Source organism: Chlamydotis macqueenii, chromosome 16 (genome assembly GCF_036417535.1).
Source record: "Chlamydotis macqueenii isolate bChlMac1 chromosome 16, bChlMac1.mat, whole genome shotgun sequence".
Lineage (NCBI taxonomy): Eukaryota > Metazoa > Chordata > Aves > Otidiformes > Otididae > Chlamydotis > Chlamydotis macqueenii.
The window spans coordinates 15,802,852-15,938,559 of record NC_141571.1 but is presented as its reverse complement, the minus strand read 5'-3'; the positions used below and the strand labels follow the sequence as shown (position 1 = coordinate 15,938,559).

At 57.7% G+C, this 135,708-nt stretch overlaps 7 protein-coding genes across 25 annotated transcripts in view; 3 read left to right on the top strand and 4 right to left on the bottom strand.

Annotated features, from left to right (window-relative positions):
- COMMD7 (COMM domain containing 7) overlaps nucleotides 1-586 on the top strand; it is a 5,502-nt gene extending 4,916 nt beyond the window's left edge. Inside the window, exon 9 of the mRNA XM_086761047.1 lies at nucleotides 206-586. Within this exon, the coding sequence (XP_086617173.1) occupies nucleotides 206-282 (77 nt within the window). The 3' untranslated portion in view covers nucleotides 283-586. The remainder of the gene's footprint in view (nucleotides 1-205) is intronic.
- Nucleotides 587-19,849: 19,263 nt separating this feature from the next.
- Nucleotides 19,850-80,014, top strand: NOL4L (nucleolar protein 4 like). 6 transcript variants are annotated; one of them, XM_086760816.1, is made up of 11 exons: nucleotides 19,850-20,152; nucleotides 36,817-36,972; nucleotides 40,653-40,764; nucleotides 45,225-45,334; nucleotides 61,183-61,324; nucleotides 72,743-73,014; nucleotides 73,670-73,855; nucleotides 73,935-74,126; nucleotides 74,214-74,336; nucleotides 74,643-74,844; nucleotides 78,195-80,014. In XM_086760816.1, exons 1-11 carry the CDS (start codon nucleotides 19,850-19,852, stop codon nucleotides 78,392-78,394), a joined length of 1,998 nt encoding a protein of 665 aa, XP_086616942.1. In that variant the 3' UTR covers nucleotides 78,395-80,014. The 6 variants fall into 6 exon arrangements, with proteins under 6 accessions (XP_086616942.1, XP_086616943.1, XP_086616945.1 ...); XM_086760817.1 differs by lacking the exon at nucleotides 19,850-20,152 and adding an exon at nucleotides 32,690-32,731; XM_086760819.1 differs by lacking the exons at nucleotides 19,850-20,152; nucleotides 36,817-36,972; nucleotides 40,653-40,764; nucleotides 45,225-45,334 and adding an exon at nucleotides 55,327-55,458.
- Nucleotides 80,015-80,132: 118 nt separating this feature from the next.
- LOC147598758 (uncharacterized) lies at nucleotides 80,133-86,530 on the bottom strand. 2 transcript variants are annotated; one of them, XM_086760492.1, is made up of 5 exons: nucleotides 86,426-86,530; nucleotides 84,908-84,985; nucleotides 83,924-84,060; nucleotides 82,045-82,320; nucleotides 80,133-81,454 (listed from the first exon to the last, which is right to left on the bottom strand). In XM_086760492.1, exons 2-5 carry the CDS (start codon nucleotides 84,927-84,929, stop codon nucleotides 81,452-81,454), a joined length of 438 nt encoding a protein of 145 aa, XP_086616618.1. In that variant the 5' UTR covers nucleotides 84,930-84,985; nucleotides 86,426-86,530; the 3' UTR covers nucleotides 80,133-81,451. The 2 variants fall into 2 exon arrangements, with proteins under 2 accessions (XP_086616618.1, XP_086616617.1); XM_086760491.1 differs by having other exon boundaries at nucleotides 80,133-82,320.
- ASXL1 (ASXL transcriptional regulator 1) lies at nucleotides 86,262-103,639 on the bottom strand. Of its 2 annotated transcripts, none has more exons than XM_086760489.1 (12): nucleotides 103,514-103,639; nucleotides 98,725-98,807; nucleotides 95,774-95,882; nucleotides 94,541-94,661; nucleotides 94,369-94,466; nucleotides 93,935-94,028; nucleotides 93,484-93,636; nucleotides 92,903-93,066; nucleotides 92,714-92,810; nucleotides 92,109-92,214; nucleotides 91,025-91,640; nucleotides 86,262-90,304 (listed from the first exon to the last, which is right to left on the bottom strand). In XM_086760489.1, the coding sequence occupies exons 1-12, from the start codon at nucleotides 103,571-103,573 to the stop codon at nucleotides 87,404-87,406; spliced, it is 4,602 nt and encodes a 1,533-aa protein (XP_086616615.1). In that variant the 5' UTR covers nucleotides 103,574-103,639; the 3' UTR covers nucleotides 86,262-87,403. The 2 variants fall into 2 exon arrangements, with proteins under 2 accessions (XP_086616615.1, XP_086616616.1); XM_086760490.1 differs by lacking the exon at nucleotides 103,514-103,639 and adding an exon at nucleotides 102,897-103,017 and having other exon boundaries at nucleotides 87,377-90,304.
- Nucleotides 103,640-104,959: 1,320 nt separating this feature from the next.
- KIF3B (kinesin family member 3B) lies at nucleotides 104,960-117,552 on the bottom strand. Of its 10 annotated transcripts, none has more exons than XR_015260309.1 (10): nucleotides 114,671-116,874; nucleotides 111,371-112,808; nucleotides 110,688-110,789; nucleotides 109,891-110,013; nucleotides 109,661-109,779; nucleotides 109,316-109,429; nucleotides 108,537-108,642; nucleotides 108,162-108,340; nucleotides 107,348-107,902; nucleotides 104,960-107,174 (listed from the first exon to the last, which is right to left on the bottom strand). XR_015260309.1 is itself a non-coding variant. In XM_086760484.1 (10 exons), the coding sequence occupies exons 3-10, from the start codon at nucleotides 112,751-112,753 to the stop codon at nucleotides 107,809-107,811; spliced, it is 2,220 nt and encodes a 739-aa protein (XP_086616610.1). In that variant the 5' UTR covers nucleotides 112,754-112,808; nucleotides 113,572-113,713; nucleotides 114,671-116,874; the 3' UTR covers nucleotides 104,960-107,808. The 10 variants fall into 10 exon arrangements, 8 of the variants coding, with proteins under 8 accessions (XP_086616610.1, XP_086616606.1, XP_086616605.1 ...); XR_015260310.1 differs by having other exon boundaries at nucleotides 104,960-105,180; XM_086760484.1 differs by adding an exon at nucleotides 113,572-113,713 and having other exon boundaries at nucleotides 104,960-107,902.
- A 1,679-nt stretch (nucleotides 117,553-119,231) lies between these two features.
- Nucleotides 119,232-123,463, bottom strand: POFUT1 (protein O-fucosyltransferase 1). The gene is made up of 7 exons (XM_086760404.1): nucleotides 123,278-123,463; nucleotides 123,057-123,178; nucleotides 122,179-122,361; nucleotides 121,464-121,576; nucleotides 120,582-120,774; nucleotides 120,076-120,318; nucleotides 119,232-119,664 (listed from the first exon to the last, which is right to left on the bottom strand). Exons 1-7 carry the CDS (start codon nucleotides 123,459-123,461, stop codon nucleotides 119,476-119,478), a joined length of 1,227 nt encoding a protein of 408 aa, XP_086616530.1. The 5' UTR covers nucleotides 123,462-123,463; the 3' UTR covers nucleotides 119,232-119,475.
- Nucleotides 123,464-123,465: 2 nt separating this feature from the next.
- On the top strand, nucleotides 123,466-131,740 carry PLAGL2 (PLAG1 like zinc finger 2). Of its 3 annotated transcripts, XM_086760401.1 has the most exons (4): nucleotides 123,466-123,564; nucleotides 125,000-125,110; nucleotides 126,652-127,052; nucleotides 127,923-131,740. In XM_086760401.1, the coding sequence occupies exons 3-4, from the start codon at nucleotides 126,790-126,792 to the stop codon at nucleotides 129,142-129,144; spliced, it is 1,485 nt and encodes a 494-aa protein (XP_086616527.1). In that variant the 5' UTR covers nucleotides 123,466-123,564; nucleotides 125,000-125,110; nucleotides 126,652-126,789; the 3' UTR covers nucleotides 129,145-131,740. The 3 variants fall into 3 exon arrangements, with proteins under 3 accessions (XP_086616527.1, XP_086616528.1, XP_086616529.1); XM_086760402.1 differs by having other exon boundaries at nucleotides 125,000-127,052; XM_086760403.1 differs by lacking the exons at nucleotides 123,466-123,564; nucleotides 125,000-125,110 and having other exon boundaries at nucleotides 126,969-127,052; nucleotides 127,412-131,740.
- Nucleotides 131,741-135,708: the final 3,968 nt, after the last annotated feature.

The window sequence follows — 135,708 nt, the reverse complement described above, 5'->3', positions numbered from 1 at the left end:
AGCAAGGGGTGGTTGCTGTTCGGAGAATCCCAGCTCGGACGCCCGCGCAGCCCAGCTAGCGCAGAGAAATGGCTGCCGAGAGCCCAAGTGTCTAATGCGGCCCAGCTTAGGTGGGCGCAGGTTGCTCTGGTGGCACCAGAATGGCTTTTCCAGTGTGGGAAGCGTAACCTGAAATCTGAGATTCGATGCCTCTTTTTTTCCGCAGAGTTAACTTTGCCCCAGTTCTACAGTTTTCTGCATGAAATGGAACGGGTCAAAACCAGTCTGGAAAGCTTCAGCTGAAGCTGCCTGGGCCTGAACCAACATCTGCCTGGGATGTTTCATTCCTCCTTGTGGGCTGAAGCTCTGCTCCTTCCCAGCCGCCTCTGACACCCTGATAAGAGACAACAAGGCTGCGCAGCGAGCAGTGGTGTGCGGCCCAGGAGGACCTATCCATCTTCCAGAGCCTGAAACTTGGGCAAGCGTTTCGAAGCAGTTACAAGTGCACTCATCTCTGGTTTTTATACCATTGTGAGAAGTTATGGTCAGAAATACGTGGATACTCATATTAAAACAGCAAAGAAATAAACCCATTCCTATCCTGCTCCATTTGTATCACCATTTGTTTTTTTTTTGAGAGAAAGAGAAACAGAAGCAAAGAATCATTCTCAAACGTGAAAGAATTAAGCAGAGAGGACATGGGAAGCAAGAAGAGCATCTAACCTGGTGAATCCCTTAATGCTCACTCCCAAGCCTCTCACTTCTCTCGTACCGAGAAGTTGATTGATTCCATCCTTCCCCATCATGCCTCGTTATGGAAAAGTACCTCAGCGGTAGATGATTTTAAATCTTAAACAACACAACATCTGCCTCCATGCACAGGGGGAAAAACATCTCTGGGGGTGGCTAGATAAGTCTGGTCTAGCAAGCCGCTCTCTCCTCTGCCGTGTGTGACATGGCCCAGTTAGCTCCAGCCCCTTTCCTGGTGGACATGTCCAAGCCTCAGGAAGCACCATCAGCTCGACTCCCCAGCTGTCTAACGGGGAGGATGTGCTCCTCATTGGGAAGCAGAGGGGTGCCCTGACCCAACACGGCGGCAGTGGAAGATGTTGTGTTCCCCGAGGTTCCTCCCGTGTCCGGACCATTCTATTGTCCCGCACCCCTTGGCAGCCCGAGCTCGCTGTAGCGTCCTCCCACGGCACGGAGCTGAACAAAGCTCTCCTACCACGTGCTCCGTCCACCGCCGGGGTCTCCCCAGGCACCTCCGTGTCCCTGGAACCCAGCGGGCACGGCGGAGGGAACGAACGGCAGCACTGGGGAGCACAGCAGTGAGATCCTGCCTGCAGCCTGCACCTGCAGCGGTTCCCTGCCGCGGCGCCCTGCAAGCCTGCTGCGGGACAGGCAGTGCTGCGGCTCCCTGGGGGTGCGCCAGCTCCCAGTTAAAGCATGCACAAAAAGCCAGCATCTGTGAGAAGGGAGTCGCAAAGCTCCCTGTATCTCCCAGCTTCACCCGCAGGTTTCCAGCTTGCAGAAAACCCAGCGTTTTTCTGCATTTCACGCAGTCCCGCGTGAGCGACTGGAACTCATAACGAGCCCAGGCTGAGCTGCGTTTGGGAAACAGCTCAGGGAATCCTGCTTGCAAACCCAGGGACAGTATTTGCATATTTATTTTCCCACGTATCAGCCATTCACAAGCATTTCAAACTTTGTCACGTGGTTACAGGAAAAATAATAAATAAATAAATTTGAAATAATGCCCTGCAAAATATCCCATCTCCTTTTGGGTGGCAGGAAAATCCGTTTCAGGGAGGAAGAAAGGTCTGCAGGGCTGCTTTCTCAAGACAAAAGGAATCATTTTGCTTTACATTGCCTGCTGCCTGTTCCTGTTATTTCTCCTCACCCTCCCGGTGCCAGGGCGGCAGCACTCAGCCCCATCCGGTTACGGCGGGAGGTGGACCGCTGCAATGGCGCAGAAGATGCCAGGCTCAGTTGTGGGTCAGGAATCCGCCGCGCCCCGCGCTCCTCCCCCTGCCCGGCTGGGATTAAGCAGCTTGGGGCTGACGCAGGCTGCAGCTCGCTGACCCCAAGCGCAGGGGTCACCTCCGTGCTGCTCCGCAGTCCCCACGGGCGGCTCCGGCCAGCAGCATTGCAGCGCGCCGCAGGCGGGACCTTCGCGCTGCCGCCAGCTCCCCGGTACCCCAAGAGCACCCTGTCATCCCACACACCCGGCTGGGCGTGAGCCGAGCTGGCAGCCCTGGCAGGATGAGCCGATTCCGGCAGCGCCGGCATGGGGCGACGCCAACCGCGGGGGAACCGAGCCGCCCTCCCGATTGTGCCGAACAGGGGCAAGCACGGTGCTGGGAAACGTAGTGTGACAGCCATGCTTTTCCTGCACAGCACGGCCCCAGCTCTGCCGCCAGCACACGGGGCGATGGCGAGTGCCCGGACCCCTGCGAGCGCGGCCACGGGGAGGGGTGAGCGGAGACCAGCTGCGAGGGAAGGGGCTGCTGCGGTGCCTGTTTTGCCCAGGTTTCCGGGCGGCCCCGCGGTGCTCGGCACGCGCTGCCTCTTCCGGCTGCCCGTCAAGCCCAGCCAGCCGAGAGCTAATCTCAGCGGGACAGCGGGCGTGGGGGAAACGGGGGCCCCTGACAGCTTGGGGTGAAGCTAACTGTGCTCCTGCGGCGGTTTGCCTCCCCGCGGGCTGCCTCAGCCCGTTTCCTCTGGGGGCGGCCATGCCGCAGCCCCCCTGTTCCTGCCCAGGCCCCGGCTGCGAGGGCAGCAGTTGCGGGGGGAGGGTGGCGTGGGGCTGCAGAGGGGCAGGGGTGGCTCTGCTGCGGCACAGCCCCCCCCCGCCCAGCCCGCTCCAATGCTTGTGCAGCCCCATTCGCTGCAGTGGGGACTCTGCCATGCCAGGGACCACGTTATTGCACCCCGGGCTGCGGAGCAGCCTGTCCCGAACGTGGGGGACACGGCAGAGCGGCCCCCAGAAGCCAGGCCACAATGGCTCCCGCGCTGCCAGGCATCCTGCACGCTCATCCCTGCCAGGCTCCTGCGAAACCGCAGCAGAGCGGCCGGGGGCTGCGCTCGCAGGGTCTGCCGCTTCCCGGCACCAATTCCACGCAGTTGTGATTCCCAGCTGCGGCAGATGCTAACGGCCGAGGGCACAGGGATGTTTTTGGATGCGGCATCGCCTCCCCACTGGAAAGGCCGACGCCATTCCCTTCCCATGTGAAGGAGCCCTCCAAGCCCGGAGAACAAAAGCCGCAGTGGCGCCCGCCACCCTCCCCCTGCTCGGAGGTGACGGAGCAGACACAGGCTCTGCTTCCGCTCCCGCCTTGAGCCTGCGGCCGGCGGGGAAGGAAGGAACCGGGGCTCGCTGCCTGCTCTGCCTGACCTTGAGCAGGTCGCACGGGAACTGGCGGAGCTCCCACGAGAACCCCTCGCTCCCGCAGACCTCGCCGGGAGCCGCCCCGCGCCGAGGGCTTTGATGGCTCGGGCTCTATCCCTGTCCCAGCTTTCCTGTGTGCAAAATAGGGCAACAAATCTCGGCACTGGAAAACGGCCGGGAACGAGCCGCGGCAGGTGAGGCGGGCTGGGGGAACCGGCAGGCAGCGACCCCGACGGCAGCCCCAGCCCAGCGCCGGGCACAGCCTGCAGTGCGGTGCCTGGCCCGGTCCAACACCGGCCCTGGGGCGAAGGAAAAGGCGTCGCCTCCACGATGGCTTTAATCCCGCGGCTGAGGAAGCCCGTCCTGCTCCTCCTCTCCCCATGCCGTCCCCCTCCCCACCTCCTCCAGGTTTTGGGGGAATGCAGCACCTAGGCTGCCACCCAGCAAAAGCACCAGCTGCAAGCTGCAGCTCCCAAAATTGCTTTGTCTGCCTGGAAACAGCGGTCCCGAGCACAGAGGAGGCCCCAGGGCAGTGCCGTCCCCCTGCAGTGCCACATCAGTCCCTGGGGACAGGGACCCTCAGGGGGTGCAGGAGGCTACCGGGGCTCCCATGGCCCAAGCTGTGGGGAGAGGCATCCCACCTCCCTGAGAGACCCCACGGCTGCCTCCTGTTCTTGCAGGACTGGGGGCGAGGGGTAAAAACCAAGCAAAACCAAACAGTGGTGTCCGAGGCAGTGGAAATATTCCTAGCATATTCTCTCCTCCCAAGCCCTGCCGTCTCTCTAGGCGCTTCTTTGTCCAGGCGCACTGGGAACAATTGGGGCTGCTCAGCCAGACCGCAGGCTGTCGATCAGCAGAGCGAATGAATGCGCAGCCATAAGGAACCCATCTTCTCCCGCTGCACGGGGAGGCGGCCACCAGAAACAGGGCCCGTGGCACAACGGCACAGGCAGCAAACAATTCCCGGGCACCGGCGCCAGTAGCAGCCCCGCGAAGGACGGCGGGAGCTCCCCAGCCCCTCTGCGGATGTCAGACCGGGAGGGGATCGCCGGGCTCCCCCAGACCCCACCGCGGGGCACGGGGCTGCACGGCTGGCACAGCGCTGACACCAGTGCCGAGGTCCCTGGGTGCACCCGTGTCGGCAGCCCTGACCCCAGCCCTAAGCGCCTGTTCTGTGGGCGGCCGAGGAGGAGCTGCATCTCGGGGGCCATTTTGGAGCCCAGCTTAGAGAGGAGCTCCCGGAGCCGTGGGGTTGGGGCTGGGCTGGTCCCCCACAGCACCCTCAGGCACCCCGGGACTGATGGCAATTGCTTCCCTCGCATGCACAGCTTTGCTACTTGCTACCAGCACGCGGACACACTGTGACAAACCTGCCCCATTCCCAGCAGTCCCGTCCAGCTGCTCGCCTCTCGGACACCCCAATTGGCCGCAGCCTCGTGTGTGGCAGGGGAAGCATCCCGCCAGCCACAGTGGCTCAGGTACCATTTCCCAGCGCTCTGCCACAGCGCCCAGCTCCATTTTATAGGGCTGCTGTGTCCCAGGGGCATTGCTGCGCAGCGCGGCCGCTGACGAGGTTATCCCTGACCAGAGCCACCCCGCTTACCACGGAAAGAGAGAGAAAGCGGGGGTCACCCCTGTGCTGCTGACACATCCCGCAGCACGGGGGAACGGCTCGCTTCGAAAGCGCGCTCTTAACAAGTCCCAGCGGTGTCCGGCTGCTGCGAAACACCAGCGCGGGGCTCCCGTGCCGGCCCCCGCACCAGAGCATCCCCACACCCGTTGCGCTGGGCCCCGGGGCACGGTGCCCTCAGACCGCGTTTTGGGGCAGCAGCCCAAGGAAGGACAGTGCGTGCCCCTGCCACCAGCCGAGCCCGAATCCGTCCCCCAGCTCTGCCCCACACCAGCAGGCGCGACGGAGAATGGGGTGCGGGATGCTGCCAGCCTGCAGACAGGATGCACCGCTCACGGGCACCGCTCGCGCTGCTGCGGGGAAATTCAGGGGCTGCAACCGAGGTTGAGGGCCGTTCCCTTGCTGTGCCCCTGCTCCACCCCGTCCTCGGGGCTGGGGGCTGTCCTGGCCCAGCAGCCCCGCGCGGCAGGGTTTGGGGTCCCCAGGCAGGACCCCCCCTGCGCCTCGCGCCGCTGCTGAGCCCGTGCAAACTCACGGCACCGCGGTCCGCCCGGCGCTGCGCTGCCCACCCCCCCCGCCCGCGGTGCGCAGCGCGGAGCAGCAGAGGGCGCCAGAGCACCGCGCAGCGCCCCGCGCCCCCCCCCCCCCCCCCCATCGCTCCCCGCCCCCATCCCGCTCCCCACCCCCCGGGCATCGCTCCCTGCATCCACCGCTCCCGCCCGCATCCCCCGGGACCCCTCCCTGCATCCCCCGAGATCTCCTCCCCGCATCCCCCGGGACCCCTCCCCCCTCAACTGGCCGCCCCCCTTCCCTCCGAGCACCCCTCTCTCCCTCTTCCCCTCCCCGCAGGCAGGACCCCCCTTCCTCCCGCCCCAGCCCCCCCTCATCTCCCCCGCGCTTTCCCAGCTGGGAGCCCCGGAGCCACTCCCCCCAAAACCAAGTGTCCCCCCAGCCATCGCCCGCCTGGGCCATGCTGCCCCGGCCCCCCCCCAGCCCAGCACCGAGCGCAGCCCCCGCCCCACTTTCCAGATTCATTCAAATCGCGATAAAACTGAAAACCGGCTGCCCCCCCGCCCCGCATCACCCAGGGACAGCGCCCGAGCGATGTCCCGTGTCGAGCGGCGCACGGGTCGGGTTGGCTTTGCTACCAGTAAATTAAAAATACTTTAAAAATACTAACAGTGAGGAGCTCTGCCTCGCGGGGCACCACCCCGGGCTGCCCCCCAGCCAGGCCCGCCGGGGTTTCTGGCTTCCCCTACCAAGGAATCGGCTGGATGTATAGATTATTTCTATATTTATGTGTATTTGTTCACGTGCAGACAGAAGTTCCCAGCCCACCATCCCTGCGGGGGTGCGGGACGCCGGCTGTGCCCACGCTGCAAGGGGCCAGGCCCGGGGATGGCAGCGGGAGCGCGGGATGAGCTGGTGGCCCGTGCCGGCGGGACGCTGGCCCCTTCGCAGCCGCCCTTGGTGCGGAGCGGGGAACCCGGGGTCGGGCAGAGCCCCACGGGCCGGCCCGGCCGAGCCCCCGCTGCGCGGGGACGGACGCAGGGCTCACAGAGCGCGGCGGGAGCCGGGAGCTCAGGCAGGGCTGCGGCTGAGCGCTGCCGGAGCTGGCTCAGGAGAGGGGAGCACGTGCCTTTCCACCGGCTCCTCTACTCCAGCCGTCGCACGTAGAAGTGGATTCCAAGCACACAGTGCAGTTACTGAATAAAATTGTGCTTTTTTTAGTGCTTGTCTGCATGTCCTTTTTAAGGGTCTGTCCAGAAACCACCCTTACAGCCAGGAGGGAAAAGCCAGGCCAACTCCGGACCCCACACCAGACTCGGAGGGTTGCGAGATGCACAGATACACGCACGGCACCACAGAGGAGAGCAGCTCACAGCGGCGTGTCCATCCCTCGCAAGTGACAATCCCATCACTCCTTCCACACCAGGGAAGGAGGAAAAACGCACCCTTCCCTGGGCAGACGCCGCAGCCAGCCCAGGGGCTGCCTCTCCCCACCGTCATCACCCACAGCGTCAGCAGCATCCCCTCCCGCAGAGCCCTGCCTTCCCCTCCGCCATCTCACCCACCCAGGGCAGTGAGGTCGAGGCACCGCCAGCTGCATCTGCGCGACGCAGCGAGCACCAGGCCAAGGGGCAGGACCCAGCAGTGGCGTGTTCACGGAGCACAGCGCGCTCCTGCCCCACCGAGGGTGCTCGAAACGGGCAGCTGTAATAATTGCCGCTCACTCACCGTAATCCCGCTGCACGCTCCTGCTCTGCCTCCAGCTCCAGCTTCACCCCCTCCTGAGAACGCTCCCAGCTTCCAGCCGGCTTTACAACCTCCTGCCCCGACCCAGGTGCCCACAATCCCCAATCCCTCCCACCACAGCTCCCCCATTAACGCTTCTCCCTCCTGCAGCTGGTTTGGCTTTTCTCTCCCTCTCCTCCCAGCAGGACTCCCATGAGCAGGGGGCACAAAAAAAAAAACCCACCTCCCCCCCCCCCCCCCCCCAAAACAGAGGATCTGCTGCCCCGTGCTAGACAACGTTGCCCTCTGTTGTGGTAGCTGCCATTCTGCAAACCCTCCCCAGAGCCCCTCAGTAGGGACCGGGGCACAGCTCCCCGCTCCCGGCTGTGCCAGACCGGCAGCAGGTTCTCCCTCCGTCACCAAAACCGGCTGCGGCGGTGCCATCTGTTTGGCAGGCACAGCACCGTGGCACGCTGTGTGGCAGGAGCCATGCCAAAGTGCCCGGACCCTGCTGTGGCACCCACGCAGGAGTCAGTGTTTGAGTGTGGGATGCAATTTTTGGGCCCCGGTGAAGAGGCGAGGGCACGGGCTCCGCTGGCATCCGTGCCCTCGCCTCTTCACCGGGGCCAAAAATCTCATCGGTCACCGCGCTCAGATCCCGGTTCTGTAGGTGCCAGGGGGTGCCAGGACTCTGGTGGGGTGCCCTGTGGGGTCCCAGCCGCAACCGAAACACCGCTCCGTCCCAGGGAGGACACAGCGGTCACAGGGCTGGTGCCGGGCTCCGTCCCGCTCCGCTTGCTCAGGAGTGAAAGGATTTGTCAACGGGGAGCTGATGAGTCCCATGGGGCGCCAGCTCGACGGCACACGGCCGGCACAGGCACCGAAAGCAGGTTGGCCCCGCGCAGCACGGTGCGCTGGGGGGTCTGCACCCGCTGTCCCACCAAACACCCCGGTGCGGGGTCCCCGACCGGAGGTGTTGACCCCATAAGGTGTTTCTGGAGGATGCTCGGTGTGCGCGGAACAGCCACACACGGCTGAGAGGAATATTCCTTCCCTGGGAGGAGAAGAGGCCTCTGACGGCTGCCTCGCCCCTTGTAGGCACCGCTGAGGCCACGGCACCCGCTCCTGCGCTACAGGACTGCCACGGCCCGCTGCGAGCAAGGGTCCCGCTGCGAGCGAGGGTCCCGCTGCCACCCCGACCTCACAGAGCGCATCGGCTCAGCCGAGCCCTGGGGCATGCGGGACCCCCTGCCCTCCACCCCCCCCAGCAGGGCCCTGGCCCACGCACCCCTGGATGCTGCGGCAGAGGAGGGGCCCGGTGGGCAGCGGGCCCCCGCGGCAGGGAACGCACGCCGTCAGTGTGCGGCACGAGTGGGCCCCACCCGCGGGACAGGGCCCGGTGCGCCGCCGCCCGCCCTCCCTGCCGCCCGGGGCTTCTCCTCGGAGCCCACCCGCTGCGGGACCGGTGCCCCCGGCCGCAGCCCGCGGTGCAGTCACGCCCAGCAGGGCAGAGCGCCCCCTCCGATCCCCCTGCCCCCCGCGGCCCCCCCCGCTGCTCCCCGCCCCCGCGCTCTGCCAGCCCCGCACGGCGCGGGGGCACCGGGCACCACCTCCCCCTGCGTCCTCCGCGCGGGGCCGGGCCGGTTTGCGCGGGGCCGGCAGGGACACGCGGGACCGCGGCCGGGGCTCCCACGCCGCTGCAGCTGCCGAGGGGAGCGGAAGGAGCTTGCGCGGCCGGGAATCCGGCTGGGCGCCCCCGCTCCCCCCGGCCCCTCCGGGCACCCCCCGCCCGCCGCCCCGCCCGGCGCTGCCCCGCTCCGCTCCGCCTCCTCCTCCCCCCGCAACCCCCACGGGGGCGCGGGCAGCGGCGCGCACGGCCCCGTCCGGTCTCACGGGTGTAAAATCCACGCTGCGGTTTTCGGGGCGGATGCTCCCTGGGACTGCCCCCGGCCGAGCTCCCCCTCCCCGCAGCCGCCCCCGGCACCCGCAGCGGCTGGAGCAGCCGGAGCCAACCCCGCTCCCCGGTAACGCTCTGACACCGGCTCCCGCGCCGGGGCTGCCTTTGCAAGTTTTCCCCGTCCTCTCCCGGCCCGGCTGCTTCCCCTGCGGCCGCCCGACACGGGGACACGGGGAGGGGACACGGGGAGGGGACACGGGCTGGAAGCTCCCGTGGAGAGATGAACCCCGCGGGTCCGTGCGGGTGGCTGCGGCCCGGCCGCCCCCGGGGCTCCGGTCGGCGAACGGGGCAGCGGCCGGGCCGGGCCGGGAGCGTTACGGCCCGTGAATTGTGAAACCGCCGGGAAAGGAGCGTTCCCTGCAGAGCAGGGGTGTGCGGACCACGCCGTGCCCACCGTGGGTGCCGGGACCCTGGCCCCTCCGCCAGCGGCAGCTGCTGCCCCGCACTGTGGGGATGGAAGGGGATGCACCCGCTTCCCCAGAGAAACGGCCGGGTTTGGGGGCTGGTAAAAAATACACAAATCCGGCAGGGCTGGGCCCCGCGGCGGCCTTCCCGCCAGCCTCGACGTGCAGCCCCCGCAGCAGAGCGGGGGGACGGCAGGGCCCGAGGAAGTGCGGGGGCGGCAGGGGAGCCGTGGGCTGAGATTCAGGGTGCGGGACAGGGAGACGTGTGCGGGACAGCGGCTCCTCCGGACAGTGGGCTGTGGAGAAGGCTCCCGTGCCCCATGAGGCGGGGTGGGTGGCGCGTGCTGTCTCTTTTGGTGCTGGGCAAGCCCAGCATCGCTGTCACAGAACCGCTGCCTGTGCTCTGGTGGGTCAGCAGCAGTGCTGCTGCGTTCTCCTCCTACCAGGCCGCGTCCCGTTGCGCGTCGGTCGTGCTCCGCACCAGGACCCTCCCGCGCACGCGGGGCTGCTTCAGCTCCGGAGCCCCGTGGGTGGGGGGGTCCCCTGGGGAAGCCCCTCTGGAGCAGAGGGGTGAGGGCGCCGACCTGCGACTCGGGCGAGCTGCGGAGCGCCTGGCGGCGGCAGCAATCCCGAGGGACACGGGCATGTTCCTGTGCCTGCGTCCCACCTCCCCTGCCAGACAATGAGCACGGCCCTCCTTCCCGAGCCGCGGCAGAACAAATAAAGCAGGCACCATATGGTGCCAAGGCACGCTGGAAACGGGGCCAAGCCCGGGAGGTAGGGGAGATGGCAGGCCTCCATCCCCACGCCAGTCCCCACCTCGAGCTCCGGGCCAGGACTGGCCTCGGGGGAGCACCGCACACCCCCCTCCTCCCCCCGCAGCCGCTGCCCCGCTCCCTGTCTGCCAGGCACAGCTCCGCGCTCCAGCCGTGGCTTCGCGGTGGCTGGCTTGCCCTCCTCCCCGCCTGCGGCCGTGGGGAGCGTGGAAACCAAAGCTGGCCCCAAGAGCTGCTGCTGGACCGGCACTGGGGCACCGTCCAGAGACAACGCCCTGCCACAGGACAGCACACGTCCTCCCACACTTCCCCCAGAATGACAAACAGGAGCAGGAGCTGCAGGCAGCTTGTCCCCCGGAGTCCCCGCAGGCCCGGGGCCAGGGGAGACTCTTCCCTGCAGCTCCAGGCCACCACGGACACAGGACCCTCCTGCGAGCAGAGAGGGTCATTGTCTTTCCGCCTGCCGCCGCCGTCCTCCCGCCCGAACACGCGCCCGCAGGCCTGCAGCTCAGGGGCGGCCCGTGTGCTTCGGGCAGGTCGTCTCCAAGCCCAGGCACGCAGAGCGGAATGCCTCGGCCATCCCCAGGCTGGGCTTCCAGAGGTGGCAGCAGACCCCAGAGCTTCCTCGGGGGCTGGATGTGGTGAGCTTCTGGGGAAGGGGGGCTCCAGGAGCACCCCCCGGCTCCCAGACCTTCCGCAGGTTCAGCGGGCAGATGCTCCGGAGCCCCCTTGGCACCGCACGCCCACCCTGCCGCCCAGTTTTGCCCCATTCCCTCTTCAAGGGCCTGAAAGAGGGGAGCGCTCGGCTCTGCCCTCTGGCCGACTGCATCCAAATCCGGATCCTGTGAAGATTCTGTAGCCGTGGGGCTCAGCTCTCTCGCAGGCTCGTGTGAGCGGATCATTTGCACCTGAGTCACGCTGAGGAGAATGAGGAACGTTGTGCAAGCAGAGGAGTTTATTGAATCATACACAAAAATGCGGGGACGATAAGGATCAAACGGGGCTCAGAGCAGCCCACGGTTCTCTCCCCACCATCCTCCTTCCTCCTTTACCGACACAGCTCTGCCTGACCAAGCATCCCACTGACCGGCCCGTCCCTACCGGCCACCGCCTCCAGCACGGCACCGGTCCTCTGGAGATGCTCTGTGCCCACCAGCGCTTGCGGGGTGCTCCGCAGGCGCGAAGCGCGGTACGAAAACCTGCACTGTTATTTATCACCAGCGTTACAGATAAGGGGAAAAGCAGGGCGCAGCCCTGTCCCGCTCAGCCCACCCAGACTCCTGCGGAGGGGACGCGGCCCCGGCCGAGGGTCCCGGCTGCGATGCCATTCTGTCGGCTGGCGGCCCCGGAGGGCTGCGCTCATCGTGGTCCCAGCTCCGCTCGGACTTCCTACCGCACCACGTGTTGGTAAACAGAAAAAATGTACAATGGGTGCATTGAGGTTCATAGTTAAGCCGGGTGCAGCAGTGTCTGGTCAGGAGGGGAACTTCTCCATCATTTTTTGCCCTGTTAATTCAGAGGTGGGAATCGGCTGGGACAAGGAGAACCCGCAGGGCGCGGGGCCGGGTCTGGATCTCTGAACACCGCAGGGTTAGACGCAGGGCAGGGTTAACGCCAGTAGGCGAAAGAACAGCAGTGACGCCGGGAACAAAGGGGACGTGGGTGCCGCGAGCAGGCGCTGGGCGCGGGCTGGCTCCTGGGAGCTGCCGGACGTCCGGGGTGCGGGCACTCGCATCAACTGGGAAAGCACGCGTGGCTGCAAGGTGAGGCCGGGAATCCCGGGCGGTCCCCAGCCAGCGCTGCTCCCGCACCAGGGACCGTGAGGAGTGTCACCCCACAGGGCAAGCCCCCCTTTCCCCAGGGGTGCCCGTACTGGGGGGATGTACCGGCCGGTGACGGCGCTGGCACCGCGGCGGCAGGCGCAGGACGGTGCCCAGGCGCTGCGCAGCCGGATCCAGCAAGTCACGGCGGCACCGTGGCTGGCAGCCGCCTGTGAATCCCTGGGTCCACGCCACGGCCCGGGGCCTCGCTGTGTCCGAAGCCCATGACCCGTGCAGACAGCGATGGGGGGTGCGTACGGCCCAGCGCCGCGCCAGCCTGATGCCGCTCGTCAGCGCCTGGCAGGAGGTATGGCAGGATCGGGCCCAGAGCAATCTGTTCGGATGGAAGTGGGTGGGAAATTAACGGCGATGGGAGAAGAGCTCCCCTGGAGCTCCGACGCAGGCGTTATCGGCGAGCGGAGCTCTCCCAGCCCCCGGGAAGGCTGGAGCCCTCCGTGCCATTTCCTCGCTGCTGCTCTGCGTCGGATTTCCCAGGAGCGCTGCGGCCCGGCCTCATTAATTACGCAAATGCCAAGGTGCTGCCAGGGCACCGTCCCTCCCTGGGGTCCCGGTGATGGAGCTGGGCCCCGGCGGGCGCTGCCCCTGCGCTGGGTCCGGGAGGGTCCGGCGCATCAGGCAGGATGGATGTTTGCAATAATTATCCAGTCATCCCCTTCAAGTGTACCGCAGCCATAGCAACAGACAGATGTTCTGTCCCAGCCAGAGTCCGCAGCGAGCTGGGGAGAGAAGCACAAAAATTAACCCGTTCAGCCCCAGGACCACATGGAATCGGCTTTATTCTGGGACCAGAACAGACCTCCGCATCCTCCAGAAAATTCTAGGAAATCAGGCAAAACACCAGCCATGCACCTCCCGAATCAAATCAAATCAAATCAACAGCCACGGCCCCAGCGCTCCCCCAGCCGCCGGCTGACACAAAAAGTTGGATGGAAGAAGCAGCATCCTGCGGGCTGGTGGCCTGGCTCTGCCGAGCGCCCGGCGCCTCTCGTCCCGTTACGGGTAACGAGCCCTGCTCGTGCTCAGCGTCCCCCGGGGGCGAGGCTCTCCAGGTCTGCTGGTGAGGAGCCTTTGGAGATGCACGGCCCTGGGGAACCTGTCCAGGGCCGGCCGCCAGCAGCGGCCAGCACCCATGCAGCGGCCGCAGCAGAGACCGCGCCGGGCAGGAGGTCTCTGCCGCCTCCTCCCCTCCCCACCGGCCAGAGCTGGCGTTTAAAAGCTGTGAGCTGAAGGCCAGCCCCCCCCCCCCGCAGTTCCCTTCTGGAGGGGTCAGAGCTGCCCACCCCGCCAGGACTCGCCTCTCCCCTCCCGTGCCAGCCGCGCTCAGAGGTCCCGCGCAGGCAGCGGGGCTTCCTCCGAGCAATCCCCTGACCTCAGAGCGGCGCCTGGGAGAGCCCCGTCCAGATGTTTGCAGCTGCAGCTGCTGCTGGAGTGCACCCCTGGCGAGGATTTCAAAGGGCGAGGGGTCCGGGGGCGGACAGCCCACGCAGAGGTGCCTGGGGGACGGTCACACCTGGGGAGAGCAGAGGAGAGCCCGCTCCCCTGGGCTGGCGCAGCCCGGCAGCCCTCTGCCCTGCACATAAGCGCAAGCGTGAGAGGTCACAGGAACGGAGTTTCACTTCCCAAACGGTCAGACTATTTTTGGTTCCCTTCTCGTCCTCTGCCGCACAGACAATGAGAGCTCCGGCTGGCCGAGGGCGTCCCGTCTCCTCGAGGCCTGCCTGCTGACAGCTCGTACCGCACTAGCACAGCCCATCCTGGAAAGCCGGGGCCCCCCGCTTGGCCTTTTTCTTTTTTCTCCTGAAGGGAAAAAAGCAGAGAAGGGTAAATGTGCTGATCTTGAAACGCAGGGAGACGTGGCATCATGTGGCGTCGCAGAGGGTGTGGGCAGGTGCCATCAGCCTTCCCCACGCAGCTCCGAGACGCAGCTCAGTCCTGCTCTGCGGCTCCCCGGCTGTTCCCGTCCCGGGCTCCCACACAGCCTGGCAGCCGGCGGGTATTTCGGGCCTCGCCACGCCGCTCGGGCTACCGCGCTCCTTCTGTGTTCTCCCCCCAGCTCAGCAACTGAGCGGCCACGTGGTTCGATTCCCAGCCCTCTGAAGCCACCCTGGAGACAGAAGGTGGGAAAATGCCTGTTCTTTCCACAGATCCCCACTCAGTTCATAGCTCCAGCTCCTCCGCTCGCGCCAGTCCCGGGCCGCTCCCCAGCGAAAGCCACACCGGATAATGTTTTGGTGCTGTGACACGGACAGAAACCCAATAGCCTCCAGCAGGACTTCACGCTCCTCGCTGACTGCCCTTAGCTGCTTCGACTTATTATCTGACCTGGATCTAAATTAGGATTTGATTAAAGTCAAGCATAACTCCACTTGGAGAAATCTCATTGTTCAGGTTCAGAGTTAGCAAAAACTGCAGGAGAATGAAAACCGATTCCCGGCTTTGGGGTCAGAAACCCCAAAGGGACCCTGGACGGTGCCCAGTCCCAGCTGCAAGAGGCAGCCGCGCTGCGCTGCGTTGTTCCTAACCTGGCCAAGCTCCCTGTGCCATGCCATTCCTAACCTGGCCAAGCTCCCTTTCCGCAGCGGCCGGCTCCTCTCCCCACTTCTCCTCTGCGATCACTCCTGTAGAGACTGACAGCTCGGATGCTGGGTCAGCATCCCCTCGTGTCAAGCGCGGGTTTCTGCACAGCCCGTTTGTTCCTGCGCGTTCTTGTGCCGAGGCGGTGCTGGGGTTCAGCCCTGTCCCTCCCCGGTGTCTGTCTTGGCTGCCCACAAATGCCTCTTCTCTCAGCATCCGTGTGCCGAGTCACCTCTGTAGGACACTCTCCTTTCTCCTGAATAATCCAGCAAACTCTCTCTGCGCCGCTTTCAGGCTAAATCCTCCCGATGTGGCTCACCAGAACCAGACAGCAGCCGGAGCGTCACCAGAGCCTGTGCACTTCTCTGTACCTCTCCCAAAATGACTCTGCCGAGGTACCGTTTGGGATCACTCCCCCTTTTCTTGACCACATCCTCTTGGTGGATCACAGCTGGATCCCCGCTGTCCGTTGGGGGATCCCCGCTCTCCCATCCAGCCTCGGGCGGGTGAACGTCTGACGCAGTCTGAGGGCTCCCTTTGTGTCTGATGGAAAGAACAAGGCAGCTCCAGCCAGCGCTTCGTCCCACCCCATGAAAAGCATCTAGAGCCCCAGGATGAAGGGTTCCTGAGGCTCCTCATCATCGCGCGTGGGCTGCAGCGGCAGTCGAGACACCCAGGTAACCCTGGCCGACCGGCTTCGAACGGCTGAAGTTAGGAGAGCCCAACACCCATCCATAGTGATCCCGCAAGAGCCTCGGCGTTCCCTGGTCCTCTCCCATGGAAGCGCTCCCAGCAGCTGGCAGAAGCGATGGTTGCTCACCCTCTGGCTCGCTTTGCGCCGCTCGGTACCAGGCTGCGTCTGCTGACGGGTTCGGTTCCCCCGCACCCGCCCCTCGCCTGCCTCTCTCATCCCACGCTCAGGCGTGTTTGGAAAATGGCTCCTGTTTGGGTCCCATTCAAGGGTGAATCCAGACACTGACCAACAAAACGGCGTAGCTGGGGACGCTGCTGGGCACGGGCCAGCACGGTGCCTTCTCCGGCTGGGATCCGTGGGGCGCTTGCTGCTGGCCGGTCACACGCAGCGCTCTGGCCGGTGGTGGTTGCCCTCAATTCCAGCCCGTACATCGCATCTCAAACAGCTTCCAGAAGGGAACTTTCCAGTTATCACTCTTCCATGTGAGCTGTAAACATAACCGCGAGGTGTCTGGGGCGAGGGCTGGAAAACGTTCCCCCCTGCCACCCCCATCAGCACCGGCTGAGCCGAACGCGTCCCTCCGGAGCGGAGCGGAGCACTGCCCCTGCCCTGATAAGCATCGCACATTTCAAAGGAAGGCCCCAGTGCTAGGGTGGGAAGCTGGGGAAGGAAATATTCTCAAAGGAAGCACCTTTCCCACTCCTGACCCTCAGTTTCAGGCTCCCCCGTAAAGCAGGAGTGCTCACCTCGCCCTTCCCATTCCGAAACCCGCACCTCCCAGGTGTTTCTCCTCCCAACAGCACCCGTGTCTCCCGCGTACACAGACTCTCTGGTGATAACCCCTCCAGCCGGCTATCAGGCGGGTAAAACCGCTCCGGTTTTAGCAGTCCGGGTGACTCGTACTCTGTTACCCTTTTGCTTGTACCTTGAGGAGGAACCTCTGTGCCTTCTCCGGACACTCGCCCCGCCGCTGAGGCACTGCAGCCTTCCCCCCTCAGCTCCACCTCAGCCAGCCCAGATAATTCCAGTTGAGTGTTTTCTGGGTATCACCATCGCTAATTCCCAGTTTCCTTGGTTTTACGGATGTGAGGGAACAGCCACAAGCCAACACAGCAGCCCAGGCTCTGGGGTCCCCCTACCTGAGAAAACGTTACACAGAGAACTCACATCCAGTTTGTGGTTGTTGGAAGTTACTAAGAACGGCTTTTATTTATACGGTATAAATAGCGACGGACCCGGGCCCACCACGTTTGTCTGTGAAGAAGCCTGGAGCAGACACCCCGTGCTGAACACCACCCAGTATCGCTGCCATCCAGAACTGTTTAAGGTCCAGTGCCACCAGACATTTCCATTTTTTTCCCTTTTCCTATCTTTAAGGATAAGAGTGGCCTCAGCATCACGCACCAGAACCCGGCATGCCGTAAGGTTGCTCATGCAGTGCAAGGTAAACCTTCCATGCTGGATTGGCACCTAAAATACTGATCTGATCTCAAATCGGTGCTGTTCGTGTGGAAACACCCAGGTTCGGTGGGCGTGCGTCTCCCGCCTCAGCTTCAGACGCGTGGACTGAGGTAGGAGAAGACTTCTGCCTGTGCCGGCGGTGGTGCGAGAGGACGTTCCCTTTCCCTTGGCTCCCCAGCGGCTGAACGCTGCCCACCGAGTCCCCACAGTGCAGAGTATCCCTGTATCCTTCTCCTTCCCGCCGCTTCCATCCCCCGCCGCTCCTTGCAGCAGTCCTCGAGGAAGCTGAGCTTCCACGGCTGACCCAGGCTGGAGCGGACGTCCATCTTCTTTCAGTGGGCAGCAAAAACGCTGCAGTGCACTGGCAAGCTCCTGCAGCCATCCTGTGCGAGTGCCTTTGGGCAGAACACCCCAAAGGGGGCAGACCCCCCACGCCCCACAAGTCCCTCTCCAACAGTGTCACGTGGGACAACACCCCGACACCTCAGATTCCTCTTCCAGGTCCCCACGGCTCCCGCTCCTGCCCCTGTGTCCTCACGCCAGCCCTACCGCTGCTGACAGCGCAGGCAGCCCTCGGTACGCGCCACTGCCGTGCCCTCAGCCGGCCGGCACGCAGTGGGCACACTGGGAGCACGCCTGGCGTTGATGGACAGACTGGGACCACATCCGCGTTGACGGACAGATCAGGAGCACACATGTGGCACTCCTGGGTAGGCACGGAGCACATATGTGGCACATGGGATGACATGAGTGGCATTGATGGACAGGTAGGGAGTACGTGTGGCACCCGTGGACAGACTGGGAGCAGGGCGTGGCACTGAAGGACAGGGAGCACATGCATGGCACCCATGGACAGACTGAGACCACATGGATGGACAGGCTAGCAGCACACGTATGGCACCACTGAGTGGGCATGGAGCACAGGCGTGGCACTGAGGGACAGACTGGGAGCACACGCCTGGCACTGATGGACAGACCAGGAGCACATGTGTGGCACTCCTGTGTGGGCACAAAGCACATACATGGCACTGAAGGACAGGGAGCACACGCATGGCACCCATGGACAGACTGGGACCACACTGACGGACAGATCAGGAGCACACGTGTGGCACTGCTGGGTGGGCATGGAGCATATGCATGGCACTGATGGACAGACTGGGAGCACACGCCTGGCATTGATGGACAGGCAAGGAGCACACACATGGCACCCATGGTCAGACTGGGAGCACACATGTGGTGTTGATGGACAGGCAGGGAGCACATGTGGCACGCATGGACAGACCAGGAGCACATGCATGGCACTACTCTGTGGGCACGGAGCACATACATGGCACTGACGGACAGGGAGCACACGCGCGGCACCAATGGACAGACTGGGACCACACTGATGGACAGAGCAGGAGCACACGTGTAGCACTGCTAGGTGGGCATGGAGTACACATGTGGCGCCCATGTCAGACCAGGAGTACATGTATGGCATTGATGGACAGGCAGGGAGCACATACATGGCACCCATGGACAAACTGGGAGCACATACATGGCATTAAGGGACAGGAAGCACACGTGTGGAACTGAAGGACAGACTGGGACCACACGCGTGGTATTGATGGACAGACTGGGAGCACACGCGTGGCATTGATGGACAGACTGGGACCACACGCGTGGCGTTGATGGACAGACTGGGAGCACACGTGGCATGAATGGAGACCAGGAGCACATGTGTAGCACTGCTGGGTGGGCATGGAGCACATACATGGCACTGACGAACAGGAAGCACACACGTGACACCAGTGGGCAGACTGGGACCACCCGCGTGACACCGGTGGTCGGACTAGGAGCTCACGCGTGTCACTGCCGGGTGGGCACGGAGCACACGCACGGCGCTGACGGAGAGCGAGCACAAGCGTGCCACCCCTGCACAGCCCGGGAAGCCCACGCGTGTCACCACCAGACCCACGGCACATGCGTGTGACCGCCGGGCTGTGACCGCCCACCGCCGCAGACCCCTCGGAGCGGGACGGTGGCCCAGCCCCCCCCCCTTCCCCGCCCCGTCCCGCAGCCGCGGGGGCTCAGCTGCCCGGCTCCGAGGGGGCGGGCGGGGGGGTCTGGCCTTTGTCTGCCGTTTCCAGCCGGGACCCTCGCCCCCCCCCGCCCTCTCCGTTTCTGCGGTGGCTCGGCAGGTGCCCCCCCCGCCCCCGTCCCGTCCCGTCCCGCCGCACACGTGCGGGTCTTTGTCTGGGACCGGGACCCGCGCCCCCTCTCTCCGGTTCGGCCGCCCCCCCACCCCCCTCCTCCCGTACGGGCCGGGGAGCGGGGAGGGGAGGGGGGGCGGCCGAAGCCGGGGGGAGCGCATCCCACCGGCTACTGGAGCGGGGGGAGCGGCATCCCCGGGGTGGGGGGGGCCGACGGCCGCTCTAACAGGTGGGATCCCGCTGAGAGGAGGAGGCGGCCGGGGTGGGGGGGGGGTTGGAGGGGGGGGCGGAGGAGGCAGGGACGGGCGGGCGGGCGGAGGGAGGGGAGGGGAAGGGAGGGAGGGGGACGAGCCGGAGCCGCCTGTGATCCTGTGACAGGAGCGGCTGCTGCTGCTGCCGGAGCTGCCGGTGCCTCCCCTCCCTCCGCGGCCGCTGTCCGAGCCCCGCCGAGCCCCCCTCCTCCCCTCCTCTCCCCTCCTCAACCCCTTTTTCCCTTTCCTCCACCCCAGCCCCCGCACCTCGGACGCCCCCCCCCCTCCTTCCCCCCCTGCTCCATCTCCCCGCAACCCCCCTCCCCGTTCTCCCCCGCAGCCCGTCCCGGGCCGCGCTGCCCCGCTGCGGGACAGGGCGCGGGGCCGGGCGCTGCCGCCGTTGCCGCTTCCATCACCGCCGCCGCCGCCTCTACCGGTATCAGGGGTGCGGGGCGCGGGGGGGGGCGATGCCGAAGCCGCCGCTGCTGCTGCGGGGGAGCCGCCCCGGGGACAGCGAATTGGGGAGGCAGTTCCGGGACTGGTGCCTACGCACCTACGGGGATTCGGCCAAAACCAAGACGGTGACCCGGAGCAAGTACCAGCGCATCGCCGAGGTGCTGCAGGGGGGAGCCGGCTCCGGCGGCGGCGGGGGGGAGAAAGGCAAGTTCCAGTTCTGGGTCCGGTCCAAGGGCTTCCGCCTGGGAAACGGCACCAGGGAGGCGACGAAGATGGGTCAAGTGGTGGTGTATGTGCCGGTGAAAACGGGAACGGTTAGTGCGCTGCGTGCCCCCCCCCGGGGGGGCTCCGGTGTCTGTCTGTCTGCCTGTTCGTGTCTGTCTGTCCTGGGGCGGGGGGGGTGGGGTGGGTGCCCCGCGGGGGGTGGGGAGGGGGGGAAGCGCGCCCCCAGGGCCCCCTGTCCCCGCCGCCGCCGGCGGCCCTGTCCCGTCAGCACCGGGCGGCCCAGCCCCGCCGCGCCGCCGGGAGCGCGCATGCCCCATGCGGGGCCCGGCCGCTCCCGCAGCCCCCTCCGCTCCCGGGGCAGCCGCCGCGCCCCCGCCGCCCCGACCCGCCCGGGATGCGGATGGCGAGGGGCGCCCGCCCGCAGCCGCGCACCTTCCGCCGCCCCCCCTCCCCGTCCCCCGTCCCCCGTCCCCCGTCCCCGTCCCATCCGGTGCGGCCGCCGATCTCGGGCGCTGCCGGCGGAGGGCGGAGGGGGAGGGGGGGCGGCGGTGCCCCGCGCCCGCCGCCGTGCACCTGCCCCCGCGGGAGGGGAGGGGGCCCGCGCCGCCGCCCGGTGCGGGCCCCGCCGCCCCCTTCCCCTCCTCCTCCGCCCCGTCCGATCACGTTCGCCCGGCATTTCCCATCCGCCCCCCGGCCGGGACCGGGCTGCAGTCAAGGGCAGGGGGCGGAGGGGAGGGGGCGCGGAGCCCCCCGCCACCGCCCCCCCCGCCGCCGCGCCCTGCCCGCCCGGCCGCCGCACCGAGCGGAGCGGAGCTAGCCCGGCCCCGGCGTCCCGCCGCGCTGCCCGCCCCACCGCCGCCGCAGCCGGTGCCCCGGGGCGGGGGGGGTGCGCGCAGCGGCAGAGCCCGGATTAGGGCAGGCCCCCCCCCCCCCCCCCGGCTCCCCCGCCGCCGTCCCGGGAAACTCCCCCACCGGAGCCTCATTGTTCGGGACCCGGCGGCGCGGGGCGCACCGGCCGCCCCCCCCCCCCGACCCCCACACCCTGGCTGCCCCCCCGCCCCATTGTTCCCGTCCCGAGCGCGCTCCGCTCCCCGGCGCGCAGGGAATCGCGCAAGTTTCGCGCAGGGGCTGCGCCCGGTGCGGCGGCGCTGCCCGGCCCCGCTGCCCCCGCCGGGACCGCTCCGGGCCGGCGGCACAGAAGGGCTCCGGGAGGGATTTTTTTTTTTTTTTTTTTTTTTCCCCCTGTCCCTCCCCTGCTCTCCCCGCGCTGCCGCTGCCGCCGCTGCTCTGAAGGGTGCAGTGTTTTCTGTGCACACAGACTCCAGCATTGATGTGGCTGGAGGATGCTTCCATTGAGGGCAGCCCATCTGTGGCAAATGCTTCTAAACGCACTATTTACCTCCCATCTGGTCTGCCTTATTATTGGGGGGAGGGGGAAGGGTCATTATTTCTCCCTTTCCCTTCGTGGTGCTCTGAGGCGCCTTTCTTTCTCCCCTTGCAGCCCCCCTCCCCCATGCCATGCCCCCAAAAAAATTCTTTGCCCTTTTTTTTTTTTTTTTCCTGAGACCTCTTTGCGGCCCTCCTCTCCCACTGCCCCCACCCCAAAGAGCCCCCGCCGACGGCGGGCTGGGAGCGGTACTCCCTTCCGCAGACACCGCGCTTTCCCCCCGGGTCCTCTCCATCCAGCCGGCGACTCGCTCCCAGATCCTCCAAATGCTGCAGAGTCATGGTACCCCCGAGAGGCCCCGGCAGGCTCCCCCGGCCCCGCTGCCAGCTCGACGCCCCCTCCCCTTTGTCCGGGAGGGAGTCCCTGGGGTCAGCAGCTCAAGGAGGCCGGCGCAAGCCGCCTGCTCCCCAAGGGCTCCGGCACGGATGAAGTTTCAGCGAGGCGCGTGTCTAGGCCCCCGCATCCTCCGCCGCCGCACGGTCCCTGCAGGCTGCAGCTGGGAGATACACCCAGGCTCCCGCAAACCCGCAAACACAAAGCGAGGCATGCCCTCGGGGGACAACTGGATTTTCCCAGGGGCGACACCGCTTATTTCCCAGCGCCTGCCCGAGCTCAGGGCCGAGAGCGCTTCCCAGGGTGCCGGTGGTAGGGAAAACCCATCGCCGCGCCCCCCAAATCCCGCTGGCGCCCCATCTGCAGAAGTTGTTGCCTCCTGGCTGCTCTGTCCCGGCCCTGCCGTGCCCCGCTCTGCCGGGAATCCCCTGGACCGTGTCAGTTGGACGCAGTTGCTGGCTTTTGGTTTTGGCTGCAGTGGCTCTCAAATTCAGAGATAACTTGACAGGGATTTTCTTCAGCTCCTGATAATTCAGCGCTCTCCTCGTCCCCGGTGGTTCGGGCTGCGTTTGTGGGTGTATTTCATTTCTGCCATGCATGCAGTCAAATAATTGGTGAAGCTGATAGGAGCCTCTTGCTCGACAGCGAAGCGCGTATTCTGGTTCTGCGCCCGTTCAGCTGCTTTTCCCAAACACTTCTGGAGCAGCGTTTCGGTCGCTGTCTCCTGGCTGTGCTCCTCAGCAACCTGACACGGCTCGTCCCGTCCGCTCGCCCTTCTCGGAGCACATCTGCCAGAGACGGACCGAGCTCGGGACCGTCCCGTGGCCCAAGGGACCGGCACAACGCAAAAAGCTGGGTGCAGTGGCGGGGGGTGTGCGCCGCTGGGCTGTATCTGCAGGTCGCTGCGGGAAATCCGAGGCATTGGGAGTCAAAGCCAGAAGAGAGGTGGGAAAGGGCACATAGAGAGCAGCGGTGGGGGTAAGATCTTTCCTTCCCCTGACAGGGCTGGGGCCGCTCCTCCTCTGGAAAAAGAAAAATAATAATCCCCGACGCAAAAAAATAACAACCCCCCAGCACCATCCCGGTAGAGTTGTTCCTCTTGGCTTATGCATCCTGAGCTGGTCTGTGTATTTTCTGCGCATCTGTGGCGAAAACATAATTAACATGTGGTTTATTATTTTCTCTCCTGAGTAACTTTCCCTTGCCCTCCTCCAGGCCTCTCATCAGAACAGGCCTAATCAGATTTGGGTGGCTTGAGAGCGGGACTGTGCGCTGAGACGGGGGCATCTGCCTTAGGTGGTGGCCAGAGCAGATGGTGGTCTTCTCAAAGAATGCACTGGGAATAGGAACAGCAGTGCGGACGGATGTCTGGCACAGAGACCGTTCAGATTTCTTTTTCCCAGATGAACGTCCCAAAGATGCTGGACATTTAACACATACAATTAAAAAAACCCTGCGCAGATACGCGCAGGAGGTTCAGCAGTGCAGGACATTGTTGTCTGGCAGCCCCGTTCACGTTTGGGCTGGATGCTGCACCCTTTGGGTCAGGGAGTTGGGAAAAAAACGCGTTTAGCCTGCACGGAGGAGGAGGAGGAGGAGGGCATCTTTGTGTGCTGGTGCAGCGCAGACAATGGACAGAGCCCAAAGTGCCCAGCGCTGCCCTGCCCTCGCCTGGCTGCTGCGTGCCGGGGTGTAAAACACCTCGTTATCCGCCGACGGGACCGAACCCCGCTACCGGGTGTGCCGCGCTCTCCCTGCTCCCCAAATTTGCTAAGAACCGTGGGAGAATTTGTTCGTGACAAGGTGCTGAGGTGCAGTTCATTACAACGGCGTGTCCCTCTTGTCCTGAGCGTTTAGCATCATTTAGACAGCCTCTGTCGTAGGAACGGAGAGCGAGATGGAGAGGCGGCGCAGGAAACGGACAGCGCCTGGGTGGCAGCCGGCGACGCAGGCGGGTTTGGCGGTGGCAGCGGGGTGTGCAGGGGAGGCTTCGCCTCAGACTCGGGTTCGGGCGTTAGCCGTGGGAGCGGTTACGCGCACTCGCTAAATTGACGCCGTACCTCGCCGTGCGCGGTGGGAGCTCGTCCCAGCTCTGGAGCGGCGGCCGGCCTCGCAGGACGGATTCAGCCTGTGATGCAGGCCGGAGGGCTGCGGGCTGAGGCGGGGAAGCCTGGCGTCAGGCCGGCCCTTCGGGGACCGCACGGCGGCTCGGGGACTGGGCAGGCTCTGCAGCGCTGCCCGCGTTCGATTTTGCTTTCCTGCTCGCTCCCTGTCCCCGGCCGAGCCGACGCGAGGTTCTGGGGTTCTCGGAGGCATGGCTGAAGGGCTGAGGGCGTTTGTGCGGGTGCGCTGCTGCTGTCGTTGTTCTGCAGGCGCAGTTCACCTGTGCTGGCTGCCCTGGAGCCAGTCGTTCAAAATTATTTCACGGCTGCGCCTGGCGAGACTCCCCCGAGGAAAGGTGCTACGGCGGGGGGGTGCTCTAGAGAGAGCTGGCGAGACCAAGGAGACCCCCAGTGACGGAGGCCTGTCACCGGCAGCGGGAACAGCATCCCACGGGACGCTGGCTACATCCCACAACACGGCCTGTTCCTAAATACGTTTTTGCTCCGGAGATGGAGAGCGCGGTGATGTGCCAGCCGTGGTGCCAGGCCTCGGGACAGCACAGCGCAGCGGCAGCGCGCACGCCGAGGAGCCGGGCGTGTTGGAAAGACGCGCTCCAGCCGCTAATAGAGGCCACATTTTTCCTGGTACAAGTACCCTTCAATGCCCACATTCAGGGCCCCCCAAAGCTGCACATCTCTACCCTCGGAGAACATTAGTCAACAGAAGGTTCTCACCATGTGAATAACCACTTAGACTTTCTGTGGACTTCAAGTGATTAAAAAAAATAAATCAAGACCATTCAGAAGAGGCTTAGTCAGGGCAAATGGGCCTGAGGGTATTATCTGAGACATCGTCTATTACTTCTACAGCACAAGCCTGACTTAGAGCATCCAGAGCCCTCACCTGCTGTCGAAAAGCCCAGCCCTGAGCGCGGGGCGGCGCTGGCTTCTCCCAGGAGCTGAACCCACGGCCGGTTTACATTTAAATGCGCGCTTAGGAGACTGGCGCCGTGCTGGTCCGGTGCATGGTCCCATCCAACCCAGTCTAGAGAAAATCTACACCAGCATCCCTTCCAGATTCAGCTCCAGATTTGCAGAACACCGGGAGCTGCTTTTGCCGCTGAAGTCGCCCGTGGAGTCAGACAGTGGCAGCCGGTGCTCTGGGCCTGAGAGCAGGCTTAACCTCACCAGGCAGCGGCAAAAGCTTCCAGCACCTTTGCGAGGTGATTTAGAGAGCGCTGACGAGCTGCGGTTGTGCACCCTGGCAGAATGGAGCTCCTCGCCGGGCTGGGAGCAGGAGAGCTGGGGCAGCAGAGCCCACTCCCAGCTCCTGCCCGCTCCCAGTGCTCTGGGACAGCCCGCTGAAACCATTCCTATGGAGAAACAGGGAAACCAGCATCTCATCCAGCACCTGTTTTTTTTTCTTTCTGCCACGACTACGACCCCAGTGGTAAGGCAGCCCCAGCGCCGTCGCTGGTACTGCGATGAGCGCGTGTGGCGCAGCGCCGGCAGAAGGTACCGCCATCCCCAGACGGCCTCAGCCTCGGGGACTGGTTTTGGTCCCAGGTGCCCGGGAGACCTGGAGACACATCGGCAAAGATCCCGCGTCCCACCACTCCTCCCGGTCCCAGTCCCCTGATACAAGTCTGACTGAACAGTTTCTAAAAGAATAATCTGTCTGCCATCTACGCTGTACCTCCCACGTGATTCCGGAAACATCGACGGCGTTGCTGATCCGAGAGGAACAGCGTTTCTCGGCCAACCTTTATCCCAAAGTCACCTCCCTCACCCCACAACTGCTTTCAGATTCATGGCGCTTGGTGGGCATTGCTCTGGGGAAGGTAAAAAAGCAAACAAACGGAGCACAGCTCTGCAGGACCGTGTTACGTGAAGCTAGAAGGGAAGGGAAAGAAATCCGGGGCTGCCGTTGTCCCGACTCTTCGGGTTCCGTCCCGCCTTTGCGAAGGAAGAGGGGCCCGAGCACTCGGCGCTGACGAGACGAGGAGCTGAGGAGCGTCTGTGAGGCTGTCCCCTCTCCTCATGGGCCGTGACTCAGAGGGGCTCGCTCTGACGGCGGGCGGGCAGGGGAATTCGGGGGCTGACTAAGGACGGCGGCCGAGCCCCGCAGAGGCGGCTGCCAGTGAGAACTTTCTCAAGAATCTGTGTCGAGCTGTTCTCAGCAGTAATCTCTGGCTAGTATAATTTCTTCAGTTTTGTTTTTGCTGTCACGTTAGGCCTGGGATGAGCAGTCTGTGAACTTACGCTGCGGACAAACAAAGGGCAGGGAAACGCAGAGGCGCGGAGGAGCATGGACGGGGTGCACACTCACTCGGCCCGTGCAGATGCTCCCAAAACCTTCCCTGCATCGCTGTGACCAAGGAATGTGTATTTGTATCCCGTTCTTTAGTGCAAATCAGCAATTACCTTCCCCTCCTCTTAGGCTAGCTGTGCCTGCCTCTGAAGAATCGCATCAGGATGGGCCAAAGCCACCGCTGAGTTTCGGCGTCTGGGTTAATTAGCTGATTGTAGCGAGGGCAGGTACCTGTTGGCCCAAACAGTCGTCTTTGTTGGAATGCTGCTGGCCTCCGCTTTTACGGCCGGTGCCAAAGAGTAGCAATTTATTTGAGGAGAAATAGCTGCAGACCGTGTGAGCGTGTACACGGGAGCCGGCAGAGCAGAGGTTTGGCGTAGCGGCGTCTTTTCTGCGTGTCTGAGATGAAGGCAGCGGTCGCTGAAAGTTGAGCAGAGGCTGGTTGGGTCTTACCGGCGCGGTGCAGGGCCCTTCACAGAACGGCAGTCAGGAAAGTGAGGTGCGGGGTGGGTGCTTCCCCTCTGTCCTCGCTCTGCTTCGGCTCGGCAGCCCAGGCCGTGCTTCCCTTCCGACGCGCAGGCAGAGGCAGAGCTGGTGGCTCGGATGGACCCGTTCCTTGCTGCGGGGGGGTGGTCTGGGGAAGATGGGGTGACTCTGTCTCTGTGGTTCAGAGCTGGAGCTTCCCGGTTGCCAGGCACAGTGATGGGTCTGCGTTACGGGAGTCTCGGGGCTGAAAATGAATCCAGACTCATCGAGCCACCCCTGTGTTGAAAAAAGGAGAACAAAGTTTGGGGCTCCGGGCTTGGCTTGCGTTTGAAGGAGCGATCTCAAAGCAAACCCCGAGTCATCCGCTCATCCACGCTGCCGAGACATCCGCTGTCGGTGCTGCGAGTACCACCCCACGGGTGGCCGGTTACCAACGGGCTGTTCCAGTTTGCAGCCTCGCAGCGCTGGGACAAGCAGCCAGCCCACAGGAGCTCGCCCCTGGGGGATGCACTGGGGTTTCTCGTCCCCATCGGCAGTTTGGATGCCGGTCGAGCGGCTCCCTGAGCGCCGGGCCGGGAGGAGGCCTGCCTGCTCCCGCTCACCTGCGCGTTGGATCCGGCAGAAAGCCCTTGAGCTGGTGACAAAGGTCTGGATGTGGGCTGGGAAGTACGGTCCTGTCTCTTAGCAACTGGTTCCTACCTCTGAGCTCTCGGAGCCGCGTGTGGGACAGAGAGCATCAGTCACGCTCCCGCTGCCGCAGCGACGCGCGAGGAGGGGATGGGGGATCAGGCCGGCTCCAGCCGCCACCAAGACGCTTAAAGAAGCTCAGGCATTTCTAACACAGGCAGTCATCTGTGAGTCCTAATCAAAGCTTCGGTTTAATTGCTTTCCTCGTGCCCTTCTCCGCACGGCGAGCGGAGCGCAGATTGGCTGGCTGCGGCGGCTGCCTGCCAGCTACCTCGAGCGGCTGCTCGCGCTGCCCCAGCTTTTTTGGTCACAGGGGTGGGGACCAGGGAGGAGGAAGCGGGAGGACACGGCGCGTGTATTTCTAGAAAAATGAGATGGCACAGGGTCCTTCCCTGAACTCCTCTGCACCGCGCTTGGGAATCCCCCATCCCTCTTACGGACATTTGCATTGCTATTTTCTCTCTCGGTGCTCAGTTCTGCCGTTTCACCCTTGTGTTTCCTCCTCCTAACCAAACGCAGCTCCTCTCTGGTGAGCGTTTCTCAGAGGCTCCCTTGCCAAGCACTGTTTCATAAACATTTTCACAAATCCTCCGCTTTGTCCTCCTAATTAACCATCCAATTGGCCCCCAATGGAGCCTTCACCTCTCCGGCGAAGATCCTGCTTGCACAGATTATAACCTGTCAGCTGCCAATTTATTCCTCACGCAGAGGGCAGGTTATATTCATTGTCTGGCTTCCCAGCCCCGTTTGGATTGCCCTTCCTTTCTTCTGCTCCCAGTAGCATCCCTGCTTGGAGAGAGAAACTCACAGAAAGCCCGGGGGACCCGGAGGTGCGGCGGCTCCGTGCAACTCGAGCGTCCAACCTGCGGTGATGCGGCAGTTGGAGCAGATGTGACGGGATGTTGCTGATCTGTCAGGCCTGGGAGATGGATTACCGTGACGGAGTGTTAAAGAACATGCTTGACTTCTGCTCCCCCCATGTGTAGTCTCGGTCAAGAGCTCAAAAAAATCCACTTGGCCGTCCCAGGCTATCGGGGGATCCTTCCTGGGCGTTATTTATGGGTCAGAGCTCAGATTTTGGAAGAGCTGGGGTCTTATTTGTGTGGTTACAGTGGAAACAAGGCAGAATACAGAGGGGATTTACCTGAGCGCAGGGAGAGACACAGCAGGTTTCCATCGGCATCTCCCCCCGACTCCCCGTATAGGACCCCCCACCCTTGCGGAGCCGCGTGTGCAGCCCAGAATAACTGCGTGCGGTGGCAGCGGTGGGCGCCCGCTCTCGCCGAGGGTAGCTGCCGTGTGTTTTGCTGGGTTCACGTACTGGGAAAGGGGGCAATGGAGTCCAAGATGACGGTTGCTGTTTGGCACCGTCCACATTTCAGGCGCTGTATTCTTAAACCCGGCGTGCTGACAGGGAGCAGCAGCAAGCGCCGCAGTGGTGCTCGGGTGTAAAGCGGGAGATCGGCGTTCCCAGGGATGGGCTGTGCTGGAGCCACCGTGGCGCAGTGGCACGGCTCGTGTCCTGCAGTGCCCTTACCTGGCGAGGAGGCTGGGTTTTGGGAGAGGAGGGCGTGCAGGTGTTACCCGCCGCGCACGGCTGCTGAGCTGCCGGCATTGTCCTAGAGGCACATCTCGCTGTTCCTGCGGGAGCCTCCGGCTGTGGCGCCCATAGTCCGAATTGCCAGGGAGCTGGCACCAGGATGCCAGGCATCCGGGGCTCAGCCTCAGCCCGGCCTGACCTGGATTCAGGGTAGCATCGTTTGTAACTTATTTTACATAATTTTGCTTGCTGCTGACGAGCTGAACCGCAGCCGCTGCTGCTCTGTGCCTCCTCCTACTTAGTTTCGTTTTGACATCGCCGCGTCCTCGCTGTAGGTATGATGGTGCCGCCCGGCTGCCCTGACACTGCTGGGTCGGTGCCCAGGAAAAGAGGGGTCACCTTGCTGTGACAGGTGACCTCAGCGCTTCTTACAAAGCCTCGTCCCCGTCCGACTGAAAGGCTTTGCCTTGGTGGCGATCTTTATTAGATTAGAGCCTCCGCACCGCGCAGATCGCTCAGTGATAAGTTACGTCAAGGCAGAGCCATGCTCCAAACATGCTCTGACAGCGATGTATTTTCAACATTTTTTAGATTTCTTTCAGGATGCTATGGAATAGAAACGCTCTTCTAATTCTACATGCAGGCCATTTCCCACCCCTGCAGCATGCCCCCCCAAATCACCTAAAACAACATCCAAATGCCATGAAGCAATGGCTAGCCAGCCTTACAGGTTTATTAAAAAACCCAGCACTCACATTTTAACTCTGCCTGTTTCAAAATAGTAAAAAATACTGCAACACTAATAACCCCAAATAACAACGTCCGTGACGCCATCCCCGTCAGCGAGCCAGGGTGTGACTCCTCTCCCGCGCAGGTCACGGCACGCCGCAGGCCAAGCCGTGCGGTGGTCCCCGGCTGACGGTGGGAAGCCCCCGGCCCCGGGGAGCGGTTTCCTGGGCAGGTCAGCGGGGTGCTCCGCTCACGGGGTCGCAGCAGCCGTTCTCACCAGACCCAAGAGAAATGATGCTCCGGTGGCAGCACCCCGTGTTCTGTCACCCGTGAAGCAGCCTGCTCGCCTGCCCCGTGACCCTGCCGCGGGCAGGGCAGTGCTGGCTCCCTGATCGTTCCTGGCAGCTGGGCGCGGGGCCGCGTTTATTGGGGAGCACTTCACTTACCTCTGCTCCTCTGGCTTTCCCGGCCGGCGTGCAGCCCGGTGCTCGCGGGAGGCAGCTCTGCTCTGCCGTGAGGTGCAAAATGTCCTCTGCCTCGCGGGCAAGGCTCTCTGCCTGCCGAAATTCTCCTCCTGCCTCCGGGCAGGCCCAGGATGGGACGGAGGGCAGCCCCTTTCCCCGTGGGAGGCACCATCCACCAGACCCCGCACCCCGCAGCAAAGCCCGTGGCCCACCTGGGCCCTCTCCGCAGCTGGAGGCAGCGCTGCCATTTCCAGGCTCGCCCTTCCCAGGCCGCCGTGTTTTCATTCCCAGGCTGGGAGCCGGGAGGGGAATAAGCCGAGGTCAGAGCAAAGGCCTGGACCCGTCTCCAGGGCTCAGCTGCGGCTGCTGAAAGAGCAGCTCGCTGGTAAAGGGCGCCTGTCCCCCACCGAAAGCCATACACCTCAGCTTTGTTTGCCGTCTAAAAATAATGTGCCTGGCTCCCCCTCACAAGGAAGTATTTACTTTGCGTTAAAAAAAAAAAAGTATTGTGTACAGTCCTGGGTAGAGAAACAATGCGAATGCACCCAGCGCAGTCCCGGCCTGAGTCAACGCGCGGCGTTGGGAAAATGACTTCTCCTTTGTGCCCTGGCTTCCCCCGGAGAAATGAGCTCTCCTGGGCTGGCGCGGGGCTCAGCCCATCGGCAGCCGGCTGCGCTGCAGAGGGTAGGACGGTAGCTGTGAGCGCGGGGTGAGCCTTCGTCTGCGCTTGAGGGCTCGTGCAAAATGACCCATAAATGCCTAGCACAGAGAAACATCGTCAACATTTCAGCAACCGCTTTTCCCCCATTTTTCAACCAGAAATGATCAGAAAAATTTCCCAGGAAAATATTTCCAGGAGAAAAAAAGAGCAAAACCTGTAAGTGAGAGCACTTCCCATATTCCTCTGATGGGCTCTTTCTGCTACGAGCGACACAGCTGATCCTGCTCTCAGCCTAGCATTTCCCCGTGCCTACCTCTAAGGCGCTCACCGTGCCCGTGGCAGGAGGGACGAGAAGAGAGGGAAGTTCGAGGAATCTAGCTCTCCTTTCTCCTCGCAGCATTAGCAGAGGGAGCCTGCTGTGGTTTAACATATCCCCCGCAAAAGCTGCTTTCATCCTACACCTAAATACCATGAGGAGTGAACTTCCCAAAGCCCTGGAGAAGTCTAAATATAGAAGCCAATCGAGGGCTGACTTCCCAGAGATGAGAAGTACCAAGAACGGTTTCTCCATCAAAAGTTGTAAGAGTCCATATTGAAATAAAGCGTCTGTGTCGGTACCGAGGCCTGTGCAGGAGTAATTGCAGAGGTGGACTGTGCTCCGTGCGCCCGTCACTCCGTCTGCTGGCGGTCCCTGCGGCGCCGGGCGTGGGAGGCGGCCGGGGAGGCGGTGGGCTGCCCGGGGAGATGGGCTGGCGGTACCATCTCCGAAGCACCTGACGGGGATGTCTCTGACGGCACGGCGGGATTTCATCCCTTGCTGTACGTCGCAGTTTCTGTCCAACTGCTTTTTCCTATACGCGTCGGCTCCCTCTTACAGCTCATAATTTTTTTCTCAAGAACAGAAATTTCCTTAGAAGAAAACACAAGCTGTAGGAAATCAGAAAGGCGCTCTAAAGAGAAAAGAGAGCAGAGCGCTTCAGATAAAACACAAACCCGAGCTCGCTAATCTCAGAACAGGTATGTGTGACCCCTCGCGCATGCAGGAGAGGGAACCACAAGGGCTTGCAGCAAGGGCCAGCCGATTGCCGCAGCGATGGCGCTGCCGGGCGTGTGCCGGGGAACCTGCAGTCGCGCGTGGGGCGGCTCGCTCCAGCGCGGGACCAGGGAACCCTGATCCAGAGCCGGCTGGGGGATGGAGGCTGTGCCCCGCTGCCGGCGGGCAGAGGAACGCAGGCAGAGCAAACCGCGCTGCCTCTCTCCTGCCTGCAAGGGAGGTGACCTTGAGGGGCAGCTCAATACAGCTGGCCCCAAACCTCCCGCTCGGGTGTCCGGCGGATGAGGTGACAGCGGCCCTTCCAGAGAGCAGCGAGAAATTAGGGCTTAGGGTGCTGGGAGACTCTGTACTGGGGGACCAGGGAGACGCGGTGGTTGGGAGACAGGGAGACGAGTGCTTTCACGTGGGACGCGCGAGAAGCGGTGAGGGCAAAGGGTCTGCTCCGGGGCCGGAGAACAGAGTGCAGCCATTATCAGGCAGGGCTCTGCCGGCAGGAAGCAGCTTTTGACTCACAGGAAGCTGAATTTGGCTGGTATCAGCCCCTGGCGCAAAGGCCGGGGCAGCGCTTTATCTGCCGTTGAACGCAGCAGATGGGGAAGCAGGCGGCACGCCCTCCCATCCCGCGGCCCCTGCCCCGCGGCCCCCCGCGTACCCGGCCCCGCCAAGGGGCGCTTCCCGCGCCCCAGGAGAGCCGCCCGCCCCGCCGAGGAGGCTGCGGCTGCGGCTGCCAGGGCCGAGCCGGGACCCGCCGGGCTGCCCAGCCCAGCCCGGGCAGGGAGCGGGCCCCCCCCACCAGCGGGTCCCACCAGGAGCCGGGAGCACTCGGGCTGCGGAGCGCCTGGCTTGCCGCTCAGGTTAAATTCTCCCGGGTTCTCCCAAATAAGAGCCCGCGGTGGGAAGGGCTTGCAGGGCCGCGGAGAGGGCCGCTCATCCCTTGGGCTCCCCGCGGAGCTGCCCCGGGCCCGGGCTCTGGTTTCGCGTAGGGCGGCTGCAGCGCGCAGGGGCTCGGGGTGGAGGTCAGCGCCGAGGGGATCGGATGGCAGCTGCCGGCCTTCGAGCTACTGCCCTGTGCAAAAAAAAACCCCACCCCCGTTTGCCGGTCAGTGCTGAGGTTCAGCTGCGAGCCCCTCTGATTGTGAGCGTTTTCACAGGCCGGGCAGCCCAGGCATGGCTGCAGGGGCCTGCGGAGGCCCGGCGGGCGGAGGAGGCCGCCGTGGGTGCCTAAGGCAGGGGCGGTCCGCGGGGGACGCTCGGCAGGGCTGCGGCGGGGGGTTCGGGTGGCGAGGGCAGCCGGATGGCCGGGGCCTGCGGGCGGCGGCAGCCTGCCCTGCCCCCGCGGCCCGCCCGCCCCCAGGCTCTGCGGGGTGTGGGACCGGCCCGGGGGGGGGCTGCCCGCAGCCAGGGGCCGGGCACGTCGGCCCTGGGGCCCCGGCGTGGGCCGGGCGGGGCCCTGCGGGGGCACCCGGGCGGGCGTGAGGAGGAGGAGGCGGCGGCGGCGGGCCCGGCCCGGGCTGGCCCGGGGGGAGCGGATTACCGCCGGCTGCGCGCGGCCCCGCCGGTTGCCATGGTTACCCCGCTACCTGCCGGCGGGCCTCAGCCCGGGCCGGGCGGGGGGGCGCCCGCCCTCCCCTCCCCGCCGCCGCGGCAGATGTCACCGCCGCGCCCGGCCCCGCGCCCCACGGGGCCCCGGCCCCGCACGCCGGGCCGGGCCGGGCCGCCCCCACCCCGAGGGGGAGGGCGGAGGGGGCCCGGCCCCGGGCTGCCTGCGGAGGCCGGAGGGGAGAGGGCGGGGAGGCAGGGGGGGCCCGCGGCGGGCCGGGGGTCGAGCGCGGCCTGCAGCAGGCGGGCGGGAGGGCAGGGCCGGGGCGGCTCTGAGAACAAAGATGCCGGGGCAGGGGCTGGGCGGGCGAGCGCTGCCGGCGCCATGGCCGGTCCCCGCGCCTGTGGCAGCGCTGCCCACCCCCGGGCCGCCTCCCCTGCCTGACATGGCCGTCGCCTCCCCTTGCTCTTCCCCGGCCCCAAACAGCCACCTCCCGGCACGGCTGCGGGCTCTAAGCACAGCCCGGCTGGCCCAGAGCTGGCGGCGGCTGCGCCGGGGAGCGGGAGCCCGGGGGCTGGGGGTGGCGGGGGTCGGGAGATGGAGCAGGGGCGGTGAGGAGGGGGCTGCAGGTGTGAGGAGGAGGCGGGGGACTGGAGGAGATGGGGAAGAGGAAGGACATGAGGGAGGAAAGAGACCTGATGGGTGAGAGCACTAACAGCCCTGGCAAGGTGGGGAGGGGGCCGCGGAAAGGGGTATGCAGGGATGGAGAGGGAGGAGAGACCGGGAATGGGGAGAGACAAACTCGTGTGGGGCCGGTGTGGGGAACGGTGCGGTGCCGGTGAGGTGGCGGGGGAGCTTCCGCTCCTCGGCACCTGAAATGCCGGCTGCTCCCCGGCGCTCGCGTCAAGGCTGAGCTTTGCTCCTGAAACCTGCTGCTCATTTTGGGGACAGGTGACTTCCAGTAAAGCCCCGACACCAGGAGGAGGTAAAAGCATCCCTTATTCCCATCCTTCTTCCCAAATGAATTTTTATTGCTTTTTAAAGCTAAGGGGTTTTAAGCCGTTCTGAGATATTATGGGCTCTGACTCACGCCTTGAATACCCGTGAACGATACTGGATGTGGAAGGAGGAACCAGAGGGGCGTGGGCCCTCGAGAGGTAGTCTGTAGCGTGTGTGTCCTCTTAAATCTTAGGTCAACATTTGGTTATATTGCCAGATAAAAACCTCTGTAATCCTGGAAGCACTGACTTGATACAGCTTCTTATATCCAGTGGCTTTGATACCGCTTGCATCTCACCTGCTTCCCAGAGCTAAATAATCATCACGGGGAGAGAAGTCACAAGGCTGATGAGGGGATGGAGAGACACGAGGAGTCAGGGAAGGGTTGCTGCGGGGACTGGGATGATGAGGAGGCAGCTCCAGCATCCAGCTGGCAGCGCTGGATGAGCAGAGGGGCTGCAGGGGTGCCCAGACCCCGACGTTACCTTAACTGCGTTCATTCTGAAACCGAGGAGGAAACAGGGAACCGCTGGCCGTGCAGGGAGAAGGGTATTGGTTGTTTGGGATGGCTCTGGAAATAGTGATCTGAGTACCGGGTTGGTTACAGCCTTAATTTTGAGGGCTCGCTGCATCTGACTGTGCTTTTTTCCTAATGCGTTTTCCTTTGTCCTGTTCCTGTAATTATCCCCATTTCAGCCCTGCTCGGAGGATTATTGGTCAGTAGGAAGCCTCCTAATGCCCGCTCCTCCTTGGCAGGGGAATACCCTTGCCCTCGATTAAAATGAAACTCCCTGAACGGTGACAGAAGAAATTAGATCTATATTCCTCAAAGCCAGTCCCTCGGGCGAAGTTTCCCGGCCCCCACCACGGCAGCGCTGCCACCCTGCCCCTTGTGTTCGTTCTCAATATTCTCTTTGTTACAGCCACCTTTAATACGGCTCGGGGCTCCCCGGGGAAGGAGCGGTGGTTTGTGTTGGAAAATCCTCTTGCCCGTGTCCCGGGTGAGCACACCGACCCGTCCCACTGCGGTCCGCACCCAGTACCGGCAGTCTCTGTTCTGAAATCGGGGTGAGGAGCCAGCTTCAATAGGCAGCACTTTACATTAAAGACAAGAAAATAGCCTTTAGCAGAAGGTGCTCCCTCTAAATGATTGATTTTTTGAGGGTCCCTTGACTGACGTTGATTCAATCTATAGGCCGCATAAGGTACACGCAGCCCAGCCGCCAGTGACAAAAAATAAAGGTTGGGAGACTGGGTGTTCCCTTTGCATGCAGACCTCTGCCAGCCCCTGCCTGCGCTGGCAGATGTGTGAGTGCAGGTGAAGATCATTTGCAGGTCGTTGAGATGGGCAGGTTGCTGCTCACCAGCTGGATGGCGTCTCTGCACGCCTTTTCGGAAAGCAGGCCTCAGAGGGCCTGTATATGCGTATATAATATGTGTATTTTTATATATATACAGCTGTCTGGGCAGCAGTGGCATTTTTTCAAGGAAGAAGCTGGGCGGCCTCCAAAGCCTGGCCCTTTTTCGGTACCCCAGCCCTTAGAGCAGCCACCGACTCTCTCCATTAGCCGTGGTGCTTTGTGCCGGGGCGCCGCTAGCAGCTGCCTCCCCGTGTGCTGAGGGCTGCCTCCCCTTCCCTGCCCGCTGCGCTCCCTGCCAGTGCGAGCTGACACCCTTGGTGCCAGTCGGCTCGGAGGAGCACTGCTCCCCACACTTCCCACTCCCACCAGTCTGTCACCGCTGCCGTGTGGCAGAATTACTGCCTCCTGCTCTCCGGCACATCCTGACACACAAAGAGCTGTGCTGCTGCTGCCAGCGCTCAGCTGCTCTGCGTGCGCGAGGGAGGGAGGGTGCCGTGGAAAGGTCAGTGCAGGGAAGGAGGGCGATGCTGTCTCCTTCCTTCAGGGCCGTATCCTGGCATCACAGCGCATCCTGGTCTTGCCGGCTGATCCGTGGCTGCGGGGACTGCAGCCAGCCAGGGTGCCCCACGTTGCAGGGCTTTCCAGGATGGTTTAGTACCGTGTGCGGGTCCAAAGAGCTTCCCCTGCCTGTTCCCTGCCTAGCAAAATCACCCCAAATTACGAAAATTTAATTTCTTGATTGGTTGTGACTCCCCTCTGGACTCTTCCCTTGTTTTTGTTCCTGGCCCAGTTTCACTGGCAGCTGTAGCAGCACAACAGCAGCAGCCGCCACTGCCCTGGCTGCAGCGGGATCCTCCCCGGAGCGCTGTTTAATTCATCCCCCGCATCCCCGTGCCCCAGGCAGCCCAGGGCTGGAGCACCGCCACTGTGCCCCCTCCAACCGCCACTCTGCCCCCTCCAACCGCCTTAGCCCGGGGCCCCTCTCGTCACCCCTGTCACCCATCGCTGACGCTAACTCAACTTGCCTGCACTGTTGTAGGGGGCAGATGGACTGTCGGAGCCCGAGGGCATCTCTCTGAAACGCGTGGCTGTGGTGGAAGATTTCTTTGACATCATATACTCGATGCATGTGGAGAGCTCGTCGGAGCCGGGCAAAGCACCCAAACATGCCGGGCAGAAGAAAACCTACCGAGCGGTGAGACTCCCCCTCCGCGCGCCCCGGGTGGCGAGGGGACGGGAGCGAAGGGGCAGGGGGGCCGTGGGAGCGGGCACCCCGTGGGGACGGGGACAGGAGTGGGAGGGCAGGTAGGAGCGGCGCGGCTGGCGGGAGGCAGAGGCGCAGCAGAGTCCTGTTTGCCTGTGCGGGGAGGCGTGAGAAGGGAGCCGTTTAAAGGCAGAGCAGCTGTGCTCGGGCGACGGGAAACCAGGCTGCAGCGGCAGTGCGACCGTACGGCTGCTTGGAGAGGAGACCCGGTGAATCATACAAAGGCAACCCTACGTGTCTGGGGGAAAAAAAAAAAAAAGAAAAAGGGCAATGCTCAGTATTAGTGATGAGCGAGGGGATTTTTGCCCAGTCCCCTGCACGCTCTGCTCCGTGCCATCTGCCTCCCTGTCTCCCTTGGCCGGAGGGAAGTGTCTCACATGGGCCTTGGAGGGCAGGAGCGGCCAGAAAGGGGACTGGAGCGCAGCCAGAGCCCGCCCCTCTTCCCTGGCCGAGCGGATGCTCTCACCAGCCCGTCCTGGGTTCCCTCCGTTACAAAATGGAGGCAGGCACCAAGCGAAGCCTCGTCAGGTGCTCCGTGGATGCTGAGAACCAGCTCTATCCATCCTGAAACCACTCTCGTTAGGTCAGGAATAATTTAGCTTGAAGTGTGCTTCTCCAGGGAGCTCGCCGTTTCTCATGACTCGGCACAGCCCTTCGATGCAAACATTTGGGCTCTCCTTTTACAAGAAGAGCTGAATTTACTGTCCAAAACCCAGCTACTCCCATGAATCCCACAGCCCTAAGGACCGGGTCGCTTAGAGACAGAAGTGGTTGGCTGGCAGCTCGTGTCTCTGGTGTATACATCATCTTGGAGAGCTCTGCGCAGCCTGCCCTGCTCTCTGCCATGGTGCCTGGGAGGATGCAGGGCTCGGTGCGCTGCCGGAGCCGCCTCGGGGCTGGAGTCTGGCCTGCGTACGTCCCTGGGTCCATCCACAGCTGTTTGTGCTTGCGGTGCCAGCGGGGCAGCCGGTGCCCTGCAGCCCCCCGGATGCAGCAGGATCCCCCAGGGAGCAGGGCTTGGCGCTCACCGCTCATGGCATCGCTCCGTGCCCTGTGGCAGAGCACAGGGCTGGGGATGGGGCGCGTGCTGACCCTCCCCGGCCAGGGGCAGGTGACCTCTTTACGGTCGCGGGGGGTGGGCAGCCCCACCAGCACGGCCACAATTCAAAAACTTTCCACTCATTTCCCCCGCAGACCACTCCGTCCCTCCCCTAATTCCTCCATCTCAGCTCTCTGGAGGACTAATCTGTGCCCTGCACAGCCTCGGGGGAGCAGGCTGGATCCGTCTGTTTTCCCAGGCCTGCTCGCAGCAGTCAGAGCTTCACGCTCCACCCCTCCGTCTCCCTCTCGAGCTGAGATCATCACATTAGCAGCGCGTATCCCCTCCTGACCTGGCAGGATGCGGGCTGGCTGGGCTGCCTGGCCTCGCTCGCGCCCCGGCTCCCTGGAGCGCCTCTGCAGCTGGGTCTGGACGGTGAAATGCGGCACGGCACGCCCCGTGCCACGGCTCGGGGCACAAAGGGACGCTGCTGGGCGCTCGGCTCGGCAGGCTTCGGCGTCCCGCGCTGTTCCTCTCCCTCTCCCCACGGTTTCTGATTAGAGGCGTTGGAGAGTTTGCCCTTGTCCGTGACCTCCAGAGGGAGGCAATCAGAAAGGGAGTTGGGATGGGAGATAACTCATCAAGGAAGCTGTCTGCTCTGCAGAGCATCGAATCAGCTGAGGAATAACAACTGTATCACTAAAATTAGCCGAACATTTGCGGCAGAGACGATGGGCTTGCCGGAGCAGGAGGCAGGGAAGCCGGCTCGGCCCGTGGGCAGCGCGAAGGGGCAGTTCCCAGCCTGTGCCACACCACCACGTTTGCCACCGGTGGTTTTCAGGCCCTTCATTTCAGTGTTTCCGTGGGACGCCTGGTTGCTTGTGCATTGGTAAATACCTCGCAGAGGCAAAGGCTGAGCCGTGCTCAGTCACCGCAGAGCTCCATGGGGCTGTGGCTAAATAGGAGAATCCCCCGAGGACCAGGCACCGCATCCTCCATTTAAGCGGCTGGGACAAGGTCCCTGCCTGAACTTTCCACCCATCTGGCATCGCCGTGCGTGTAAAACCTCGGGCTCTGCTGCCGCTCAGTGGAGAGCATGCCTCTGCTCCCCCTGCCACGCCGGCCATGGGCTTCTGCCAGCGCCAGCCAGCCCTCCGCCCCGTTGCGCTGCTTCTGTAGCCTGGTTTTATTCGAGCTGCAGCATCGCCCTTTCCTGTAGGGTAGATAAATGCTTGGAATTGAGGTATTTTAAAATTTTTATTAACAAATGAGGGTAGGAGGGTGATGCCCACTGGCCAGAGGAGGGGGATCGGGGCATCCTGGGCTGCCCTCCTTCCTTGGCCCCATCACTGGCCCTCGGCCCCGTCACCGGCCCTCGCCGGCGAGGTGTCTGGTTGCAGCCCCGCTTCCCGTCATGAGCCCCACTTCTGCCGGGCGCGCAGCCCCGAGGACTGGCACAAACAATTGAATTTCTGTCTGCTTTATGACCCCACTTGTAAGTGCTGTGACCCCTGCTGGGGTCACGGCCCCTGGTTTGGGAACTGCCGTGCTCGGACGAGTCGCTCAGGCCAAACAGGATGGGTGATTAACCGTAGGAACCAACCCCAACGTAAGAGGTGGGCTCTCCACCTCTTGGTGCTTTCCAATTAAGACCAGATGTCTTCCTGGAGGATGTTTTAGGGCTGCAGGAGAACCTGGGTGAAGTTCCCTAACTTGTGCTACGCAGAAGGTCAGACTCTGTGATTTGATGGTCTCTTATGGCTTTAAAGAAATCTCCATTGACATTGCCTCTTTCCTTCTCCAAATAGCCTAGTCCTGATATTCAGAAATACTGTAAAATTGCTGCCGGCAGGGATTAATTGGCATAATAGGGCTCCGATAGCCAGGCACCTTCTGTGGGTGCTTAGGTCTGGATGTCGTGTTTAACTTCAGACATCCAAATTTTAAATATTTATCCTTAGCTTTTCCTCACCTGTAGAATACAAATATCCCACTAAGGTTCAGGAGACTTAATTCATTACTGTTTGTAAAAATGTTTTCAATTCCCTAGATAAAATATGTCACAGAAGTGCAAAGTATTATTAACAGTAATTGATTGTCATTGTGGGAAAAAGTGACCTGCCCTTACAAAAGATTAATGGATTCTTCAGGTTAGCGGTGTGATGGTAATTAACAATGCAAACAGAGCGGAGGAGACCTCGCTTTCCGTTTGATTCTTACACATTCGTAGCTTCGCTCTTCCCAGACTTGGAGGGGGAATGGGAAGGAGTTTCTGGGAAGGAGTGGTTGTGCGGGGAGTCCCAAGGTCTGTTCCTTTGCATCCCAGTGCCTTTCTGACGCACCAGTTACCCTCGCAAGGTGCTCGTCCTTCAACAGTTGCTCCAGAGGGAGGGGTTCGGGGATCCCAGGACCGGGCTGGAGGGAATGGGTGTGTTGCTGTGAGTCCTTGATGTTCTCAGCTGGGCTGAGCGGGTGAGGTGGGAGGGTGCCGTGGTCTCCCGCGCCCTCCGCCCGGCTCTCCTTAGGCATTCTGCCTCGCCCAGGACATACAGCCATCTCCTTGTTTTCCTAGATTGCAGAAACCTATGCTTTTCTCCCGAGAGAAGCTGTGACCAGGTTCCTGATGAGTTGCACCGAGTGCCAGAAGAGGATGCATTTCAACTCCAACGGACTGGAGCCCAAAGGTAAAGGTGACTGAGTTCTGCCAGCTGAGCTGACCCAGCGTTTCGTACCAGCTGGGTACCCCGGGTAGCTGCCCCGACCATGAGATGCCTCTTAACCTAATGGTTTTCTTAGCCTGTCGTATTTTTCATGCACTTTTATAGCCAAGCTGAAGGAATTGCTTAAATCTGGTTTGTGTGTCACTGTTTTCAGCCTAGAGAGCAGAAGCAGTCTAGCTTTCCTTCTGAGCTTCCCCAGTGCAGCCATACAAAGCGTGGGTCAAAAATATTGCAGATATCTCTGCAACCAACCTGTAATGGTGTGTGGGCGGAAACTTCAGTCTCGGAAAAACGTGACCTAAAGTGTTTTCTTTAAACTATTAATTTAGTAATAAAAGACACCGAATATGTCTGAATAACTGAAGTTTCTGCTGAAGAAGTAATTTGCAGTAATTAATAGGTATGCACGTCATGATCCTATTTTTGATAACGGAAGGTGTTTTGATAATCAAAGTTACGTTGTGCCTAGGTACACAGCCAATTAGCGTGGCCAGTGTGGTAGTTGGCTCATTATGGCTCTTGTGTAAACGGAACCAATCTGCAGCTCTTAGGCCTAAAAGATATAAGCAGTGCATAGGATGGGCCCACGTTTTCTTCCAGAGTAAGTGGTTAAAGTTGATGTTTGTGTGCTTTTTCCAAGTTACAACCTTGTTTTCATGATCAAATGCAAAGCATCAAACTGAGAGGCTCATTTGGCAGCTCTTACCAAGCAGAGGAGCAGAATTAAATGAACAAAGGACCCAACAACAGAAAATTTCTAGTATAAATACTGATTCCCGACTGTCTACTGCTAGGAGCAGAGCTACGGACAGCCCAGAGGTTCTGTTTAAGTGGATTATGTGTGCCAGCCATCCAGAGCTAGTGACTGAAATGCTTTGTACTTGTTATATTTTTTAGAAACTCTCCCAAATAATCCCGGGTGACGTTTATTAGCCTAAGCTCCATTACCGCAGCACTCCCCACTCCGCTGGCTAAGGGCCCGATCCCTCTCTCCAGTTAGGTCAAGGGAAGTTTTGGCCTTTGGCCTCGCTGGGAGCAAACCTGACCCGTACACCGATTGCGCCGCATCCGTCGCCAGTGACATTCCAAGTCCTGTGGCCGCAGCAGTGCGCTCAGTGGACAGGCAGGGCGGTGGGATGACCCAGGCCAACGAGGATGTCTCCTGTTGCCTTGACCCAAACCAGGCCACTGCACCAAACGCCTGGCGCTCTGCCCGAGCTCAGGATCCCTTTGCAGAAGGCAGCTGATGAAAAGGGTCGTTGTTCCTTCAGGGGCTCCCTCCTGCCCGCCCACCATCCCCACAGCACCCGTCCCAGCCCAGAGGCAGCTCAGAGAGCACCAGGTGCTGAGTATCCTCCCCAGAGCCGTCCTAGCTGTGGAAACCATGACCAGGGCGCAGATCTGGCTGTCCCGAGCAAATTTATACATTAATATCAATTATCAGTTATTTTCATAAAGCTTTCCCCTTTAGCAATTCTCTTAAAAATAAATCAGGCAGGAAAACAAAAGATCCTACTAGATTAAGTCCTGCTTCTTACCCGCCAGGAATGGAAGGACAGAAGTGCCTTTCTGCTCTGAATAGTACCTAAAGAGTGACTAAGGACCTGTGAAAATGCATGGAGTAGATTAGATAAGGGAACTTTTACTGAGGAAGAGTGTCTAATTTCACTAATATATATTCAGGAATTTATCAGGAGCAAATCACCTAAAAAACCACCTAAGCACACACCTAGGTAATTCTTCTATGACCCCAGTGGTTTTTTAGGTGATTTGCTCCTGATAAATTCCTGAATATATATTAGTGAAATTAGACATAAGCGTATATAGGTAAAGTTTAACTCAGTAAGATGAAAAACATTGAGTAACTCCTGTCTCTTCCTGCTTTTGCCCATTAAACAAACCTCAACACATTCCGTTTGTGATCACAAAAATCCCTAATTGAACACACCTAACATCAAACCCTGCAGAGCACTCACGTAACTCATAACAGCAAATTGTCTTGCCTGTTGGAAACTTTGAACATCACTGGACCTCATTGCCATCTCTTTACGTCTGTCTGATCTGTTATTACACTGGGACTCCAGTGGAGTGACACAAGTGTGGAGGGAGGATCAAAACCATTTCACTTGAAGCTGTTCTGCCAGTTCCATCTGTACCTCTGACGCGTGGGGCATGTGATAGAGATAACTTTTTGAAAAACGAGCTAAAGGATTCCAGTAGCCCCCTCTTGTGACGTAGGAGGTGAAGATTGTTCCCGTGGAGTCCCCCAGGCCTTTTAAAACAAAGGTTTTCTTTCTTTTCCAGAAAGAAAAAAGGTTTTGGTTTCTTAGACTCAAGCTCTTATCTGTTGCAGTTGCACAAATTCACAGTAAATTTGTGGCTGCTAATGGGATTATTCCAGATTTACATCAAGATGGTTTCAGGCAGAATCTAAGCCCCAAAGATCATCTACCTCCCTCTTCCTCCCCATCTGAGTCTGCTGAGCTGCTTCTGTGTAGCCTCACTCATTTCTGCAGTGCTGAACAATGCAGTGGGGGGTGGCAGGAGAGCAACATATCATCCTCAGAGGTCTGAAAGACTCACCTCGTTCACGCCTGTGCTCCCAGGAAAGAGCAGCTCTGTCTTTGCTGCTCTTAGCAAATGCTTTCCTAAGCTCTTCTTAAAGACTCAAATATTGAAGACCCCAGCCAGCCTGAGTAGGTGGCAGATTTTGTTCCTGGAGCTGTTCTTCTCCTTTCACTGCACAGCCAGACTGCGAGAAGCGTGCCTGGGATTTTAGCGTCTTCTCCTCACGAAGTAACATCCCTGCACATTAGGATAATGGGTTATTTTGGGTGCTTAATGTATAGAGACGTAGAAGTGCTCTTAATTAATCTGTAGGTCGAAGCATGGCAGAGGCCACTGACATGAGAAAAGAAGGGGAGGAATTCGTTTACAAGGTTCCTAAAAGCTTTGCACCTTCATATTTGAGCGAGCTGCTGGCCCCGGTAGCTCTGGCCAGCCTTTCCTGCATCCGCAGGCAGGAATGCCTCAGCTGCCTGGGGGTGAGTTAGATGGACCTGGAAAATGAGCATTGTATTTCCATGGACCCAGTTAGCGTCTTGATACAGAAGATTTGCACAAACCCGTGTGATGTTTAAGTCGGGTACAGACAGTTTTTGGGTCAGGTCATTTATTAATCAGACAAGATAGATCTGGTATTTCCAGAGGTGCGAAGCATCTTCAGGTCTGCTGAGTTTCCCTGGGGTTTTTTGATATTCAGCATTTCTGAAAAGCAGGCCCGTTACGTTTGGGTTGCTGGGTTTTCTAAGGTGCTGTAAAACATTTTGTGAAGGCTGTTTTCCAAGGGGCTGTGTCAGAGGTGCCTGTGAAGCCAGTGACCCCAGAAAATGCGAGCCAGCCAGGGACATTCGGAGACAGGAATGGAAACCTCCCAGCATCGGTTCCCCTTCAGCCCCTGGAAATCCTTCTTCCCCAGCCATCGTTGCTTGAGCTCGCTTCCCAGCGCACACCACACATCTCTTCAGAGCGTGCCGGGAGGCTGGATTAATTCTCCACAGCTCCCTGTACTGAGGGCAGAGAAATCTTCCTTTTAGCCAGCAGCCATCCCTGTGGGAAACGGCGACTTTCCTCCCAAACAGACCCCTTGCACGAGCCCGTAAATTCAGGGTTGGAACAGATGATTCTGGCAGCCTCCGTGTCCTACATGGAGAGCTCACGAGCTCCACAGCGGTGATGCAGAGCTGACAAATCTTTGAGAATTCAGAAAAATCATTGAGAATTTGCTTTGTGGGGACTCCTATGGTCTGGCTAGACAAAACGATCTGCAGGAGCGGTCTGAATCTAGAGCGATCTCTAGAGATCAATACGATGCAGCCAGAGGAATCAACAGGAGCAATTTAAATTAAAGATCTTTAAAATTAAGTTTGTGTTTTAATGAGGGTGTTAAAAATAATCTTCATCACCAGATAGAGATACTTAATAAGTTGCCTTCATGTTAACTCCTACCTGAGGGAATCCCAGCAACACTGGCAAGGCTTCGCAATGCTAAAGCAAGCTGTAAATATATTCTTGTTCATCAGCCTCTGCATAAATCCCATTTGCATGGAAGTGCTTCTGAGGCGTCGGCAAGACTCGGTTTCTTCCTCTGCTACATTCTAGTTTGGTAGACTGAAAAATTATGTATTATGTGTAGGCTTTTCTGCAGGTGACAGCAATGCTTTTTTTTTCCAAAACAACATCTGTTCTGTAATTATGTTCTTGGTGGGGTCGTGTTCTTATAGGAACCTTAGCTCAGCGGGCACCAGCTCCAGCTAGGGATTTTAAGTGCTTCTAAACACGTATGTTAACGATTATGAGAACGCATCCTAGGTTTGTGCTTCCACATCCCTCTGTCTAAATAAAGTTTTTCCTTTGTTCTTCAGAGAGCGAACCACCTTCCTCTTTGGTTTCTGGGATCATTGACTACAACATGCCCCTCACCTCGACTTATCTGAAGCAAATGAAGCTGCGGGTAATGAATTCGCAGGAGCAGGTGAGTCGCGCTCCGGGTGCAGGGCAGCGCGAGGGGCAGAGTGGGTTTCTGCCCCTGCTGAAGGGAGAGACTGGTGCTGGGCATATTGGTTTTTGGAGGATGCTTTTGGAAACGGCTGGTTTGTCCAGCCGGTCAGGCTCTGGCCAAGCACAGCCAGTGTTGGGGCATGGAAGCTGGGAGAGCGGCGTGCCTCTGATCTTCTGGCTTGCAGAAGGCCCACAGGGCTGGAGTTGTGTCAGTGGAGAGGAGCAGAGATGGAGCTGATGCAGTTATTGCTTATAACAGTCGCTTGTTCTTTAGACCTAGAGTTCTTATAAGATTTTGTCTTAAAAATAAATGTGGCAATTAGGAGTGTGTTCCTTTACCTCCTGATTGCCTGGGAGCTTTAGCAGACGGGGTCTGAGACCCAGACCTTGCTTCAGTTGCTCCAGCGCTCTCTTAACCTCATCGGGAACTTAAGGAACTTGAGTTCAACTGCAGCCACTCTGCTCTCCTGTCAAAGCGGGAGAAGGCTCCGTTGTTTGATGCAAGTGTTAAGCCGCTGGATTTTGGTTTGGGAATGGATGGGGCAGACTGCCACAGGATTACCCAGGCTGTGCAATTTTCTGAAGTTCTGCAGCTGCAGAATTAGCTATGGGAACCTCTGTGCACCATGGAAACAGTCTATAAAAAGAAAAGTATGTTTTACTTGCTCCCCACAATCTGCACTGGAAGCCAGTGTTGGATTTTCTTTCCAGCAGACTGAAACCTGAATCTGATCTCATACATGACTGCCAGTTGCACGAAATGAAAGAGTTTGCATTGGGCAGTGGTGGAAAACTTTGGTGATGGCTTGGCCTGTGAAGTTGCGCCCAGTGGGTACTGTTATCTAGTGGCACCCTGAAGGGACGTTGGTCAGAGCATCCATCGCTCCGTGTAAAATGCCGGATGGGGGTTTGCTGTCAGGAGCTGGAGCTGGTGTCAGGAGCTCCTCCATCGCTTCGGCAGCAAAACCTTCTTGCTGGAGGACAAAGTGGCATCTGAGGGGAAGCACTTGTGTGTTTTGGAGCTTTTTTCCTGGAACTCTGGACAGCTCCGGGGGCGGCTGGGCTGGACTGGGCTGGGCTGGGCTGGGGGCATGGGGCGGGTGGTCGTGCTGCTTCGTGGCGGCTGATGGCTGCTGCAGAACCACTCTTGGATGGGTAGGATTGAAAGCCACCATATTCCAGCCGCCTGTGGCTTGTGCAAAGTGCTGGGTCTCGGTGCAGCTCCCAGCAGAGAGGCGTTGCGGTCGCAGGCCCTACCCTTGTCCGTACCGCTGACTGCCAACCTGCTCTTCCCCCAGCTTAGGGATCAGTGGGCCATGAAGGCCAACTGTGCTTTTCAGCATCTGAGGCAGTTCAAGTGAAGTTGAGTGTACACAAAAGGATGGGCTGAGAGGTTTGTCAGGGTACCGTTTATGCATTTGCTACCCATTCCTCTTGGCTCCAAAGCTCTGTTCGAGAAAAGTGTGTTTTGAAGCTTCATTAAACTCCTGTACCCCGTTTCTACAGGTACAAAACTGGACTTGTGGTTTGATCTTACTTCTGTAACAAAAATCACCCCAGAAGCTGGCAGGCTTTAGTACTGAACCTTGAGTTTTGAAGCTGCATGCCTAGGGATACTTGTTTTGAGAACTTTGTTGGTAATTTAGAGATTTGAGAGGTTTGTACCCTGGATTTTGGGTTGGCAGTTTGCACTGGAGCTGTCACCAGCCTGAGAGATACAACGCGCTGCTAACACAAACGCTCTGGAAGCTCCCTAAGATCGGAACAGAAGCGTGTGTCATACGGAACAAAAAAGGGACCGGCTGAGGCAACCAGCAGTTGTTGGTTTAGATCGTAAATCAAACGGCTTGATGTCATTCCCTGCCTGTAAAGCTTTTCTTTTCCTGAGCTCTCATCGGTATGTTGCGGTGCAGCTTTCTAAGCTTTTCAAGCTGTAGCAGCCAAGGGAAAAACTTATTTGGAAGAAGTAAAATTTGCTGTACAGTCTGTTACTGAAACTGATTCCTGAGAGCAGAATGACAAAAGGCCAGTCTTACTGCTCAGACTTCTGAAGCGTTACAGCTTTCCACCAGATCTGGAGGTAACGACAGTCTGGAGAGGAGCCGGTGGAGAAAATCCAGCGGGACTTGGGTGCTGTCTGTTCCGAGCTATGGGATACTCCCTGGCTTCCCCCAGGGAAACAAGTGCCACGCTCCCACTGCAGCTGTGGCTGTACCTGGAGCTGCTAACGCTGAAGTCTCTAGGAAGAAAACTTGTGTAGTAACATCAATACCAGGCTTCAGTTCTCTCCATCAAACATTCCCCTGCTATTTTTTTCCTTCTTCGTACTTGGCACTGGAAACACGACAGTACCATCCTTCTTTCCTGGAGGATGCTGGCAGTCCCAGGGAGGGAGCTTTAGGATTAGGGAGCTGCAGCTCTTGGGGTTCCAGATGTTTACAAACTGCGAAAGTCCTCTAAAGACGAGAGAAATAATTCTACAAATGCAAAACAAGAAGAAAACACAACCTGCCTTTAAAGTTCACTTGCACTGCACAGACACACACTGCATGGTTTTTGTGTATCAACATTTACCAGGCGGCGTTGGTTCCTCCCTCGCCCAGCTTTGCTGCCGTGCCACCTTACTGCCGCGCACTCACGAACATTTGCTGGTGATAACAGAAATAAATTAAGGAACAGACTTGTGTTCGACTTGGCTTTTGGCAAAAGCAATTATTTGCATGCAGCAGCACCAGGAGGAACTTCCTTCGCTTGGGGTAACAATGAATGAATTGATGCCAAAGTGGCCTTTTAACTTCATTATTCAGGAAAAAAAAAGTGTGCGTGTAGCTGTAATTTATTAGTGCTGCTGAGCACGTCAGTGTTAGGGCAGCAGCGTCTCCACAAGGAAGCACAGCCAGAAGAACCTCAGAGAAAGCATTTCATCCCTGCTTGGGGCCAAAAAACAGTCGGGAGAGGAGCTCTGGACATGGCTGCTCACAAAATGAAGAGTTCCTGCAGAATATTTCAATGTATTTCTGGGAGTCGGTACATTTATTCTGGCATGACGGAAAACAGCTGTGACCCGTGTTGCTTGAATTGGGCTCACTGGAACATGCAGGAGCTTCTGGGGTGTGAGGCTTCCTCCATTCCCAATTTATACCAGTTCTCACGCGTGTGAGGACAATCAGGCCCCTCACCCTTTCCCTGAGTCCCGAATTAGCCGCGTTTCAGGGTACCTGCTGAGGCAGTAAAGCATCTGACCTTCCCAATCTAGAGCAAAAAGGAATGAAGAGAAGATATTTGATATTTATCTGTAAAGATCTTGCCACCTCATTTCCAGATGATAAATAGTAGCATTTTAAATGATTGGGTTTTTGAGTTTATTGCAGTCCTTTTCCAGACAATCTTTTCGGTCTTATTCAAACTCGGCCTTGGATTTATTTTCCATGCCACACTGTTGGGCGTGATTTCCACTGGTGGCTGGTGGAATATGAAGATTTTAAAAGAGAAAATCCATGAAATGCCAAACTCACTCTCTGCTCTAGCGATGCTGCTGCCTGGGCAGGCACAGTCCAGGGCCGAGAGACCAGGTTTAAATGGTATGGAAACATTTTCCAAGGTTGCTTCGATGCCTGCTGACAGAAGGTCATGCAATCAGTGAATGGCAGGAGCTGCTCTTGGGTGGGAAATAACACGAGCGCTTTTCTTGTTGCTATGGCTTTGTGTGAGAGGGACAGAGCCTTGTCCTGACCGTCACACGCTCCATCCGTTCGGTAATTTCCCTGTAAACCTGGAGTGTGTGACGGTGTGTGGATGTGAAGTGGTTTTCCAAACACGACTCCAAGCAATGTTTTGACCCAAACAGCAGGGCAGTCCTGGGTGGGGGGATGCAGGGCTTCAGACCCGGCGGATGGACAGGGAGTTGGCTCTGACGCTGGTGAGGATCGAGCCTCCTCTGCGGGATTTGGGAGCTCGCGGAGCCTCGTGACCGGAGGCGGGTTTGCGATGTTAAGTTCTCCTTCCACTCTGCCGCCTCCCTGGTGCACACGTTGTTGTGTTTGCTCACTTGGCTCAGAAGGCTCCAGTATTAGCAGAACAGCTAAGATGCATCTTCCCCTGGCAGCTCGCTTGCTTCCTTCTGCTTCGGATCCATCTCCGTGCTAATCCTGGGGGTGCAGAACTGGCGCAGGGGAGGCAGCGGAGGCAGGGAGCGGAGCGAGCGGCTGCAGAGGAGGGCATGCTAGATTTTCATTTCCAGTCTTTAACTAGTGAGAATTGCAGACGTCTCCTTTCTCATAGTCCAGAGACCAGAACCAAACCTAGCAGAGCTGGCGGCTGCTGTGTGAGATTCGGGACCTGGATTTGTCTGTTTGAGGGCTTAGTGAAGGGATCCCGAAGAAACAACCGTGTGTTCGGAGATGTGCAGAGAAGGCAGAAGCATGCAGTCAGTATTTGGAAGGAAGTGGGATGATGTGTTTGCATCACATGAGGATGATAAGGTACTTCCCAGTCCTTTAAAGAGGGTGCTAAACATCTCCAGGAATAAATATCTCTGAATCAGCTTGATGAGATAACTCCCATTCAAGAGGCCTTTCCTTGGCTTGGGAAGATCTTTGTTCCCTGATGTTGGTTTTTAAGAGACTTTGGAGCCCCAGAGAAGCTCCCTGCATGCACCCTTGCACCCAGAAGAGACGGGAATGCTGGCCGTGCACGCGGAGTGAGGCAGCGTGGCCGCAGCTGTTGAAGTACAGATGTAGTCTCTGCGATGAGGGCTGGCGCAGAGCTGCGCCGGCCAAGCCCTCTAGTGGAGCTGCAGCTCCTGCTGCTGGAGGTGGCCTTGCCTGGCAGATTTAAATTCTGCCCTAAATGAGAGACCTTGTCCAGGCAAAACCCGCGGAGGCATGTCCGGCCGTCATAACAGCGCTCTTTACTGGGAAAGGCAGTTGAGCAAAACTTTCATCCTTGGCCTTAATGGCTCATGAGATGCAGGGGTCAGATGATCAAACCGTTGAGCCCGGTTTCAGGCTCGTGTGAATGGCTTGCTTTCAGTGAAGGTCGACTCGTTTTTGTTATTGGAATTAACTCTGGCGTTCCCAGCTAGTAAAAACATAAAAGCTTTTACTTTCCGTTGTGTGGATCTTTCAGTGTGTTTCCCCGCGTAGCTGTGTTGCAGGTGAGCTTTGTCTTTGTTCAATGCAGCGCTTGATGCGAGCAAACAGTTGGAGACCCCGAGCTGGGCTGGCTGGGCTCAGTCCTGCCACTGCAGCCTTCCTCCTCAAATGCGGTGTGATGCCAAGGACCTGGCTCTTTGCAGTTTGGGGGAAAATCACATGATTTTCTGTAAAAAAGGAGGTGTTAAACCAAGCGGCATTGCCAGATTCCAGTGATGCTGGCACAGTTTGTCCTTCTCAACTGCTCAGGTGTGTTTGGTTGCCACCTGTGACTGGTCTGGTCCCTTTTCCTCACTGGCAGCTGTGCACGGGTGGAGAGAAGCTGGTCCCTCTCCCAGTCTGGGTTCCCTGTGATGTTGTGCACCTTAGCTAAGGTCCTGGAGGAGTGGCGGGGGGACGTTTAGAAATTTATCTCGCTCTCGGTGGAGCTGCGGTTGTCCTGCTGGTGCGGGCCGGGCGGGATGGAGCAGGAGCAGGGCATGGCCCACCAGCCGTGAGCTGGGCCGCCGCAGCCGGGCTCTGCTGCGCTGGGCTGGCCCACCCGTGGGTCGTCGGGACTGGTCGCGCTGCGCCGCGCACACCCACCCCTCGGTGTGCCTTACCCAGTGGTGTGGTCCCAGGGGCCTGCTGAAGCCGAGCTGCCGAGCCTGTTTCTGGGAGCAGTGAACGAGCAGGGCCAGGAACCGCAATGTCTTTCTTGAATTCATCATTTCTTCCGAGAACCTCCCCTACTTGGTGAGGAGAGATGTGGCCTGTTCCCTGAGTGGTAACGGGTTCGATCAAAGGCGGCTGTTCCCAGTAGAACTGGAAACAAAGTTTTGGATCAGGTCCTGTAAAGTGGGGCTAGGGAACATCCCCAGGAAAAAGTGGAGACCCGTACCGCATGGTGACGAAAGCATTTTATGTCTATGGAATAGTCTCATGGATCCTGTTACGTTTATCCCATACCTGTGGAAGTTCTCGTGTCGGTGGGGTTTTCAGCGTTGTCTCCCAGGCTCGGGTGCTGGCGTGCTCTGTGCTGGCTTTGATCAAGTCACACAAATGGCTGTTTCTTAATTGCCTTCTCCCTCTAAAAAGGGGATAATACCTTGGAGAGACTTCTGAGGTCTCGCTCACTAATAAAGCTCTTCAAGAGCTTGGATGGCAACTACTTTGAGAGCGCGAACTATTATTAATGATTTCCGTTATTATAGAAGATGAGGCTGTGTGGTTCAGCTTTTTAACCTTGAGTCGTGTACTTGCTTTTGTTTCCACTGCTGTTGAACCTGCGCGGGCAGGCTTGCACCCTGCCTGCTTGCACAGGCTCCCAGGACCCCGGCGTGAGCCTTGCGTGCACAAAGGAGCGTGTTTGTCTCTGAGGAGTCAGCTTCACTCGCGAAAACGCATGCTGAAATGCGCGGTATGGCTCCAGAATGGCCAAAAATGGGTGTAGTGGTGGTTCTGTGTACGTGGGCTGGATTCTGGCTTGGGTGGCCGAGAGCTAAGCGGCGAGGGTCATCCTCGATGTGTAACGCAGTGCGGGCGTTCCTGCCGATGCTGAGGGTTCAGGCTTTGGCGAGAAACGTTAGGGATGTTTGACCGCGATTGACCCGTCCCTTCAATCACCCATTCCCTGTGCTCCAGAGGAAGGCAAGTCCCATCCCCGGTAACAACTCCTTTCCTGCTCCTTTCCGTGGCAGTGACTGCTGTACCGTGGAGTATCTCTGTGCTGTATTTCCTTTCCATCTCTTGGTCTCGGCTCCTGGGAAAAACCCCTTTTATTCGTGCGTGTGCCAGATGCTGACAGCTGCTGCTTTTACAGAAGGAGCGACCAGGATGAAGTGGGAACACAGCCCTCAGCCCACAGCAGATCTGGTCTGTAATAAGGTTTCCCAGATCTTTACTCTCCTTTTTTTTCCTGACTGCGCTGGGTGCCAGATAAGTTAAAATACAGTGGTGATAAAAGCTGCGTCTCCCCCTCGTGCCGCATGACGGGGGCCCTCCTGCAGCGCTGCCCCTCTTGCCCCCCTGTGGCCTCACCCCTGACAGGGGCACTTTAATGTGTGTTCCCCGTAGGGTCTGATGGTCACGGAGGACCCCGCGCAGGAGGTCCCCTTTGTTGTTTCACCTACTTCGCAGAGGCACAAGAACATCAAGTGACTCGCACAAGGTCATGCGTGAGTCAGTGCTCCTCGGGCGCGCTGGCCGGATCCCGCAGTCCCCGGCTCTCGCCGCTAGCTCCCTGTGCCACACTCGGCAACAACACAGCTATGCAATTAAGCTCCTGCAGCGCCTTAAATGTAGTTTATTCCTGGCTTTGACAGCAGCCCCGGTACTCTTGCGGAGCCTTGCCTTAGGAAATGACGACAGAGGAGGTCAAGGCGTCGTTAGCGATGCCCTTGGAAGCATCACGGCTCTTCTCGGGACCTGCAGCTCGGGCTCTGCTGGCACCCGTCGGGACCCTGTCCTGGCAAGCACAGCCTGGCAGGGAGCCCCAGGTTTTCTGCATGGGCAGCTCCGTGTCCGTGCGAAGGGGTTTGCAGGGACCAGAAGTAATGAACAGAGGCAAGGAAGCAGCTTATAAATAATATATTTGATGTATATTATAGATATAATATAATAACAGTAGTACTGGTTTATTATGGTGGGGTTTTTCACATGTAATCCCGTAAGGCACTTACCTCTGTTCCTGACAACTTGATGAATTATTATTACCAATTCTAGATCTAATTGCCAGTTATTTCCCCCTAGATAATTTGAATCCGAAAAATGCCCACTGGAAAGGAGCTTGCCGTGCCATTTCCCAGAGCTTCCCCAGCAGTGTCTGGGGGCAGCCCCTCTTCCGCTGGTGAGCCCCACTTCAGCCTCGCGACCCCGAGCGCTGGCACAATGGCATTTGTCGGGCTCGTGACCCCACTTGGAACGGCGGTGACCCCCCTTGGGGTCGGGACCCTCCCCTGCACGGGGAGAAGCTCCTGCCCAGCAGCGATTGCGGAATTGCCGCTCCTCCCTCGTTGCCTGTGTGGACGCGGCTGCTGGAGACTAAGTTTGCCGATGTGAAATTTAGGTTAATCCGTTTCCAAAGTGGATTAACCTAACCCACACAAAGGCACTTAGTATAAAATAAGAGTGTCCACATGGCGAGGCAGCACAGAATGGTGACTGTGCTTTAACGCGCACCCGGGCCGGTTTGTGTCCCCGCGAGCTCTCCGGACAGAGCGGCGGGCGCCTCGCTCCCACCGGGCCCTGCTCTCCCATCCGGCTTCACGCTGGTCCAGCTCGGAGCCGAAGGGAGCGTGAGGGAGGAAACAAAGCCCCGCCACGGGAAGGGGTTAAGAGCCCACTGCACTGAGGTCCAGGCAAGGCTCCTGTTCACCTTAAATGGTCAGGATTTTATTTTAGCTTCAGGGAGGAGCAGCAGCCGCTGAGCTGGAAGTGAGCGCAGAGCAGGCCCCGCGGTGGGGGGCTCGCAGCCCGCTGCCCTCCCGGCCGGCCGCTTCCTGTGGGAGCACAGGAGGCCCCGGGGCCCTGCTCTCGCCCTTCAGCCTCTGGCTCCGTAGATCAACCTGGAGGAGATGGAAACGCCAAACCGAGCAACACCCATGTTCACCTCCGGCCCCGGATCCTCCCTCGCACGCTTTCCCTGGCAGTGAGGTGGTTAACGCCGGAGCAGAGCACATCATAATTGGACACCCGCGCTAACAAGCCATGAACACGAAGGTGGCCGTTCCCATTCTCGGCTCTGGCACCGGCCTACCGCAGGCTCCGCTGCTGAATCCGTTACACTGGGTTTATTTCCTAAAAATTCCCTTTGTAACCGTTAAACAGCGAGAGACGCGAGATGGGCTGGGGAGGGGGATGCCGAGATGCTGATGCCCATCGCGGAGATCTCCGTCCCAGGTGGGAGAGCACCCATCCGCTGCTCCGGGGACCCTGCCTGCGAGCGGGCACTGTCCGGGGGCGTGCCAGGACTGCACGCTGCCCGCCTGGAGCGGGGTCACAGCATCCCCAGCCCCGAGCGGGGTCACAGCATCCCCAGCCTCCCGGGGACCAGGCGGGCAGCCTGGCTCTGGAGCAGGTGCCCTGAAGAGCCGCGGGTGTGACAACAGCCGAGGCCGGGCGTTGCGAGGCCGCGGAGCTGCTGGCGGAGCGGGGTCCTCTCCGGCTCCCGTGCTGCCACGGGACCACCTGAAACAAAGGGTTCGGGGGGGTGCGAGGCCCGGGCACCGCCGCACCCGCCGAGTGCGGGACAAGAGGGCTGCGGGGAGCCCACCCCGCGCCCCGGGGACTGACAGCCGGCATCCCGGCACTGGTGCCCCGCGGCACAGCCACAGCCCGGAGCTCCCGGGGCCGTGCCGAGCCGGGCGTCCCCGGGTGGGCTGCGGGTCACCGGGCCGTGCCGTACCGATCCAAATCGATCTCAGCCGTGCCGTGCCGTGCCGAGCCGGAGGTCCCCGGGCGGGCTGCCGGTCACCGGGCCGTGCCGTACCGAGCCGATTTGAGCCGTGCCATACTGTACCGATCTGAGCCGTGCCGTACCGATCTGAGCAGTGCCGTGCCGTTACCGAGCCGTACCGATCTGAGCCGTGCCGTGCATTCCCGCGGCTCTCCAGCAGGCGCCCGGCCCTGGACATTGTCCCTTCCCCCGCGGCGCTCCCCTCCCTCCCTCCTTCCCGCCCGCCCCTCACAATGTGCTCTTCCAGGCGCGGCTCCCCGCGCCCCCCGCCCGCTGCGCCCGCCCCGCTCCCCTTCCCCCGCCCCCTCCGCCGGGCCCCGCTCGCCCCCCCCCGGCCGGGAGTGACGCGCTCCGCAGCGCCGGCCCCTCTCCCCGGGCAGCAGCTGGCTGTCAGCCTCTCCGAGCGCCGCCAGCCCGGGCCCCCCCGGCCCTCCCCGGCCCTCCCCGGCCCTCGGCCCCGCGCTCCCCGCCGGGCTGGCGCAGGCCGCCAGGCCCCAGGCCCCGCTCCAGGTAGGCGGCTGGCCCCGCGGGGCTCCGGTACCGGCACCGGGGCCGGGGAGGGGGCGGGGGGGGGTCCACGCGGCTGCGGGGGGGGTGGCGGGCGGGGCGGGGCGGGGGGGGGGGGAGCGGGCGCGCCGCCCCGTTTCCCCGGGAAGTTGCGGGTCGCGGGTGGGGTGGGGGGGTTGGCGCGTCCTTCCCGGCGCGGCTCCCCCTTCCCCGGAAGAGCACAAAAGCGCAGAAGAAAGTGGGAGGAGGCGGCGGCGGCGGGAGCGCTCCGGCCCCATCAATTCCCGGGCACCGGCCCCGCCGCCATCGCCGCCGGCCCCGGGCGGGGACCGCGCTGGGAGCAGCCGCCTCCCGGGAGGTAAAGCCCCACTTACGTGTCAATCCCCGGCCCCGCGCACACGCGGGGCAGGGCTCCGTGGCGGGGGTTTTTATTTACCTGCGGGCGGGGGGCGGGACAGGGACCGGGGACGCTCGTCCTGCTGCGGGGAGGCACGCGTGGGAACCGCATCCCGCCGGGGGAAAACAGGGGGACCCCCGGCTGCTCAAGGCCACCCCCCGGCCCCCCGGCACCCCCCTTCCCGGTGCTCGCGGCCCCCTCGCCCCGCGCGGTTCTCGGGGATCTCGACACCGTCCCCGCCTCGCGTGGAAAAGCGAACGCCTGCCCGGCTGGGAGCGAGTTCGGGTGCCGGGGGAGGTGGGTGCGGGGGTCCCGGCTGCCCAGGTGCCCACCCCACCTCGGCCCGGGGCCGCCCCCTTCACCCCCCAGCATCCCCCCGCTTTGGGGTGGGGGGAGCGCTCCGGGGGGTTCCCAGAAGGAGAGCTCTTAAGGAAGGGGGAGGGGGAGGAGGAGATGAGCCTCCCTTCCTCTTCCATTTGCCGCTCGCCTTTCGCGTGAACTCTTTGCCCGTGTTTGGAACTGACAAACACCGGGTTTAGCTGCGTCCCGCGGAGCCCGGCAGCAATGGCAGTCCGTGAGGAGGCCGGGTGACCTGACAAAGAGCGCTGGGGATGTTCTGTTGGGTGGGCGAATTGCACAGGCGAGTAGGCAGCGCAGTCACAGCTCGCTGCCACCGCAGCCAGCGCACGCCCTGCTGCTTCGGGCCGCTCGGGCTCCGGGGAGCGGTGACCACCGCCGTGGCTTGTGGCTGCAGCATCAATCTTTGACCTGGAGCGTTTCATCTTCCATTAGTAAGCCTTTCTCTGCGCCGAACTGGTTAAGTTAGGGTCAAATCTGGTTCAATACCTTCTTGGCATGCTCCGAGGGCTGGGTTTAAACAGTTGCTGAGAGGGAGATGAGGTGGCCTTCCCGAGAGCTCGGCCCCGCGCCGCTGCCCCGGCCAAGCTGGTGGGTCTGGGGGCCGCCGTGCCGGGCAGGTCATGGCTGGCACGACGGCGGAGCTGCTCCGGGGGGCTGGCGGCCACGCGTTGCCTTTTGTTGACTCTCAAAACACGGCTGCTTCTGGTGGGAAGGCTGGGGGAGATTTGCACAGCACACACAGCCTCGGTTCCTGCTCCGCGGAAGGAAATCCCATCAGGATAGCAGGCTGTGGCGTGGAAGGACGCGTTTTAAAATAAAAGGACTCAAAGAGAAAAAATAAACCGTCCTGAGACTCGGAGCCCGGAATATTAAAGTGTGAGGCACAGCGTGTGAGGGACTGGAGATAGACTTGTGAAGCAGTCCCCGAGAAACTGAGCCTGGCTGTAAAATAAGCAGGTTACCGATAGCCTTGCATATATTTACGAGATGCGGTTCTAAGAGTTGCTTCCCCCCTGCCCTGCTCCGGCCCGCGCTATGGGAGGTTGTTCTCCAGGAAGGAGAGCCGCCGGTGAAGAGATGTTGTCTAGCAGTTAAAGCCCGGAGGTCTCGGTTGTGTTCATGGATCTGCCAGCAGCTCGCCGTGTTCTTGGAGCAGCCGGGGCGGCTGTCAGTACCGGGGTTTCCAGCTCTGTAATAGGAAGAATACTTGTCTAACTCGGAGGGAAGTTGAGAGGCTCGGCAGATGCGTGCACGCGCGGTGCCCGAAGATTGGTGAATGGAAAGTGGGACAGAAATGCTGAGCGCGAGTCGTGCACATGCGAGCGTCTGCCTGTGCTGGTCAGAAAATGTGGGCTGCGAGTGTCTGCAGAGCAGCTGTGAATGTTGGACTGTAGATAAGGAGAGGAGCAAGGATGTTGTTTTCCAAACCCTGCGCGGTGCCAGGAGCCCTGCTCCGATGTTTGGGTGTGGCCTGTGAATGCACCAGCAGGATCCGACTTCCCCTCGCAGAAGTGGAGCTGCACGCACGTTGCCTGACCCTTGATCGCTCAATCCCTTGAACGTTGGAAACAAAGCGATGGGACTTTACTGCGGGGTGAGGAGATCTCTCCGGAGAGCTGGGAAAGGCAGGAAGGAGGAGGGCGGTGGCGGCAGCGCCGGGGTTCGGAATTTGGCTCTGGGCTGGCTGGTTGGGGCAGCCACCGTCGCCTCCGTCTGTGCCGCGAGTGGCGTGGAACTGGGAAAAGGTGGCCGGTCCTGAGACAGGCACTGGTAATGGATTGCGTTCTGTTTTCTAATGAAAGTTTCATTTGAAGTTTGTTTACAGGAAAGAAGAAATTAGCAGAGAGAATTCTCCTGAGAACCCAGAGAGGAAAAAGAATGAGCTGCCTGACTTGCAAGCCAAAAGAGGGTGGAAGGGTAGATTAGATTTACCGTATTGCTCCGAGTCGTAGCTGTTGCTGCGGTTGAGAAACGCTTCCTTGTTTGGCTGGATGGTGGAGCCTGCTTCGAGGCTCAGCCTTCAGCCAGGTTGTTGGCATCCAGGGGAAATTCAGGGCTCGGGTTTTGATCCCGCTCTGGTGTCCCGTGTTTGGACGCCGGGACGTGTGTGGTGCTGCTGTCCCACCACCCCGGCAGACTGAAATGGGGCTGCTCCTGGGCCGTGGCTGGGCAGCCGGCGCTCCGGGCCTTGCTGTTGGGGCCTCCCATCCCTGGGATGGTCCCTGCCGTGAGGAGGGCAGTGCCAGCCGTTGCCACTGGCGCTGGCGGGCAGCACGAGGAGGTCACAACGCTCAGCCTTTGGTCTCCAAGGGGCGTCCTGAGGAGTGAGCTTGCTGGTGGCCTCTGGTCTCCCAGCGGGCAGTGAGGGATGCGGTGGAGGATGCCGGAGCCCCAGTGGTGGGGATGGCTGGAGCCACGCTCGAGGTCGGGGCCTTTCTCTTGCTATAGGGAAGAGGCACAAAGGTGTGAGGAGCTCCGGGGCACCATCGTGTGGGCAGAGCTGTGGGGGCTGCAGATGCTCTCTCAGCCATTCCCACCGCCAGCTTTGGCCGTTCCCTGCAGCCGTGGAGGGTTCACCGCGATGCCATGTGCGTGGTTGGCTTTGCGTTCCCTTGGGGTAGGCTGTGCTGCGGGAGCTGCGCGCCGCCCCAGTTTGTTCCCGTGGTGTTTTAACCAAAGGCGTGAGCGCTGAAGAGCAGCAGGCCCTGGCTGGAGAGCAGGGGGTGACGCTGGGGGCGCGGGGCCGCAGCCGCCGGGCAGGGTCCCCCAGCAGCAGCCTGCTCCTCTGCTGGTGGCTGGATCCCGGACCCGTGAACGTGCGGTGGCCTTGTTTGACTTGAGTCATTTCTAGCTTATCAGTTTCTGGTTTGATACCCAGAGCATTTCTAATAATAGGCAAATGTTATTGCACCTCGAGAGAATTGTACACATTTATAAAGCACTTCACACAGCGTGTGCGTGCGAGGCGGCCTTTGTGTCACCGCTTTGCCACCGCGCGTGGAGAGCGCGCTGCCTCCGGGGTTGCGGGCTCGGTGCGGAGGCTGGTGTCCCCCTCGGACACTGCGCCTGAACCAGACGCTTTTCTGAAAACATCGTGGTGGCTCCCAGGGCTCCTCTTCCTCGCGAGCAGGTGAGAGGCTGTGGGCAGCGAGGACCTTGGCATTTGCGTTTGTCTCTTAAGCTCTGACAGTAATCTTGGGTAAGCCCTGTGAAGAAGGCCAGATATTAGGGTGGCTGCCTCCTCGCGAATGCTTACAATGAAGAGACTATTTATAGTTTGCAACAGGGAGACCTTTGCCGTTCTGTTCCTGTACGTGCAAGATGGAGTTTCTGGAGAGGCAGGATCGCTGCGTGGCTGGCGCGGCAGCGGTGCTGTGCTGAGCAGGGGGACCCCGAGCCCCGCCACGCCTCCCACCTGGGCTGCTCTGCCTGACCCGGGCACGGGCTGCACGGGGGCACCTGGCTGGCAGCGCAGGTGGGGCCGGGGGCCGGGGTGTCCCCGTCCCGGCGGGCGGGGGGCTGCTGAGCCCCGTCCGTCGCTGCGTGCGGGGTTTCAGAAGCTGTAAATTCCAGGAAACTCCCCGGGAGGCACATGGAGGGAGCGGGCTGGGGCGGGTGCCCTGAGCCAGCAGATGTGTCTGCAGGACGAGGAGCGGGGAGGAAAAGCACAAACCTGTCTTTAAAGACATTTGTTTGTTCACAATAAAAACTATCAGGCAGCGGCGGCCAGACAGGGCAGTTTTTATGAGGCGCAGGCGTGGGTTGGAGGGGTGCTTGCCAATTGCTTCTTACAAGGAAAGGGAGCGGGGATTGTATTTTATCTCAGGGCTGGGAGAGAAAAAAAAAAGAGCAGAGAGTTTACAAGCCTTTGAAATGTTTCAGTCAGGGGAAAGCACAGTTGAAAGCGATTCTGGAAACATTTTTGGTGTTCCCCTGCACCCCAGGGCTCTGGCTGCAGTGTCTGCCCGTGGCTTTGGGAGGGGAGCGGGGAGAGGAAGGCAGATAAAGGGATCACCGCGCTGGTAGGGGAACGGATCTGCTTCCTCTGGAGCTGCGCGTTGGGAGGGTTCAGCCCAGGGAGGTCCCACAGCCCCTCCTCTCATTCAGGATCTCAGTGCTGCCTTTATGATGATGGTTTTGAAATCCTGTGGCTGACCTTTCCGGCACTGGAAGCGATCCAAGGGCTGTGTCTTGAAGTACTGTAAAGGTTAGTGAGAAGGGAGAGAGAGGGAAGGGAAAATGTCCTTTCAGCTGCAGGAGTGGGAGCGAGGAATGTCATCTATGCCGTCGAGGAGCGGGTGGCTGAGCTGGGTTGTCCCTGCCTCGCTGGGGACGTCGCTCCCCCAGCCCCTTCCCAAGGTGCTCCTCGTCGTTTTTGCTCGAGGAGCAGAGGCGATTTCCCTTCGGAGAGGGCCGGAGGGCTGTGCTCCAGCAGCCTCCTCTGCAGCATCAGGCCGGGCAGGTCCCTGGGGATCGGTGCCGCTACCCCGATCTGCCCCGCCGGCGCCGGTCCTCTGGCGATTCCTGCGGCAGCAGATGATCTGATTTCCGAAAAGCCCGAGATGTTTTACGGAGCTGTTTCAACGGAGTTGCGCCCTCAGCTCCCACGCGCTGCGGCCTCACCAGAAACGCGCTGGGGTGGAGGGAGATTAAAGGGTAAACTCCAGGGCTCAGCCATCCGCTCCTACAGGATGCGAGCTCTTTCTAATTGTCCTCAATTAGAGACAGTGCCATTGCTCAGGCACGTCTTCAGGCAGGAAGCAGAGCCTCCGAGGGGCAGCCACCTAGCCCGGAGGGAAGGGCTGCTGGCCCGGCCCTGGGGAGCGCCCGGGGGCCAGCGGGCGCTCCTGGGGGGCAAGGGCTGCCAGCAGGGTTGTTTTTAGGAAGGCGCGTGGTGAGGAGATGTTGAATCCAGAGAAAGGAGGAAAGAAAACGGCGCAGCGAGTTAACCCTTTCCTGCTTGCCTCCAGGATGAGACATCGGTGAGCAGCGAGGACTTTGATATGAACGACTCCACATGGATCTCAGCTGACCAGCACCTGAACTCCAGCCTGAGCCCCAGCCAGGACGAGAGCATGCGCAGCCCGCAGAACCTGCACGGCCAGGAGGACGGTGAGTGCCCCAGCGGGCAGGAAGCGCTCTGCGCCTCTGCCACAGGATGTTTTTGTGACGGATTAAACATTAACCAGTTCTTTCTGATCAGATGTCCCACCTGTAGGATGGGTTTCATATCAGCACAGGCTTTGAAGCAGCGCCGACTCCCAGTCTTTTCCATTTAGCCTCTGGGCTCCCCCTCAGCCAGGACCCTCTCCAGCTTGGAGCTGGTGGTCCTTGTGCAGGGCCCTGGCTCCCAGCTCCGCCAGAAAGAGGTCCTCAAATCCTCTCATAAGGCGTCAGGTTGTAGTTCCCCAGGCGCGATGAGGCGAGCCCTGTCAGTCCTGACCCACGGGCTGCGCGCTGCCCCGCCGCAGGAAGGATGCCAAGGCTTCGCAATACGGGTCGCAGCTTTCTGTTCTTGGAAAGCGGCACCTTAGGCAGCACGTTTGGTCCCTGGGCAGGAACTGCAAAATCTGTGCTGGCGTGGGTGTCTCCTCACGCAGGGCGGGCAGCTGGAAGGGGCTGAAGGTGGCACACATGGGCTGGGTTGGAGGAGGTGTTTGGTGAAGAGAGGTGGCGTGTTACTTCTGTGAAACACACTAGTTTAAAGGAAAAGAGCAAGTAAATAAACGGTAGAAGTACGAGTTCAGGTCAGAGTTCATCTCCGTGATGCTTGGAAGGATTCGGTGGTTGGACTGTTACCGGCTGTTGCTTGAGGTTGAATCTCTCGTTGTCCCCAGCCTGGCCGCTGCTGGGAGAGTGGGAAGGGAGCGGAGATGTTGAGGGACAACCCGGGCTGGGTCAGTGCTTCTTTAAGAACGGGGACTGGAAAACCACCCCAGGGGAAAGAAAGGGCTTTTGTGCTGGCGGGTCTCCCCGGGGTGGCTTTTAGCTGCCTGTGTGGCCAGCGGCAGGGACAGCAGGGACACTGCTCTCTTCAGTCCAGTGCCTTGTGGCTCTTCAGTTTCTATTGTGAATCTCCAGTTTTGAGAAACTACAGTTTTTAACTGACGGGCACCAGCCCCGGCGTCAGGCAGCCTTGGTGAGGATGTGAAACCTGCCTGCGCTGCACCGCGTCCCCGCCTGGCAGTGGGGCTGTGCCCGTGCAGGAGGAGGGGGTGCTTCCGTGGTACCGCCGCTGCTCAAGCATTCGGCTCTTTGGGACTTTGGTTTTCGGCTCGTTGTCGCGGCTGCCAGCTCTGCCCCGAGGCGCTGCCTCTCACACCCGTGGCCGGGCTGGGTCTCCGTGTCCCCCGAACTTTGCCATTCTCCCGTCGGGACATTTCAGGCTCTGTCTTTTGCCTCACCACTGAATTCCCAAGTCTCATTTACAGTCTAGAATGACACAGTTTTGATCCCTTTGCTGAACACTGTTATTCAACAGGACAGTAATTTAATAAGGGGCTCGTGTACTTAGGCAAATCAAGATGTTCTCAGTTAAGTCCTCTCTCTCTGCCCTCTTAGGAAATGCTTCCCATTTTTCATGCCCTGTGTTTTTCCTTCAGAAAGAGGTGTCCTCTTTGAGGCCCTTCGTGGCTGCTTTAATTTCTTTTGTAAGGCTCAGTGGTGAGTAATAAAGCACAAGTAGTCCCTTCCTTTTTGCGAGGAACACGCATGTCCCAGGCTGTCCCCGGGGTCGGCGGAAGGCCCAGCCAGGTAGGCTTTGGCAGACCAGAAGTGATGGAGTTGAAGAGTAAGCGAGCCAAGCCCAAGGTGACTTACAAGACCCTTCAAGTAGAGCCAAGCATTGGGATTTCCATCAGGCTGTCGTACTTCAGCGGGTATTTTGTGGCACTGAAAAGAGGAGTCTGGTTCTGTCACTGCGGTGGATGTCCCTGTCCTGTGTCGGAGCTCTAAAATGCAGGCTAGTGCCGCTGGGGTGAAAGGCCTCGCGTCAGTCCCTCTGCCGCACCAGTGCTCCCGCCCAGGGCTAACGCACGCACGGGGCGGAGAAGGGAAGAGGATGATGAAGCGGCCCAGGCGACCCAGAAGGGCAGCGGGTGGTTGGAGGAGAGGAGCGTGGAGCAGAGGAGGAGCGCGTCGCAAGAGGAAAGGGAGGTTACTGGTGTGGGGAAGGGAATACGCGTGAATCGGCGTTGAGCGCTCTTTGGTTTCCTCTTCTCTTGACCTGTGAAAGCTCTTTATTTTGGAAGCAAATGTATTTTATTGGGTTCACACTGGCGTGCTAAGGCTGTGCACATGCAGGACTTTCCCAAGGAAGTAACCTAAAAGTGAATAACGAGTGTGAGTGAACTGTGTGCTCCTTGGAGCCCAGCTGGTCAAGGTGCCCCACACAGAGCACCCGTGCTGGGGCAGCCCAGGGGCTCTGGTCGAGTACTCCGTGCCAAAGCTGGATGTTTATCCACATCTCCTGTGCTCGGCTGTCCACCGTGCCGTGCAGCAGCCCCACAGAGCCCCAGCCTTCTTCCAGCAGCTTTGGGAGATATGGCCAGTGCCGCAGCGAACCCCGCGCCTCCCCTGCAGCCGGGCCAGGCGCAGCTCTGAGCATCCCGGCGCTGCAGCAGGGTCTGGTCGCACACCGCTTCCTGCGGTGGGGAGCTTGTGCAGGACTCAGTACTCTCCTGCCTCTGGAAATCCTTCGGAGTTACTGAGTGCTCCTGCCTGCTGCTGCTCAACAGGCAAGGATGCTTGGAGTGTGTCTTCTGTGAAAGGCTTCCTGAAGTATAAAGTTTTAATGAAGAGCTGCCTGGTAGGAGAGCAGTATCGTCTGACACGCTTGTTAAAAAAGCCTTGTTTAAAGTACCAAAGCAGCAGCTCCAGGCCTTTCAGAGGCCTGGGAGGAGCAAGGGCTCTCCTATGGCACACGAGCAGAGCGGTGTGAAATCCAGAGAGGCAGGAGAGCGGGGAACCGTCCTCCCGTGCTTTGATGCATAGGTATCTGCTAAATCTTCAGGGAGCTAAAAGGCAGCTAGGATGAAAGGCAACACCTCTTCTGTCTCTGTGCCCGGAAGCCTTGGCCCAGTACAGCCATGCTGTAGCCAGCGTCAGCCCTTGGAACAGCGGGGAGGACAAATCAGCCCTAATGGCTTTGGTGGGTGAGGGACAGAGAAGGCACCGCGGGGAGAGCGTCGGCAGCAGAGCCGGGGTTCCTGCTGGGTTGGCAGGCGCATGGTGGGACGCAGGATGCACCGGCCAGCTCTGAGCAGCGATGCCGACACGCACACGCTCGCTCCTTCCATTTTCCTTTGTTACTCATCCTGCGGGCCCCAGCACGGAAAACGTGAAGCTCCCGGCAACATCCCTTCCCCGTCGGACGTTGCTCACAGTGTTCGTGCCCGCAGGAAGCCGGCGGCTGCCCAAAGCGACAGCAAGATCAACACGAAGCCTTTGCTGCTGAAGCGGGGCTATTGTGCAGGACATCCTGGAGGGGTGCGGCCGTGGGAGCCAGCCTGTGTTCGCAGCGAAGTGACCCTGAAAGCCGTGCTGTCCTCTGTGCCCATCGCTATCCCTGAAGGTGTCCCATGCCCGCTCCCAGCTGAGCGCAGGTCCCAGCACAAGGCCTTGTCTTGCTGCAGCGGCTGCGGCTGGGGTCTCTCCATCTTTCAGAGCCCGTCTGCGTCCACAGGCGAGTGCAGCGTCACAAAATCTCCCGGTTCGGTCTGGTGAGGGGGCTGAGCGGGGTCTCTCGTCGTGGGGACGCTGTGACCTGGCAGTGAGAGCAATGCCCATGAAAACAAAGCAGCAGCAGGACCCTGAGCCCCCGTGTAGGTGACATGGCAAAGCACTTGGACGTAGAAGAATGTAGAAGACACCTCCATCTTGCCTGCTGATGGGATACCTCTTGCCTTGTCCCTGGCCGTACGTCCTGCTCCATCCCCAGGAGCAGCGCTCAGCCCACCCTGCCCGGTCCTTCTGAAGAGCGGGAAAGGCTCCTGGGTGTGAGATCTGCTTTTGCTGCGTGGCAAGCGCGGGGGTGTTTCATGGCACCGTGTTGGGTCGGATCCCCTTCCAGCCGAGGGCCCTGCCTGCAGTCCTCGCCTGACTGGCAGCATCCCGCTGAGCCCGTTCTGCCTGGAACAGCAGTGGCTAATCCAGACCTTGGAGAAAGGACTTTCTTAACCTACTTAACTGCGCAGGCATGTGCTCCTCGGGGGCGTCCCGCGAGGCGGCTGGCTGGGAAGGCTCCCGGGCATTGGGAACATCCCTCAGGAGTGCCCCAAGGAGGGACCTCAAGGACGAGCAGGCAGGCGTTATTCCAGGATGCCATTCTGGGAGCAGGTGCGGCACATTGCTGCTCTGGGCACCGAGCTGTCCCGGCACAGCCGTCTCTCTTCCAGGTGGTACGCGTCCCGCAGCTCCAGGTCACTCCACCGTTATTTGGCGAGATGCCCGTGATGCGCTGCGCCTTGCTGTGCTCCCCACACCACCGACCTAGCAGGGCGCTTTCTGGGGAGGAGAGCGTCCCTCTCGCAAAACGCAGACCAGAGCCAGGCCTGTGCCCGCACAGCGAGCTCCGCTCCTGCCCGCGGGACCCCGTGCACCCGCCTCACGCCAGGCTCTGTCCCCAGGGCAGCCGTGACGCCCCGCTCCACACCTGCACCTCCCCGACAGCTGGTGCCCGACCGCGGGCGATGGCCCCCTCGCTTAGCCGTGGCAGCGTCGTTTACCGCGGGCAGCATCGGGTGTCGCGCGGTTCCCGGTTCCCCTCCGCCGCTGAGGCTTTCCCCAGCCAGCCCCAGCCCTGCCCCAGGTGAACACACCGCGCCTGTGCGGGCAGCGGGGACGGCCCAGCAGACGCGCAGACAGCCGTCTGGCCGCTGGCCAGTGCAAGAGGTGGTCCGCAGGCCCCGGGACCCTTGCCTTTCCCAGGCTGCAAAATCCTCACCGCTTTCAGGGCTGCCTGCAGCGGTGTTGGATTTCACCCTCCCAGAAGCTCTAGCTCAGGGCCTAAACAAGACTGAGACCAGCATTCAGGCCTTAAACCAGCTCAACGTGACCGCATCTTATTTTCCTTAGGCCTGTATTTCCTCCCTCTGGTGCGTCCCCCTGCCATGCTGTCCCTGCCCTGCGTGAGCGGCCCGGACGGGTGGCTCTGTTCCCCATCACCTCTTCCAGGGACATCTCTGCTCCTCGCGAGGAAAGGCCCTCGCCGGCGACAAACCCCTCCTTTGGGTGTCTTTTGAAGAGCTGTCCTTCCCTGCTGCAAGGCTGAGAAGCGCAGCGCGAGCGCGGCGGGGCCGCGGTGCCTTCCCCGGCCCGTCACCCTGATCTCGGCTGGGGCTCCCTGGCTGCTGCGGGCGCTGCCGAGTCAGTCGCTTCGTCCCGCTTGTGCACGGAGCAGAATCTGGGGGGGCTCTTCCCTGGTCCGCAGCAGGATCACCAGGCTACCGGGCAGCCAGTGCTGCCTGTGCCCCCACCTTCCTCCCCAAATCTGAGCACCCCCAGCTGAAGGGGCGAGGGGGGACAGCGGGGTGAGCCCTGCAGCGCGTCCCTTGTCTGGGGCGGGTGCAGCGCACGGTGCCTTGGGGCTGGTCCCCGCTCCATCCTGTCCAAAGGACTGGGGGTGAGCAGCGGGGTCTCTCTGGCAGCAGGTCTGGGCTGGAGACACCGGCTCAGCGTGGACCCTCCCCAAAGCCACCCAGCTCGTTTGTTTGGCACCGGGAGAGGCAGCGCCCGGGCAGCGCGGTGCCGTGGCGGGTGCCCTCCCTGCGACAGGATCCAGTGGCTGCCAGCGGCAGTGGCACCAGGAGAGGCTTGGTGTGCACCACCGCCTTCCTCACCGCTGGTGAGGGCTCAAGCAGCCCTCGAGCAGCGAGGTGGCCGGAGGAGCAGCGGTGGGAGGGACGGGGGTCCGGAGGAGAAGGGAAACCAAGTGACAGGGCGCGTTTGTGGCAAGGCTGCTTTCTGCAGCCGGAGCTGCCGAACTTTGGTGCAGGGGAAGACGTCTGTGGCGGGGCCGGAGCAGTGAGGTCCCGCTGCCGGAGGGAGCCGCTCCTGCGGGCTGGGCAGCGGAGCCGGGGGGAGATGGCACCGGGGGGCACCTTTCATGCCGCCGGAGGGGGAGCCGGCCGCACAGCGCTGCCTTGTCCGGCCGAGCTCGCCTGCGGACACGCATTGTGTCCAGCCCTGCCAGATGTCTGACTCGTGGAGGGCTCTGGTCGAAGGCAGGGACCTGAGCAGGGAGGGCCGAAGGCGGACACTTTGGGACATAACGAGGTTTGCGTTAACGAACGAAGGCAGGAAATAGAGCGCCTTAACTGGACGCTGGCCGGCCCCAGCGCTCCGTGGCCCCCGGTGACATTTCTTGTGTCTCTCTCGTGCATCTTGCAGGCAATCAGCTGGGCAGGGCCTGGAGAGCATGGGCTTCGCGCTCCGGCCGCGCCTAATGAGCGCGGCACTGCCGCCCAGCCGCGGCCCCCCGCGGGGCCCCCGTTCCCGCTCGGTCTCTCTAATTTGTATTGAGTATCCCTTCCTCGCAGGCTTTCCTCCTCCCCTTCTTCCCCCTGCTCCTCTCTTTTGTGAGTGAATAATTTATGGCACTTTTCATCCTCCTGGCTGTTGTTCCAGGCGGGCGGCGGTGGGATGCTCTGCGCCCTCCTGGCAGCCGCGCGCGGGCTGGGTGTACGGCTCTGGCTGGTGCCGGTGCCGCCACGGGCTGAAACGGGGCTCTGCCCTCCCGCTCGCCGTGGGGAGCCTCAGGCGGGAGCGTCGGCCTCTGCCACTGCCCCGCTAGCCGTGGGCAGGCAGGGCCGCGGCTGGTGGCTCCGCGGTGGCCCAGCGAGGTCACCGATGGGACCCGGCGGTGACCGCGGCACACGAGGCCGTGCAGGGAGGCGGTGGCTGGGCCCGGCCGCCCCGGTGCCGGCCGGGAGCTCCCACCGCGGCAGGACGCGGGCGGGCTGGGCGGCCCCTGGCCCACCGCACGGTGCAGGGCTCGGCGAGGTTTCCGTGGGCCGCTGGCTCTTACATAAGCTCATTGTTTTCTGAGTCAAAAGAGGTTTTGTCTCCGCTCTGGAGATGTGACAGGAGGAGGAACAATTTGCCCCATTCATCTTTAACTCTGCCTTTGGAGAGCGGCACGGTGGCCTTCGCCGACAGAGACGTTAAACCCAACCGCTTCCCCGACGCAAAATCTCGCGGGGAGCAGGTGTTGGGAATTGCCCCTTCCCTCCTGATCTCCGCAAATCCAGCGCCACAGAAATCGAGGATAATCCAGCAGCCTCTTCAAAATGAAAACGCTGAGCCCTGATTAATTCATTTAATAAGTGACTGATCCCCTCCTCCCCCAGCAGCAAGGCCCGAGAAGCCATTTTGCTTCTCGCTCTCCTGGGCTTGGCGTCGCCGTGGAGAGGCCGAGGCGGCAGCAGAGGCGCGAGGCGGCTTCCCCATGGCCTCCTCGCCGGCCTCACCGCTTGTCCGGCCGCGGCCTGGCCTCCGCCATGGGCCCGAGGAGGGCAGTGCTCCGGGCGCCGCGTGGCCTCCATCGCGCTCTCCGGCCTTGCCGGCGTCCCCTCCGTGGGGCCGGGGTCTCCTCCACCTCCGGCCCATGGACCCTGGCTCCAGGGAATTAAACAGGAGAAAGAAATATTCCGTTTTCTGACTGAAAGATCAAACTGGTTAGAAGTGACATTGTTTTTACAGTTCCATCTGCTTCAATTAGGGCGCGGGGGTGGAGCAGGGGGGCTCCCAATTATCCTCATTAGAGGGGCTCCTCGTGCAGCCAAGCTCCAGCGGCGAGCGGGGGGCTCACCAGGCTCGTGCTGGTTGATAATGAATAAATTCATGGCTGCACAGCCTGGCCCTGCTCGCCTGCTGCTGCTGGAGCCCGGCTCGTTACGCGTGCTCTGCGCACTTGCCGGGAGCCTGCAGATGGCCGCTCGGAGCCCAGACGTTTGGTGGGTTTGCTGAAACGGTGCTTCTCTGGGAGCGCGGCCCTCGCTGCCCCGCTGCTCCTCGGCGTCCTGCCGCCGCTGCCCTTGGCAGAGCGGGAGCCTAAACCCGGTCCCGGCACCCAGGGCGGGAGGGCTCCCGCTCCTTCTGCCCCATGTCCCACTGCCGCAGGGTGCCCCAGCCACAGCTGGAGATGCCCCCCAAAGCCGTCCCATCCGCGCCAACCGGGAGAGCAGCGCTCCCTCCCCAGCCCCTCTGCGTTTTTCCGCTGGCTGAGGCCGTTCCCGTCTGGACCCAAGGCCCCTGACAATCTGAGTTTGTGGCTGTTTCTCTGCTCACGGGACAGATTAATCACCGCTTTATATGCGAAGCTTCTGGGCGAGCATCACCTGTAAAAATGTAGAAATAAGAAAATCATCTGTAGCTAGTGGGCTTACAGACCTGGTTATTTACTTACTTCATCCTTGGGTTAAACGGAATTGTTCTTTTAGTAGGTGCTGGTCCCTTCCGGCAGAGTCCTGTTCCGTTTCCTGATTCCGCCTGGACAGGTTCCTGGAGACATCTTCCTCTTGGTTTTCAGTATTTTGGGGCTGTAGCAAACCCACAGTTCATAACACGGTGGTGTTGGGTAGAAACCTGGTTTGCAGCTGCAGCGTGTGTTTTGTGCAACACAAAAGAAAACCTGAGACTTTGAGGAGTCAGGGGGTCCGGACCTGACCCCCAGGATCCTGCCCGGTGTGCGCTGCCCCTGTGGGACTGGCACCGCTGGTGGGGACGGAGCTGCAGGGGACGGGGGCTGAGCTGCGCGAGGTGTAGGTGGCTGGGCAGGGGCAGAGCGGGATGCCCAGGGAGGAGGGGGATGCCTCAGAGCAGGGCGATGCACAGAGCAACGCCGGGATGCCCAGGGCAGGGTGGGGATGCCCGGGGCAGGGTGGGGGTGCTCAGGGCAGGGTGGGGGTGCCCGGGGCACCTGCACACTATTCTCGTGGGTGCCGCCTCTCTTGGTGCCCCTTGCCTGGCGCGGGTTTCCTGGCACGGAGGTCCCTGCGGGCTGGGCACGGATTCGCGCTGCGGCACAACGCTGTTGCTGTGGCTGTGCCGGGCTGATGGCAGGGCCTGGCGAGCGGCTCGTGCCTCCGTGCACGGGAATAATTCTCCTTAATCCTTCTGAGAGGCATCGCGGGATGAGGCTGGAGCCTCCCTCTGGGAGCCCCGTCTCCTGGCGCAGAGCGGAGCAGGGGGAGGGACGGCCGCCATCCCAGGGGCAGGGAGGCCTCCGCGCCCCCAGCCACCTGCCCGCTGCGGCACAGGGCCACGGCCGAGCTGGCACCGCTCCTGTGCCCGCGCCGAGGGCACGGGGTGCGGGTGGTGGGTCTGGCTGCGCGCCCTGGCAAGGCGTGCACGGGGCAGAGGCGCAGCAGCCTGGCCGGGACAGAGCCCTGAGCAGCCCCCGCTGCCCCGGGCCGGGAGGGCTGTGGGGACGGGAGGTGGCAGTGCCCCCAGCGTCCTGTCCTTCTGCTGAGCCAGCAGCCGTGGTGGCACGGGGACAGGGGCCAGAGGCGATCCCGAGGGGCGGCTCACAGGGTGCCCCAGGGCAGTGCTGGCTGCTGCGCTCCCCAGAGCCCCCGGTCCCAGCACGCAGAGCCAGCGCGCGGCCCTGCCGGGGAGCAAGGGCTTCTGCCTGCAGCCCGCCCCGCGCCGGGGAGGCGATGCTGCCCGGAGCGCCCCGCACATAAACACCAGCCTGGGGATTAGGTCAGCTCTGGTCATCGCTCGGACGGATAAGTGGATCAGCACAAGGGAAAGGAGGGGGAGGCAGCTCTGCTGAGCGGGGAACTCGAGTGGGGACCTTTTAGTTTAGGGCCTTGTGTGTGGGGCCAGGCGCAGCCTCGGCACAGGCGCGAGATTGGGCAGCGAGCGCTGGCGCCTGTGGCGGGGTGGCTGGGGACACGCGGTGGCAGCCCCGGCCGGCCCCCGCCGTCGGCTGGGGTGCCCGAGCGTCCTCAAGGCAGTTTATTTGAAGGGATACAAAGTCCCGGGCTGCTGCGGGGTCACAGGAGCGCTCGCCGAGCCTCTCGTTGAAGTTTCCTGTGGGTGTTGGCCAGGGGAGGAGGAGGAGGGTGGGTGCCAGCGGCTGGGCACCATCCTGCTGCCCTGGGCCCGCACACCTTTGGGCCTGGCGCCCACGCGCCGGGAGCCACAGCCGCCCCGCAGCTCGACCCCATTGTCCTGCGGCGGCGTGGGCCGAGCGCGGGGACTGCCATCTGCTTGTCGCTGCCGGCAGCTTCTTTGTTCGCCGCCCGGCGCACGCTCGCGCAGGAAGCGGCTCCCCACGTGCTTCGCCCTTTCCCTCTCGCGGAGGCACCTAATGAAATAAAGGATTTACTGCAGCGCGGGGGAGGGAAGGGGAAGCGGCCGGAGCCGTTTGGAGATGTGGTGCCTGGCCCCGGGCTGGGCTCTCTGGCCGGGCAGGCGAGGCTGGGTGCAGGCGGCGCTGGGCACGGGCAGGGCTGGGCGCTCTGCCACGGCCGGGCTGTTCTTCCGAACAGCGCGAGGCCGGCGTGGTGGGAGCCGAGCGCGGGCAGGGGGACGGTACCGGGACCTGGGGCTGTGAAAGGAACGGAGCCGGAGCTGGGCTGCGCGCCGGGCGCGCCTGGCACCGCTGTGGCCGCGTCCTCGCGCTGTGGGCTCTGCCTGTCCAGATGCTGGGGGAAAGGGGTGGCCGTGCCGCTGTGGTGGGCTGGCTCTGGGGCACGGGGACATGCGGTAGTGTCCATGTAGGGTGTAGGAGGTCACTTGGGCTTTGAGAGGCACAGGAGGGATGTCCGTGCGCCCTGTGCCCCCTCACCACAGCAGCGTGCCGAGGAGCCTTGCCGGGCAGCGTGCCCGCTGTGAGCAGAGCCGCTCACGCTGCTTCCAGGCTGCACGAGCCCACGGTTCCCCGCCCAGGCGGGCCTGTCCTGGGTGCCGTCCCCGTCCCCAGTGCTCTGCGGAGCAGCGTGGCCCCGAGCCGCCGGCGCTGGAGCTCGTCGCCTCCCAGCGCACCCAGCCCCAAACCAGGCCGGGAGGAGAGGGACCCGGCAGGGAGAGGCAATGCCCCTTTCTCCTCCCTGCAACGCAAACAGAAACCGAAAAGGACCAAATTCCAAAGTTCTTATTCAAGCCCGGGCGCTGTGGCCCTGGGCGGAGGCGTGGGGACTGTCACCTGCCGGAGGGACGGGTGGCCCGGGCGCGGGGCACGGCAGCGTCCAGCGTGCTTTGGGGAGTGAAGGAGCAGAGCCGTGTGCCGATGGCCCCGCGGCCCTGGGCACCGGCATCCGTCCCTCTGGCTGCTGCATCCCAGGGCCTGCGGTGTGGCTGTGCCGGCCCTGCTCCCGGCATCGCCCGTGGTGACCAAGTGAGGCCCCGGCAGCCCTGGCCAGGCTGGGCCTTCCGAAGCAGCGGCTCCTCCGTGCTGCGCATGCCCGCGGTCCCGCAGGCGGGCTCAGGGGAGGCTGGGGCCACGGCGGGGCTGAGCCGCTCACCCACCCTGGGGACGCGGTTGCAGGACACCACGGGGTGACCACGCGTTCTTCCTTGCAGATGACTCCTCGTCAGAGAGCTGCAGCGGGAATGGCTCCTCCACCCTGAACCCCTCCACCTCCAGCAGCACGCAGGGCGACAGCACCTTCCCCGAAATGAACGGGAATGGCACGGCGGCCCCCATGGACTTCACTGCCTCCGCCGACGACCAGCCCATCAACCTCTGCGACAAGCTCGCGCCTGCCCACGTCCCCCCTTCCTACCAGTCGGACAGCTGCAGCGCCGACGGGCTGCGCAGCAGGGTCAAGTACGCAGTGAAGAGCACAGCGGAGGTACGGCGTGGGCTGCGGTGGTACCTGCCGGGGCTGGGCGGGATGGGGTGGTCGCGCGCCCCTGGCCGGGGCCGGGCACGGAGCGTGGCGCAGTGGGAGCAACGGCACGTGCGGTGCCCGAGGCCAGGCAGGGACACGGCTCCTGCCCCTTGGAGGGGCAAGGAAGGACGAGCGCCGCGCTCGCCCGCCGCCGCTGCGGCAGAGCAGCTGTGCCTGGCCACGCTCCAGCCTCGGGGCTGCTGCTGCTCCACAGAAACCGGCCTGAGCGGTCGGCAGAGGGAGGGAGGGACGGTTTGGGGGAGCCGGGGAGCACCCCCCGTGCTCTGCCTTGCCCCTGACCGGCTGCGCCGCTGCTGGAGCCCATTCCCACTGGGTTCGGGCAGCGTTTCCTGCAGCGTCAGGCAGCGCTGCAGCCCCTGCCAGGCAGAGCTGTGCTGCCTGCGCTGCAGCCACCGCAGGGGCCCTGAGGCCCCCGTGTCCCTCAGTGCCCTGGGCAGGCGGCAGCTGGCACACTGCGGGTTCGTGTCCCCGGGTTGCAGGGGGATGTCAGAGCGGGAAGGGGAGCAGGGAGCCAGGGAGAAGGGGCTTTTTCCTCGGGAGCGTGGGCGGGGCGGGCAGGCGAGGGCTGCTCGCTGTAACGCCCGTCTCCTCTCAGTCCCCTCCGTACAGCTCCGGCAGCTACGACTCCATCAAGACAGAGGTCAGCGGCTGCCCCGAGGACCTGACTGTTGGCAGGGCCCCCACGGCCGATGAAGATGACGACGACCACGACGACCACGAGGACAACGATAAGATAAATGACTCGGAGGGGATGGACCCGGAGAGGCTAAAGGCCTTCAATGTACGGAGGGTGCTGTGGGGAGGGTGAGCCCGCCTGCCCCCCGGCTCGGTGTTCCCACCGTCTGTCTTCTCCTCTGCAGATGTTTGTGCGCCTTTTCGTGGACGAGAACCTGGACCGGATGGTTCCCATCTCCAAGCAGCCCAAGGAGAAGATCCAGGCCATCATTGAGTCCTGCAGCCGGCAGTTCCCCGAGTTCCAGGAGCGGGCGCGCAAGCGCATCCGCACCTACCTCAAGTCCTGCCGCCGCATGAAGAAGAACGGGATGGAGATGGTGCGAGGCCGCCCCGCTGCCCTGCCGCTCGCCGCCGCTCCCGGGGCAGCAGGTCCCTGAGCACCTTCTCTGCTTGTGTCTCCACAGACCCGGCCCACGCCGCCGCACCTCACCTCAGCCATGGCGGAGAACATCCTGGCCGCCGCCTGCGAGAGCGAAACGCGGAAAGCAGCCAAGAGGATGCGGCTGGAGATCTACCAGACCTCCCAGGTACGGTGTGGTGGCTGGAGGTGGGCAAGGGACGGGGCCAGCAGCGTCCTGCGGCGGGGTGGAGAAAATGAGAGGTGTTTCTGAGCAATTCGGCGAAGGATTTTTAAAAGCCTTTCTAAAAGTCAGAGGGCTGCAGAGCAGGGCCGCGCGGTGCGTCCTGAGGCTCAGGCCGGTGGGGATGGGGACTCTGGTTTGTGCTGGCCGCGCTGCAGCCGCGGGAGACGGGGTGTCCTTGCGCCGTCCCTCCCGCCATCCGCGCAGGACGGCCAGGCTCCTCGCTGGAGCCAGTCTGTGCTTCCTCTGCAGGACGAACCGATCGCTCTCGACAAGCAGCACTCCAGAGACGCCACAGCCATCACCCACTCCTCCTATTCACTGCCAGCTTCCTCGTACTCCCAGGACCCGGTCTACATCAACGGAAGCCTCAACTACAGCTACCGCGGCTACGGGTCCCTGGGGGGCAGCCTGCAGCCGCCTGCCTCCCTCCAGACGGGCAACCACAGTAACGGTAAGTGGCCACGCTGCGCCAGGGCCCGCGGCTGCACGGGGAGCCCACCCAGCCGCCGCGCCCGCCCCGTGCCCGGGCAGCTCCCTGCGGCCCAGCTGGTTGCGGGGGGCGAGGCAGGGGCTGCTCCTGCGGCTCACGCCGAGCCTGGGGACGGCAGCGTCTCTGCCGTTGCCGCGCATTTGCTCCGAAAGCCTCTCCTCCTGCGGGTGATGGGGGCTCGTCAGCGGGTGGTTAATTGTTGAACTGAACTGGGAAGGACGGTCTGGGTGGCACTGGTGGAGGGAAGGAGTGTCACTGAAGAAAAAAGAGAATCTGTACCAGCTATTAATGATTAACGGGAGCGGGCGCCTATCACTGCGCTGATCTCGGTGCTGGTATGAGCCGTTCCCCAGCGCGCGTCGTCTGCTCTCGGGACGGGGACAGGGCTGCGGCAGTCTGGGGGTCCACCGCAGCGCCTGGGGCGGCGGGGGGCTGGGGGCCGCATGGGAAGAGCGGCCGGGGGAACAGGCCTGAGGCCGCAGGGCGGGAAGGCAGAAGGAGAGAGCAGGCAGGGCTTGGGGGGCTGGCCGAGGTCGGAGCGAGGGAACAGCCTGGGCCCGAGCGCCGCAGGCCCCGTGGTGCCGGGTGGGTCCCTGGCACCCTGGTGAACCGGGCGTGGGGGGGGCAGGGTCTCCCCCTGGGCAGCAGCCCCCTGGCTTTGCTCTGCCGGCAGCGCTGGCAGGAGGGGCTGGCGCCTGCGCTGGTCCTCGGCCGGGCCTTTGGCAAACTCTGGGCTGCCTTCGCGTGCCCGCTTGTGCCAGGCTCCTGCCCTGCCCCTGCCCACCCCGACAGGAGGCAGGATTTGGAAGGATGTGATTTCCGGAGCCCGGAGAGATGCCTGTCTGGGATTAACTCTTATCATCCCTTCCTAATGCTTCTTAACCCTGAATAAAGAGCCTGCCCCGGCCTCCAGCTGCTGAGGCCTAATCCTGGCAGCCGTGCTGGAGGCAGCAGTGGTTCCTCCCCAGAGCAGCACGGACGCCCCTGCCCCCCGCGCTGCCCAGCGCCCTCCTCTCCCCGGCGCAGCCGCGGTCGCTGGTTCCGGGTGCGAGGCGGTGAACGTGCAGAGACCCCTCGGAGCAGCCCCGGGGAGCCCGTGCCCAGGAGGAGCTGGCGGGCCCTGGCTGTCGCACACGGCAGCAGTGCTGTGCTTCTCCATGGTGGATTTTTAAACCTTTGCTTTGCGATTTTTTTTTCCCTTGGCCCGAGCTCTCGCCCCGTCCCTCAGAGGTGAGCGCGTGCTGCCGGAGCTCTGGCGAGAAGCACCGTGCCTCCTCCTCCCGCGAGCACAAAGCCTGCAGGCGTTTGCTGCCCAGAAGCGGCTTCTCCCTCCATCCCCCAGCTGAGGCGATTCGCGCTCAAACCCCCTCCCAGCTCCTTCCCCTCGGCGAGCCCGGAAGCAGGCTGGGTTTGCGCTGCCTTCGCTGTCCGGTGGAATTGCTTTCGCATGAGAGCCTCCTCCTCCCCTTCCCCAGGCTGAGCAGCCTCTGCTGGTGCCGCTCCTCCCGCAGCGTTTCCTGCTCCGGCATTGCTTTCCTTGCACGCTTTCCTTCCCACCCGGGGAGGCTGCCCTCCCCTCCCTGCCGCTGGCCGCCACTGGGTCCCCGCTGGCCTCGGGGGGCTGCTGAACTCCCCCGCCCTGGCTTGCAGGCGGCTGCAGCGCCCGGTGTCCCAGCCCGCGCCTGGGAGGTGCAGAGCTCGGCCCCGCTGAAGCCGTTCTCCAGCATCGCCGCCTGCGCCGTCAGCCTGCGCAGCCGGGAGCTTACCTCAGCGTCTCCTCTTCCTCCTCACCCCAGGCTGCAGCCTCACCTGCCTCTTCTCCGTGGCTGCATCGCATCTCCAGTGCGCGTCTTTCCTCCTCTCTTCTCATTTCTCATTGATTGTAAGGTTCTTGCACTTTGTTTGGCTTCTCTTAGTCCAACATGGAGCTAAACCCCGTTTTCCCTGCCTTTACCCGCTGTGCCGCTCCCCGAGCTGCGCCCCAGGTTCCCTGCCAGAGCCTTCCGCCTGCGGCCGCCCAGCCCCGGCTGCGCTCGCGTGCGCGTGGTTGTGCCCGTGTGTCTGCAGGCAGCCGAGCAGTGCCTGCCAGTGCTCGCTGGGTCCTGGAGGGCTGGATAGCTCGGTGACTTTGTGCAGGGTTACGATCTGTGGCGACACGAGGGGTGGTTTGTGGGCTGGGGCAGCCGCGGCCGGTGCTGCAGAGGGCAGATGCATGTCCTGTGATAGGACAAGGAGTAATGCTTTTAAAATAGAGGGAGGTAGATTTAGATTAGATATTAGGAAAAAATTTTTTACACTGAGGGTGGTGGAGCACTGGCCCAGGTCACCCAGAGAGGCGGTGGATGCCCCGTCCCTGGAAACATTCCAGGCCAGGTTGGCCGGGGCTCTGAGCAACCTGATCTGGTTGGAGATGTCCCTGCTCTGTGCAGGGGGGTTGGGCTGGGTGGGCTTTGGAGGTCCCTTCCAACCCAAACCAGTCTGTGATTCTATGATTCTATGACATGGCCAAAAATCACATGCGACAGAGGTGGAGCAGAGACCAGCTTTGGAGAAAAAATTATCCCTGCCCATCAGGCTGATGATAAATTTTGCAGGATTTAATTTCATTTACAGACTAAGCCACAGAAATGTACAGCCCGGTACGACCGTCTAGCCCCCCTGGAACACCGCACCTAAGGCTGCGCAGGAGGGGGCTGGTGCTCGGGGCGGCGTGCGAGAGCCCGGGCAGGGCAGAGCTCCCACGGCGTGTGCGCTGGGCACAGACTCCGTGTCGGTACCTCGCGCTAAATCGGGGAACGCACCCCGTGCGGGGTGTCGCTCGCCGTGCGCAGAGGGAAAACCAGCACCTGGCAGCTGATTTTTCAGGCCATGTTTTAGTTTCAGGACAGGGTTTAGTTTCAGGACAGGGTTTAGTAGGTGTGGTGGTGTTAGGTTGATGGTTGGACTTGATGATCTTGGAGGTCTCTTCCAGCCTTAGGAGTCTATGATTTTCTTGGGGCAGGTGCCCTTGGGCGCAGGTTTAGCTCCTGGCACGCTGTGGCGCAGACTCTCGTTCGCAGAGCGGGTGGACGGGCTGCAGGATGCTGTTTGTGTCCTGTTGACTCTGAAGTCTCTCTTTTGTGGTGGCTGTGGTCGAGGCAGTGACTTGCTTGCCCTGGCCGCTGCGGGAGCTGGGGCTTTTGTGCTGTGTGAGCCCCTCTCTGCCGGTGCAGCGTCTGGGAGCTGCGGCTCCACGGGGGATCGTGTTCGCGGGAGGATGGACACGAGCGAGGCTGCTCTGCCTGAACTTCCCTCTCGCTTTTCCTTGGCAGGTCCGACCGACCTCAGCATGAAAGGTGGGGCCTCCAGCACGGCCCCCTCCAACAGCACCAGCAGAGGAATGCAGGCTGCCCAGCTCAGCCCCACGGAGATCAGCGCAGTGCGGCAGCTCATCGCCGGCTACCGAGAGTCGGCGGCGTTTCTGCTTCGATCTGCAGACGAACTGGAAAACCTCATTTTACAGCAGAACTGACTCCCCGCGTCTGCGTCGCTCCTCTGTCGAGAAGACAATTTATACCTGCTGGAAAGAGGCTCCCAGCGGTGTCCTGCGCAGGACCACCAGCGTCCTCCCGTGAAGCGGCGGGTACATGTAGTTTTAGAAGGTGGAATCTCAAAGACCTCTTTTCTTTTACACTCCAAGCACCTGGGACTGCAGGCACAAGGACGCGTTTCTGAACCGGTCCAACGCCGTGCGGCCAGCCGAGCAGAAGCCCACGCTGCGGCTTGGAAGGATGTGGGACTTTGAAGGGCAGAAGGGAGCCTGGGGAGGTTTGGGGCTGCAGATGTATTTAGGATAACCTTTGTGGACCCAAATGTTAGATTCCCGTCCCCAGATAATTTCCAAGTCTTAGGTGAGCTGAATCACATATTTATTGAGAAATGGACCCTCCTCTCCCCTTAGTAATTTATTTTTCTGAAAATGGATTCTTTTGAGTTTGTACAGATTGCCAGTTTTTTGTCTGTCTGATCAGAAGGAATTTATTCCTGTGAAATAACACATTCCATATCGCTACACTACTACTTTCCGGGCAGCTCTGCCTGTGTCTCTGGGGAGCCCTTGTCCCACAGGGAGCCAGTTTGCCATCCAGGCCCCGATTTCGAGGCTGCTCAGCCTCCAGTGAGCGTAGGTGGCAGCTGACCAGCGGAGCAAGCAAGCGTCCAGCTTAGACCTTGGTTCTAAGCGGTCCCGTAGCAGCAGTGGGGTCTAAATCTCCCGCAGAGACTCGGCAAGCTCAGCAGACCTCCGGCTAGAAGGACGTCTCGCGCTCATTTAAGTCCTTGCAGATAAGAGCAGGAAGGAAGGAAATACCTGAGAAACACTGTCTTGCGGTCGCCGTCCGTACTCTACCTCACACTCCATTGTGGGCTTCTTCCAGGACCAACTGAGCCGGTCCTGGGGGACGGTGAGTGCCGCAGACGCGTGGATCGCGCCGAGGAGGCTGGGACCAACCCGGCAGATCCAGCGGATCCGCCGGCGTCCTGCTGCTGGGCGGCAGCTCGCCCCCACCCTGCTGCGCCCGGCTGCTTGGGCCAGGCCCAGTGAACCCACGCCTGGGGTGGCACCGGGAGCGTAACCGGCCGGGAACTGCCTGGGTGCGATGAAGGCCAGGGTCGCTGCCGAACAGCACGGTCGGCACCGCTCGCTGCAGAACGGAGCCGGGCAACGCTCAGCAGCAGAGCTGTCGAAGTCCTCTCCGGGGCCCGCGATCCTCCCCACTCCCCGCTCGCGGTCCTGGAACAAGCCCACAATTCCCAAAGTGTGGAAAAACTGTAGTCCGATGACCACGCTGCCCCGTTACCACCCCTCCCTGCCCCCCATGATGCACTTCGTTTTGCTCAGTGCAATACCTACCAGTGCTGCTAAACCCGGGACTCCGCTCGGCACGGCGCTGCTGGCCCGAGCCAAGCAACGCACCGGGCCCAGGCGCCACGGAGAGCAGCAGGGACCGGCTGCCAGGGAGCCCAGCTCCAAATTGCGCCCCCGCGCCAGCGCAGCTCCCCCGCCCGGGCCGGAGTCCTCGCCACGAGATGCGGGTTGGATACGTGTAACGCCCTGCACGGTCGCATTAAGGGTAGATTCTCTCTCTTTGAAGCTGGCTTTTCACTTCTTTTTTTGGCCGCTCCGAGCCCACAGACGGAGGCTGCTGCTCCACGGGGGCCCCGATGCCGTGGGCGCAGGCTGTTTCAGGAGCGCACTCAGGCAGGGCGCTCAGAAGCCTTTATACCCAAATACCCCCCCACGCTGGAAGCGCAGCAAACCCTCTGCCCTGCTCAGTACAGACACAGCCACGGGCTCCTGAGCCCCGCTCGCCTGCCCGGCAGCAGAAGGGATTTCCCCGTTGCGTTGACTGTTTTCCCCAAACCTCAGCCTTTCCGTGGCATTTGGAGAAAAGGGACCCAAGCCCTGGCCGGTGGGCGCAGCCGGGGCGTCTGCGCGGAGCTGAGGTGATGGCCGGTTAGACCTGAGCCCATGCTGGAGCCGGAGCCCCGCAGCCGTCCCGAGGCGAGCCCGGGCTGCGTGCCCGTCCCCCGCCTGCGGCAGGCAGGAGAGCGGGGTGGGGGCCAGCCGGGACGTCAGCCCCCTCCCCAGGCCAGGGTGCAGCCCCACGCGTTCCCCAGCACGTCACAAGCCTGCTTGGTTTGTCCACTGCATCCTCCCTTATTTAGAATTTCTGTAAATATTTATTTTTGTGTGAGTACCATGAAGTAACAAACCTTGGACAAAATATGTAACTGCAGCCGTTCGTGGAAGTCTTAACGTTAAGGAAGGAGAGGCAGAGACAATCGCTGTCCCCGAGTTCTCTCTCTGCGCTGTCCCACCCGTGTCGGTGCCTCGCTCCCCGCAAGGCCGGCGAGACCCTTTAGCCATAAGTTTGCCATCCAGTTTACGGAGAAAGAGGTCTCCGGGGGCTCACGGACAGAGCACCCTCAGCTGCGGGTCGTTCAAAATTCCACTTGTACAGGTTTCAGCCAGGTCCCCCTTGACCTTGTCTCAGCACGCGCTGAAGCGCAGTAGCTCTCGCGCTGTTAAACTGCTGCAGAGGACGGGCGAGGCGCGCGGCCGCGTCGGAGGGGTCCAGCCGCCCGCCCCGGCCTCATCACTGACGCTCGTAACGCAGCTGAAGGTACAGACTCAGTTTTGCAAAGCCCCGGTGACAGCCACGTCTGTGACAAGTTATGAAACAAACGGGATTGACTACAAGCTTCTGTCAGGGATTTTTTTTTTTTTTTCTTTTTTTTTTTGAGCCACAGCTTTACAATTTCTTTGGAGCGAGCTCCACAGACATCTCAGTGCTCTTCAGCTGATCCGTGCTCAGCTGCCGCTCTGCTGTGCTCCGGGACTGTTTCGCAGCCACATTCCTGCTCTGGCTGGGCAGGACGGGGTCAGGGATCGCCAGTCCGGGCTCTCCTCGGGAAGGAATGGGCAGGAGCAGAATACGCCGGCTCTCCAGGTGCTCTGAGAGGCGGCAGGAGAACGCTGGGTCAGCAGAAGGTCTGGATGTTCTTGGTTTTGTTTAAGAAAAGCTAATCACTGGTGGAAAAATTAATATTTTTAATTTAAATTTATTTTATTTTAAACACAACCATCCTGCCCTGGACGTGCAGTTCCCATGAGGGCGTTTCTGCATGGGAGAGCGTCCCCGGGATTGCGAGCAGACGTAACTTGTACCTCCCCGATCCAAAGGGCCGCTTCCCTCCCCCGAGCGGCCGTGGATTTAATACCAGTTCATGAAAAAAATGCTGCTTTGAACTCAGAGGGTTAATATACTTTTGATTTGTAATTTTTTGTAAAACTTTTTACAAGGTAGCATAGTGTTTCACCAGAATACCAACTACAATCCGTCCATGGTCTGATTTTTATATAATTTAGTGGTGCTTTAGAAACTTCTGTTTGGTTGTCTGGGAGCTGTACAGCTCAGTTCTTCGCCTGTATCTACCTAAGACCAATGTGAACCTTTGTATTTTTGCTCCTGATTTTGGACTCAGTGAAGTGTACTGTTTACATGTACAGAACTCCCGGCCCCGTGTGTTCTGCAAGACCTGCTCTTGAGGAGGAAGAGGCACCTCACCCCCTTCGTCTGCTTAACCGAGCCACAGCCTCACTCACGCACCGACACGCACCTGCCCTGAGGAAGAGCCCAAAACCCGGAGCCCTTTAAGCAGCGTTGGGTTTTGCACGAGCTGTTGTGTTTTTCCCAGTAGTCGATGTAGGGACGGCTGCAGCTCGGCTCGGGGGCTGACCCGGAGCCGAGTCGCCGAGCAGCAGCACGGCGGTGGGCAGGGTCGCTCAGCGCGGCTGTTCCACCGTGCTCCTCCCGACAGCTGGGGCGGGAGGGCGAGGGCCGCCAGCTCAGCGTAGGGCTCGGGCAACGCAGACGAGCGCTCCAGCCACGGGGCCTGCAAGGAAGCAGGGGGAAACGCTCGTCAGCACAATTGGAGACACACTTTACGAACCTGGAGAAACCGCCCGAGCTGGCCGCTGATTTCACACCAAAAGGGTGGGCGCCGTTCCCCTGGGAGGCGGGGGGCTCCGACGCGAAGCAGAAGATCGCTCTTTGGAAAGGCAGCGCTTTCCTGAGGGCGCAGCTAGAAAGCATATGGCACTTACCCAGCTTTTAAGGTGACACTTTATTGCTTAATCAATGGATTCCTTTTGAAATGGTATTTTTGCAGATAGGCACCTATGCAACTTCACGTGGCTCTTAAGCAGATGGGCACTTCCTCCTCAACGAGCTTGCTAAGAGTTATTTGTGTTATATACTGTGGATTTTTCCAGTAAATGTGGCTTAATATTTTAATTCTTAGAATGTGTGTCTATTATATATGTGATGCAACTTAATTCTGTTCTGTTTGTGGAATGATTAGCACAGGCCAACTCCCTGTTCCCCTCACTTAACAAAGACCAATGAGCTGTTAATCGAGCTGTTCTCCCATGGTATTACTTGCTAAATGCACTGATTTCATAAGTATGTGGAATCCTTTTTTTTTTTTCTTTTGAATCTGTATATCATATATAAGACTGAATCTGCTTAATAAACACTGTACAACAACAAGGGCTTTCTCCTCCGCCGTCGAGCAGGGCTGGGTGCTGCCGGCACCCGGGGCTCTCCACCCGCTGCCCCTCGCCCGGCGCCGGCCCGCGTTCGCTCCGCAGCCCCAGGCTACGCGCTGTGCGAGAGGGCGGTGCGACGGGGCACCAAAGCGGGATCTAAATTTGGGCGTTAAAAGAAAAAAAATATTTATTTCAATAATTCTGACCTAAGCCGTGCTTTCCATTCCCTAGCAGACAGCTGCGGGTACCATAGGGAGCAGCGTCAGCGCTCACAAGTGGGGCCAGTCACAAACTTTACGCTTAACTTATATTTTGACAAAATTAATTTTGTGAAGTGTCTGGGTCTTGTGGAGGAAAAAAAAAAAAAAAAAAAAAAAAAAAAAGGTTTTAATTGAAGTTTGTGGAAAGTTCTCCCTCGCCCTCATGGAAAATACTGATTTTTTGTTATCAGCTTTCTTCGCTAGGTATAATAAATCTCTGCATCCATGAAACGGTTATCTCAAAGCACCGCGTAGATAAAAACTCCTGCTCTGTGCCCGTGGCTGGCGGACAGTCAGGAGGACCCCGGAAAGCCGAGCCAGGTCGGTTTGCAGCTTTGGATTCACACGCGGGTGCCTGCCACGCAGCTGGGCAGGACCGGCCTGGGTTTGCTGCTGCCGCCGTCAGCGCTGGCCAAACGCGCCCACACCTGAACGCTGGCGCCTGTACAGTCACCCGGGACAGCTCGTCCCACGTGGACCCCCTCGAGAATCCACGGGTGTGCGTCCGGAGCTGACGGGGGTTTTTGCAGCGCACACGGGCAAAGCATCTCCCGTGTGCCCGTGACCCGGTCGGGTTTAACAGCACTGAGCGTCTGGGCGAGCTCTGCTCCCACATTTCAGACGGAGCGAGGGGGACGGCTGCGAGCCGCGGGGATCGGCGGTGCTTGGTCGCACCAGCTTTCGGTACCTTTGGAAACACCTGCCCTTGCTTCCGCAGCTCCGCGTCGCAGGCGTCTTGGGAAGTCCCCTCTGCCCGCAGCCGGTTCCACCACAGAGCCAGGACGCTCCAGATTGCCACCAAGCCGGACGCAAACAGCAGATGGTCTGTGAGAAAGAAAATCCATTATTTATCGGAGAAATACCACAGAGAAAAGTAAATTGAATTCATATTTGCTCTGTGAAATCCTGACATTAATGGGGTTTTACTCTCGAAACCTCCAAGCTCCCCTGTTCTGCAGGTAACTAATCCCGACGCCGTCATCCACCACGCCAGTAAAACAGAAAACTCGACGGCAGTTACTTAGCGCTTTTACAGCTTACTTGAGTAACTACTCTACTTATTCTTCACGTTACTTATTTTTAGCATATTTAGATTATCTGGGCATCAATAACCACACCTGCGCTTGCAAACAAAGCCTGCCAGAGTCAGGAGAACATCAATGAACTACCAAACCCCACAGCGCCTTTCTTTTCTCCCAAAAAAGCCGGTGCCAGCAGAGCCGCGGCTCCTGTGCTAGCACAGACTCGCAGCACGTTGCCGGCGCACGGGAGACGTCCGAGCTGGGCAGGGGTCTGCGGGGTCGGCTCCCGCCGCCGAGGGGCCGCAGCCAGGAGCGGTGCTCAGACACAACGCTTCCCTCCCAGCGCGAGCGGTGTGGAGCTCTCGACCACAAACCCTCTCCCCTCTTGGGACAGAGCAGCCAAACGCAGCAGCGCTCAGCTTTGCCCCTTTTCCTGCTCACCACGATTTTTAAAGCAAGCAGGCCGAAGCAGCTGGGCTTCGCTGCGGCTGCACTCGTGCCCACCAACCCCGCGGCATTAGCGACGTGGAGGAACTGGGAGAACTGGGCATCGTGGCCGCTGTTCTGCAACACTTACAGAACACAAGGAAGCTGGATATTGCATCATTGTACGCATCCAAATGCTCCTGCTGCCCGGTTTATGAGATCACCTCTGCCGTGGGGAAGACCCATGCCATGAGACCGGCTCCGGGCGCGTAGCGTAATTCGGGTGACTCTTCTCTGACCACCTAGAAAAGAGAGAGAGAGAAACGAGTTACCAATAGCCCGTTTCTAGGTACTTTCGGTAAGCAGTATAATTGGTATCGCGTTGTTAGGCTCTTCAGAAAACATTTTCAGATCTATTTATCCACCAGTTGAATAAGAGGTTACACACGAGGAGGGTGACAGCAGCAGCAAGATCTGCCAGACGACGCTTGGGGTCCCGGCCACCGCCCAGAAGCAGGAGAGGTCTCTCCCCGTGCCGCCGCTTTCAGCACCTTCAGGGTGTCTGTTCCCCAAGAGCCCCGCAGCACCTGCAGTCGGCGCGCTCTTTGGTTACCTGCAAGTGCGCTAAAACCGATTTAACGAAGCTGCGATGGCGACACAGCCCCCCTTTATCATCATCTGCGCAGAGCTCTGGAACGGTCCCCCTTAAAAGAGGCAAGGAAAACAATATTGCCTTAGCGAGCACAGAGAATGATTTCAGAAAAAGAGGCCCGAGACCACAAACGCAGGCTTTACAGTGTTTATTTTTCCAATACCACAAGGGACATACACGAGCAGGGCCCCCCAGGGCTCTGCAAACCAGACTGGTCCAATCCGTACACTGCGGTGGCCCCAGGGGGGGCAGAGCCCGCCCCCAGCTCCGCTCCCTCTCTTTGGTAAGCAGGTTTCACACCTCCGCTCCGCCGGCACCAGTACCGCAGCTCTGTCCATGGCGGGGCGCGGGCGCACGCGTGCCTTGGTCTCATTCCCACAGCGTGAGGCTGGCAGACGCATTAAGGATAAACTACTCCAGAGACTAAACTTGTTGCATCCCTCAGGCTTGCATCTCAAACAGGGACTTGTACGGTTAAAGAGAGAAAGTGCATGGTCAAGGGAGGTAGGAGAGAGCTAGAAAAGGGACAAGAAGAAAAAATAAAAATAAACTCCCTATAATTCTTGCTACTGCTGCTTAAATAAGAGCTGAATTCTCCCCCCGCTGAAGCAATTCACTCTTGGTAAGTAACTGCTGCGAAGAGGAAGAGAGTCAGGGTTTTGCTCTCCATCTGTGGATGCACAAGGATGTTCACCTTCCTGCGAGGCAGCCGCGCCACGCTCTGGGAGATCAGCTACAGCGACGACCGGCCAACGGCTCAGAGGAGAGACCCGTGAAGAACACTGGACTGGGCAAACCCCAGGCCCTCCTCGAGCCCGCGCGCCGCCGCACGGAGAACCGGGCAGAGGGAGGCCGTCAGAGCCAAGACCTTTGCACGCTGAGCCTCACGTTAGGCAAAAGGGAACAGAGCGGCTCTGACTCAGCTGCAGGTTAAGAACTAACACCACTTTAATGCAATACTGCTGAGCGCCTGGAAATCCAAGGGAAAAAGGCCCTTAATGTGCTATGTACATGACACCCATTTACAGAGTCGGCCAGTACTGTGTACAACATATAAATACATGAGCAAACAGCTGCATAGGATACTTACAGGAGCCAAATAACTCACTTTATACATCCAAAATGAACATATAAAAAAAGGAAAAAACACTGCTTTAAATGTTAGACGATCGTCACAGACGCACAGCTAGACTCTTGCAAGTGGTCAGAAGCTGTCGCGTTCAGGTCCTCACTGCAGGGCTGCTGCAGAGCTCGCCGGCCGCAGCAACGAGCTTTAGGAGCCTCTGAGGTTTCAGATGAGTTTGTGGCAAGGCAGCCAAAAGCGGCGGTCGCGTCGCTGGTCCAGGAGCTCAGCCAGGCACAGTGCCCTGGGCACACATCTTCCTGCGGGCAGCAGAAGGCATTTGCTTGGCACTTGCCACTTTTTTTTTTTTTTTTTTGCCTCTTCTTCTCGCATCCTTCGAGTTGGCTCCACGCAGTACGTGTCAGCTGGACACGGCTCGCAGCCACCCGCCGAGCGCTTCACCGGGCACCGCCTTCTGCCGCGGCACCCGCAGACCGTACGAACCCTCACCGCAGAGCTCCCAGCTCACGCCCGCTGCGCAGCGGCGCTTCCCACGCAAACCAGGAACGGAGGTGGCAGGAGGGGAGAGTGGAAGACTGTAGGGCCTCACCTAGCGCAGCCCCAGAACAGAGAACACCCTGTCCCAGTTCCTTTGGATGCAGAGATTTCCTCGACAGAGGGTCCACGGATTGCCGCAGCAAGCTGCCTCTCGCTCGGGCGTTGGCCTCGGCAGGCGTACCAGAGCACAACCAGTACCTCCACGACGGCACGAAGCAGAAGGATCGCTGCCGTGGGGCGCAGCCCAGCTGGTGCAGTGTAACCGTGAGCGAGAAAGCGCTTTGCACTGTGGATTTCAGTGGGAAGGCAGGTCAACTTTCCTCACCAAAACAAAGTGGAACAGCATTTCTACTATAAACAGGACAGTATTTTGTGAACAGGCTTTCGGATCAGTCGTTATCAAAATACACACACCGAATGTACAGTTTGTCCCATGGCCATGGTTTATTATCTCACCACAAGGCACAATACACAAAGCTTGGAGGGCCCTATACAGTCATCGTGACAGAAGGCCCCGCAGCCTTTACACATGATCATGGCTTTAAGGCTGCACGAGCACTTGAACGAGATCTCGTCAACGCTGCTGCTGTCGGCAAACATCTGCACGGAAAGGGACGTGTTACGGCTTGCAGCAAAGTTCGCTTTGTGGGTTAGCTGCACCACGCTTCCAGCAAGGCTTCTGGGAAAAGCTGGAGTGTTGGATGAATAATTAAAGCTGGTGGAATTAAGCTGCAGCTTCGAAAGCTTCCCATAAAACGCCTGCTTGATATTGAGCTGAGAGGGTATGGAGGAAGGCTCCAAGGGGTGATTGTGTCCTTTTCCCGGTTCCTTTGAAAACTTAAAAAACGGCAAGTCCATAACCAGCGGAACACTTTGCAAGTGCTCGGTCAGCTCCGCGGGGTTTTGTGCTGCATCCTTCCGGTTCTCCGCGTTACTCTTGGCCAGGCTGCCGCATGCCAACGCGTTCTCGTTTGTTATTCCTCCCGGGGTGTCAGCGTGCTGCTTTGAAGTCCATTCCTCCCTGGCAGCTGGCATTCCTTCTCCTGATGCACAGCTCTTCTTCAGAGGAATCTGTCTGCTGGGGGACAAGGTTCCCGCGGCTGACACGGGATCCGAAGCCCTGGAGTGATGCAGTCTGACACTGGGGTTGCAAGGAAAACCAGAACCAAAGAGTTTTTTGCCTTGAACTCCTACGTAATTCTTACTGACCGAGGTACCTCCCGTCTGATTTGGACCAAGAGAGGTGACAGCTGGAGATGAAAACAGAGGCTCCGTAGAGGCGTTCAGCTTCTCTGGACTTGTGATGACACTTGTCAATGGGTTGTGCTGTGGCACCTGATGGACCTTGGGCAGCTCCTCAAAGCTACAGGAAGAAAATGTTCTTTCCCGAGAGCCCATGTCTCCAGGCTTCTGAGAGGCACTTGCCACGTTTGCCAGTTGGTCTGGGCAGCTTGCAGTCACGCCAACTTCGGAACGCTTTTCTGGAACAGACTGATCCTCCCCATCCTCCCCTCTAGGCAGTGCTGCCCCGGATCCACACTTCTCCTGGCGATCTACGGAAGATCTCACTGGGTGGAAGCCATCACCCCTGCTTAGGGTACTCGCCTTTATTCCTACATCTGGAGATTCTCTGCCAAAATAGCCGCTGCTACCTCTCTCCATTTGCAGGGAGAGGCTTTCTGATTGCTTGTCCAGCGGTGGCTGTGTAGTTTCCAGCTTGATGTTGGTGTGAGATACTGGGAGAACTTCTTCCAGTGGAAGGCTCCCCTTAAGCAGCTGCAACACCAGAGGGTTGTTGGTTTCAACAGAGGATACGGGCCGAGCAGAATCCGTCGGCCGCTCGGGTTTCTGGGGCAATGGTGCCTGTGGTCCCCACCGCTGAGACAGAGGAGCAGAGCTCATCGCTGCAGCTGCAGGGAAGTCCACAGCATAGGCCAGGCTGTCTGCTTCCACGGATGATTTTGATCTAATCCTACCGCATCTCTCACTGCTGCCGTGACAGGAGGAGTCCTTCCCAGCCACCTCGCTACAGCTGACACTTCCGAAACACGTATCCGTCTCTACGTTCTCCTCAGCTATGTCACCCTCAAAATCTGAAGCAGTATCTGTGGTTTCACTGTGTGTACTCTGTATTTCATCATCGCCCTTTGTCTGGAACTCTGGAGCCTCTCTCAGCGGCTGATGTGCATTTTCTGGTTCTGTTCTGGGGCACCTCTCCCTTGGCTGCAGCAGCTTTTCAGAGGTACCTATCCTAGTCTGAGGAATAAAGCCATCCTGTAAAGAGGGATTCACCAGAGACGCTGTATTCTGTTCGTCATCGCTCAGTTTGGTACCACTGGCTCGCTCTGCCTGCGGGTGGGAATGGTTACACAGCACAGGGACAGCCTTCTCCACTCCAGGAGTGTCTGTTTTGGAGTCACCACTATCAGCGACACGTTTTTCCGCAAATGTTTCAGAGCCATTAAATCTACACCTCGATAACATTCCTGGCTCGTGGCATTCTTTACCGCCTGATGACAATTCTGGCAGAAGAGCAGGACAACCCGAGGAATTCTCCTTTGCGTCAGAATGATAATGCAGCCGTACGGCGGGAGCATGAACATCTCTGAGCTCTGACACAACCCCATCTCCCGCAGGACTGACCACAGCTCCCGGCACCTGAGAACAAGACAGACCGTTTACTGGAGGAACCACGCATTTCAGCTTTGTACTGTGCCCCTCCTGTGATGCCACACAAGGTGGGCTTTCGGTCCTTGGGTCACAGAGGAGCTGCTCAGGGCTCTCCTCCTGCCTCTCAGAAGCTGCACTGTCTAAGGACGACCCAGTCAAGGCATCACAGAACTGCGTTCTAGGTGCCCCATCACCAGGCTGAGCTTCCCCTGAGCTAGTGCATTCCAGAACACCGCTTCCCTCACTCTTTGAGGAAAAGGGGTCTTGTCTTGAAGAGACGAAGGAATTGGTGTTAGCCTCCTGAGCAGCCAGCTCAGAGTTAGCCTTTTCTCCATTCAGATGGAGAGACGACAGTAATTGTGTTCGTTGTAGATCTGACGAACGCTTTCCGTGAGTTCTCTTTGACCTCCTGTGCTCTGTATGGCTCCTGGGTTCTCCTCCACCACCTCCTTCATCAGTGTTTCTCCCTCCGCCCGGGCCACCCCCGCCTCCGATGGCGGCTGTAGCAGCTTCTCGCTGGGCTCGGGCTTGCAGAGCACGGGCTTTAATATCGGCGAGGGTTCTGGCGCCAGTCCTGCCCCGGCTGGAGGGCTCCGTGCTGGGGATGATCCTGGGGCATATCTGGTAAGCGGGCTGACCTTTAACCACCCAGGGTGGTTTAATACGTGAAAGTTGAATCTGAAAGAAAGGGAAAAAGCAGTTAGTTCTAACACCTGACCATTTTCAGACAGTGAAATGCATTTTATTAGCATCTGTTCATCACAATTCTTATCACAAAATTTCAAGAAGAATTTAAGACTCCAACTTAAAAGCTAATTTTGGCGAGACGTAGCATGCTCCCCGTAACCTCTGCTTACGCGCTGTCACGCGGTAGGTGAAGCTCGCTCAGTATTAACATTGTTCTACCAGAGCCAACAGCAACCACGAAACGGGCGATTTGCATTCAGATGTTCAGAAATCAAAATGCTCTCCTTTACATCGGGATGACCACCCTGGACCCAGCACGATGGCTGCCTCTAGTCAAAACGGGAAAGTCAGAAGGAAAACCAAGGTTCTGCCCAGAAGGAAAGGAACTGAGAAACCTCACAGCATAAAGAAAATTATTTGAAAGTCTCTTTTGCAACAACTCAGCTAGCGTCAGGAAAGTGATTTCTGCATCCACTAGAAATGCAAACTCACAGAGTCAAGGTTACGCTGTGCTCTGCGCAAAGACCTTGGGATGATTTTCCATTCTCTGTCTAAACAAGACAGTAAACCCTGGTAATCAGCGGTACCTAGCCAGAAGTGCCAGCGAAACCCTTCCGCTTCTTAGATGGCAACACTTGACACTGCAATCATGTTTTGATGCTACTGAGCACGCCAGCCCTGAGATACCAAGCAGCTATAATTTTTTCTTACCCGGATGGGTGGGACTTTTGGCTCCTCTTTAGTAGGCTGTGGCTTTTCTGGGTGAACACTTTCAATTGTGTTACGAAAGGACTGACGATCTTCAAGCCGGGGCTTCTTTTCGGGGAAGGACGCAGAGGCAGCCTCCTCAAAGCATTTCCTCTTCTGCTCCTTTGGCTCCGGAGCAGAGTTCTCCTGGGGCAAACTGGGAATTCTGTTTGCAGCTGCCAATGGCAGATCTTCTGATTTACTGGGTAACCTGGAAGTCTCCGGAGCGAGGTGCAATTCTGAGCTCTCTGGCTTCAGTACTGCAGCCGAAGGGCTCGTCAGGTCATCTTTCTTCAGGTCTACCTCAGGCTTTGTCTCTTTATGAAGGGAGGAACCTGGTCCCACAGAAGCAGGCTCTTTGGAAGCCTCCGTTTGCTCAGGTTCACGCAATTTGTACAAGCTCCTCCTGGCTCTGCATCGCAGGTTGGCCCGGGAGCGTTTCTTGAAGCGTCCATCTCTCTGCCGTGTAGAAGGACCGCGTGGCAGTCTTGCTTCTCCTTTAACAGACAGTCCTGTCCTGTTCTCAGCATCTTCTTGCACCAAGTTCTGCTCCTGGGATTCTTCTTGGGTCAAGCCCAACCTATGAGGCAAACATAAAAACCAGCTAAAAGCTAAAGCCCATCCTAATTTAAATATTTCATCTGTTACTTACAGCTGTCCCATCAACGCTATGCACAGTAACATGCAGCTGACAAAGCAGGGACTCATCCAAACCTCATTAAGCCAGCCTGCAATGAGATAACCCATACATCTGCTATCCCACGTTCCCATCACAGGGAATGAGAAAAATAATAAAATGTGAAGATTTGTGATGGAAAACAAGTAATATTAACTTGTTTTGGAAACAAAATAGACAGGCTAGAAAATTCTGCTGTGACCCAGCCAATTCCACTACGGATTTCCTTGGAGGAACAGTCTGAATGAGTCACCCCGCAACCTCCATTCTTCAAGGAGTTTATGCTGCTCCTTCTCAGGTATCCAAAGCAGAAACACTCTGCCATCTGCACGAACATAGATAGAACAGGACAGATGAGGTAAAATGTCTCACTTTTGTCCATAGTAGTCCTCAAAGAACTTCTCTTTCCATTGCTCCACTCTCTTTTCCTTTTCCATCTCCTGCCGAATTCGAACTTGCATCTCATGGGTGAATTCACCTACATGGAAGCAAGAGACTGAAATTCAGCTCCAAACAAACCCAATTCTGCAAATGCAGCCTTTTGTGTTTTAACAGTACAGTAGCTCTACATACGCACCAGGACAGATTTTCTGTTATTGTCCTGCCCTCCACCCTACTATAAATCCACGTGCTGCCTGCACCTCCTGAAGAGCAATGGTCACACAGCCTCAAGCAAGTGTGAAAAAAAATCATGCTTTACCGGACACAGGCCACCATTTAAGGAAAGATAAATCTAGCACTACTTTACACCTCCACTACTTCATTCAGAAGGTCCCATGGCACCAGAGGAAAACGTATCTTTGATTTTAAAGAAGGGGGAGGGAAAAAAAAAAAAGGAAGAAAAGTTTGTGGCAACATAGCCAGATTCCCTGCAAAGCTGGACTAAATTCCTGTTCATTAACTGTAAAAGAAAAGCGAAAAAATTCCATAAAATGAACACCTATTCTCCAGTCACCTAGGAAAGCAAACCTACTCACCATCAGCTAGTCGCTCCCTCCAGCTCTGTGCAGCGTGGGTGAAGAATTCGTTGTTCAGCGCACTGCCACTGAGACGCATCAGCCCATCCGCCCCGACCTAACGGGACAAACAAAACATTTGCTCACACCGTTCCGCAATCAAAGGGCAACGCAGTGAATGAAAAACACTCAAGTGCTGCACCCTCATACCTGTCTGTCAACTTCTGGAAGGAGGTAAAGAAGCTGCTGCTGGAAGTGCGATGGCAGCGCGTTAAAGGTTCTGGAGTTTATCAGGGCTCGCAGGTTTGTATTGACAAGAATGGAACCCGGCGTTTCAAAGTCAATATCCTCACCCCTGTTTCGTTTCATTTGCCCTGTGGTTTAAGGACAGGCAAATAAAACAAGCATTGTTTTATAGACGTATTTCAGCATTACAGGCAAGAAATTGATGTTAAGCTACTACAGTAAGAGGAGCAAGATCTATGAGAAAAGACTGTAGCATTCACCTATGAAGACAGACTCTCAGACACTAACAGACATGCAAGTGGAATTTTGATATGAGGTCACATTTCTGTCACGTTCAGGTACAATTCTCAGTGTTGCTCTTAAGACTAGGCAAACTTCTAAACAACTGTCTCACTAATATTCAGGAAAGGAAGATCCTGGCTTGTGAGTCTCAAGATCATCACAGGCCTTTGGAAGCAAGAGAACCTTGCTGTTCTTTTCTCAGACTTCAACACTGCCTGCTTTTATGGCCAATTATTCTTCTAACTTTAATCAGAAGCACCTACCAGCTGCGGGCTTCCGCATACCCCTCAGAAGCTGCGGAGGATCCCTGTTTATTTCTGTTCGACTGCGCAAGGTGGCTTTGCACAGGGCCAAAGAGCTGCTGCTACTGCTGGATGTGCTACTGCTCTCACCATCAGCGTGCCTTCCCGAGAAGCCTAGAAGCAAAACAATTCCATAAAAATACGCAAAGATCAGCGGAAGCCCAACTCAGGGAGTGGTTTTAGCATACAAGAACTACCGCTAATAACAGACCCCCTCTGACAGGGTATTGCCCAGTCACCAGCTGCTTGATGGAGAAAAGCATGCACCCAGCAGCACAACTCTCCGCAGTCAGACGTGTTCTCACCGGGCGGTAAAGCAGCCCTCGGGCAAACTTACAGATAACTGGGGACTACCGATGACAAGCTAGCTACGCAGTCCTTAGAAAACCACCACCACAAAAGCAGTGCTCACCAGAGGCAGACTCCATGTGTGCCCCATTTACTTTCAGCGGTGTTAATACCACACGGGGCAGCATTACACCAGTCTTTTTCTTCTGTTTTGTTGTCTGCAGTCCAGAAAGAAACCAAAAACAAAACAAAGAAACAAAGACATTACGGAGGGGTTAAAATCTTGTAAGCAGCGTGTTTCCCAGTTAGAGAACTACCTAGCTCCTAGGTAAATCTTCATTACATATAAAAATTACACACAAATAGCAGAGAATTCAAAATGACCTTCCGGCATATGATCCCTCCCCATACTGTAAACCCCCAACCTAATGGGACAGCCCCGTAACTCTAAGGCACCTGCGTACGACCAGTTCCTGTCACGCTCACTCAGCTATCAGGCAGTAACGAAAGCTCTCCTCAAGAGGCTTCACGCTTCCCCCGAGTCCCACTGTTTCCTACCTGGGAGGTGGTTCTGTAGGTCTCCCTGGAAGCAGCGAGTCCCTTGCTCTGAGATTCTGTGGAACACGAGGCATTAGAGGAGGTTTCATCAAGAGACACTGAAAGAGGTGGGCACTCAGTCAGACACAGAAGTAGATCCTATAGCTTAAGGTTAACGTCATTAGACACTTACCATCATTATCACCACTCACAGTGCTTGTTTCATTGGACTCGCAACTTTCTGCATCTGCTGTATCCTCCAGCTCCTCCCCTTCCGGCACAGAGAGGTTCCGAGACCACTGCAAGGCATCCTTCTAAACAGGCAAACACAGCTGGGATGGCTACAGTCCTCCCTCCCAGCCGCTAGCACTTCAGCCAATGGGAACAACCTCTTCAGCGGATATCGTTTTTCAGCTTAATTTTTTTTAATCTTCCCTATTTCAGTCCTCGATGCAAAAAGATATTTTAAAGTGTATTTGGGCTCACAGTGGAACAGAAGTTATCTAAACTATTAGCACACCTCACAGACAAGTAACTCAAAGATACCCAAATGATGTAAGGTGAATAATTTGCTGCACTTTTTGCAAGCAAGCAGCTTCTAACAAAGAGAAATATCTCATTGTCACTACGAAAGAACAGGTAGTATCAGAATAGCCAACTACTAAGATAGCAAGCTTAGGAGACGTATTTACTACTTGTATAATCAAAGCCATTTCAATTCCATCTGTTCTCAGCAAAATATGGCAATTCAACTAAATTTTCTGACAGCAGAAAAAGGATTGTAATGAAAGAGCTGAGATACCCGTTGTCTATCAAGCTGGTGTTTATCAGGGAATCCAGCAGTACAAAACAATGCAAAAGAAAAGCCTGAGACCAGAAACGTCTTCAACGTTTAAGATTACTGGAACAATAAGCTAAAAATAAAAAACGTTCTAGCAGCCTCAAGATCTGAGGAAAATGGTGATGCTAAGTGTACACAGAACGCAGTGGGACACACACCAAACAACCACAAGAGTGAATGTACATTTTCCTATCAAGATTTCACTTGTAGCTAACAAGCTCTCAGGCCAATTTAATTTAGTGGTGGGCTGCGTTCCCTTGCGGCTGGCAGAAAAGGAGTGAATGGGACCGTTTCAATAAGCAGCCCCCCGAGCTGGACACTGAGTACTGGAATAACAGCATTTCTCTTCCTTGTGCAATTCAGGAAATAAGGTTTTTCAAAATAAACGTATCACATATGACTGAAAAGAGCTGAAAGGTACACGCTCCAACGGAATAACCAACTCCAGACACACTTTCACGAGACTCTCTCGCATGCAGCACATTCAGCTCATACGATGCTCAGCGACAGCTTAACGCTCAGCTACGCGGAGCAAGCAGGACTCGCACCTCGGTCCTCAACCCAGCGCAGGAACTCAGCGCTTACCTTGAGCGTGAAAAGGCTGATGCGCCCAGGCAGTTTGTAAAAGAGCCCGTCGCCTCCCCGTGAGTTGGAATGGAGCATGGCGTTGAGGCAGGCGAGGGGAGAAGTGCCACTGAAACACAGACAGGCAGAAACCAGGGCTTTAAGAAATGGCCTTATCAAGAAAACAGCCCGAAAGATCTGTTGAGGCGGGCGCCATTTAGCTGACTGAGGGAACAGAGGGGATGCTCACTGACTTTACGGGACAGGCGCTGCAGTCAGAGCAGTGTTACTGGGTTCCTCTTGACCTGCACAGCAGCCTCAACACGTCACAGTGAAGCAATCAGCAGAAAACAGGACATGTTATGCCAGTTTTAAGGTTACTCTCAGTCATTTTTAGACATTTCTAATTTTTATTACCCGTTTCCTCCCTTTCTCTGCTCAAAACTTTCAGAGTTGGGCTGATTTTACAAAAAGCTCAGATTTATTCAGCAGTAGAAAGACATAAACAAAACCAACATAAATTGCACACGTGCGTGTGTCTGGAACGTCTTCCCTGACACGTCACAGACAAAACTGCGCTAGCCGAGATAGATATAAAAGGTCTGATGCACTCATTTGTCAAGTCCTACGTAACTCCCTGGTTAAAGCAACCGTCCTACGCTCAAACTGACGGAACTTCTGCGCCACGTAATCTCGTGTTTTCCAAAACGTCACACACGAACAGGCAGGAAGTTGCCTGGAAGAGACATTAAAGCAGTATCGATTTCATTATTACTAAAACCAAAACTGAAAACTGGACTGAGACACAACATTTCAAATAAAGTAAGTGTCAAATTGAAAATTCAGAACAATTTCTGTCTCCACCTCCCTGAAAGTAATTGGTTTTTTTTGACGTTTCTTCACAAGTCGTGGTGACAGACAAAATTACCCGGTATCACTTTCAGATACTACGAAGAAAATTTCCAGCCTTCTGTCCTGTTAGACCGGGTTTTCCCTTCTGTGTTTAACAGAGCACTCCAAGCACGCTAACCAGCCACACAGCATGCTTTCTTAGAATGGCAAAATAAACAGTTTTCCCTGAACTGAGAAAAAAAAGCAAACAATTAAAACTCTCCTAGGAGCCAGAACTCAGCAATGGCGCTGGGCCCAAGTGTCCCGGCCACAGCATCAACCAGGCAGGACCATAACAGACCACCACTGCCGTCCCCACACCGGGAACACTGGCTCCGGATTGATTCAACGGGAAAAACATCTCGAGTCACAGAGTTATTTCCTTCAGGAAACGGAGTTTCAGGAAGGGCTTCTATACAAGCACCAGCAAAGTCCGCAGCATATTTAGCCAGGCAGGATCACCGCCTTTATTCCATGAACAATTACGGTCTGAAGAAAACAGCCTTTTCTTAAAGCAGAGAATTAACGGCCGGAGAAGGAAAAGTAGATATCCCGAGGGAAAAACACTGACCTTTAAAGGAACGATTTAGCTCTGTGGGCTTTAACTTGACACAGGCTCCAAAGTCTGGTCTTTAGTTACGTTCTGTGACAGGTCACTTGTCAGAACTGGGAGAGCACCAAGACAATTTATGTGTGTGAAGAGAGACCTGCTGTTACCTTCAGCAGAGGACAGCCTACACACGTGAATCTTCAACTACCTGCTTAAGTTAAGTCCAAAAGGACTGATTAAGAAAGGTGCAGAGTATTGATTAAAACAAAGCTAGATGAAGGTCCTCATTAAAAGCTTGTCTGAACTCTACTCAGGGCTGCGACACCATCACCCACATCCAAACCAGCGAAGATCTCCTCAGCACGGATCGTCAGCGGCAGGTGGGCGTTCAACAGCTCCGCTACCGATGCGGCAACACACGCCAGCACCGTCCCGCTCCAAACAACAGCAACTCCCACACACGACACCTCTGTAGGCATCACCAGTGTTCACGACTCACACCATCCCGGCTGTTTCCTGTTCCAGGCACAAATAAGCAGCAGAAACAAGCTAACTTTTTGAGTTGTTAGGTGCCAGAAGAAATTAGTTTACTTTCTGTAGCTGGGTGAAATACAGGTTCAGGGAATGCAAACATCATGGTGGAAAACAGTCCAGCGAGTCCAGTCAAGGTGAGGGGGAAGCAAGACTAGAAACAGCCCACGCAGCCGGACTCCCCGGAGTCAATCAATGGGCAGCAGCCAAAAGCAACTGCTTCTTCTGTCACTGGTAGTCAGACTTTCTTTTTTTTTGCCACACAGCACTGAGGCATTTGGACTATCACGGTTTACCTACTCTCTTTGATCTGCAAGACACATTTCTCTCTACTACTGTCACAGAAACAGATGGAAGTTCACGGGAACTTAACCAAGGAAAACACTCTCCCGCTCCTGCAGTCTCCCAGGCTCCACAGCAGGTTCTTTTCCATACGAAACCCATGTCGAGACGAGCAGCTCCTCTGCACAACGTCAAGAGCCACCACAGCGTGAGCTGCACTATCACGGGGCTCGAAAATCGGAGCAGAAGTCAGTAGAGTAATATAAAATAAAGAAGATTTTTTTGAGTCCTAAAACATAACATCTGCTCTAGAAATGAAGCATCAGAGGAGACAAAATTTAAACTGTTCTCAAACTAGAGTCACAATAGCAGAAACTACTGCGAGGTACTTATGAGAGAAACACACAAGGGGTAAGGACAGCACAGTGCAGGAGTCTGGTGCGCACCAGGCATTGATTTTACAGTAGATGGATGAAGGGGAATCTGTACGTTATCAAAAAATCCCAGAACAGCTTCCAGTTATTGTCAAAGAAAAAAAACCCAACACCATAACCTGTATATAAACGTCTACACTGTCATCTGAAATTACCCTGCTGGAAAGAGAAAAAAGGAAGAAAAGTGGGCTGGAGCCAAGGCAGAATTACACGAAGCAATACAAGCCCTCACAGGCAGCCTCCCCCACGCTCACACTGTTTCAGACGAGATCATCAATACTAACCTCATTTCCTTTAGTCCTTCAGCCTCTATGACCTGCAGAATCTGTTTTGGGGTCATAGGAGCATCAGAGTAATTTTCCAGCACCTGAAAAGACAGAAAGACCACGTGTCATTACAGTTTGCCTCTGCATTCACAGAACCACTCCATAAGCTGCGGTTCAGATTCAGTAATATGCCTCTTAAAACTTCACTCATCTGCAAAAGACACATGCTAAAAATTCCAGGCTACCTCAAGATTAGATCCCAGTAAGCACCACAAAAGGCTGACCTTAATCTGGTCCCTAATTAACTGAAAGACAAACATGCAGGAGGGAAAGCGCACAGAATTTGGTCTCGACCCCACAGCACGAAACCAGTGGCAGCTTCACCACAGACTTCAACGCGCGTTACACCAAACTGCCACCACGTACGCTCTTCAGAACGGTACAGCGCTTAGCGACCTTTAGTGCATAAAACGTTCTCCCTGCCATACACCTTCCTGCCTCTCAATAAAGCACCCAGTGTGCTTCTGCCAACAGCAGTATCACTGTACAGCTACACAACTCAACCACGAACCTTCCCTGCATTACTGCACTCGGTTCGTCCTCGCTCCGTGCCAGGAAGGGTACCATGGGTAAGAGAACTCTTGTCAGAGAAGGAGAGAATTCAGAAAAGGACAACAAAACAGCAAAGGATGGGGGAAAAAATATGACCAGAGACACTAAAAAGATTTGGAGTGCTTGCCTTTGAAAGAAAATTAGTAAAATCACACATTAAAAAGGCTACGCAACAAATAACTCACCCTTTCATATATTATATGAAGAACAGAATTGCCACTTATATGCAGAGAACTAAAGAGGCTGTCACTTTTTTTTTTTTTTTTAAAGCCTGGGGAACTTACTGCTCAAAAATGTCTAAAACACAAGGATTCAAGAAGAGGACAGGACCTTTCTGTGGATAAGAAGATTACCCACACAAACAAGAAACCAGGAACCAAGCTGAGCTGCAGTAGATGTAAACCACGATGTGTCTCTGGGAGCAGGCTACCCTACAGCCGCCTAACGCGCCGCCTCCCGCGCCTTCCATTGAGGCAGCCAGCGCTGCTCCGGAATGCAAAAGACGCCGAACTCAACAGACCTCCGGGTCTGACTGAGCAAGAAGGCTGCGGTACGGGCACAGGACACGGCCCGACGCGCTCGAGAAAAGCGGCAACGGGTATTTGGCCAGGAAGCGTTTGATTGTAACTGTGGTCCAAGCGCCCCAACCGTAACGGCCGCAATAGTGCACAGTCCTGATTTCGTCCGTCACCGTGCTTTAGAGGAGCAGGCAACGCGACGCTGCCTTTCGGTTTGACTCGTGCGAGAAGCCAGCGGAGGAACCCAAATGCCCCGTGTATACCAGCATCCAGAACTGAGTCACTGCAGCACTGCGGCGAGGCACAAAGCACACAGGCTGCCTTCTGGAGTCGCAGGAACAGGACTTTGGCAAAAAACCACAAAAAACTCCAAACTGTTGTGCAGGGCACCATTTGCATCTCCATAGCATCTCCAACCTCTGCAAGTAAAGAAAAGCCCAACCCATGTCACTGTAGCTCTGCACCTCAACTATATTTTGTGATAAAAGGAATTTATTAAGTCGTATCCACCCGACACGCATTTTTCAGATGCTTGAAGATCATAAGCATCAGTGGTGCTAATGTGGCAAGGGATGGAAATCCGAGAACTACGTAACCTGAGATAAAACACAATAAAAACACAAAGAGTTTAAAAAAAAAGATCAAAGAAAGTCATAAGCCATATTCAAACAATTTAAATTCTGAGTCTATACAACTCCATCGCACTTTTTTCCTCCACTAACCAAAACACCTCCACAGGTTACGAGGTTTCCACGCCTTCCTCACGAGCTGTCACCCCCGTCACTCAAAGGGAGCGGGCAGCTGACGAGGGGAAAACACATCACTCCTGAGCCGAAGCAAGATCCACAAAATGGAACACGCTTGCTCTGAGAAAGAAGGGAATTCTGCACAGCTTATAAAACCTCTCTCAAGTGACAGACACAGCATGCAAAACACACAGCCTAAAACTGAGCACGAACGAGCATTTCCATAAAGACAAAAGAATCCACGCTAGGAGAACAATTTCCAGCCAACAGCTGTATTAAGCGTACAGACTGTTAATGGAAGAACTGGGGGAGAGAAGACCCCGCCGCGTCAGCCAAAGCCCACTCTCCAGCCTCACGCTGCCCGTGCCACGCCAGCCTTCCAGCAGGAGCTACAGCTTCTGCAAAGTCACCTCCTTACCTCCAAAACAGAGGGCTTTTCCCCCTTTATAATAATACTGATAGACCTAAGCCCCTTAGAACGGAAGCTTACAACAAATTTACTACACGCCTGCTCTGACAGCACTTGTTGAACAGCCCTGTGGCTCTGGGTGCTCACACGAATCTCTCACGGCGTATTTCACGGAACGCGCGTGGTGTCAGCCCCGCAGGAGCGGCAACACTGCAAAGCATTTCTGCTTACGGCTCTCAGACAGCGAGAGGAACACAAAATACAACAGTGCACATCAGAAAGGAAAATTAAAAGCATTTTGACAGGGAGTGTGTAAGACTAGTGTCAGATAAAGACCTATTTTTAGTGGATTTACAGTCAGTGCTGCAAGCTGGAAGTGCAGCTACACAACTGTAGGTCTCCCTAAGTGGATAATCTAGTATGAGACCGTTCTATTTCTGGTTCATCAACAGCTCTAAGATGCTGCTGAGGCTCAGACATCTCATGCACCCACTGTGCCTGAGGTTCTGGTCAAAAGACAGGTGAGAGGAACTGTGAGACAAAATCCCTTCCCACCACACAGTGAGGGTGAGGAGCTGTGCCAGGAGACAGCTTCAGAGTCACAGTCCTGCATGCTGCTGTGGGCAGCCTATAAATACTGCGGGGTTTTGTTTGGTTTTTTTGTTTTTTTGTTTTGTTTTGTTTTTTTTGCCAGTTAGAGCTCAGAACATTTGAATGAGGTGACTTTGTGCAAGGTCGCCTACCACTGCCTCTGCCCCCCAGGTCACCTACCAGCAGAGCATCCCCGCCGCCCGCAGCGACGCACTCGGCTCACAGAACCGGCGCCGCAGGAGAAACGCGTGGAGAGGTGCGAGACCACCCGATTCCCACAGCGAAGCTCTACAGCGGCTGGCTTACGTCCCTTTCCCGATTTTATTGAAAAGTCATGTGCGTCTAAAATATTACAATCTACACACAAAAGATTATGCAAGTTGCTGGAAGATAGATGCCTGTCTGATTAGGTTTCCACTTGGCAAGCCATAAGAAAACACTCTGGGAGCCAAACAAATCTTTCACAGAGGGAGCACCGAGAGCTAAGCTGAACACCCCGAGTGACACGAGTCTCAGCTGGGCTCACCCACGCTGCTCCTTCTGAACGTTTATGTGCTCCAGTGCACAACCTGGCCCGGCAAAACCAAAATAAACACATACACAAATGAGAAAATGAGCAAACGGAACACCCTCGAGCCATGTAAATCGCTGCAGATGTCCATACGCCACACAGCAAGTACACCCTCACAAGCTGAGTACTGGGCTCCGGGAGGAAACCGCAGAGATGCGTCTGTGCTGGCCGCGGGGCGTTGGAGCGTCCCTTATCCACGTGCTGGCACCCCCCTACCTGCCCAGATCTGCGTCACCGGGCTGTCAAGAGAGCAAGAGGCAGAGGCCAAGGAGAGCAAGCTCCTTCCAGCCAGCGGCGGCCATCAGCACTCCACGGCGAGCAGCGAGCCTCAGCGCCTCCAGATGCGCCCCTCACATAAAACCACTGACTGCTCCACGCTCGCCGCCTGGAAGGTGCTGAAGTTATTTTTCTTTTTGCACTTCCTAGTTTGTAAATTGAGTTCAAGACAGATATGGCTTAAACACTTTGTGGAGGGAAATCACCCTTCTCCCCCCGCGACGGTCAACCGACGGCGGCGTTCCGGCAGAGCGACACAGAACAGCGTCAAAGCAGAGCTGGGTTTGCCGGTTTAAGCCTTCAGCAAGCAGGTTCCTAGGGACAAAACCACTGAGACGCACCCGCAGCGACGTCTCCTAGAACCCAAAGTGACAAAACAACGCCCAGCGCAGCGACGCTGACCCCGGGGCTCCGCGGGGCCACGGCAGCCGAGCCCGCGCCGCCCGCGTTCCGGGCACGGCACAAACCTGCGGGCTCGGGAATTAAACCCAAACTTCTGACAGCAGCGCTGCCCAGGCTTCAGGCCAGGCCTCCCTCCGGAGGCGCCGGTTCCTCCCGCGCAGCCTGAGGCCATCTGAAAGGGAGAAAAACCGGTCCCACACCGAGAGCGGGCTGTTCCCGCGCCGGGGCTGCGAGCAGCGACCGAGACAGCAAACACCCAACCGTCCCGGGACCCGCCGCGGCCGCGGGCCCGGGGACCCCGGGAGGCGGCAGCTCGGCCCTGAGCCCCCTCGCACCGCCCCGGGCCCCCCGTTCGGGTTCCTTCTCCTTCCCGGGCGGCTCGGGAGGGAAAACAACCGGGGAGGAGACACCGGCCGCGGCACCCCGGAGCCCCCCGGTGAGGCGAGAGGGGACCGGCGACACCGCCCCCGCCCCCGGGGAAGAGCCGGCTACCGGGGCGCAGGGCCAGCCTCCCCTCCTCCCGCCGCGGGCGGCCCCGTATCGCGAGGAGCGGCCGGAGCCGGCGGCGAGCGGAGCCCCGGGCGGGGGAGGCCCCTCGGGGCCCGGCGGAGCCCCCGCGCCCCCTCCCCGGGGCCCACCCCAGGCCCTGGGCGGCGGCGACCCCATCCCCCCCCCCCCTCACCAGGCGGGCGGCCTCGGCCCACGTGCGCTCCTTCTTCCTCCGCTGCTTCATCTCCTTCATCCTCCTCCCGCGCGGGGCGGCGGCGCGGCGGGCGCGGACCGTTAGGCGGCGGCGGCGGGCGGGCGGGCGGCGGCGGGGGCGGGGCGGGCGCGCGCGGGCGGGCGGGCGGCGGGCGCGCGGGGCGGGACGGGACGGGCGGGGCGCGAGGCGCGGGAGGGGGAAAGGGGGAGGGGGGGGCGGCTCCGGGCGCTACAGGAGGCGGCGGCGGCGGCTCGGGCCCGACATAACAACGGGGTCAAAGGGCTGGGAGCGGGGGGGAGGGGGCGGGGCCGGCCGACGGTGGCCGCGGGGGGACACGGCGGGGCCCGCGCGCGCGCCGAGGACGAAGGGGCGGGGCCGGGAGGCGCGCGGCGGGCCTGGGCGCCGTTTGAAGGCAAACAAAGCCCGAGGGCTGCCGGGAGTTGTAGTCCCCGCTGCCGCCTCCGCCGCGGCCCCGCCTCCCCCCGTGGACTACAGCTCCCGGCGGGCGCTGCCCGCGCCGCGCGGTAGGCCGGGACCCGCCACCGCCCTCGCCTCATGGCCGCCGGGGTCCTTTCCGGGCCGCTCGGCCCTGGCAGGGCGGGCTCCGGAGGCGCCAGACAGCGCCGCTCTTACATTGTGCCTCTCAATTATAATTTGGTTTTCCCTAGAGAGGTTTTTTTTTTTTTTTTGGAAGAAGAAGAACCTAAGGCTTTGTAAAAGATGAAGACGCTGAACCTTGCCATTGCTTACAAATTAAATACGAAAAATGGGCACGTTCTGGTAGATGCAGTAAATCTGACTGACTTTATTACACTTTACATTCCTACACAAAAGAGATGATACAAATAAATACAAGCTGTAAAACTATGGACAGGACTATTGCCAGGTTCTTTGTCTGCAGAGCCCCTACGGGAGGGCGGAGATGGGCGCACGCCCCCGGACACCGTGCCCGCGGGACAGCCCGGCGCGCCTCGGTTCTCGGAAAATAAAGGGATGGCAGAAGCAGTAAGCGCCTGCACCGCAGAGAGTTCGGCCCCCCGCTGCAGCGCAGACAGGACCAAGTGTTCTCACTTCAGCTCCGTCTCCGCATCCAGTTATGGCTTTTGCAAGGTTTTCTTTTCCAATTTGTGTTTTAACACAGCAGAAAGAGGTGCCCAAGAGTCACGCTGAACCCTTCAAAGCCTGCTGCGGGTGAACCGTTACGCACAGAAGAGGGGACAGACCCGGGCTTACGGGTGTCTCGCTGAAACTTGGCACGCTCTCTGTTCAGTGAAGGCAGACCTACTACGCCTAAAAAAACACTGAACACAAGTTTGGTCTGATCTGTACAAGGCGTCAGCGTAGCCCGAAATGCTATGGCAGAGGTACGTGTTTCAGAGGATTCAAGCAGCATGCAAATATTTTAAAAAAGGCGCCAGACCTATGTGAAGGATTTTAAGAAAGTGCTTTAATTCCTATGCTTCAGTGTCGTGCGGTGCTTGCTCCCAGAGCCAAGGGCTGACTGCTGCTGCGTGTCAGTTTTTAAAAATGATCCCATTATACAGATCAGAGCAAAGACGAGAAGGACGTGAAGAAACTATGCCGGCGCACACTGTCCAAGGGCCTCTTCCAGGAGTCGGCTGGATTTCCTGTCTTTGACTGTTAACCTGCAGGAAGCCCAGATGGTTCAGATAACACCCGGAGAGGGGCAAACTCGGAAGGAATGTTTCTTAAAAACTTCAACCCAGAGCTCAGCACCTTTTGTACAGCTTAAGACAATGTATTTTATCTTAGTATCAGTGCCACTGAGTATCTGGTCCAGGGTAAGTCCATCACAATCAGACTAAAAGCTTCTCTAACAGTCTGAGATTGCCCATGAATACGCTAACCAAATCTCCAGCCACAGCTCCAATTTAAATACAATGACTAAATATACGGTTTTATTCTTTTTCCACCCTATTGAATTTCTTTCACCTTGCTAATTAATTTCTACAGAATTAAAAGCAGAGCCTTTCTGACACATTAACCACCTAGCTTATTGAACTAAAACAAGAACAGTTTGGGTTTGCACGGCGATTTCCACCGTAGCAGCCCTGCCACAAGGGGAGTTTCCAGCATAAGTTTAACACAGAATTCCCCGTGGAACAGCAGCAACTGAGGAAGTGTGCGCATGTGCAGACACGGATGTGTCTGTGTATGCATATTCACCTAAAACATACGTGTACATTGCTACGCACATATATGCGATTATGTATTTTGTTGCTACTTCAGGTTTTAGACCCCCTTGTTTAATTTCAAATCTCTGAGCGCTTACACCATACAATCGTTTTCTAAAATGTCCAAGTACAGAAGATTATGTGCTGGAGAGAAAGAGGGAGGAGAGGGAAGAGAAGGTGACATTATATTATGCAACAAGAGCCAATTAAAAGGCTCTCTGTACATAAACAGTGCTTCATAAAAAAGAAGATTATGCCAGGTTTCCATGTTCAGGTTGGAAGAAATTTGTCAGATGCCTGCTCTCTCAGTTATAAGCAAACTCCTCTTTCCTCCACCAAAACTAATATATATATATATGTATATATAAATCTTGTGGTCCAGAAAAGCATTCCGTGAACGAAAGCAGCCGAGTTAGTGTTTCACCAGGCAGCTGGCTCACCGAGGCACCGTGCCCGCAAGATGCAGAGGTGAGCTGTGCTGAGCATTCAGTTCCTTCTGCTCACGGGGGTCAGACAGAACGGAGTTCTCCAGCCTGGGTGAAGTCACTCAGCAGATATTTAACGAGCACACAAGGCAGAGTCCACACATCAGAGCATTTCTAAAACCAGGCAAGTCCTCATACACTCACACCTGTCAGTCTGGAGGAAGTCATCAGCGAGGGAGAGGAAACAGGTGAAAAAGTTCACAGGATGACAGCCAACAGCAACCAGAAAAAGTAACATCCAAGTCTCAATATGCAGTGACCTAAAACTTATGAACGAGCTGTGAGACACTAGACAGGAACACCTTACTCTGTCCTCAGCGTGGCAGTTCCACCTCCCTTACCCGGCCACACAAGCCTGCAGCACTACGGGAGCCTGCTTCAGTCATAGGGCAGCTTTGCAAAGAGACCATCAAAAGCAGGAGTTCTTCCTCCCTTGTTTTCAAAGTGAAACCCCTGGAATTAATACCAGATTCCATTTCCCAGGCTTGGTTACATGTGCTTTCACTCCCAGCGGGCTCTGCATGGGCGGGGAGGTGCAAAGGGAAAGCTTCTAACGTGGAACAGGCATGGCACAAAAGGTACCACACGCTGAACCTCCTCAGACACCACGGGACGGGACCACACTCAGAAGGCAGCTCCACATTACAGCGCTCTGCCCTCTGCCCGGCTTTTGGGAGAGAGCAGAGCCAGCCCTGAGAGCCTGCCAGGAAGACAGCTTAGCGCCAATGCCACATTTGCCATGAACAGTAGGAGACGGGAGAAAATGGCCATACGTCACCCCACGGTTTGCAGACTTTGTATGGCCACTGGTTTGAAATGCCAGGGGTAAAGATGGAGGCAAGAGAGGGAAGAAAGCTGTGGAGCTGGCGCTGGTACGCAGAGGTATTCTTTGACGAGGTGGGTCCTGTTGGTAGGGGTGAGGCCTGTAGGAGGTCAGTTTAGAGGAGCTCTTACTTATGCCTGTAAACAAGGAAAGGGCTTCAGTTTCTATCGCTCCCTTTCTAGAGAGCGCAAAGTTGCTCTCAAGACCCCTTTTTTGTCCTACAGTTCTAAAGGGAGGCGCAGCTATCTGGTGGTGAGCGCTGCCATCCTGCCTGTTCAGACCAACGTCTTAACCCCAAATGGTAACCCACCTAGTCAAGTTTGAACAGATCCTCTGCTTTTTAACCTCATTTGGTTCTCACTATGGAGCTCTGGAGCGGTGCTTCTGTTGAGATGACTTTCAACTCTGTCTTCTTATTGGCCAACAGCAAAAAAAGCCCTGTGCAGCGAAAGGGCTAGTGCAGAAGGAGAGACGGTGGTGCTGTGAGGTGATCCCCATGCTTCCCATTGCTTCCAATACACTGTAACGTACCTCATGCATTTCTGATTTCCTAACTAAAATCTGTTTCCCAGAGGCCAAACGCGGAATTGCAAGCACGTATCTTCCCGTGGCTCAGTGCACCTGGACTGGCACAAGTCACTTAAACAGCAAAGAGGCCATCTCCAGGGGAAAGGGGCTGGAGTCTGGCTGGGAGTTCTCTCTGCAGGTTTTTACTTGTCTCTGCTCTCAGAAGGCAAAGGCTGTTCGCGCCCCGGAGAGGAACTGCTGGTTTTACTTTGGAACCAGCCCTCGGGACTGTGGGTAGAGCTGAGAACTATGGGTGCCTGCTGAAGAGGATCCCCCTGATTTCCTTCCAGTTTTAGGCCTGAAGAAGTAAAATGAAAAAATAAACAAAAAGCCCCAACAACGTCACCTGTTACTCATCAAAATTAATCTTCCAAAAGCTGAATTTTTTTACTGGATTTCTTCTCTAATCAGTCTCAGCTTTCTCCTGCGTTCCTTTCTCTCCCTCTCTCCTTTACGGCCAAGCTCGCCTTAGCTTTGCTGACGAGAAGTGCTGGCAGATAGCAACGGTACTTGTACCTCTACCATTGGCCAGCCTGCTTACTGAAAGTCCAACTCACCTGGGTTTTGACTTTTTATTTGAAGTGCTCTCAAAGGTTGAAGCATCCACCTGTATCTCATCTTCGTCCTGCAGAGCTGCTTCCAGAGCCGCCTGGACTTTGGGAGCAATGGCTGGACCTTCGTAGTCTCTCGTTGTTCGGCTGGGCATGTCAAGTTCCAGTAATACGATATTCTCTGCCTGAGACAGCAAAAGCAGAATCAAAGCTGGCACAGTTTCATCCAAATGGTTTCTTTTCCCTCCAGAGGCTTATTCTGAAGTACTTTATAAATGCATGCAGGACACTGCAGATTTTACATCCCATAGAAGAGCTAACATTCACATTCCCCCGTCAGGAGGGTGAACACGTGAAGGCTGTAACCACATCTGGGCTTACCCTGTACCGAGCCTCCGGACGGATCATCATGGACGTCCTGGCGTGCTGGCTCAGCGGCCTTTTGTACCCTACAGCAGACACCGGTCTTTTCATCATCTGCTGGTTTCTAGCGAAAAATGGATACGCAGTGTATTATATACCAAAGACTCAAAGACTCCTCTTGAAGTTTATGAGCTAAAACATCTGCAAATTCCACACAGAATACGTTTCAAGAGAACAGGAGCTACCTAGGCTGCTTTTGCAGGAACGGCTCTGACAACAGGGTAAGACAGTTATCCTGCGCCACCTGTTCCCTGCACAAAGGGGAGGATTTCTCCTCATTTTACTGCACAGACTGCAGATGCACTCGGGTGCACCCACCTTTCTAAATCTGCTGTAGATAACTTTCTGTGTACAGAGGCAGGATCTAGCCACTGCTCTCATAATAATTACTATTTTCGAGAGCTTTCCTATCTAAAACGGGAAAGAAATATGTCAGGAATTTACTGCTGTTTTCATGGTGAATGCACTGTTATATATATTTTACATATACTTCTTGGGCTCATCTAGAAGAAAAATCCTAATCTTCCAAGAGTTTGCCTAACTGTACATTCCTATTTTAGTCAACCTAGTAAAAAGGAATAATTTTTTTTATTTTATTTTGCAGCAAGAAGCTACAGACTCTGGAGGGCCAGTTTAAACCCCCAGTTCAGCCCCTCTTTTGGGGCACCTTGTTCTTGACAGCTAGAGGGTTTTCTGTGACCTATAATTCCATCCCAAGAAAAGATCAGTACACTCACTCCAGACGGGTTATGGGATGCAGTTTCCACTGATCTTCCTCTTCATCAAAGAATGATCTGTTCATGATCTTGTTCTTTTCTTCCAAGGGAATAAAATTTTCAATAATCAGGTGCCTACACGCAACCACAAAAATGGGAAATACACGAGAAACATAATTAGCAGATGACTTTCTCCACTGCTCTTCTCCCACTGTCTTAATACAGCCCTGGAAAAGGAGGAATGTTTTAGTTTTCTCATGTTCACGTCTTGTTCCACAAGCATGCGCCATGCAGTCCCTCCAGCCCTCACCCAAAGGAGCCATCTCTGTTACACTTAACAGCAGGCACTGAGGTGACGGGACTTACTTCAGCTTTAGTTCCCTGGTAAGTTCATTCTGGGTCTGTTCCAGTTCCTGGCGCTCCTTGATGTGCTCTTCTTGGAGATCGTGGATCTCTGCCTTCACAGCTTGCAGCTTGGAAAATAACTGGACCAGACAACGAAAGCCAAAGGCGTCACTTGCCAATGTTCCTTTCACTTTCACACACAAGTCGCTTTTATTCCCGACCCACTAGACGTGGAAGCATTTTCTTTTTACCTTTTTGAGTTTTTTGGTCTTTATGTCCACCTCTTGCTGGAGAGAACTATAGGTCTCCTTCAGCTCTAGTGTTTCCTCATCCTGACTCTCCATCTGTTGCTGGATCTCTCGCTCCCGCCGTTTCTGGCGAAGGTGACATACAGTATTAAAGACCACAATTACATTGCCACCTTCAGGCTGAGCTACATGAAACCAACGCGCAGGATGTTTTCACTTCCCTGGGTTCCAGGGCTTTTGCTTTAGCTTCAAGTTCTTCCTGTCTCTTGCCTTAAAAATACCAGAAGCATTAATGCTTCTTTGTCTTTATTTTGACACTAAAATCAGACAGTGTGAATAATTGCTCGAGATTCAATTAAAGAAATCAAATGTCATGTTTAGATACTTTTTTTTTCTTTGCATCAAGTCATACTAGCCCTTGCACTTAAAGAATCACCAACAGAAAATGCGTAACAGAAAATAAACTTTTAGCAGAGAGGAAACATCCCTCCCTTGAACTAATGGCTCACGCTCTGAGCTCTTCCAATTACCCCTTCACTTACAGACAGCTCCAGTCAAGAGAGGACATAAATCCTCAACATAAAAACTGGAACAAAACTATTCTAAACCTTCTTTACATATTTCATACGACAAATAGGACACAAGCCCTTCCTCCTTGTTTTGAGATTAATGACCGCCATTAAACCAATTTGAGGGCTAACCCTGGGCAAATTTTCTCAATAGTTTCTCCAGACACCACATTTTAGAGAAGTTCTGCATCTAGGCTTTTTATACAAAATAACAAATGCTCTTCCCTGTACCTGTTCTGCAATTTCCTGACGTTTCTGTTCCAGGATTTTCTGCTGCTCATTTGTGTGATCCACAATATTTTTCCCTCCCACCAGAAGTTTGCTTTCCATTGCCTGAAAGAGAAAACAAGGTCATAAGTTTCTCTCCGTGACCTCAGCTGTAACTTTCTCTCATATTGATATAACTTCTTCAGGGCAGCGCCTTTATTTAACCTTCTCTTTCAAGTCAGCTGCTACAAGAATTACTATTCTTAAAATTCCCATGAAGTGTGGGATTCATGAAATAGTAACGTGATTAGAATTATGCATTGCTGCAATGTGTGGCCAGCCTGAAGAACAAAGACACCTGCTCTCCTGTAAAAACTTGGTAATGATCTGTGACAGAACGAAGCACTTTTTGTGCTACAGCTGGTGAAAAGGTGCATCACCACGTTTTATTGCCACGAGAATTGCTTAAGATCCTACAGGATCTGCACATTAGAACAATTAAACAACTCATGAATACTGAAATATGTCATTAATGGTGGAAATGTTGACTTCTGTCTAGAAACAGTTTGTTTAAAATCTTCTAATCTAAACACAGATCACTATACTGGAAACTTGTTGTGAGATATCTTTCTAAACTGGGAAACCCTCTGTTTTCCCCACCGCCTACACAAATTGCTTTCCAAAAGTATGACAAGGAAGAATTCTACCTTGATTTTAGCACTCAACATTTCTGTTGCTTCCTTCTCTCGCCTGAGGTCTTCCATTTTCTTCTCCTTCTCTTTCAGCAGTCTCATCTTTTCTTCTGCCACCAAGCTGTGATCCTCAACTATAGCTTTCTTCTCAATCTCCAGCTTTTCTTGTTGCTCCCTCCAATAGTCATCTTTGTCATCTCCTTCATCCTCGCCCTCTTCAGTGTCCTCCTCCTCTTCCCCACCATCTCTCCTCCTTTCCCTCCTCTTTCTTTTGCCAATAGACCGCTTTTCCAACTGTGCCTTGAGTCGAGCAATCTCTTCCTGGAATTCTCGTAGCAGAGCATCCTTAGGATCCTCGTTCACTCGCGGCTTGTTCTTGATGTTCTTGGCACGATTGGCATACCTCAGTGTTGTCAGCGTCTCCTCTACGTTGTAAGAGGCAGGGCCGATATTGGCCACCATCACAGTTTTGGCATTGCCACCTAGTGAGTCTTGGAGTAACCTGGTCAGCTTTGAGTCCCGGTACGGAATGTGTGTGCTTTTGCCATCTACTAGGGCAGAGATAACATTGCCCAAAGCTGAGAGAGAGAGATTGATTTTAGTAGCTTCCTTTAACCTTTCCCCTTGCGCTCCAGTCTTAGCTTGCCGCTCGCTGCCCGCGAGGTCTACCAGGTTGAGTTTCCCAACACGGATGTGATTCTCTCCATCAAGTCCTAACTCGCTGCATTCGATAGTGATCACAAAAATGGCATGAGATCGAGAGCTGTGCTCATTCATGTTGGTGGCACCAACTGAGCGATTTTGGTTTCCCACGTTCATGACGTGCTCTATCTCTTTGACGCTTTTAGTAACAAAGGAGGACAAATCCTTAACGTATACGCCGGTGTCTGGCCTCTCCTTTAACTCCAGCCGCTTGGACTGATCCTTCGATAACAAGTCTCTGATTTCTTCTTGGTATATTTCCAAATAAGAAGCTCTAACTAGGTATTGCTGATTTTGAGATCTAGAGATGTGGGTGAAGATGTGATCGAATGAGTTGGGGATGACCCCTCTTTTTTCAGGGTCACCACGCACTCCTTCCATCGTATATGTTTTCCCTGTCCCAGTCTGCCCATAGGCAAAGATTGTCCCATTAAACCCTTGCAGAACAGAGTCCACAAGAGGTCTGAAGGTCTCATCGTAGAGTTCAACCTGTTTGGAATTCCAGTCATACACAGCATCAAAGGTGAAAGTTTTAGGCAGTTCATGAGATGTTCCCCGCAGGTTCTTCACCGAGACCTGCCCTAACTTGACGTCCACGTTAACAACTTTTTCATACGAAGCCGTCTTCTCTTTGCTGTTCATTGGCCGGCATCGCACCACCACCCGAACGGACTCAGAGCTCTTTAACTTCGACATGACGGCAGCCTGTGGCTGGCGTGATCTGACCGACGGATGATCCCGTGCTAGAAACCTACCACAGAAACAAAGGAGGAATATGTAAAGGCAGTTTTCTGCAGGCGACAATTTTTCACAGAGCCAAAGGTTCGACCCATCTATTCCAGCAGCATTTCGCACTCATTAAGTTGCATCGGATTTCGAAAAATAAAAATAACGTACAACGTGAAAACTTTAAGGGGCCTGAGCCGAGACAGTACTATCTTACCAAAGCCTGTCCGTCAAACCCATCAGTTCTACAAGGTCTGCTGCAAAACATCTTCATCACTCACATATTTACAGTTGGTAAAAATCCTTTTATAGACCCTTTAAAGTAATCATAATGCTTTTTAAACTATTTATAAACACAATATGATACTTTGCCATTGATTTTCTGTGCAGTCAGGCTTTTTGTTTTAAATCTCATATTCTGAAAATCCAGCACAGACTTGCTCTCTCCATTCGCTCAGGCTCTTGAAAGGGAATCAGCCAGGTGCTCTGATTAAGTGCCTCACCTACCTACCAAAATCCGAGAGAGACTGTAAATTATAAATACAGTATTTTCAGAGTTGCCTCTACTTATACTTCTTATGCATTGACAAAACCTTCTCATATTTAGGAGACATTTCTGTTAGAGTCCCCTGACCTGCGACGTCTCATCAGGACCATCCTCCCACAGAAGGTTTAAAAACTTACGCCTGGGTTTTGTTAAATGACAGCGGTTCCCTGGAATGCCGCCCAAATGCTTTTTTCCTCTTGTGCATTACACTTCTAAAGTCACTTTCTAGAAGCTTCCTTACAGAATAATAGATCTTTAATTGGGCTGCGGCAGCTGCGAGGATTCAAGATAAAATCATTAAATAGTTTGTCCATTTCCAGGCATCACATCTGCTGGATAGTCTGCATTTCTGCGCCCGGGAAAACTGGAGTTACCTTTCCTTTCTGTCAAGAATCCAGAAAATAATTGTTACACAGACGTTTTCACCCAGTCTTGCAATCTAGCTCACTACAAGGGAAATCATTAAAGCAGCCAAACGTAGCACGGTCTTCCAGCGCTTGCAAATACAGCAAAACGAGCCAGTAAGGGGAGTGAACCACCCCAGTGAGGGGGCTCTGAAATCCGTGGGCAGCGAAGAGTTTCTACCAGCTAAGTGCAGCGAGGCGAGGGCGCGTGCTGCCGTAGGACGCCCGTGCTGTGCCCCCGCCGAGGGCACTGCCGCAGCCCTGTGAACTCAGGCCCTTCACACCCCAATACTGAAATTCCCTCCTGGTCCTGCGCTCGCTGTGGGGGGCAGGCAGGCGAAGCACGGCCGCTCCCCTGATGCTGGACGGCCGCTCTCGGCACGCCCGCAGCCCAGAACTCCTCATTTTTCTGTTCCACTTCCAAATGCCTGCTCAGCGTCGATCTGCCATTTGTATTTTTTGCACAAGTATCGTCAGCACAGAGAGCAGCATTTCCCACCGGCATTCAGCCGGGAGCAGCAGGCAAAGCTATAAAGGCAGAGTAATCTACACTGCGCCTTGTCTAATGCTCAGGCAACCAGACATCAGGGTGTGAAGTGGACGCCGGCCAGGATTTGCCCGTCCCAGGCTTCTGAAGGTGAGTTAAAGCTCCTTTCACATCACTTCTTACAAAACTTTCCTAGAGCACTCAGTCCCTGGAGCCCACCCTCCTCCTCCTGTAACGCAGTCGCCCTCCGTGAGAGATCCTGCACACTGGCAGGAGTGCCCCCTCACCAGAACTCGCACATCTGTTTTTCTGGGAAACCAGAGACAGCCATCCTTGCTTCAGATGTTCCAAGCACAACTGTTCACACCGATCTATGCTATTACTTTCTTTCGCCAGGATGCTTTTACTGGGATTTCCCGTAAAAGCCAGCTCTGCCCAAGCGCACTAACCGGCTCTGCTGAAACACTCCACGCTCCTGCTCTGGTGTTCCAGCTGGATCAGGCTGACAAGACTCAGCGCCCATCTAAACTCACGCTGCATAAACCCAGTTCACCGATCCCAGCCCTTCAGGACTCTGGGTGGAGCGGAAGAAACGCTGTGGCGTCCCCCAGCCGTTAGACAATGAGCTGCCATTTAAGACAGAACAAACAGACTGTGTTACTGCTAAAGCGACAGCCTTACAGGGGAGATCTAAATGGCACAGCCCTGTGATTTCTAATAGCCTTTTTGTTTTGGTTTTTCTTTTTTTTTTTAAAAGCTATTCTCAAAAATAGCTTTCTGGAAGAGCTCCGAGATCCTCCTGCCAACTGGAACGAAATGTAAAACTAATACACACTGGAAACCCCAGGTAGTTCAGTCTGGCCTCCTCAGACATTCTCGCTGGTCCAGGATCAGCTGGATCTGCAGCTACCCACGGCTTTTGTCTAACTGGTTTTTACTGGATAATTGCACGTCTGCGGAGAGCTTCTCAAACCGCGGACAGAGAACTTCAGGAGCAGAGCTAGAGAGCTGAGAAAGGAAGCAGAACATTTCCAGCCAAGTACCCAGACTGTCGGTCTGCACTACAAAGAGTAACACAAGAGTAACAAATACAGACGTTTAAGAATTGTACAGAAACCTGAACACAGCCTTCAGAATTTCCTTGGTTTCCTGAGGGGAAGCTCCTTGCTCTTTGCTGTTCCCGTGACAGCGCGTGGTAGCCATCAGGAGGAAGATGTGCGTTGTGCGTTGAATTGGCCAAACTGGACAACCACCCAGAAGCAGCACTTTCCAAACCCGCGCACTGAGTTCAAGCTACTGCAGGAATTGTGGATTGCTACAGAGTAAAAGCATTTCCCTCCTGACAGCTCCAAAGAAAGCTGACCTCGCTGGCTGACCCACGAGGAACACGCATGCTAGAATAACCACAGAGAAAGAAAACAGGGACAAGTCTTGCAGAACCACAAAAAGCCGCTCTCCCTCTGCCCACCACGAGTAGCTGTATCTAGAAACACACGCTTCTCCTTCCACACCTGCTGGAGATATTCCTGTAGTTTAACTTCACAAGAGACTATTTTTTGGGATGAGTTCATGGAACAGCAGCTTCATTTGCCTGCATTGTTACGGTGAACATTCACAGTGGCACATACTCAAATCGGGCACTAACTCTGAAAAGCAGAGCCTTGATTTATTTTATATAATTAATATCCAAAATGCTACTTTGCTGGGAAGTGCTGCTGTGTAAGCGACGCTGACAAACATGAGACGATCAGGATGAAGTTAATCTTCACACAGACTGCTTTTTCAGCGTGTCCCCTCAGCGGCAGCTTTGGCAGAGGTATAAACTGAACAAAAATCATGTTGCATATTTGCTGTTCCTCTTTGTATTTCTCATCAACGTGAGCTTGATAATCTTTTGACACCTTTCCCCATTTCACTTGCAAGTCTCCTTTTAGAGTCACAAGAAACTTATTTGACCCCTGATTTGGGCTATTTTCATAACAACCTATCGCGGATCATCTCCCATTATTTTGGCTGCTGCTGTGAAGCTTACCGGAAGCACTGCAAATGCTGTTTCTCCTCAGACTTACCCAAGTGCGTGACTGAAAAAAATAAAACCAATTAGCCGGCAGCGTTTGCGTTCCCCAGGAACTCCACGGCAACGCTGGAGCTGCCCAGAGCGGCCGGACAGGGATGGCCAGCAGAGCTGGAAAGGCCACCGTGGCACCCGCTCTTCTGCTACGGGGATGCGGCTTCGTTCCTTAAATGAGTTCAGCCTAAAGCGACCTGGGCCCGGTCCCCAAGAGGGTCAAGGCTGAGATGGACGCATTTGAAGATGTGCTCCAGATGAGCCAGAGGAGAGGGCGGGCAGAAATCCAAGCATTTTTGCTTATTTCAGTCAACGCAAGGTTGTGCCTGAAAAAATAAGCAATGCCACAACCTGACCGTAAGCTGAGGTAAGCGCTTCTCCTCGGACACTTTTGGGAGCGGGACCTGATGGCTCAGCTGGCTGTGCCCAGGGAACTCTCTGCTCCTACCGGGCACGCGTCGCTCAGCCCGTCTGCCCCTGGCAGGCTGAAGTCCTGAGCCCTCCCCACCTCCTGCCTTTGGTTTAAAGATCTCTGGAAGGGCTCCGTGGTAGGGCTGCCCAAGCGTTCCCTCACACCTCTCCGCGTGTCCCCAGGCACCCGTGCCGTTGCTTTCCTGCAGATGTTTGCGAGCTCAGACCGTCACGGCCTAACCGCTCGCGGCTGTGACTCCCTCACTGGCCAGCTGCTCGGTGGGCCCAACGGGCCGCCCCGCTGCCGCTCGGCCCTGCGCCCCGGCTCCGCTCCGTGCGCGGGGTCAGCTCCGCGCCGCGCCGCAGCAGGCGCGGGGCCGGACGGGTTCATCTCGGGTTACGGGTTCACCCGGCATCACCCGCCGCCCCCGCAGCCGTGACACCGGTGCAGCTGGGCCGGGGGCCCGGAGGCGGCCCGGTCGCCCAGCGCCAGGCACGGGGACAGCGGGCGGTGCCCGAGGGGGGGAGCGGCGGCGGGGGCGACACCGGCCCGCGCGGGGCCACCCGCCCGCGGCCTCGCGCGCTGCCCCCGCGGACACGCGCGCAGGCGAGGCCGGGCCCACGCGTGCAGACGGGGGCGGCCACGGGGCCGGGGGCTGCCCCGGGCTGTCACACCCGCGCGGCACCGGCGGAACGGCGGGGGCCGGCCCTCGGGCGAGCGCCCCGGGCCGCGGCGGCTCCTCGGGACGGGCCCCCGCCGCACACGCGCGGGTGGCGCGGCCCACGGACGGCCGGGCCGGGCCGGGCCGGGCCGGACTCACCTGCGCCGTCACCATGGAGCCGCGCGGCCACCTCCTCCCGCGGCACCGGAAGCGGTGCGGGGCCCCGCCCCCTCCCGCCCGTGACGCACTTCCTTGGCAACGCCCGCGCCCCGGCCGCCATTTCCGTAGCGACCGGATGGAGCCGGGACAAAGGGGCCGCCGCCCCCCGCCAACCCCAAAACCGCCGGGTTCTGCCCCAGCCGGGGAGCGCGGTGCTGCTGCTCCACCACGCTCGGGCCGGGGAGGGCGGCTGCTGCACGGGACACCCGCGACAGAGGAAGGAATTCCACCGCACACCAGTTCATACAAAACCGTGGGTTTATTATTACAAAAAATACCTTTTTTTTTTTTTTTAAAAACAAAACGAAACAAAAACCCCAACACTTGATCTTAACGCACTGTGTTCCCGACCGCCCTTGCTCTGTAACAAGGCAGGCAGCCCCGACAGCATCATCCGGCGTCGCCGGGCTGAGCCAAAGGGGTCCGGCCACCCAGCGGCCCCGAAACCGCCAAATCCCACGGATTTCCGTAAGCCAGCACTGAGGAAACGAGACGGGCCTTTGCCACCCTGACACTCGGGGTACCTTTGCATTTAGCCCTCTCCTGCTCACTCCCTTGAGCCTTCAAACTCCTTCAAAGCCCAGGAACGTTTCCAAGGAGGAAAAAAACCCAGCACCAAAAAGACATTTAGAGCTAAACCCCCGTAAACGCTGCGGGACAGCGGCACCGTGACTGTCGCAATGCACTAGAGGCACCACAGACCTCCTCAGTGTCACTTTTAAAAAAGGAACGGTAAGTTCTGTAATCAAGTCTTCAGATAAAAAAAAAAATAAAATAGAAGTCACAGGAGTACCAAAAGGCACTGGGCAAGCTGACACTCGCCACGAGTTGACCAGTGTTCCCAGCACTAAACTGTACTGGGCCAAGCAAAGGGGTTTGGGGCTGCCGTTTCGCCGTCAGCGAACGCTTGCAGCAGCCATCTGCACTGGGAGACAAGGGCTCTCCTGTCAGAGGGGCTATCTTACAAAGCACAAAAACAAACGGGAAACAGAAACCATTACCACAGACCTAACCCCACTACGGCTACTTTAAAAGTCTGACCTCAAAACCAGTTTCACTCCTACTTCACTACCTCCGCCCGACGTCAACAGCTACAAAACTACAAGCACCAAGTCTCCGACGCTCGACTGGCTGCGTCCCGGCAAAGGCCGTCTCCCCAGCTCCGTACAAAGACGGGCTGAAGAGGCAGCTGCCGCATGAAAACATGGCCCTGCTGCGCTTCTCTAGCGCCACTGGAGAGATCCAGGTGCCCCACAGCTCTGCTGTGAGGCAGGTATGAAATCTCTTTTCAGGGGACTGGAAAACTGAGGGGAAAAAAAAAGAAAAACCAACACAAAAGCCCAGGGAAACCGAGGCACTGAGGTGACAGGGCTCTAGTAAGGCAACAGTGGTACTTGATCTTCTCTAATTTTTTTTTGTCCTGAGCTTTACCTCACACTCCTTTCCAGAAAAGGTGAGATTCCTGACAATACTTTGCCTTAAAAAGAAGTTATGGTCAGTTTTGGACAAGAAGCTTCACAGCATGTCCAGGTAAAATTTAAGATTTAACGGAAAAAAAACAAAACATGAAGAGGAAATCTGAGCAGCTGCTTCATCATGACTGCTGGTGAACCCCAAACAGTAAGAACGGAGAGCTATATAAACCACAGCTTAAAAATGATGTATGGTTTATAGTTTCCTATAAACTGCATGATTGAAAATTTCTTTTCTGTCTGACCTCATGCTGGAAATACAGGAGAAGTCGGACAGAACAGTCTAAAAGACCGTGAGGAGCACGCGAGGGCTGCGGCAGGGCAGCGTGCTCTGCAGGCAGGGGAACGCCGGCAGCACCGAGCGCTCCCTCGGCACGGTACCAGGCTCGGGCCCCGAGAACCAGGGAGCCGTTCCTCTTTGGTCAGAATTCATCCCGTAATCTCGGTGGGTGGTCCATGCCAAAGAACGAAGAGGGTTTTCCATGCACATCGCGCTCTCTTTTCACAAAGGCAGTAAACGAAGAGACGCAGTTCCCGATGAAGTGATCGGACTGGCCAAGAATGTACAGATCGATCTGAGGTACTTCTGGCTGCAGGCTAACAACCTTGATCTGCAGGGAAACAAGGAAAGCCGATTGATTCAGTCACCTGTTATTACAATCCAAATAGCCTGGCATGATACCAGAAACAGGCATATACAGCAAGAGGAAAGTGGATTCTGTCTTAAATCACCCCGTGACTCACTTACGAGCAGATAAGTGTCAAAACATTTTTGAAATTCACTCAGGTTTAACTGAAGTCTTTTTCAAGGAAAAATTTACTGCCATGCAGGATAATGCTCTTCAATCTCTAGGAAAGGAAGAGCTTTACAGCACAGATTTTATCGCTATGAGCAAAACCCACTTTAAGACGCCAATATTTGCCTGCGAATCACACATTACACACAGCCGGCCTGCCGTCCGCGGAGCGACAGGCCGGAGCCCGGGGAAGATCCTGCCAGACCGGGTTTCTGAAAGACCTACCTTTCCGTGGAAGAACTGCTGTATTTCTGTCGTGTACGGCTCGGAATCGGTAGCGATATAAACCGATTTAGCTTCCGTCTTTTCCACCCAGAGCTTAAGAGCACGCTTGATCTCTCTGAGGTCCGGCAGGCACATGTCCATGGTAAGAGGGACCGCAGCGCTGCGGTCGTAGCCCACGCACTGGGGTGAAGCCATGAAGTGCGGCCCGGCCGTCCCGTCCTTCAACATGTTGCAAGCGTTTTTCTATTGGAAGAAGAAAAGAGAAGATATCACGTTTGAATGGCACCAGCGTGAGCAAACCCTGCCACATCCCCCAGCTCCGCCAGCAGCGTTACAGCCTGGATGAAAGAGGAACCCCAACGGCACGGCTAACGCACAGCGAGTTACCGACTGCCGGCAGGGTTCGGGCTGTCACCGCAGAAGGACCGCTCCTCTTCGGGCGGCTCCTTCCGCAGAGCGTCAGCCACCAGCCTACGGGCAACGGCGCGGCCTCCCACAGGACCTACCCAGTCTGAGCCAATCCTCAGATGAATTCCAACGTAGGGCCTGACCAGCAGGGAATGAATATAGGCGTCTCCTTTCTTCACCATTTCATCAGCCCACACGATGTACTTCTGGAGGGGCCGGTGCTCCTCTAAGACAGGAAACTGGGCCGGAGCTCCAGGTAAGGCGAGTACAGGGTGCTCAGATGGCGAAAACCTACGGAAAAACAAAACACAGACCAAAACATGACATAACCTCGCGTGCACAAAGGCTACTGCACGTGAACTTGGTGAAGGCAGGAATGGAAACTACGAACACCCCGAAATACGCAGCATCTGCTGCTCCAAATATACCCGAGACGAATCCTAACCATTCTGTCACGCGAACGGAAGAGCGGAGCAAAGCTCGGGTACTGCGCTCTACCTCAGATCTCACAAACGAATCCGTGTGATCCGAGAGACAAAGGATAAGGATCTCAATGAGCTACCAGGCAAAGAGAGCTCCCGTTTTCACCCCAGACTAGAGCAACTCCGTCACCCAGCCTACCAACGCGACTAAAGTGGCTCTGAAAACACGAGGCAACCGGCAAAATACAGTTCGTGATCGGCAACTGAGAACCAAGTTCTTCCTGAGGAGGCATTACGTATGTGATCAGTACACACCGCAGCTCAGCGTTACCGGCTCAGAAATCAGCCAGCCGAACAGAGCGCGCACCCAACGCTGCCCGCAGGAAGACTGCCTCTGCAAATATTTAACGGAAAAAGCACTAAGATTTTTAATTATACTGCTAACTAACCACCTCAATCTCTCCCCGAAGCGCGAAGGCTTCACACACTGACTAACACAACTGGTTTATTGGAGTTATCCCGTAGCGGCATGCCAGCACTTTTCCATCCTCTTGCTACCTTTGGATCCAACGGTCCTTGTAAGCGGAACTGAAGGAGATTCCCTTGAAGAGCTCAGACTTATCAAAATTCACTTGGAACTGATCCCAGAAGGGCCCAAACGGATTTCCATCCTGCAAAGCAAAAACAAGTGCTCCTTCAGCGCACGCGCAGAGCCTGAGAAGCAGACGCAGCAAGATCCCGGGGTGCAAAGCTGAGGAGTTTTTCCGTTACAGGAAGAAAGTGGATGGAACGCAACAGCCTGCTTGTCACAGAGCAGCTCCACGGGAAGGAGAGTGCGAAACACATTCAAGAAAATTAACTGAGAACTAATGCAAACGATGTTTTAAAAGAACAAGAACACCACAGCTCTCAAACTCGTATTTAAGAGAGGCTGCTTCAAAACCAGCAGAGCCCGGTACCACAGACGCAAAGGGGCCGAGACCGGGAGCAGACACGCTTTGTTGTTACAGTTCCGCTCTCCTCGAAGTTGCAGTCAAGTCTGAAGCGATAAAACCTAACTCACACCAAGACCGTCCTGAACCCCAGGCGTTCGCGGACAACGAGCCGAAGGCGGCACAAGCCACACCGAGCGGCGGTGAAAGGAACGCCAGATGGGCTGCTCTGGGGTGGAAAACTCCGAAATTTGCAAATCAATGACCCGAACGAGGCAGTCATTCCCCTCGGAACAGGAGCAGGACTAAACCGCGCCCGCGGGGCCGCGGGAGCAGCTCACCTTCATGGGACAAGTGCTTTTGTCCGCGCTCCTCCGAGCCGCCGCCTCGAAGCAGTAGGCCACCCTCTTGCCAGGAGGCCAGCGGGCGGGCGCCAGCTCCTCCATGAACTCCTCCAGGCTGATCACGCGGTGGTAGCGCAGCAGCGGCTCCAGCCTGAAGTGCTCGGCGTAGGGGACGTGCAGCTGGGGGCGGCCGGGCCGCCTCACCACCGGGCCTGCCCCCTCCTCCGGGAGGCCCCAAGCCTCCCCCCTCCTCCCCCCGCGGGACCCCAAGCCTCCCCCCCTCCTCCTCCCGCGGGACCCCAAGCCTTCCCCCTCCTCCCCCCGCGGGACCCCAAGCCTCCCCCCTCCTCCCCCCGCGGGACCCCAAGCCTCCCCCCCTCCTCCCCCCGCGGGACCCCAAGCCGCCCCCCTCCTCCCCCCGCGGGACCCCAAGCCTCCCCCCCTCCTCCCCCCGCGGGACCCCAAGCCGCCCCCCTCCTCCCCCCGCGGGACCCCAAGCCTCCCCCCCTCCTCCTCCCGCGGGACCCCAAGCCTCCCCCCCTCCTCCCCCCGCGGGACCCCAAGCCTCCCCCCCTCCTCCTCCCGCGGGACCCCAAGCCTCCCCCCCTCCTCGCCCCGCGGGACCCCAAGCCTCCCCCCTCCTCCTCCCGCGGGACCCCAAGCCCCCCCCCCCCTCCCGAGGGACCCCAAGCCCCCCCCCTCCTCCCCCGGGGCCCCGAAGCCTCCCCCCCTCCTCCTCCCGCGGGACCCCAAGCCTCCCCCCTCCTCCCCCCGCGGGACCCCAAGCCCCCCCCCCCCCCCGAGGGACCCCAAGCCCCCCCCCTCCTCCCCCGGGGCCCCGAAGCCTCCCCCCCCGCCCGCCCGCCGGGGCTCACGTTGGTGTAGGGCGGGCGGTGGTGGCGGTACTCGATCCAGGGCGGGACGGCCAGGGTCCGGTTGAGGTCTCGGGCGAAGGCCAGCGCTCCGAGGAAATGCTCGGCCTGGTTCCCAAACCGGCCTGAGAGAGCGGGGGGGGGGGGGGAAGAGAGCGGGGCTCAGCGCGGGGCCTCCCAGCGGGGGCCGCCCCGGGGGCTCCGCCGCGGCGGGAGCGCCTCACCCATGCAGGGGCAGTAGAGCAGGTAACCGGCCTCGTCCCAGGCGGGCGCCGCGCCGCCTCCCGCCGCCACGGCCAGGACGAGGAGGCCCAGGGCCGCCATGGCGGCGCGGCGGAGGCCGAGCGGAGGCGGCCCCATCCCGGCATGCCCCGGGGCCCGCCGGAACGGCGGGGAAGCGGCCACCATCGAGGCGGAAACGGGAGGGCGACGTCACTCCCACAATGCCCCGCACAATGGGGCCGCCGGGGCCTGGGCCGGAGCCGCGCTTGGCGGGGCCCGGGGGAACGGGGTGAGTGCGGGGCGGGGGGGAGGAGGGGAGGCGGCACCGGAGGAAGGGAAGCGGGGGGAGGTGAGGGGCGGCGTCACGGCAGCCCCCTCCCCTCGGCGGCGGGGTCCCCTCAGGGGAGAGGGGGGCGTGTGAGGAGGAGGAGGAGGAGGAGGGGGGGGGGGGGGGGGGGGGGCGTAGGCCGGGCCCGCCTCTCCCCCTCCCTCCCCTCGGGGCTGCGCCATGGTAACGGGGGGGAGCGGCACGTGTGCCCCCGGTGGCACCGGTCGGGCCGTGTCCTCGGAGCCGTCCCCGGGGGAGGGGGCGCCCGTTTCCCTCTTGGTGCAGGCGGCGGGGCTGCCGGTGGCGGGGGGCCGAGTTGCCCCTCCGGGCAGCCCCGGTCCCAACCAGCACGGCCACGGAGGGGTTTGCAGCCACTTCGGGGCTGAGCAGGTGAAAAAAAAAAGGGTGTTTTTTTTTTTATAACATAAATAAGTCAGCCCGGAGCCGTGCTGGTGTCTGGGGCTGTGCAGGTGGTGCAGGTGGGGGCTTTGGGCTTTTCACGCCCCCCTCCGCCGTCATCTCGGGGAAGCGGAGGGTGAAAAAGGAGCTCGGTCGGCTGGGAAAGCCGATCCCCGGGGGTGGTGTGTCCGGTTCCGTGCTGTGGGGAAAGGTGCAGCAGCTTTTCCCTGGGCTTTGAAAAGAAACGCAAGCTTTACACGAAGTTCTTCCCGCAAAAGTGAGCAGGAAGGGGAAGCTGATGTGGAGGCTGGAGCCTTGAGTTCGGATCTGTCTAGGCATGGCCAAAGTCACTCAGGGCAAAAAGGTAACGGTTTTCGTAGGAGAGACCAGGGAATCGTAATGACATGCGAGCTGGTGTGTGCGGCTGTAGGAAAACTGTAAAAAAAAAGGTCAATGCAAGATGTGTACGGAGCTGGGAGAGTGATTTTTACATCCAGAGGTGGCATTGGCAAGGCTGGTTACTGCGCCTGGGTCTGGTATCCACTCTGTTTCTGGATTAGAAAAGTCACGAAAGTGACCCGAGGTCCTGCAGCGTGCTGCAGTCGGGGATCGGAGCTGGGCTCGGTGAGAGCGCTGCAAACACACAGCTCACGCAGAGAGTTTTGTAGCCAGGCCTGAGCTGTGTTGTTGACCTTCCTCTCCTGCTGTGTTTTGCTGATACTGTGCAAGACCCTCATCTTGTTTTTCCTTTCTTATTCTGCAGCTGTCAGAGTGTCCTACCACACGCATTTGAACTTAGAAACAGGCTCAATAGGTCAAGTCCTCTTTCTTGCTAGAACCTTAAAATTTGAAAGGCAAGTTGATGAGATTTCGTATAGCAATCAATTACAGAAATTATCCTGTCTCAACTCATTTGTGTTTGAGTTTCTGAAGGTGATGGGCGGTTTCTGTGCCTTACTGCTAAAGACAGCAAAATTCACAGTCTGTCTTCTTTCAGGTAGCTTTGAAACTGGCACGGATGGCCGAGCTTGTTCAGAGGGAAAGCAGCAGCTACCTGGCGCGAGTGGGCAGAGGCTCCCGGACCGCGTGCCCGGCTCTGAAGCGGGAGGTAGAGCGCGTTTCTCTTTTCCAGCACACCTCTCGTACAGAGGTGAACTGTTCAGTCCTAGACCCCTACAGAGGAGGGCTGCGCTGAGCACCCCGAGGGGCAGGAGAGCCGTCGCGTCACGCGGCGCTGTACCAAAGCGGCACCTCAGCAGTTCTAGTTTGTTATTGTTCTGCTCTGCCTGAGCAGATTCAGCCCGCACAAAACCGAATTCCATTCTTAATGGGCACCTCCAGACCTCACGGGGACGCACTTTGTCGGAGTCGTCCCGTTTCCCGGTGTTTTCCGTCCCGAGGGAGCCACTCTCGGCGCCGCGCGTGGCGGTGCAGTTACGGTTGTTGTTATTTCAGCTGTTCATAACGTTCCGTGGTGCCCTTTCTTACTGGGGGGTGGCGAGTTCCCTCGTAGTTGCACATCCTGCCCACAACTGGCACTCGTGGTGATGTGCAGGCAGGAAGTTCGTCCCTCTGAAGCAATCATGGAGTGAGAAAGAGCTTGAGGGTTTGATGCTATTTTAAGAAGAGTTTCTCAGGCAGCTAAATTCAGTGACAGAGATCTTTTCTGAGGTTTTTATTTCAGCTAACCGTTTACCAGTTTAGCTGTTGGTAGCACCCTGTAAAAATGCAGTACTTTACCAACACGACAAACACAAGAACAACCCGCTAAGAGAGAGTAAGGTGGATTTTCACCAACATGAAAGCCAGCAGAGCGTACAGGAGGTATATTTTGTTGAACGGGAAACAGTCTGGGCTTCCATTATCAATGGATGAGGGTGTAAAAGAAAAAAAAAAAAGAATTTAAAATTGCTCATTACTATAGAAAACTTGCTAATCCAGAGAGGCAGAACCTGCCCCACGTTAGAACAGTGGAAGTGCAGTGACTAGTCACACCCTGAAGAGAAGCAGCGCCTGTGGCCTTTGTGGAAACGGTGTGATGTTGCTGATAATAGCAAGTTTCTTCCCCAGCCCTGCTGACCTGTGTGGTAATTCAGATTGCTTTGCTAGGAGGTGCTCTTACTCCTGCACCAGGGCGGTAGCAGAACGGATGGAAAAAAAAAAACAAACAAACAGATGGATGGTAGTAAAATGGGGGGGGGTGGTGGGGGGGAAAGAGAGAACCTTACTTTCTGCGAGAAGCTCTAGAAGGGAGTTCCGTGTGAGCAAAGATCAAGAGCAAGTGAGAACAGACTGTGAAGAACATGAAAAAGGGGATGAGGAGCAATGCACGGAACACAGGGAACGGTGAGGTATTTGGACCTACAAAGAGACACCTACCTGCAACATTTCAGGAGCAAATGCCTGTAGCAGGTAACACCGGCTCTTAAGAGTAGTAAAGATGTCACTCAGGAAAAGCTTAACACAGTTTTATTCGGGGAATAAGGGAGAAAAGAACGAAACACATTCTGGAGACAGGGGTTTCCCGTGTCTGTGAACACGCAGCGTAAGCATCTTCACGCGTTTGTAATGCTTGGTGAACGCTGACACCTGTCCGTATGCGCGGGTGAAAGACGCAGGGTCTTAACAGCAACCCTTCTGTGATTTCAGATGAAGGTGCTTTACTGTTAAAGCAGTTTACTGTACTCACAGAGGGTTCCAGCCGAAAACCGCACCGCGACAACATCACGGCGAGACGCCTGCAGGCTCGAGTTCTGCTTGACATGGCCATGTTCTACTAGGCCTGCCATGACGGCATTTTTTCCCAGTGTTCCCAACTGGATTCAAGATGCAAAGCAGGAGGAGGAAGAGACAGGCTGGAAATTAGTCCCCAGACCAAGAGGTGAAGAGACCGAAAGTCAGGGAAAATGCCAATGTGAAATATCGGAGACCTCCTTCAATAACGTGGACAAGCTGAGAACTCACACGCTTTCTCACGCGGAGCAGAGACCTTACAACTGCCCGCAGCTGCACTGTGGCAAAGCCTTTGCTTCCAAGTACAAGCTGTACAGGTAGGTAACTGCTGAGCGCCTCTGCCGAGCCGCGCTGCCCTCCCAGAGAGGGGAAAACCCCTCCGTCGTGTTTTTTTTCGCTTGAATTTCTGAGAAGGTGGAGGAGGGGGAATGCCCTCGTTACCTTGCAGAGCAGCTGAGCCCCAGGCGTTACCATACTCGGCCTCTCTTTAAGCACCTTCCAGAGCACCTCAGATAGTACTTCATCCTGAGCTCAGGCTGTTGTCTGTTTTACTAACGAGGAAATAGGAGCAGAGAGTGAAGTTCACAGATTGAAAGACAAAATGCAAAGCAAGAATAGCGTTCACGTTTCCTAAGCCCTACCTGTAACTTTAATCACAGGAGTATTTCTGTGGCAGGTGTTCTAGCATGACGAGTACAGTTCCTGTTCACGTACTGAAGCGTAGCAGAGAATCATTAAATGATGGGAACTCGGAACTGGATGAGCCGCAGCGTCAGAGGGTGTAGAATACCGAGGTGGAATCAGCCCACAGCGGCTGTCCACAGATGTTGCCAGTCTGATGCCTCCTGATGAAGTGAGGCCGTCTCGCCAGCAGACGAGCGTTTCTCCTCGCACACTGCCAAGGTTTTCTCTGTCGTTTCCCCTCTGATAGCCTCGGCAGAGAGAACAGCGGGAGTAGACGACTGGCGTATGCCTGTGCGGAGGTGACGCGTTCTAGGGAGCACGGGCCCTGCTGAGACAGGCTCTGGAACTGCTGCCTGAAACGCTGTGCTCCTGCGCACATGCTTTAGTGGCCGTCCCGGATTTTTGTGGCAGAAAGTGTAGAACGCAAGAAAAACTTTGAAAAAGTAGCGCGTGTTCTCTTAGGGGTTGGCGCTGGTCTAAACTTCCCTGCTTTTCTCCCGAAGGCATATGGCCACACACTCTGCTCAGAAGCCTCACCAGTGTATGTACTGCGAGAAGATGTTCCACCGGAAAGATCACCTTCGCAACCACCTCCAGACCCACGATCCCAACAAGGAGGCTCTCCACTGCCCGGAGTGCGGCAAGATCTACAACACGAAACTCGGCTTCAGGCGACATCTGGCCATGCACGCGGCTGCCAGCGGCGACCTCAGCTGCAAGGTATGCCTGCAGACGTTTGAAAGTACCCAAGTCCTGCTGGAGCACCTCAAAGCTCATTCCAGGCGGGCTTCTGGTGGAGCGAAGGAGAAGAAGCATCCGTGTGACCACTGTGACAGGCGCTTCTACACCCGGAAAGATGTGCGGAGACACTTGGTCGTGCACACGGGGCGGAAGGACTTCTTGTGCCAGTACTGTGCTCAGAGGTTTGGGCGGAAGGACCATCTGACCAGGCACATGAAGAAGAGCCACTCCCAGGAGCTGCTGAAGATCAAGACGGAGCCGGTTGACATGCTGGGCCTCCTAAGCTGCGGCTCGTCTGTCGCAGTGAAAGAGGAGCTGAGCCCCGTCCTGTGCATGGCGCCCAGAGACATGATAGGTGGTAAGAGCTTCCCCGGCGTGCTGCCTGTGGGCATGTACGGCACGCACCTCCAGACCATGCCGAGCTCAGGGATGCCCCACTCTTTGGTTCCTAACTCTCTTCCAATGGGAATGAGCTATCCTCTGGAGTCTTCTTCTCCCATCTCCTCCCCACCGCAACCTCCTCCAAAGTATCAGCTTGGATCTACCTCATATTTGCCTGAGAAACTACCCAAAGTAGAGGTGGACAGCTTTTTGTCAGACTTCCCTGGCAGCCTGTCTCTCTCATCTGGTGAGCCTCAGTCCTCTTCGCCTCAGCCGCCCCCCCTGGATGAGGCTTTGCTTTCCAAGAGCCCTGCTAACCTTTCAGAGGCTCTCTGTGCTGCTAACATGGACTTTTCTCATCTTCTTGGCTTCCTCCCCCTAAATCTTCCTCCTTGCAATCCACCTGCGTCGTCGGGGGGGTTGGTCATGGGCTACTCACAGGGGGAGACCCAGCCACTGCTTACCACTTTGCAACACCAACCTCAAGAATCTCCTGGAGCCGGGGCCTCGCTGAACTTTGGGCCCCTTCATTCGTTGCCCCCTGTCTTCACCTCCAGCTTGAGCACAACCACGCTGCCACGTTTCCACCAGGCATTCCAATAAGCTGAAAATAGCACTGGAGAACAGATCTTTCATCGCCCTTTTGTGGAGAGCCTTAAAAACGCACAACTCTTACTCCCCTTTGGGGTGTGAAAGCTTTGCAAAGCTGTTTCAGACAGGAGGTTTCTGATCTCTGGAGGGAGCACTTGTAGACTGGAACAGCAGATATCCCCGTGCAAGTCCCAGTCCTGTACAGCGAAAATATTTCAGCTAATAGACTGGATATATTTTATCTAATTTTTAATCTGTGAATCAGGAGCCGCGCTTAGCACTGACCTTCCCTGAGATCCTGGAGCTATGTTCCTCTTTGGGAAAGGACTGTCCCTGAGAAGGAGTTGAGACTCCTTCATCTTGGGCTAAACTTTTGAAGAGTCCAGCTTCCATTTCGTGTTATCACACTGCAATTCCGGCAAAACCGCCAACACCTCCGCACGGAGAAGAAGTCAGGATACCCGCTCTGAATGAAGCCAAGAGGGAGGAGGCTGTCCTTCCCCACTACCTCTCACCCGCCAGCGAACCCGGCTTACCCCCCCGAACACCGCTTACTCCGCAGCAGTGTTAAGCGACAAGACCGTTTACATGGTGAATTTGGAGATGTCACCTCGTTCTTTCTTGCGGAGCCGTTAGGTTCAACTCATTACAGTGAACGCTGTTTACACAACACAAATCTGTTTCCGCCATTACAAAAATAGGAGGCACCAGGATACGCCGGATTTCTCCCTGGTGTAGCTAGAACACTGTTTACACAACAAAGTCAGGTTGCACTGAGTTCTCTTCACTGATCGTGTTCTTCCCCCATGGGGAAATTCACTGCTTTTTGGACCACTTCAGTCTCTGCTGCCGTAGGCAGCAGCTTCCCGCCTTTCCTCTCTGGCTATCGGCGTGTCAAGGGGATGGAGCAGCTCGCACAGCTCAGCTCGTTTTTGTGGTGTTCAGATAAATCTCTCCCGGAGGCAAAGGGATCGTGCGTCTGTCCTGGACACCGAAGCATGGGAAAAAGCTCGGGTAGGAGCGCGGGGCCGGCAGCACGGAGCCCTGGATGAGCTCAGACTGCAGGCCCTGCGCTGTAGGTTCCCCTGAGATCGGGAGCAGAGTGTGAGTTTCTAGGGGGTGTTTTTGTTTGGTTTTTTGTTTTTTTGTTTTTTTGTTTTTTTTTTTTTTACCGCAGCAGCTCAGTGAGGTCAGTACCCTTTGGGCTTATCCATCAAGCAGTCTCAAGAGAGATTGTTTTACCTCAGTCCTAGGGTGGCGACGTCCAGGAATCGGGAGGAAAAATTGTTCCCAGCTTCATGTACGCTCTTCCGGTGTATTTGAAGCCTTTTTCCCAACACTAATAGTTCCACCAAGCGCTGAGGGTTGGGCCTGCACTCACCCTTTCACCTGGGATTTGGTTCCGCTGGCCTTTTTGTTCTCTCCTCGAGCTTTGCCCCCTGAAGGTGAAGCCCTGCTTCCCTTGCTCCCTGTCCCGCCCGTTCAGTTCTTCCGTGGCCGCCTGCCTGCTGAGGGGTTGCGCCGGTGAAGTGGCAGCCAGCCGCTGCTGCCGTTTCGCATCTGCATCGCCTCCTGCTCTCGTTTTCCTGGGCGCCTGCACCGCAGAGGGCAGCACACGGAGGGCGATCTCGCTGTACGTTGGTGCACGTTTGTGAACACAGACACGCAGATCTCCGAACCTCGGCACAGAGGAACCGTTGCAGGCCAACATAAACCAGGAAATCTGTCGATACTGTTCTCCATAAATCTAGCAAATGCAAAATCTACCTCTGCTCTGCTATCTCAGCTCCGTCAGCGAAGCCAGATGCTGTCCTCCCTCGTCTCCGCGGAGCACATCCATCGCAGCAATCCCTGTTCCTTTCTGCTGAGCCATGGGTCCCACAGCGTGACATCAGCTGTGCCTCGTCTGTTCACAGGCTTCTCCCCTTCCATCTTACTCATGAATTTTATTTTTAATTTAGCGTAGTGATTCCTCCCAAAATGACTGTTTAGTGATCCACTGATTCTCCAGAACATAGATCAGTTGTTTTAGGTTAGCCAGCAATGCTGCAAGTAATACTTTTGTATCAAAATGTAATATAAGATTTATTTACCTCAGCAATATCCTGTGGCAATGCTCTCCCCGAGTTAAATGCAGTACTTCCTTTGCTCCACTGGAAAACGTTGCCTTTCGAAGCTCGACGAGTGCCTTCTTGTTCTCTCACACAGAAACGGTAAACAGGGCGTTTCAGCTCGTCTCTTTACCGTCGTTGAATACCTCAGCCCTGTCTGCTGTTGCTTTTCCCTTTGCAAATTAAAGAGTTTCACACTGTTACTGATTATATGCAAGCCTTATTCCTGTCTTCAGCTGAGATAATTTTTTTTTTTTTTTTTGAGAAATAACTGGTCAGAACTGATCACTTACTGCAAGTGAGGGTTGTCAGATTTATGCAATGCCATCGTACGCCTTCTTCCGTTTCGGAACATCCAGCTTTCTCGCTTTTGCCTGCATTGTACTCTGAACAGATGTCATCACTGGAATTTCTTTAGCAGCGGTAGCTAAACTTAGAGCCAGGCATCTTTTTCCTACCAGTAGTCTGTCAAAGAATAAATGGAATTCATTTTGCTATTATTTGCACGTGTGATTTGCTTTCCACAGCTATGCTAACAAGCTGAACTGCAGTAGCATTTGTCAATGAAAAAAGTTTAAACCAGCAAAGGGAGCGTGTTCAGAGACAGCACGCTGGAGCTGCTGCCAGGTGAATGGATCTGAAGTTCCCGTTCCACAACGGAGCTTGGCATCTGCAAGTATTTTGTCAGCCAGTCTAAAACTAATGAGGCTACTTCCACTTGAAATGCTAAGTATAGAAGTCACAAAAATTATTTCCAGAAGCTAGGTAGCCAACAAATTTACCTGGTTCATAAGAAAAAACTCTGAGCATCTAAGATAGACCACTTAGGAATCTGAGTTCATCAGGAGGTACGTACCGAGCTGTTACGAGGATCAGTAGAAGTCAGCTTGGACCAGCTCCTGCTGGTGCGACTGTCGGTGAAATACAACGGTAACGTCGCCGTGCTGCGAGGACGATGGCTGCCGCACGGCCTGGAAAACTGCGCTGGTGTTTCCGCGCAGGGCTTTGTGCCTAAGGGGATGGCGGCTGTTACGCTAGTTAGGCGATATGGAAAAACAGTTTCGTCCCAGAAAAGTTTTTTGTTTTTTGTTTTAAATGAAAGTTTAGGGATGTTGAAGTCAACATGCCACTTTCTCTGCCAAGATGATTATTAACGTAGGGAGCAGGAGAGCGCAGGGAAGGGCGGTGAACGTGAAATTGTACTTTCCTTGTATTTTTCCCGGTTCTCAGAGAGGGGAGTCCCCATCTGAAGCTCTGGACGCAATCCTGCCTGACACCTGCCCAGGAGGAGAGGGCAGCGTGGTTTAGAGCCTGGGCTGCTGGACCAGGCCTCGGGAAACCCAGACTCTTTGCTCCTGTCACCGCCCCTGGCGCCTCTCGCCCTTTCTGTGCCGTTCCCCTGTAACGGGCCGCAGCCGCACCCCACCTCCCGTCCGAAGCGGCTGGAAGCTGCCCAGGGAACACACCGTTGCCACCAACATAGCGTCCGAATGGGACCGCTATTGCCCGTCCTCGCCACAGGTTCTGCTGTCCCGGCGATGCGGTCCATGCACGCTCGCGTCGGGCTCACCGCCGTACCCGTCCCCAACCCCGGGACATACCACTTCATGCTGGTCAGTAGCCGAGATCCTGCAGGAACCCTTCTGTGCTTTTCAGCCGTTCCGTAGCTCCAGGCAAGGAGTTTCCTCCTCAGCAGGCTGCTGTGAGAGCCGCACCCGGAGCCATCCTGGCGGTTCCACAGAGCACTCGCCACAAAACGCGTCAGGCTGCCGCCAGCACAGGTCAAGCAAAAATCAAACTGGTGATCAGAAACTGATACCCAGAAACCAATCGCGTTCTGCTGCTCACAGATCCGCACTGCGAGATTAGCTTCCCTTCCCTCTCAGACGTACGTTTATTTCTTATCTGCCGAGGCAGGCGTGCAGGAAGTTGCAGGAAGAGGCTGAAGCATCTTCCTCACTGTGCGCTCGTAGTTGAAGCCTTTCCACCCGTGCCCGAGCGTCAGCGCACACAAGGCACGTACCTGGCACAGAGGCACTTTCTCGTGTTGAGATCGCAGTGACACGGGAAGTTAAAGGCATTGCGGAAGATGAAGAATAGGGAATTGGGAATCCATTTTTTAATTACTATTAATTAGGTTAGCTCCTCATTTTCAGTTGGGGGAAAATCCTCAACATTAAAGCGTCTTGTTAAAAAACAGCCATCCCTCACTGTACCAGCCGTCTCCACCTTCGTCCCCCATGGCGTGTCTTTCTTCGAAACGGCCACGCGAGCGGGTAGCAGCTCTAACACAGAGCGTACCGGGGCGGCGGGGCCGGCTCCGCGTGCAGCCTGCGGGACAGGGACGGCCGCAGCGTTGCCGCTCCGCACGCGGACCTGGCTGCTTTAGCGCCCACGGGCCACGCGCTGGCACCCGCCCCGCAGCCCCCCCGCAGCGACTGAAAACGCTGCGCAAGCCCACGCACCCGAGCGGAGAGCCGGCGCTGGGAGCGGGCAGATCCCGTAACCTCTGCTAGGAGCCTGTCTTGAGCTCCTGACTTCTCCTTGCCCTCCTGAGTGCCTCAGCCTCCACTGCCTGGTGGGTCCCCCCTCTAGTCATCCCTAGTATCTGGAAACTATTTTTAGAAAGGTGGTTTTGTAACATTTGCACCAGTATTCCCCTGAACGAGGATACTGAACGGAAAGCCAGGGATGTGCCTGCCAGGTGGCCTGGCAACCGAGTGGAACCTGCGCAAGCCGTGAGGACTCACCCCTGGAAGCAGCCAGGCTCTGAAACTGCAGCTGAAGGAAAAGCTACGGAGTGGTCTTTGCAGCCGAGTCCCGCTGAGAGCCCTGCAAACAGCCCGCTCTGCGGGAAAGGCCTTGGGATTTCTCCGCCTGGGAGCCGACGGAGAGATGCGGCTCCTCCGGCCGGGGCTGCAGTTCCCGCTGCCTCTCCTTGTGCTGGATCTCGGCCGGCCCAGCGCCCGACCCCCCTCCTGCAGCCACAGCTGCCCAAGCCAGAAGCTTCCCATTGTTAAAGCCCGGCTGTTTTTCCAAAAAGGAGCTTTCTAGCACTTTTACACACAGGGAGTAACCTCTTTTCATGGAGTATTTGGGGGCTGTGAACAAGGTTTTTAAATTGTAAAAAATATTAAGCGCCATTAGGAAATGTACGGTTCCTCACTGAAACGCTCTCTTTCGTTGTCCTGCAAAATGAAGTTCAAATTGAGAGTGTTTTTTATAATTAAGTTGTTTACTAAAGCATTCGAATTATCTGCCCTGGGTGTCATCCGGGAGGGGAATGGGGGTTTTGGTTTGTTTAAGTAAAGACAGAATCCTAAGGCAAGGCAAAGGCCCAGTTCCCTACCTGAATCCACACAGACTTTTAAGTTTCTTTCAAGCAAAGAATTAGACCTAAAAAAAAAAAAGTAAGAAAAAAGAACACAGCATCTTAGTGGGGATGTAGCGACAGCCGATACCGTTACCTGCTGTCAAGGAGAGTAATGTTTGTTAGGCAGAAGGTTCTGCTCACTTGGCTTCACTACAGCTGCCAGCCTGCGCGGCAGCATTTCGGGTGGGTACAGCCCGCTCCCCCCTTCCGAACCACCCCAGCACGTCCAGCTCCCAGGACTGCGCCTGGCACAAAGGCAGCGGAACCAAACCTGGAAGCTTAAGCTGAAGAAGGGCGAGGAGCACCCTGCCCTCGCAGGAATCTCTCCAGAACAGGGTTTCAAAGCTGCCAGCCGTTTTCAGCGTCCGGGTACCTGTCTAGGTGTGAGCCGAGCTGCGGGTACCGGCAAAGGTGCCGTTTCCACAGCAGCGCTCTCCCCCAGAGCGGAGGGCTACGACGGGACACGACTACGGCAGCACCGCTTCTCTGGTCCGCCTAAAAATGAAACACGTTCAGCACGGAGCGTCCTGTTGGTGGGGCTGAAGCCTTCCTTTGCCCTTTCCAAGGGGAGAAGGGGCAACTCACGCTATTTCTGAGTTTTGATTAAAGTGTTTGCCTGCTCTGCTCTCGGCAGCTGATCACGGGCACAGACATTCAGCAGCCCTGAACGCCGGCATCCCCGTCACCCGTTCCCAGCCGCGGCTGCGCACGTCCATCGCTCTGCTGGGCAAAACATCACAAGAGAAGTGAATTCACCACCCTTGCTGCTCTCCTGCCACATACACCCGCCAGCAGAAACCCCCAACACTGGGAAAGACATCAAGCTGGAAGCGAATGACAAAGGTCCATCTTCCACAGCACCACGCCTCCAAGCAGCACTCGGAGGAAGGAAACGGCAGCTCCCTCCTTCACTGCACTCCCACCGCGGTTGCTCTAAAGCGCAGCGCGTCTGCCCACTCCCAGCTTGTCGGCCGCCGCCGGCACTGCTGCTCTTCCCTTGGCGCTGCTCAAGGCAAACAACGCGTTCCGCAGGCAAGCACCCAGCTCCGGCGGGGCTCTCGCCATGCAGCACACCGGAGCAGGACAGCGAGA

Bases quoted from the DNA above. Each gene is read 5' to 3' on its own strand.
- NOL4L (XM_086760816.1), top strand. From the start codon at position 19,850: ATGCCGAAGCCGCCGCTGCTGCTGCGGGGGAGCCGCCCCGGGGACAGC. The intron at 61,325-72,742 runs GTGAGTGCCCCA...TCTTCCTTGCAG, and splicing joins CCTGCACGGCCAGGAGGACG to ATGACTCCTCGTCAGAGAGC. The intron at 74,845-78,194 runs GTAAGTGGCCAC...TTTCCTTGGCAG, and splicing joins GACGGGCAACCACAGTAACG to GTCCGACCGACCTCAGCATG.
- LOC147598758 (XM_086760491.1), bottom strand. From the start codon at position 86,452: ATGTATAAAGTGAGTTATTTGGCTCCT. The intron at 84,986-86,425 runs GTAAGTATCCTA...TCTCTTTTCTAG, and splicing joins AAGTGAGTTATTTGGCTCCT to GTGGTCAGAGAAGAGTCACC. The intron at 82,321-83,923 runs GTACCGAAAGCT...GCTTCCTTGCAG, and splicing joins AAGGGCAGGTGTTTCCAAAG to GCCCCGTGGCTGGAGCGCTC.
- ASXL1 (XM_086760489.1), bottom strand. From the start codon at position 103,573: ATGAAGGAGATGAAGCAGCGGAGGAAGAAGGAGCGCACGTGGGCCGAG. The intron at 95,883-98,724 runs GTTAGTATTGAT...TCTGTGTTTCAG, and splicing joins GAAGGACTAAAGGAAATGAG to TGGCACTTCTCCCCTCGCCT. The intron at 94,662-95,773 runs GTAAGCGCTGAG...TTGCCTGTTTAG, and splicing joins TCAGCCTTTTCACGCTCAAG to AAGGATGCCTTGCAGTGGTC.
- KIF3B (XM_086760478.1), bottom strand. From the start codon at position 114,744: ATGGGCGCTGAGTCTTGTCAGCCTGATCCAGCTGGAACACCAGAGCAG. The intron at 109,430-109,660 runs GTAAGTCCCGTC...GGTTGCGTGTAG, and splicing joins ACCAGGGAACTAAAGCTGAA to GCACCTGATTATTGAAAATT. The intron at 108,341-108,536 runs GTAAGCCCAGAT...TTGCTGTCTCAG, and splicing joins GTCCGGAGGCTCGGTACAGG to GCAGAGAATATCGTATTACT.
- POFUT1 (XM_086760404.1), bottom strand. From the start codon at position 123,461: ATGGTGGCCGCTTCCCCGCCGTTCCGGCGGGCCCCGGGGCATGCCGGG. The intron at 121,577-122,178 runs GTGAGCTGCTCC...TTTGCTTTGCAG, and splicing joins AAAGCACTTGTCCCATGAAG to GATGGAAATCCGTTTGGGCC. The intron at 120,319-120,581 runs GTAGGTCCTGTG...TTCTTCCAATAG, and splicing joins TGAGGATTGGCTCAGACTGG to AAAAACGCTTGCAACATGTT.
- PLAGL2 (XM_086760401.1), top strand. From the start codon at position 126,790: ATGACGGCATTTTTTCCCAGTGTTCCCAACTGGATTCAAGATGCAAAG. The intron at 127,053-127,922 runs GTAGGTAACTGC...TTTCTCCCGAAG, and splicing joins TCCAAGTACAAGCTGTACAG to GCATATGGCCACACACTCTG.